Here is a 144,179-nt window from a genome sequence, read left to right as displayed (position 1 = left end):
TTTGTGACAATATGCGTATCCACGGGCAAAAACTACAGAACTTGTCTTCAGCTTGGTTAGACGTTCCAGCAGGACAGTAGAATAACGTGTTATTCCAAACGGCGTGCAACTGTCAATCACTTTTGTGTCTAAAACAGCTTGGGTGGGAGTGGAATGCAAGCAAAGGACATGAGAGTATTGTTAAACAGAAACTCTTCGTCTGGATTGTTGAGTAGACAGTTGAGGAGACAAAATGTCACAATGCTTTCTTGGTGACACATGTATGAATTACTAAAAATGTATTTTTACAATACTTTTCAACTTATTTATAGAGAAAATGTCCGTAATACGGAGGTGAATAATACCTATAAAGGACAGAAAAGACTGTCCGTGTCCGTACTAGAGAGTGTCCGCTTTAGAGAGGTTTGCCAATATGTTTTATCCTATTACAGTGTTTGGGGATTACAAAATATGTCCGTTATGGGAGGTGTCCGCTTTATAGAGGATTCCGTTAGTAGAGGTTTCACTGTATAAACCTATTGCGTCTATGCGACCAAAAGGACTGTAACTATGTATAATTATATTAAATTACTATAGACTGCTAATTGCTCACTTAGACAATTTATGATGTTCACTTTGAAGCAACAGTTTTATACAAATTAGACATCTGGATAGATACTTAAGAATTGTTAGTATATTTAAAATACTATCAAATATCATAGTATTAGTTTTATTAGTTTTAATAATATATAATATTATAATTATTAGTTTTATTTAACTGAAATGAGAGGAAAATTAAAGCTCGCTGACGAAAGGTTAACTATTGAGTTGAATTAATTTTGAGTTTAATACTTCAATAACAGGGCCGGCGCTAGCAGTTTTGCCGCCCTGGGCGGTACTTTCAAATGCCGCCCCTTTAATCCGCAAACCTTATTTTGACAGAAGACGTTCAGCTATTAAGAAAAAATAAGATACCATATTTAAAAACATATGAAAAGGAAAATTAAACAAAAAATTAAACTACCTCTCTCCAATGCTTTAATATTTAAACGACTCCATACATGACACAATATTCAGTATGATCGATTTCGCTGTACGTGATATACAGCAGGGCATACAGGATTTTTTAATATACTTTAGTCCGACTAAGAATTTTAATTTTTAAGTTTATTTTATATCAAAAGGTGTTTCCAAGAGTATGGAGCAAAAAGATAACATAGTGAATCAAATATTACGGCAAAAGTAAGTAATTAGCTTAAGACTTATAATGTACTAAAACACAATAGAAATACACAAATTTAACATACTTTAGCTGAAAAAAAAACTTTTCTTGCTTTGATATGAGCAAATTCCTTTATCACATTCGCGTAGTCCAATGTTTCAGCCAATTAATGTTTCATTGATATCATCACTAGACCACTTAAACGTGTTTGAGATATGGAAGAACGTAGATAGTTTTTAATAAGCTTAAAGTAAGTTTCGAAAAAATTCTCTACTTGCCACGGTTACTGGTAAGGTAAACAAAATCATAACTGCAACACTGACATAGGGACCAAAGTCACATTCCTTAATTTTAGTCTCTTTTTTGAACTTTTAGGCTTAATTATAGCGGTTAATAGTTTCAGTTCCTCTTTCAAATCACCGGGGTCAGTATCTTTTGATTCTTTGCATATTAAAATGCAGGAACTTTTCAGACAAAAGTTCAGGTGGCATATCGTTCAGATTACTTACATCGTAAAGAAAATCGAAATACTCGCTGTGATGTTTAAGTTGCTCGAGCCATTTTCTTATAGCTAACACAATCACGTCTAGAAGTAGTAATAAAAATCGTTCTTGTATTTTGTTATGTGGATCTTCAATAGCTTCATCCTCTGCCTCGTACTGAATCTCTCTTTTTCTTTCGACTACGAGCTTGCACTGGATTACCTATCAGTGGGTCATCCATATCTAATGCTGATGCCAAATCATATCAACTAAGATAGATTGAAATTTTGCATCATTTCAGCTCCTCTCAAAGTACTCAGATATATTTTCAAGAAACCCCGACTGCATTCAACAAACGAGAATCAATGTTTTGTAGATTTTTGCTTACTATGTTTAGGTGGAGCAAAAAGTCATACCAGATAACGAAAGAGCAAAGGAAAGTAACGTCACGCAGCTGGTTTGCTATACACAGAGCATCGTAGGCGACCATTCTATGTATTCTATTATCGTTATTTATTTGAAGTAAGGTATCATAAACCTCTATTTGATATCTAAGTGGAGTCAGAGCATCAACCCGGCTCTCCCATCTTGTGGTGCTGAATGGTTTTAAAGTGAGACTGCTTATATGTTCCTTTAGTATGACCCAACGTTGGACTCACGCAGAAAAGAAGTCATAAACATTTTTTGTTTAACTATACAAAAAAAAAAAAAAAAAAAAAATGAAACGGTGGACTGAGATGTTTTGGCTGCATCGTTAACGACAAAGTATAGTAAAGGAACATAGAAGGCTTGGGAATTTGGTTTTTCTTTTCATATTGGAACTATTGTCATATCTTTGGCCCTTCATGTCTTCGATAGAAGTTCATTTCTTTTAGCTGTTTAATTATTACTTCTGTCAGTTCTAGGCCAGTGATGCCTTTTACTGGTACGAAACCAAGAAAGTGTTCGCAAATTTTTACAAGCCATTCTCCATTACTGTATGTAATTTGTACAAAACGAACGATCCTTGCTCTGTACCAGAAATATCTGGTGTACAGTCTAGCATTATAGTATAATATGTTGCAGCTCTCAACAAAAACAGTATTTTACTTTCAATTTACTCACTAAGAGTTGGAATATATATATATATAATTTTAATGAACGTCTTTTCCTTAGTAATGGTATTTATTTTGTCCTCCCATAGTTCTTTTAATGTGTTCGGCCATGACGCAGTCAAACTTGTATTGTTTAAATATAAAAATAATTATATATATTGTTGATAAGATATGATAATGAATAATTTGTAAATTGGTTAAAAACTCGCTGCTAGAACCTAAAAGTCTCTAGGTGCTGTAGGCTAGAACGGCTTGTCTCAAGCGGGAGTGTACCTTTTGCGTACTTGGAGTGTAGCATTAGAATATTGCTGAATAGAAAAATATAAAAGACACTTGACAATCTTATCCGCACTAGCTGAAAATCTTATCTACGCCGCTGCAAGGAAATCTTGAAGAGATACCTGTGGCTAGTAGTTTGATAATTGGAAATGAAGGGGAATGCTCTGAATTTTCTGAGTGAGTATTTTCCTGAATGTGAGTGAAGTAAGTTTAATTACATTCTCAGGGAACACAATTTTATTTTTCCATGTGGGCCTATTACGAAGCATTATATTTTAATAGTATTCTTTTCTTTTTCAAATTTTGCCGCCCACTAGACGTGCCGCCCTGGGCGGTGGCATGGCTCGACCCCCCCTCGCGCCGGGCCTGTTCAATAATAATAATACATTTATTATTTGAAAATACTTGAAATTACACACAGGATTTGGCTTGACTCGACTCGAAACTTGACCAGATTTAGAGTCGAGTTGGAGGAAATTTTTTGAGACGAGTTCTCGAGTCGAACTAAAAAATGTCTTTCGAGTCTAGTCGAGTTTCAAAGAAAACTCGCTCGAACTTACCCGTGCCCATCCCTACTAACCATTTGACCTCCTATTAAAATGCCGTTTTTTACTACGTAGACTCTTATTCACTATCTTTTCTAGACAGATATTAAATAATGTTGGTGAGATACAGCATCCGTATCAAACTCAGCTTGCAATTGCACTCTCCTCTGTCATTTCTTCCCCTATACTATTACTCGTTGGTTTATATATAAGTTTCTTGTAAGTCTTCGATCTTTCCATTCCAACCCAATCTTCTTTAGAACTCCCTACAACAATTCCCAATTTACGCTTTTGAAAGCATTTTCTGTTTCAATAAATACAACTAACATTTTTTTCTCTTTTCTTATAAACCTTTCACCGATTTCTCTTAATAATCCAATTGTACCTCTTGTACCCTTACCTTTCTTGAACCCAAGCTGTTCCTCCTCAACTCTTTCATTTATTTTTCCATACAACCTTCTGTCCAATATTTAAAGCAAAGGTTTCGCTGCAGGCATGACACTAATAATTCTATACTCATCACATACCTCTGAGTTCGATTTCTTAGCAATCGGTATCACGATCGTCCTCAGCATCAGTTGACCACTTTTATGCTTCGTATATTTCATTGGAGAATCCAACAGTTCCTTTTGCCTTTGTCTCCCATATTTTTAATGAATTTGGTTAGTATATTATCAATCCCAGTTGTCTTTCCATTCCTAATCTCAGATCTTTTCAAAGAATACTAAAACCTTTATTATCCTCATGCACTTTATTTTCAACTTACATCTAAGAAACACGGTCAATCCCTACTCTTATATAAGTCCTCAATATATTCTTTCCGCTTTCCTAAGACTTCATTTCTCATAACTGACTACCTTCTCATTCTATTTTCTAATTACACCGTAATATCCCTTTGTTTCCTTAAAAGTTCCATCGATTTCATCTCCTTGTATACACGACTCCAAAAGTGCATTACAGTACCACCTGCAATTCTTCTTTTTCTGCAATACCAGGCAACAGAAAAAGCTCTGACGTTGGGTTGGTTGAGAATACGAAAGGCGTTGGATTAAACCGCATTTTTGTTACAAATATATCAGTGTGGCAAACTGCAAATAACATAATAAAATAAATTGTTAGGAATGAAGGATTTATTATTGTGAGGGAAATGGATGAAATAAAAAGTTACAAAATTATTTTACTTAAGCAGTTGAAACAAGATGAATGGTAAGAAATAGATATCAGAGGAAAGCAGTTTCATTCCTTTAAAAAAAAACTCATAAAAAAATAGGCTAAAAATAGGTTTAAAATAACCGCCTAACAGCATAACAAAAAAACATCCACAGGAAACGGAAAGAGAGAAAAGCACAGACTAAGGGACACCATTAGCCTAGTAGACTTGCAGGCCTCCCATGCAAGATAAAAAGACGGGACCCTACTTGTAAATCCAATTATTATTATTATTATTATTATTATTATTATTATTATTATTATTATTATTATTATTATTATTATTATTATTATTATCATTGAAAACTCGTTTCCTTTCCAAATATCTGATTCTGCCTAAGAGCGTGTCCGCATATAGCGGTTATGTGTGCAGTTTTTGTTAATGAGCCGTCTCAAAGGCCAAATGGGATGGAAATCTTTGAAAGAGGGACAACAACAACAAAAAACTTTCTTATGATAAATTCTCGGTCAAAGTTCGAAGCACTTGTTTTTCCCAGATGCTTTTTTCTTCCTTTTTTTACGGAAAAGTTTTGGCGTCTAAGAAATGACAGTATATAATACAAATTTTCAAGTGGATTTATTTACATCGTTATTTGTGGTAATAAAGAAATTGTCATTGGAAGACATTATTGTAAAAATTAAGTTTTGTTTCGTCAAACATGGCAAGTCTTAGGGGCTCCAGACGCAGAACCACAAGATTAATAGAACTAGAAATGAGAAATTTAATTCATTCTTTTTCTCTCACACTTAAACACGTCTGCATTTTGCTGAGATTGTCATTTTTTAAATATATAAGTCACCCATCCCGGACTAATTATGGCTACTGGGGTTTCGAGCTGGCCGGTACCGGAAAGTGTAAAGTTTGTCGACTCTCAGATCTCGAAAGTTTGTTAAAAGAGATTTCACAATTCATGTTGTTATTTCTTCGTTACAAAAACACTTCTGATTTACTATATTCTTGGTAAATTACTGAACTTAAACATTCCGCATTAAAAAAACGACTGCTAACACCTTCCAGCTAGGCCATCCAATATATACTTCCTATCATACAATCGTAACCTGTAGAGACTCACCTCTCTCTCCACCTTTACTCTCCCCCATATTAAAATCAGCAACAACATGAGCACAATTCTAATTTCAAAATATACATGTATTAGTGTCAATAAAGTGAAAGAATAAAAATAAGACGAAACGAGATTCATAAGTTGATGTAGGGAGGACCTTGAACATATCTCAATTAAAATTTGAAACCAATAGATATATGTTAGTGCTACGGAAGTAAGACAGAGGGAGAAAGGCAATTAGAAAAAGGAAAAGGAACAAAGATAAAAATATTGGAATTTAACGTAGTAAGAGAAGAACCTAACATTATAATGTTCCGTTTCCAGAAATCCAATAGTAATATAGAAATAACGTTTTTTTTTTTAAAAAAAAAAAAATCAGAACTATTCGAATAAATACGTAGAGAATGTTTGAAAAATTCATTAAATCACTTTCAAAATGAATAACAAACTTGGTGATCAAATTAAGTACTCAATTTCCAGTAAAAGTGAAAAGTTCTCAGGCACATCTAGGATCATACCAAAACTTTAACACACATCCTGCCTTTCCGCGGGGTGCGGTTGCAATTTCGGTAGCGTTCATTAAACTTATTGATCTGAAATACATTATAATAAACCTAGTAGGTAGCGTTGGTCATACCTTCCATTCCAGACTACTAATGCAAACTGAACAAAGAAAAGAAAAAGAAAAAAGAAAGAAAACCAAAATATAGAAAAATGGACAGAAAGAAAAAATGAATGAGTCCTATTTTACTGCTAAATTTCTATCAGAAAGATCCTACATTAAAAGTGCGAATAGCATCATAATAAAAAGTTACAAATGTTTAAAAGGAAAATTGGATGTTGACTCCTTATAGACGTAGCAAATCTAGCATATTTCGCATTTCATACGTGGACAAAACAAATTCAAGAATTGTAGGATGGAAACGAATTTTGCGTGAAATTAATATAAATAAAATCTCTCTTGAAATAATCCGAAAGTGGGCCATTTTCTAGTCATTTCTGAACATTTGTCTGTTCCAAACATCCACTCTCGATTCCACCTATTTCGGATATAAGTTGTGATTCGCAATGATAGAATGAACATGCTAGAGCTGAAACGGGTCATCACAGTGACACGGTGATTCGATTGAGACTCTGTAACCCACAGGAAAGAAAAGATACTTTACTTATTACCTTGACATAGAGTGCGTATTTGTGTGTGTGTGTGAGAGAGAGAGAGAGAAGAGAAAGATGCAAGACATGATAAGGAAACGTCAAGAAAAATGGATAGAGAGAGAGAGAAAGAGAGACGGATATAGCCTAAATATAAAACTAGTTATCATTACTGTGTATGATGAAGACTGCACACACTGTTTATCCGGATTCTCGTTTTGTAACTTCTCAAACCAACGTTGGTAGCGAATATTTTATGAAAAAATTACCTGGTGGGGATTCGAACCCAGATTTTTGGTTTGCAAGTCTAGGACGGTACCAATATACCGACTGTTATTCTACCCGAAGAATGTTTAATAAAACGTATAGTGTTCCTTTCTAAGAATAATAACATGAAAAGTGGATACTACAGACCAATTAAGTGTTACGAATGGTTCTAGTAGGCCCCATAGTTATTATTTGCCCTTTCCCATCGAACATTTGTAAATCGTGTCTATCATGATACAGGTGCTTGCTTCCACATTCTTACGGATTGCTCGTTTAGTTTCAGAAGTCACTCTTCGATTCTTCACGATCAAATTCTGAAAAAATACATTGTCTTGACCAGGATTCGAACCCACGTTGTTTTAAACCAATACCACTCATGAGGCCAGGTCGTTACCGTTACCCTACCCTGCCAGCTGAAGCTATAACTCAAATCTTACTAACTTCAATTGATGTCTTGGAACGAACAGGCTTCTTTCTGTAAGGTTCTTTACACCAAAGTGCACGTCGAAATTAATTTATTCGATGATTTGGAGACAAATTAGTGGCCACTAGTAAACAAAATAACATACAATCCAGGAAAAATTACAGAAATAATAAATACTTTGCATCAATTACGGCGTGCAAGTTAAAAAGTACGCTTATAATAATAATAATAATAATAATAATAATAATAATAATAATAATAATAATAATAATAATAATAATAATAATAATAATAATAATTATTATTATTATTATTATTATTATTATTATTATTATTATTATTATTATTATTATTATTATTATTATTATTATTATTATTATTATAAATATTCAGCTTAACTGTATAATTGTCATTCCAATGAATAATAATATCAATATCCGTAGTTACTCTTTGTTTGATAGGCAGTTGTTCATTTACTTTTTCTTTTTTTAGAAAATCCACGCACGTGATGTTTATTCACCATAAAGTCCGAATAACATTAGATGAGATCGATCTTAAGTATACATAAAAGTTGGGACCAGTACTGCACATGCTATTGTCAAATAACTCAAGCTTCTGTGCAGCGTTACAAAAGTATTTACTTACGTTTTGTGCGTGTGGACATAGGTTCAAGTCCGTTGGGGATAGTGTTCTCAAATGGGTGGGGTCGGCTCAGTCGGGTCAGCTCGGGTCGGGTTATACGGTCGGGTTATCGGGTCGGGTCAGTCGGATCAGCTCGGGTCGGGTTGTCGGATCGGGTCAGTCGGGTCAGTTCACTTTGCTCAACTGAGTTTAGGTTGAGCTTAAACTCGGCGGAGTCGAAAGCTGCTGTTTTTCACTAGCTGCCTAATTAAAAAATAGCAATTTTCAATTGATTTTATAAAAACCATAAATCTATTTTGAACACTTGCAGCTAGTGTTTTTATGATAAATGCTTATTTTTGTACTTGTGTGTACTTTAATTTTTAAATGTGGAAGATTGATTTTACCAATCGACTGTAATATTAATATCTACGCCAATATGGAGTCTGGATTTAGAACAAAACTAGAAGTTGTTTAAGCAAGGCCAAAAGAAAGATTGGATGTGGACGACCAAGCCCAAGCGGGGCCGCGGTGGCTCAGTGGTAGAGAATTCATGTCTGGTGCATGGTGTCCATGGTTCGATCCCAGCTTGTACTAAGTGGTCTTTGTGGTGGAGAAACGCCGTGTAGTGGGTTTTCTCGGGGTTCTCTTGTTTCCTCCCATTTTCTTTATTCCACCGTTTCATTCATTTCTCATGGTCACCATCTCCCTTAGCCTCGGTGCAGAATCGAGGAACCTTAAACTGAATATTTCATTTCATTTCACCAACCCCAAGAACATCGATACAAGAACAAGATAAATATTGGATATGCAAGACGAAGTGCATAGTAATCTTGCTCTTGGCCTTGTTTTGGTGATCACCAAGTAGCGATGAGCATATTTTCTTGCTTTCCGTATAGTATGTAAGACCATAATCAAAATCACTTGGTCTTCATTTGTACCGATGAGGCGAGCATTCTTGGCTCTTGTATAGCATGAAAGACCACCAAGACTACGAAATGCAGGACCAAGACTTGACTGTGCAAGACAAAGAATAAGACGCAGTATTGATGACCAAGACCCAGGGAGCAAATTGTTTGAATTTCATTTGTTGGGCTGAAAGTGATGAAATAAAATTAGTACTTTATAATTAATTATCATACTGTATTTTTAAATTTTAAATTACAAAATTCATATTATATATCTTTTTACTTGCAACTATATATACTGTAAAATACGTTTTAATTACCGAGAAAGAAAAATCAGTGGCGCGGGTCCCGGAATCATAAGAACTTATTTTGGAATAAAAGTTGAAGGGTTGGAAAAAAATCACAGGTGTTCTCCCGTTTCCTCAACCATTATCATTGTAGTTAAACGATTTCCTTCTGTCTCCGCCAAGAGACTCTTGCTACTGCCTTCCGAGAAGACCCCTGCCTTCCGAGCAGGTGATAACACTGACCTTGAAGAAAAATTTCGTCACATAGAATTAAAGAAAAAAAATTCTCCCACGTCAGACATTGGTATCAGTTATAGAAAGAAATAACCAAACCTCAAAAGTGCCAAATATTCCCTAAGATGCATATACAAATCCCCCGCTTGATGTAGCTAGTGATTAACATGTAAGACTTGTTAGTCTTAGCGTTCCCATTTTAGCGTTCACCCAGTGTCGTGACCATAGTGCTCTCAAACGGGTCGGGTCGGGTCGGGACAACTCGGGACGGGTTGTCGGGTCAGGTTGTCGGGTCAGGCTACTCGGGTCGGGTTGTCGGGTCAGCTCGAGTCGGGTTATCGGGTCGGGTCAATCGGGTCGGATCAAGGGTCGGGTCACGGGTCGGGTCGGTTCGGTCTTCAACCCGACCCGTTGAGAGCACTAGTTGGGACTATGGAACACAGTGGTTCTTAACATAATTTAGCCAGAGTTGAATTCCCGTCCTTAGGAGCTCAGCTATTCGTTTTAGTCTTTCGTATTAATTGTTATTGATAATGTTTAGTATAGGTAATTGCTTTTGTTTTTACATATTGAAATTCTTTTCTTTATTTTAAAAATATATTCAAATAAATTCTACCATAATTACTGTTATTTTGAATAAACGCATTTTATAATTGATAAAGAACAAAAATTTAACGTTCCGACGTAGCTGCAAAAAAGTAAAAAAAAAAAAAAGTTGGAAGTATTGGGGTTCGAACCCATACTCATGGACATCAAAAGTGTTACAAACTGTTGCCGGAAACCGCTTGGCCATAATGATTACTTTTAGTAACATACACTGTATTGAAGTTCTGTAGTGTCCCTATTGTGAACATGCGTTCGAACCCTAAAACTTCCAAATTTTTCTTTTTTAATTTTTACAGCTACTTCGGAACGTTAAATGTTTGTTCTTTATCAATTGTATATGGCGTTTATATTCAAAATAACGGTAATTATGGTTCCATTTTTTGATATAATTTTAAAATAAAAGAAAATAAAAACAATATGTAAGGACAAAAATTACCGGTATTAGACATTATCAATTATAATTACTACGAAAGACTAAAACGAATAGCTGAGATTCTAAAGATGAAACTTACAATTTTAGTTAAAGTGTGTTAAGGTCCACTGTGTTCTATAGTTCCTAATGGACTTGAACCCATGTCCAAGTGCAGGGGCGTCGGAACCGGGGGTAAGGGGGCAGCTGCCCTCCTGAAATTAATATGAAGGACAAGATTATCGTTTTACCCCTTCACTTTCAGGCTGTAAACACATCATATAAAAGTGATTATATGAACTAAATTTTGTTTCTTTATGGTAATGTGAAAAAATTCTCTATTCCAGATTCATCTTTCTCTTTGAGACATGAGAACGGGCGCTTTTTCTCACCCCATATTAGACAGAAAGATTTAGGAAAAAGAATTGTAAATTATGTTTCTTTCCATTGGTGTACATTCTCAAAACACTAGATTCTTTAAGAATTGTTGTTTAAGTGATCGTAAGTCTGCAACATGCAACGAGTCGTTGAGCGAGATTTCAAAGTTGAAAAAAAGGCAATACTTTAAATGTGTAACAGAACATATTTTTTCTATGAATTTAAATTATTCTTACAAACAATATGCAGAGTGCAGTAAGTAGGGAGGAAAAATATATCTCTTGTGAGCACAAACGAATGACAGTATTTAGGACGTTCTTGCTTGAAGAGGGGACAGTGTGGGGACACGTTCACAAACGTCAGCAAAGACACTTCCGACAGGGATGTATGCGGGGGTGGGTCCTGAGGGTCCGGACCTCCCCGAAATCCCGACTATTCTGTATATTGATCTAATAGAAACAAGAGGGTGGGAATCAGAAATTGCCATTGTATATGTATTTACAGTACAGATGGTTTTCAAAGAATATCGTAACATTTAGGAATTATTCAGTATAATATACTTGTTAGTAGATGAGTTAGTGTACCAACCGCGTTGGTGTAATAATACTGTTTGTTTTGGTGTTCCTCTTTCATGAATTTTGCTTTTTCCATGTTTGTGTGCCTTTTTATGCAAATACGGTATAATGTTTTGAACGGCATGACGTCACGACGTCCTCTACCTATCTTTGGCCATTGTAATTTTTTAGGAACTAAGGGGATGCCGTACATATCTTTTGGAGGTGAGGAGACTGCCTCCCCTTGCGTTCCCCCTCAATTTTAAAGCTTAGGTCACGAATCTCTGCCGCGATTCTAATTCTTCGTTGCCGTGAATCGCGGCAGAAATTCGTGAGCTAAGATTCGTGACCCCTGAAAAGATATACAAATCAACAATATTTATTTTTTAAAACAAATGCGACACCTCTTCTAAATTTTAAAACAGGGTAGAAACATTTTCTTCATGTTTAATTTCTTGGATTTAAAATCAAAATATAGGTATTTTTTAAAAATAGTTTTCTGTTTGCTGTGATCCCAATGATTTGTGATTATAGAATATTGCAAGCATTATTATTATTAGTTTATCAACCACATAAAGTCAATAATGACTAGCCGTGCCGCAGTGGTAGCTTTACGACTCCACATTCGGGATTTCCGGGGTTCGATCCCCGAGGCCAAATCGTGACAGGTTATTTCACGGTTTCCATGAGGCAAATGCTGGGATTATACGCTCTTTAGGGGCCGTGCCTTCCTCTTCTAATTAATTCTTCCTTTCCTTCCTCTGTTCCTTTTCCCGAGTTGTATTCTCTACCGAGCGACGTCATCCCTTAGACACGGCAAGGGATGTTACAGCCAAACTTGCTGAAGGGCCCATAAAAATTCAAATCCTATCCCATCCACAAAGTCAATGGTCTAATTACTAGTTGGTGAACCTTTGCAACAATTTTTCAGCGCACAATTATTATTTACAGGGTTGAAATTTTGGCTCAGGTGATATTTGTGTTTGGATTCTTTTATCATTGCTTTACCAGCAAAACAGAAAACAAAATGAATACTGCTTAAGTTCTCGGAAGGAGCACTCAGTTTACACATTAACGATCGCTTGAATCCCCTAACTACCCTAATCACCTAACGTTTACTTAGGCCATGTAGAAGAGAGTGCTAAAACCTGTAAATCATTCTGACATTGAAATAAAAAAGTTAACTTTGCAATCAAAAAATGAAATCTTTGAGTTTTACGTCCCACGGTTATGCCGGTTAGGCTAAAGGAGACGGCGATGATGAGAGATGAGTGAAATGGTGGAATGAAGAAAGTGGGAGAACCCCGAGAAAACCCACGAGCACGGTGTTTGCCCACCACAAAGTTCACTTGGCGGGGGCTGGGATCGAACCCGGGACCCCAAGCACCAGAGGTGAACGCTCTACCACTGAGCCACCGCGCCCCCCAACTTTGCAATCAAGAAAGAAAGTATCGAAAAATATAAGTCTTCCTGGTGTTTATGAAAAAAAACTTCACCAACAACAGCATTGGTACAGAAAGTTCACCACAAAATACATCTCATAATTCTCTGCAATGTGCCTGATTTGAAGTACCGGATTCCACGAGCATCTCCAACCAGCAAATTGAGCAAAGCGTCAGCAAATTGCGACAAATATACCCGAACACTCACACACAGGACTTGCTTAAAAAGCTTGATGAAAGATCTTGTGTAATCGATCAAGGGGAAAGGTTTGAAATTCCTGTTTTAGAAAATAAAACTCAGCCGACTAAGGATTTCAATTTTTCACGAACTGCATGCAAATCTTGTCGCGAGGAATGGTTTCATACATTCCCTGGTTACATTATGATACAGTCAGAAATTATGTTTTGTGTTTTGATTGTGTAAGACATATCATTTGACAGGCAAAATGCTGATACAAGGAGCTGAATTGTTTTTTTCTCGCCATAGGGTTAAAGAACTGGAAAAAGGCCACAGACAAATTCAGAGCACATTAGAAAAGCGGACTCCATTGCCCGAATAATGCCCGTGTGGGTATTTCGAACACAGTTAAAAATTTGTATATAAAATTGTAACCAGTTGGGAATGCTCCAAGAGCATTGCCAGAACGAACTTAAAAAGAATGGAGAGATGGAGCGGGAAGGATAACTGGCATTGTTCCTAGATGTAAAAGTAAATCTTTTTATCCGCATCTTCTTCTCTTTCTCGTAAAAATTAGCAAAATATCTCTCTATGACTTACAGTTCTCGAGATACGGCTGCTTAAATATCTAGAAATTCGAACTTTTTTGGCCAATATCTGGGGAACGGTGGCCAGTTGCCCAGTAGACAGTTAATCAGCCGCCACCATTTATTATTTGGTACCAAAATGTTCACCATCCTCTTAGGTATTGATCAACACCAATATGATCGATGTATAACTTATGATTCCCGAGATTTGGTTCCTTAAATCTCTCGAAATCGGAACTATCTTTTGGCCAATATCACAGAAACGGTAAATCATAGAGAGATGATATTAGTGTTAATCAATCCCTAATAGAATGCTAAACATTTTCCTACAGATATTAATTGATGGCCACTATTCAACTGGCCACTGACAAAACCAGAGGTCAGTTGGTCAGTGGCCACCAGTTCCTATTTGGTACTAAAATATTTACCATCCTCTTAGGTATTGATCAACATCAATATCATCTCTTTACAACCTATGGTTCTCGAGCTATGGCTCCTTAAATATCTAAGAATTGGCCATTTTTGACCAATATCGCGGGAACAGTAAGTCATAGAGAGATTATATTGGTGTTAATCAATACCTAAGAGTATAGTAAATATTTTCGTGCTGACAATAATTGGTGGTCATTTCTCTACAACTTATGGTTTCCGAGCTATGGATCCTTAAACATCCTACAAATTGGCCATTTTTGGTCAATATTACGGGAGCAGTAAGTCATAGAGAGATTATATTGGTGTTAATCAATTCCTAAGAGGATGGTAAACATTTTGGCACCGATATTAACTGTGGCCACTGGCCAAACCAGTGGCCAGTTGGACAGTGGCCACCAGTTACTATTTCGTACCAAAATTCTCACCTTCCTCTTAGATATTGATTACCAATATCATCTCTCTATGACTTACGGTTTCCGAGATAAGCCTCCTTAAATCTCTGGAAGTCCGCCATTTTTTGGCCAGTATTTCGGGAACGGTAAGAGTGACGCGAAAAATTTATTCACTTTCTTTGATAGTTTTTGATGCTCTATCGAATGCAGGGTTCAAAATTGAAAAAAATCACAAATAACAGACAGACAGACACACAGATATAGAGAATTCAGTAAGGACCTTTTTAAGTTCGGTGAAAATTGTAGTTACAAACAGGCATCTTTTGTAAGTGGTACAATTTTTACTATTTTATATGCTTTTATGGTTGAAAATGTTTGCATCATACTAGAGTCCAGCACAAACCTGGCACTTGATTTATCAATCTTAAAGATGTAAACCAAGGTGATTCTCGTAGATGGAAATTTTACCCTCAGGAAACTGTTTATCCCAGGGAACTTTACCCTCAGCTGCATTATATTATTATTATTATTATTATTATTATTATTATTATTATTATTATTATTATTATTATTATTATTATTATTATTATTATTATTAATATTAATAATAATAATAATAATAATAATAATAATAATAATAATAATAATAATAATATTGTCCAACCATGTTACATTAGAATGTATATTCGTATTATCTTACTAGTGTCACATTCGCGCGTCTATTTTCAAGACAGCAGTTCAAAATTAGTTTGCCCCCCAGCTGAAAAATACTTCCGACGCCTCTGTCTACGCTCACAAGACGTAAGTAAATATTTTTGTAACGCTGCACACAAGCTTGAGTTATTCGACAATAACATGTGTAATACTGGTCCTGACTTTTATGTATACTTGAGATCGATCCCATCCAGTGACGATGCCAGCTTTAAGTTCTTAGAGGGGCAAAGGGGGGGCAGATATATTTTCGGGGAGCGGCTATTTGTCATACCAGAAATGACATATTTATTACGCTTGACTTATTTTACATTACATTGTGTATTTCGTTGCTGTTTTCATATTAGACCTATATGATTATAAATTAAAGTTATTTCAAGTAAAATTTGTAACTAACAAATAAGTAACGTCTGCACATGAAATATTTTTCAATGAAACTCTTGAAGCTTATACATAAATTGAATTACTTTCGCGTATGCTATAAGTAACACATTCGTCTAGTACTATATGCTACGTATCTCTCTCTCTGTCTCTCTCCCTCTCTCTCTCTCTCTCTCTCTCTCTCTCTATATATATATATATATATATATATATATATATATATATATATATATATATATATATATAGAGAGAGAGAGAGAGAGAGAGAGAGAGAGAGAGTGAGTGAGAGAGAGAGAGATAATTTACGAGGACCTGTTGAAAATGTAGTCCAATTCAGAAGGAGTGTAGGTACTAGGTAGAAAAATGAAACCGTAGTTTAGAAAAACATATCTCTGTATGTACAAATACAAATTTCCACATTAATAATGAAATTCTTATTGTTTCTCAGGCTCCGTTATATACAGTGGTGAAGAAGTAAGTGGCTTAGTATAAACGTGGTGATTTCTCAACAAATTATGCTTTACATCCAGGATGATTAAAAGAAATGACTCTTCCCGAAATCATGGATGCAATTTGTGACATTATTCTTGAAAATTGCAGCATTTCAGCCAGTGGTGGATATAGCCCGGGGCCGGAGGTTTTTGAGTGACAAAAATAATTTAAGCTATTATTTATATAGTTTTTAAAGTGTATAATAAACTCACGATATACTTATTATAGTCTGAGGTCTGGCTGCACCCCGCTTTCTCAGTTTTTACCTTCTCAGCAAAACTTGTGTCAGAGATTCTGGGCATTTCTTTGGAACTCGTCGGTAGCATAATTCAGAATGGATTCTGTAGACGTCACGTCAGTAGTTTGAAAAAAAAAAAAATAAGTAAGCAAGCACTAGTATAAACCAACAACTAACTAAAGATAAGCACTCTGACAATACGTTTTATTGGGAATCAATTTAATTCCAAAATATGAAACTGAAAACTTCAAACCTGGATAAATACAAACAAGTTACGTAACTGGTTTTACCTTTCTTTTGTTTCCAATCGAAGTTGATCCAATGAGAAGAAAACAAGTCGATCAAATCTACTATTGTTCGCTAGGCACAATAATTAAAAATCGTAAGAAAGAAGTATAACTAAAATTTACCTCAAAAGGCGCTAAATTAGAAAAGAGAAATATGCGTGCATACCCAGACGCTCAAAGAAGAAAGCTTTAAGACTAATCTGCGACATAGTAAATGCATGGAAAGTAGACTATAATTGGCAACGAGATTGGTTATGATACTGATATAAAATACTACATGTAGAATGTTTAAAGATTGTAGGAGTCTGGGGAGCAGTCTAGGTGGCAATCAGGAGGGCAGAAGTAGCTTCTAGGGGGGAAGCTCGCCCCCTTGCTCCCCCTCTAGCGTCGTCACTGATCCCATCTAATGTCGTACGGATTTCATGGTGGATAAATACAACGTGCGTAGATTTTCTGCGAACGAACAACTGCCTAATCTTCAAAGAATGTTTGTGAGACTGACTCCGCATACTGATATTATTATCCTTTGAAGTGATAACTAAACAGTGAAGCTCAACATTAATAATAATAATAATAATAATAATAATAATAATAATAATAATAATAATTATTATTATTATTATTATTATTATTATTATTATTATTATTATTATTATTATTATTAACTTGTAAGGTGCCATTTGATTTTTTTTTAATTTGAAAATTTAATTTTTTTTAGGTTGTTTTCTTGTTCTCTCTCTTAACTTTCTTTCTCTTTTCCTATCATCTTTTTTCTTTTATCTTTGCTTTTTTTTGGATACTACACTTCTTTTTATCATTATTATTATCTCGGTTATAAGTTTCACATGCCATATGCCTATTTTGTATTCTTTGGTAAATTTATCTTATTTTTATTTCTGTCTTTGTATGAGTGTCCTTTAATTAAGGTGTCAATTGATTTGAAAATCATGCTTATATTATTTTATGTTTTTCATGTTCATTTGTAACTTTGACTATATGTATGTTCCTTTTAATTAGGGATGCACGCGAGACGCGAGAAGTCTCGTCTCGTCTCGCGTCTCGTCTCGCATTTGCGAGACGAGACACGAGACGAGACTGAAAATTTTATGCGAGACGCGAGACGAGACTAAACCATGCGAGACGAGACACGAGACGAGACTCAGTTAAGTCTCGCACGAGAAGTCTCGCGAGACTTCTCGCAGTCTCGCAACATTTATGAATTACATGTAATTATATATTTAGTGATTTTATATTTATTGAATTTTCTAAGTTGAGCGTTAATGCCTCCAGGAACAAAAAAGTGATTGGGGCAATAGACATTTTATGAGATTTATTATTATTCAAGGTTGATTTTCAGAATTAAAGCCTTGTTTAGTTTCTAAAAATCATTTAAAAAGAAAAGCTTTGTAAATTGGAAATTTATTACAACATCGATTTAGGACACAAACATATACACGCGGGCGCGCACGAATACATGAACTTCTGTTTTTTGGTCTGAAAAGCGAATAAGACTCCCTATTGCTGCAAAATGTGATATTTCTGTTGTTTCTGTCTTTTTCACATTACTACTAGCGATTTATGTTGGGGGATGGCGGGGAAATCCCCTCTCGTCAAAGTTTATCCCGGGTCAGGCTCGCAGAAATAACATGATATTTTTACATGGAATAAGTATTTTCTTTCTATATATTTATGAAAAACATCCCCCTCTAGTTCGGAAGTTTAATTCAAACACTGGTCTGGTAGGATGGCCCTATAGGTTTGATGCGAGATGGTAGGAATGGCCCTATATCTGTCAGTAATTTTATTTTCTAGATCTGGCAACACTATATAAGTTGAAAGCGAAAGTTGATAAAATGCGATAATGCAACATTGCTACAAGCGCGAACGAACCAAAAGAATTGGGTCGTATTGTGTTGTGAGGAGTTCTTTTGTTGTCTACAAGCGCTTTTGGTGGTATAAAAACATTTTTATAATGGAAAATCACCCTTCAAGGAAACGACCAAAACGTGTAAATGTTGATAGTGGCGACGATATTTTAGAAGAGCCAAATATTGCTGGAGACCTCTAAGCTGGAAAACAATGTTGGATCCAGCAACAATTTATGCTGGTTTTGCTGTAAATTATGCTATTAACCCTTTGGGAATCCCATACGGGATGTTTCATGGTACATTGCGTTATAACTCTCCTTTTTGAGCTTTTTCGTCCGTTTTTTTTTCAAGTCCAGAGGCATTGTAGAAGACCTTACGTATGGTTTCACACCTTCCTGCGTCGAGACATATTAGGTGATGACGTCATAATTCTAAAATATATATTTTCTTTTAATATTGCGGGGCCGGTCTATGTTCATTATTTTTTGGCGGGCTTATTTTTACACGAAGAAGATTGAAATTTTGCACAAACATCCAGTCCACCGAGTAGTATTTACCAGATTTTTTCAGATTTCTGCGTTAAAACAGGGGGGATCCAGTGGGGCAAAAAGTTGAAAAAAGGGATATTTTACCAAAAAATCCATTTCTTCGCGATTTTCCCGCCTTAGATACATGATGGAGACAAGTGAATGGTACCGCCGGAAAGCCAGTTCTATTCTGAAGAGAATGATGTGCGACACATCACCCTAGGGTACCGGTAATTAGGGAAGTGTAAGGGAATTTTTATGAAAATATACTTCTGTATAGGGGAATTTTGGACATTTTCGGTATTATTTTCTGCGGGCTTATTTTTGCACCTAGAAGATTGAAAATGTGCACAAACATTCAGTACACCGAGGAGTATTTACGAGATTTCTTTTCGTACTTCTGTGATAAAACATGGGGGTACAAAGGGGCTAAACGTTGAAAAAGGGAAATTTTTACCAAAAAATCCCTTTCACGGGATTTTCTCGCCTTAGATACATGATGGAGACACGTGAATGGTACCGCCTGAAAGGCAGTTCTATTCTGAAGAGAATGATGTGCAAACCATGATCCTAGGGTAATTATGGATGTCTTAGGGAATGTTTACAATTTTCCCTCTGTATACGGGAATATGGGACATTGTCGGTATATATATATATATATATATATATATATATATTTGGCGGTACCGAAAAGACACGTGAATGGTACCGCCTGAAAGCCAGTTTTAAGCTTAAGAGAATGATGGGCGAAACATGACCCTAGGGTAATTAGGGATGTCTCAGGAATTTTTTTACCTCAGATCATGGTCTTTTACGATAATTTGGGGCATGCTGGGAATTCCTGATAAAATTTCTTCCGCCCTTACTATTCAAGATAGAAACTTGAAATTTGGCACACACATTTAGTATACCAAGTACTATTTATCAGATTTTTTAGATGGGTACGTTCACACAGGGCCGCTCCAGAGGGGCCCAAAGTGCGAGAAAAAATTCCCTCCGTAATTTTCCCTTTGACATCATTTTTCCCGCTCCTGGTATATGGAATGAGCATGCAAGTGGTACCATTTGAAAGCCAGCTTCATTCTGAAGAGAATGAGGTATGAACCATGATCCTAGGATAAATAGTGACGATGACTGAAAGTCTAATAAATAGCCCAAAAACCGGGTACCGGAAAGGGTTAATTTGACGAAAATTAATGGTCCAGGAATCAAATTCCAGCACAACTTTTCTTTTAATTTGGAGCGGAGGGGACACAAGTTCGGATACCATGTTGAACTTTAGGTTCCGTCTCCTTAGGATGTTATGAACATTCATCCCATGGAAAGCAATGGCAAACCACCAAGGATTCAGCTTGCCAAGGGACTTTTAGGTCAAATACCTGCCTTCGGACAGAATATCACATCATCATTCATTAACAGCCATAGAATAACACATTGCAAAATTTTGATCAGAATATATGCGAGACTGCGAGACCATGCGAGAAAGTCTCGCGCGAGACGCGAGACGAGACTTAAAATTTTATGCGAGACGCGAGACGAGACTTCACATTTGCGAGACGAGACGATACGCGAGACGAGACCAACATTTGAGGCTGCGAGACGAGACGAGACTTTTCCATTTCTCGTCTCGTCTCGTCTCGCGTGCATCCCTACTTTTAATATGTTATATACTTTTTTCCCTACTGTATACTCATATCAATATGTTATTTTAGTCTCATGACAGGGTGTACTTGTTTGAGATGTACTTAAGATGATATTTCTGCTTATTTGTTTTCTCATTATGCTTTTCATTGTATTTCTATCTGTAATACCCATTGCATTTTTTTTTTTTTTTGCATGTTTCATTTTTATGTTATTTAAATGTAAGCGCCCTATATTTGTATAATCCTTCTTGGGGGCACTTTGTGGCTGTAGCTGTTTGTCCCTAATAAACATTTAAACATTAAACATTATTATTATTATTATTATTATTATTATTATTATTATTATTATTATTATTATTATTATTATTATTTTATTATTATAGGCGTACTTTTGAACTTGCACGCCGTAATTACTCCACAGTATTTATTATTTCTGTTATTTTTCCTGGATTGTATATTTTTTGTTTACTAGTGGCCACTAATTTGTCTCCAGGTCATCGAATAAATTAATTTCGACGTGCACTTTGGTGTAAAGAACCTTACAGAAAGAAGCCTGTTCGTTCCAAGACATCAATTGAAGTTAGTAAGATTTGAGTTATAGCTTCAGCTGGCAGGGTAGGATAACGGCAACGTCCTGGCCTCACTAGTGGTATTGGTTTAAAATACATGGGTTCAAATCCTGGTCAAGACAATGTATTTTTTTCAGAATGTGATCGTGAAGAATCGAAGAGTGACTTCTGAAACTAAACGAGCAATCCGTAAGAATGTGGAAGCAAGCACCTGTATCATGATAGACACGATTTACAAATATTCGATGGGAAAGGGCAAATAATAACTATGGGGGCTACTAGAACCATTCGTAACACTTAATTGGTCTGTAGTATCCACTTTTCATGTTATTATTCTTAGAAAGGAACACTATACGTTTTATTAAACATTCTTCGGGTAGAATAACAGTCGGTGTATTGGTACCGTCCTAGACTTGCAAACCAAAAATCTGGGTTCGAATCCTCACCAGGTAATTTTTTCATAAAATATTCGCTACCAACGTTGGTTTGAGAAGTTACAAAACGAGAATCCGGATAAACAGTGTGTGCAGTCTTCATCATACACAGTAATGATAACTAGTTTTATATTTAGGCTATATCCGTCTCTCTTTCTCTCTCTCTCTATCCATTTTTCTTGACGTTTCCTTATCATGTCTTGCATCTTTCTCTTCTCTCTCTCTCACACACACACACACACAAATACGCACTCTATGTCAAGGTAATAAGTAAAGTATCTTTTCTTTCCTGTGGGTTACAGAGTCTCAATCGAATCACCGTGTCCCTGTGATGACCCGTTTCAGCTCTAGCGTGTTCATTCTATCATTGCGAATCACAACGTTATATCCGAAATAGGTGGAATCGAGAGTGGATGTTCGGAACAGACAAATGTTCAGAAATGACTAGAAAATGGCCCACTTTCGGGTTATTTCAAGAGAGATTTTATTTATATTAATTTCACGGAAAATTCGTTTCCATCCTACAATTCTTGAATTTGTTTTGTCCACGTATGAAATGCGAAATATGCTAGATTTGCTACGTCTATAAGGAGTCAACATCCAATTTTCCTTTTAAACATTTGTAACTTTTTATTATGATGCTATTCGCACTTTTAATGTAGGGTCTTTCTGATAGAAATTTAGCAGTAAAATAGGACTCATTCATTTTTTCTTTCTGTCCATTTTTCTATATTTTGGTTTTCTTTCTTTTTTCTTTTTCTTTTCTTTGTTCAGTTTGCATTAGTAGTCTGGAATGGAAGGTATGACCAACGCTACCTACTAGGTTTATTATAATGTATTTCAGATCAATAAGTTTAATGAACGCTACCGAAATTGCAACCGCACCCCGCGGAAAGGCAGGATGTGTGTTAAAGTTTTGGTATGATCCTAGATGTGCCTGAGAACTTTTCACTTTTACTGGAAATTGAGTACTTAATTTGATCACCAAGTTTGTTATTCATTTTGAAAGTGATTTAATGAATTTTTCAAACATTCTCTACGTATTTATTCGAATAGTTCTGATTTTTTTTTTAAAAAAAACGTTATTTCTATATTACTATTGGATTTCTGGAAACGGAACATTATAATGTTAGGTTCTTCTCTTACTACGTTAAATTCCAATATTTTTATCTTTGTTCCTTTTCCTTTTTCTAATTGCCTTTCTCCCTCTGTCTTACTTCCGTAGCACTAACATATATCTATTGGTTTCAAATTTTCATTGAGATATGTTCAAGGTCCTCCCTACATCAACTTATGAATCTCGTTTCGTCTTATTTTTATTCTTTCACTTTATTGCCACTAATACATGTATATTTTGAAATTAGAATTGTGCTCATGTTGTTGCTGATTTTAATATGGGGGAGAGTAAAGGTGGAGAGAGAGGTGAGTCTCTACAGGTTACGATTGTATGATAGGAAGTATATATTGGATGGCCTAGCTGGAAGGTGTTAGCAGTCGTTTTTTTAATGCGGAATGTTTAAGTTCAGTAATTTACCAAGAATATAGTAAATCAGAAGTGTTTTTGTAACGAAGAAATAACAACATGAATTGTGAAATCTCTTTTAACAAACTATCGAGATCTGAGGGTCGACAAACTTTACACTTTCCGCTAACGACTACCTCGAAACCCCGGTAGCCAAAATTAGTCCGGGAGAGGTGACATATATTTAAAAAAATGACAATCTCAGCAATATGCGGACGTGTTTTAGGGTGAAAGAACAAAAGGAATTAAATCTCTCATTTCTAGTTCTATTAATCTTGTAGTTCTGAGTCTGTGTCAAAATTACTGACAGAAATACTGAATGAAGTATGATTGTTTTGTAGAACATTCCACTTTATTATCACAGGAATTTCATCTTCCGACTTGCTTAGTTGTGAAAAAAATAAAATATATTGCTTGTACTATGTAAAGTATGTGTGCTGTCGCTGATTTCTGATGACAATCAAAAACAGAGGTAAAAGATAAATTACAGTAATAGTTTTCTATTAAGGGGGAAGTATTACTATTTTTATTTTTGCAAATTTTTTGGCTTAAAATGTTGGTTTGGGTTCATTCCCATCTTTCTCAACTTTGGATACGGAACGCAAGAACGTATTTAGATGTTGATTATTGATCTCAGTATATTTGAAGCATCATTTCTCGGATCCAGGCTTGTGCGATATGTCGATATATCGATATCGTCGATATCGATATTGACACATATAAGCATTCGATATCGCAAATATATGAACATCGATATATCCATATCCTAAATTTTCGATATCGATCTTGGGGTAGAGGCGAGGCATAGGGGGCCCCTAAGACTTGCGATGGGTGACGAAACAAAACTTAATTTTTACAATGTCTTCCAATGACGATTTCTTTATTACCACAAATAGCAATGTAAATAAATCCGCTTAGAAATTTATATTATATACTGTAATTTCTTAGACGCCAAAACTTTGCTCCTCCCGAAAAAAAGAAAGAAAAAAGCACTTGTCCAAAACAAGTACTTCGAACTTATTTGAACTAGAATTTATCATAAGAAAGTTTTTTTTTTTTTTTTTTTTTTTTTGTTCTCTCTCGGAGATTTCCATCCCATTTGGCCTTTGAGACGGCTCATTAACAAAAACTGCACATATAACCGCTATATGCAGACATGCTCTTAGGTAGAATCAGGGATTTGGAAAGGAAAGGAATTTTCAATAGTCATAATAATAATAATAATAATAATAATAATAATAATAATAATAATAATAATAATAATAATAATAATAATAATAATAATGACAATAATAATAATTGGATTTACAAGTAGGGTCCCGTCCTTTTATCTTGCATGGGAGGCCTGCAAGTCTACTAGGCTAATGGTGTCCCTTAGTCTGTGCTTTTCTCTCTTTCCGTTTCCTGTGGATGTTTGTTGTTGTGCTGTTAGGCGATTATATTAAACCTTTACATTATGTAACCTATTTTCTGTTTTACGATTTTTTTTTTTTTTTTTTTTTTTTTTTTTAAGGAATGGAACTGCTTACCTCTGATACATATTTCTTACCATTCATCTTGTTTCAACTGCTTAAGTAAGATAATTTTGTAACTTTTTGTTTCATACATTTCCCTCACAATAATAAATCCGTCATTCTTAACAATTTATTTTATTATGTTATTTGCAGTTTGCCACACTGATATAATTGTTACAAAATTGAGGTTTGGTCCAACGCCTTTCGTATTCTCAACCAACCCAACATCCGAGATTTTTGGTTTGTCTACTATTACAGGAAAAGAAGAATTGCAGGTGGTACTGCACTTTTGGAGTTACATTTCCTCATATATTCCAACTCTTTCTAATTCTTCTATGTCCCCGTATTGTCTTTTGTAAACTCTTTCCTTGATATGTCTGTTTCCCTTCATAACTCGTTGCTTAACTTCTTCTACATCTTTCTGCTCTGTTCTGTATCAACCTGTTTCCACGTCTTCCTTTCCCTCATCTTTTACAACATGTGGTTTCTTAGATGTTTCTTGTTCGCAGTAAACTAGTTCTTCTTCTGCTGCATGCAAAGTTTAATACACTCTGTAAAGAAAAAATAGCGACACTCGCTCGGATATAGTTTTCACAACATACATTAACCAATATGAGTTTTTACATGAATTACTAATAATATTGCAATGCATATTCTTAATGAGTAGTTCATTCTTAATACTTATGCCGCATTTTTCAGGTTTTTTATATGCATATAATGAATTTATATGCATATATTAGTAACTATGTGTGTTTTCAGCAAAAACGGCTGTGGGAAGAATTATACATAAAAGTATGAAAAATCAACAATAATAGCACAAAACAAAAAAAGTAATTTCTTAAGAGTAAGACATATTGTATACGAACATTGAGAGGTACAATACATCAAACTAGATTTCGTATGTGGACCATGGGCTTTAGGACTTGCAGGGGAATCGTCGAGGCCTTTTGGTGACAAGGCTATTGCAAAATGCAACCTTGATTTTATGGAATCATTCCCGGATTATCTGTTCCGTGAGTTCATTCTATCCGAGATAGTTGTCTATTGAGTCTTCTGCTCATATCAACCCAAACTTTACAATTGGATTCATGTCAGGTGAGTTTGGAGGCCACGTGAGTCTTTGAATAGTCATATTCTTGCACCACGTATTAACTATTTTCGTTCATTGACATGAAGCATTTACGTCCTGGAAAATGAAGTAGTCCATATCTTCTTTAGGAAAGTTATCTTTAGCTGTTTGAAGAATTTTACGTACCAGAATTTGAAGACATTTTTGTACATCAAATGACTCTTCACATATATACATTGCTCTGACGTCTTTGACAGTGAAGCAAGCCCATACCATCACTCAGTAACTGAATATTTGCATCTCTTAAACAAAATCCGTATCAAGTTTCTCGCTCATTCGTATCCACAACTTCACACCACTATCGTTTCCAACTAGACTATTCTAAACCATTTTCAACAAAGAAAACAACATGCTTCCAGTTGTCATAAGTCCAAATAACATATCGCCTCTCAAACGTACGTGTTGAAGTCTTCAGTGTTTTTGTTAGTTTTGACTTTCCAGGCGGTTTTTTTTCTTCGTAATATACTCCTCATACAGTTAAGACAATACAGTCGTTCGACGGTTCGACTGACTGCAGTTTCAAGATCAAAACGATTTTTGGGGAAGTCATTCCTTAATTCTGCAGTGCCATTGAATTTATTTGGCGATCAGCTCTGGGTGATGCTTTCTTTTTTCTATTACACTGTTGACGAAGGGATGATTTCTTATACTATTTTTGCTTGTGAATTACTCTTTCTGCCGTCGAATGGTAAATTCTGAGTATTCCAGCCATCTCCCTTAGAGATGTAACTTAGCTGTGCACAGCAAGAAGTATATCTTGTTCACGTGACGACAAGTCACATTTCTTACCAATCATACTAGTTTACAGTTCACATGTAGCAGCAATTTCATACAAAAACAACACTGCACAACAACAATATTGCCACCTGACACTGTTTAAACAATTACAAAGCATAGAACAATCACAAAATGCTAATTACCTGGGCTTACACATCACAAAAGCAATGCAGAATTCTCACCCCAATAATTTACGAGACGCTCTCAGGTGCCATTTGGAGAGAATATTACTGATACATAAATAATTAGTAAGCGCCATTGTACACCATAGGTGTCACAGATAATGGAAATGAATTATCACACTCATAATTTCCTTCCATTCCTCTTCTAGCCTGCTGCAACTATGGTTTTCTGTGTAAGTTACCTTGAGAATTGAGGTGTCGCTATTTTTTCTTTACAGAGTGTATGAACTCACCGTGTGTTGCTACTTGTATCTATGCTTTCTTTGAGTATTTTTCTTCAAATCTTTTCAAAAGATTTGTTACTTCCTCGTTTTTCAGCTTTTCAATATCCAAAGTCTTGTTGTCTGCTTACTAATTATATACAATAATAATTAATAGAAAGCTTTTTTTCTAAAGATAGCACTTGTTAAGATAGAGAATGGCTGAACATTTAATTTGCGTCAATTTTCTGTGACCATGATAGGCAGCCAAGAGTTCTATATAAACACGAACAATGAATTGACGCGAAATAAAATACAATAACCTACTATAATGAAATGAAAAGTGCCACAAAATAAGTTAAGATTGAAGGAGTTAAAAGGAAAGGTTAACTCGAATATAAAAAATATATACAGTCAAATTTTCTTCTAAAAATATCAGTAGAGCTTATTCTGCAATTTTGCAAAGTTCTGAGCCCTGCGAATAAGAAGCCATTTAAAATTCTTCGTTGATACCACTAGACTAAACTCAGGATGGTACTTTAAAGATAGGTTCTGATTACTACTTTCTCTAATCCTTAACCCTCATTCGTCCTGAACTGGTATACATGTAAATTTGGTCATAAATAAGTGTACAGGAATTATCTAAGCGCCAAGGAGCACTACATCTTTGGGAGTTAATAGGCTTCTTCTTCTTCTTCTTCTTCTTCTTTTTTTTTTTTTTTTTTTGGTTGTTCTATAAAGGGCGTCCAAATGGAACTTATTTGGTGAGCAGAGATCACTACCTGTAAATGCCTTGATGTTAGTTTTTAGTACAATGTACTAGCAAGCGTACAAGTTAACGTACAGTATTAATTATTTTATTTATGTTTAATATCCTTTGATAAATAGAGTAAAAGATGGCTTTCACTACCTGAAATACATGCAAACAGGACTAGCGTGTAGATATATAATTTCTTAGTACGGAAAGTTGCCAGCCTGCCGAGAAATTTAGACGAATAAAGACTGGATATGGTAACGCATGAGCCTTCAAGACACTTTCGTGGGTTGGGTCTGAATGTTTCGTGATGAACGTGAGGAGGCAACAGATAAGTCTTATTCACGCCAAACTCATAAGGCTGCAACAAAGAGAAGTTGTGTCTGTTGTTTCTTCATGTCCTTCACGGAACATTACGTGCAGAAATCTGTTCAAACGATGCACTGAGGATTAAGCACATTTTGGTTCCAATTTGTTTGAGGGTATTAATCCCAAAATAGATACGCCAAAATCTCACATTTCGTTTCGAGCACAAACGAAAATTTTGCGAGTACAAACATGCTCAAACTATGTACTATACCCGTTTGATACTGTATTGGTGGAATTAAGCAAAAGTGTAAGGGAGAGGGAGTGATGTTTAAACAGACGTTGATTAACAATGTTTCAAAGGTTGTACAGCCTAGTTCTGAAATTGTAATTATATATTATGTTCACGAAGTTCTTATACTCCTATACCATACTAGTTTCTTATTAGACTATTATATTACATTTATTATTAATATTAGTAACAATTAATGATATTAGTAGTAATAATTAATGATATTATTTATTATTAATGTTTGTTGATATTGATGTCGTGTAGCTGATACTTTGTTATTAATTTCCATTGTTGGTTGTCTGAGTTCGCCTCACTCAATTAATCTGTGACTTGAAATGGCAGAGAGGTTATTCATGAATGTCCAGGTTCATCAACAACCTCACAGACGAGAGAGATAATTAACAAGGATAATGATTTTCTGCCTACGGTACGATTACATCTGCAATCTTGGAAAAAAATGTCACAAGGAACCTGAAAGCGCATTCAGTTATGTAATCAACATGCACTGAGAAAGATCCGTTATTCGGAAAGCTGTTTATTGTACAAATATAAGGTATCCGTATGTTTACTACGGAAATCTGTATGGAGCACACATCATCCATATGCTATATACGTAGGCCTTTCAATGGGACAAATTCGATATATAGTACGAATTGTTCGTACTATATATCGTTCGAATATAGTAATATATAGTTCGATATATAGTATTCTGAAGTGTATACTCGAGGTGCGATTTTATCATAATCTTACGAAGTATATAAATATTCAATATATATTTGGAATCAGGGATTGTAACGGAAGAAATAACGTTACAACTTCCGATCAATTTCGTTTCTGTTCAGGATATAGGAGATAAATAGGCGAGCCATAGAAAAATATATGTATAACGTAGGGTGACCAAATCGTCAACTAGAAAAAACGGGACAACTTTTTGCTTTTGGATAGGTTACTCCCCTAAATACCTAGGCATAAATTTCTGCCTCTCCGTTCTCTCTCTCTCTCTCTCTCCATATATATATATATATATATATATATATATATATATATATATATATATATATATATATATATATATATATATATATATATATATATATTACAAAAAAGGTGGCCACGGTGGCTCAGTGGTAGAGCGTTCACCCCTGGTGCTTGGGGTCCCGGGTTCGATCTCAGCCCTCGCCAAGTGAACTTTGTGGTGGACAAACACCTTGTGCAAGGGTTTCTCGGGGTTCTCCCGTTTCCTCACACTTTCTTCATTCCACCATTTCACTCATTACTCATCATCACCGTCTCCTTTAGCCTAACCGGCATAACCGTGGGACGTAAAACTCAAAGATTTCATTTCATTTATTCTTACAAAAAGGGGCAAATTTACACTTTTTCGTTTTAAAACCTATTGAAAAGGTTGTGGAATTAATTAAATAACAAGTAACTATCAGCAACTAACAAAAAATGAAATTTTGAAAACATTACTAAAAATATATGAAACATTTATCAATATCTATCAATTAACAAAATCTGTCACCGGCAGAATTTATAACGAACTACTCTCAGCTTCGGACTCTAACTCCCTTTATTTGCTTTTTCTTACTTTTAAACATTATTTCACTTACAGCTAGTTTTCTTTCTACTTCACTTTTATAGTTCTATACTTTTGTTCCCCTTTCGTAAACGAAAGTACGTTACATCTTAGTCAAATCACGGAAACACTGTACTGTACTCATGACAGCGCCTCAGTCTTCCATCGCCCGAAACAGAGTGTAAAAACAGCTTGTTTTTCATAAATAAGACTTTCGGCCCCTTGCACTGTCATCTGCGGAGTGAGGAGGCCTAGGAGGGAAAACAGTACAGCCGCCGTCATTATCGCAAACGTCGTAATGATGTTGCTCATAATTAGACATTCCAATGTAATCACGTAGCTTAGAAAATAATAATATTATAAGTTAGGAAACTTTAGATTGGAAAGTGTTTAAGTGTTTTTGTACCCAATGTACGTAAATACGGGACATTTTGGAGTCCCGGGAAAATTTTTCAGGACACCGGGAAAGGTAGTGAAAAAAGGGACAATCCCGTTTTTACGGGACAGTTGGTCACCCTAGTATAACGTCACTACGATGGGGAATGCTCATACAGGTGAACAGATAATAATCAAACATCTAGCCCAATTACGATCAATATTACTTCCATGGCAGTTTGATTTGTTAGCTCCCCTACAACATTATGTATAGAAAGTCAGTACGTGTAGCTACCAAACGACAATTAATAGCGAATAAACTACCTTTTCCAATTTCGATCAATATTGTTTCAATGATGGGGTCACATTCTAAATCTTTAGCCGCCTACAACTTTATGTGTATACGCCAGTACGCATGGCAATCAAACGATGCTTCTTCGCGATTCAACACGATCAAACGACAATGAAACGATTTGAAACAATTCCGATCAAACTTGATCTCATGACAGACTAACAGGTTAACTTGTCGCCTCACTACAAAATTACATGTAAAACGTCAATATGTGGGGCGATCAAGTGATAATCGTTGGGGATCAAACGACGATGAAACGATCTGTAACCATTCCGATCAATTTTGCTTAAATTGGGGGGTAAGATATTTTACTTGTTAGCTCCCACATTTTAAAGTTGTAGTACGTCAATACATGTGGCGATCAAATGATAATTCTTGGCGATCAAACGCCCAAAAGACAATGAATCGATCTGACCCAATTCCGATCAAGTTCGCTTCCGGGAGGGTAACAGGTTAACTGTTGGCCCCCCTACAAAGTTATTTGTAGTTTGTCAATATGTATGGTGATCAACCAATAATTCTTGGCGATCAAACGACGATAAATCGATCTGACCCAATTCATATCAAATTTCCTTACCCGTACATGGGGTACTAACAGGTTAACCAAACGGCCCTCTTAGAAAATTGTGCTGTACGTCAATAAGTGTGGCTAGGGGCCGCGGTGGCTCAGTGGTAGAGCGTTCATCTCTGGTGCTTGGGGGTCCTTAGTTCGATTTCAGTTCACGCCAAGTGAGTTGTGTGGTGGACAAACATCGTGTGCGTGGTTTTCTTGGATTTCTCCTGTTTCCTCCCACTTTGTTTAATCCACCATTTCATTCATTTCTCATCCTCACCATCTCCTTTAGCCTAGCGAGCATAACCATGGAACGTAAAACTTTTTTAAAAAAATAGCGTGGCCCTGAATCAGCGATTCTTAGCAATCAAACGACGATGAATCGATCTGACCTAATTTGGATCAACTTTAGTTTCATGGAGGAGCTAACAGGTTAACCTGTTGGCAACCTTTCATTACGCGTGGCGATCAAACACGATCAAACGACGAGGAAATGATCTGACCCAATTCCGATCAAATTTCGTTCGAAGGGGGGACTAACAGATTAACTTGTTGCTCCCTCTACATAATTTTGTAATGCATCAATATTCGTGGCAATCAAGCGATAATTGTTGGTGATCAAACACGATCAAACGATCTGACACAATTCCAATCAAATTTAGTTACATGGGGAGCTGACAGGTCACCGGTCAAAACAGTATAACCGAAACATAGTTTATTTGCAAGGAAAGCTAATTTGGGCAATTAAATAAGGAAGTAAGGTGAAGTAACTAAAAATTCATAGATCTAATCGTTAATTTTTTTAATCGTTATGTTCAATATTATATTTTAATTTTAAAAGACGTCTCGTGTTAAGAAGGAGTGTAAATCAGCAATTATTTTATGACTACTCAGTAAATCACTGTGTATGATACAAACAATTCATTATACAGTAAGACTTTGCACCAATGGTTCATATAGGGAAAATGAAATGGAAAAGTCTGTCTATAGCAGTAGTTCCTAACGGAGGGAGTGTGTCTTCCTTGGGAGTAAAGAGCGGGCAAGTGGTGGGTGGTAGGGTACTGAAAAAAATAAACTGAAATTCATAATTACAACAAAGACGAGTTAAAGTAAATACTCTCCAATTACAAAATACATATTGAGTAAAAATTATGGTTTCATTAAGAATAAAGCTAGTAAACCATAAAACTGCACTGCAATTGTATGCAGAAATCTTGATAGAAATAAATATAAATTGAAGAGATTATTATTATTATTATTATTATTATTATTATTATTATTATTATTATTATTATTATTATTATTATTATTATCAAAATTTGATAATTTAATGCTGCATCTGAAATAGTAATACTGCACGTATGACCAACGAATGGGAAAGTGTAGGGGCGTGAAGTATGCAGGGTTTGCAAAGATAGGCGCGAAGTATGCAGAACTTAAAGAAGGAGGGCGCCAGGTAAGCAAGACTAACTTGGGAATCACTACTCTATAGATTAGAGAAAACTATTGTTAGGAGGCATATCTGCTATGATCTCTTATTAATTGAGTGATAATCGTACAATGAAGATTGTAAATTATAATGTTTCGTTCAGAGAGTAAGCATCTGCTGTGAAATTTGACGGCTACATGCAAAAGAGAATCCCTGGAATGTGACCAGCAAGTGGTGGGGAAAAACTGAGGTTATTGTACTGCTGGCCTTGTCTCAATAGTAATGAACGGCAGTATTAGTTTTCACATGCAACTTCTGTTAATCATTGAAGATTTTTTTTCTTTTATAAAATGGAAAATATTGAAGAAAATAAAGACCTACATAGGATGTTGTAAGCCTAAATCATTATTATGTCAATCTTCTCTAAAATTATTGTTGTCAATGCCAAAGTCGTTTTATTTTCACTTGTCTGTCACATAGATTCTGAAGAAAGAGAGAACTTTTGTGACAATCACGCATGTGCAAATAAGAAACGAAGAAGTGTGAGGAGGTAAAAATGGACTTGGGAAGTCGCAGATAAGCCGAGCGTGAAACGATGGAAAGCGAAGTCAAGAATTGGGTTACTTGGTCATCAGAGGTTTCTGGTTAACATCGTGATTTTTCTTCAATGGAACTTTTTTTCTTTATTTTTTGACATTGGAAAACATCCAGTTCTCCATTGCTTCTTCCACAATAATTTTATTGTTTTAAGTTCAAAAGAATAAATAAAAAATCTGGCTTCTCTCCTATTCATTTAGTGGAAAGAAGTACTGCTCTGGTAACATCTTCGCGAAGTTCTCATCATTTGTGATAAATATCTTTCACACAAGACATTTTACTTACTCTACCCCTTAGGCGTCCCAGTTTCCTATACATCATCAGCATACACGTCACATTTCCAACAACCAATAAGAAACCACAATCCGTGCACTGGAGAGATTCTCCAAAGCAAGACATTATACAAAACCTGTTGGAAAGGGGAGCTGGGTTTAGTTCTCGATCTGGTCACAGTGTGGCGTGGTAACAATCAGGAAAAGAAAGGAAGGTAAAGTTTACCTCGAAAGACCAGTGGTACATTTTCCTGCAAGAGAGGTGATACAGAAGTTGAATTTACCCAACATGCATCTAAAAGTTTTTTCTATTACTTTAGTTGTCCTCATAGTTACAGGTAAGTCTGATCTTTTCTTTCCTATTAACCAAAAAACCGAAATTATTACATTAATGAATAAATCAGAGTTCATACATATGCTTAAATTTTTAATTAATATACTATTACATATACTATAGAGTGTAAAGGAGCTACCGAATGATTATCATATTTGATCTACTATTAATTAAAGATATTAGTTATTATTTTTTTAAAAAAAGTTAATGTATAAAAAGTGATGAGCTGTATTTGCGCTGTGTATGCTGAAGGAAATAGAAGATAAATGTAAGTGAATGATTGTAAAAGAAAGAAAATGTGAGAACGAAAGACGTTTAGAAGCAAGGTGAGAACAATCTCCGCTACAAATCACTTGTGCATGAGTTCGAATTACAGACCCTTGACTAGAGATAAGCACTGCTGTTGATCGATGTTTTACTCACGTAAAGTACTAAGAATTAAATTGAAGTAGTTGCCTCTTTTTTATACAATAATTATGTCAACTTATAATTTAAAGAAAGAAAATATCAATTTCAATATATTAATTTATATATTTTCAAATTAAGTTCCTTGATTGAAACTGAACTCCTGAAAGAAGTCTTACTGTTCAGTAATACTAAAATCGTTTACGTACTTTTGTCTTAACAAAATTTGAGAGTTCATATATTAGTTGTCAGTGTGTCCGATTGGTGCTACGAAAAAGTTGGTGCTATACGAAAAAGAAGAACGTATAGTTCCATCTCATGAAAATGTAAAAATGAAACAAGAATTTCTTAGGGAATTAATATAATAAAACTATAACTTTTTCAACTTTTGTTATTAATATTCATTGACCCAGTTTTACAACTTCTTACATAATCAAACTTAGTTATTAATTGGAGATGTGGAAGAAGTTATGAATACCTGTTGTAGAATTGTTACCTAATACCTTCTCAAGAAGAATAACGGAGCTTGCCTTTTTGTGCCAACTTTATTCTGACACGCCAATAATAACGGCGACATATTTATAAATTTCTTGAATGACAACTATCTTAATATCACAGTTTAAAAAGTTTTTAGTTCCCAACTTACTTACTTATACTTATTACTGTTAAGCGCTAACGCAGACCTCTTTTCACTGAAAATCAATCCGTCAATCGTACCAATTATGACAGTCATTTATATAGTCAAGAGTCCATTAAGGTATCTAACTACATCAGATACCAAAACATGAATTTACGATTTGGGTTTGTGCATTTTGGATAGTAAGAGAAATATGTTATCGTTTTGTGAAATTAGTAATCGAATTTAGAATATAAACTTACTTATTTCTCTGCAGATATATGAATACTTGTGATTTTTTGGTTTTATGATATTTATTTACACCATATCAATACATCAATCATCACTTTCATATACAAGTGGGTATTAAAAATTTAAACAAAACTGAAATATAATCTTTCAGTTTTACGTAGCACTGGTATGTTGTGTAGGTGATTATGAAAAGGATGATGATTATGAGCATTAATGAAATGGTGAAATAAAAAAAAATGGGAATAAGCGGGAGAATCTCGATAAAATCCATGCACACAGTAATAATAGAAAAAGCTGGTGTTTACAACACGTAAAGTTCTGAAGTGATAACACTGAGAATGTGTGTGCAGCATCAAGCTGCTGTGAGTTCTGCAATGTATGTTGGAGGGTAGGACGGAGTTGCGTGTTACACCTGAAGACTGAGGTAATGTAAAACGGGAAACCTGTCTGAATTTTAAGATCAAATGGTGGAAGCGTGGTTAGTTATCTTAGTTACATTTAAGATGGCCAATATGTTAAGCGTGTCGTGAGGAACGGTGTCCAAGGTAATAACGATCTGAATAACTCATGGAAAAGCAATATCCGCTAACAATAATTTTAGAGGGAAGAGACGGGATCACTGAGCATTGAAGAGAATTGTCATTGTGGACTGTAGAGTGAATAAGGCAATAGTGACTGCGAAACTCAATTTACACCTGAACAATAAGACAAAAAAAAAAAAAAAAAAAACGCCGGGCAGGCTCAGTGTAGAGGGAACGCGAATCGAGATAAAAGTTATTTAAATTTTCTGATCCCAATAAAAGTCAAAAGATAAGAATAATTCTGAATACATTGTTATTGTTTCATGATTCCCTCTACAGTGTTAGTGAACAGATAGCCAGATCGTCAGTGATCTCTGAAATAGCAAACAGCTCTCAACCCAAGAAAGGTTGGCCCAGGGGCGGACCAAGGGCCAGTCAACCCGGGGAATTGCCTGGGGCGCGCCAGAACGAGCCTCAAAAAGTAAATTTTATAACGTGTTTTCTACTGACTTTTTGGTTTATATTGTTGTAAAGTAGCGTCAATTACATTATCTTTTTCCATTCTACCAAGGACAAATAGAGTTTCGTAGTACTAGGGAGCTGTATCGACAAATGGAGACATGACATGTAGAAGCAAGAGTGAAAGGGGAGTTGGTATTAAACTTATAGCGGGCCATGTCCTTTGTGAACTTCTTCCGGGCAATGAACATTACTGGATTTTATATATGTTACTTTTTTAAAGTGGTAGTAGATGAGGAACAGTATATACAGCACTTACTTTTGATTTCTTAGAAACGACACCGCCGCGCCAAACTGTTGAAAGTAGTCTCTAGGAGATGTTATTGTTTCGCTATGTACAGTTCTTGCCAAATCATTCATTTCTACAGTGTTTGTAAAATCGAATATACCACTCTGCAAAAACATAGAAGGGGGTTGGAAAAGGCAATACGAAAAAATAAATAAATAAGCGACTACCTTTGAATCCTTCCTTCCGCCGCGTAAAACACGTTCAACATATGTGAAATGTATTTATTGGTATTGCACATTATTAGAATAGATTGTTACATAGTCGGATATATGGTAGAATGACTCCTGATGTTATTGATGTAACAAAACATTTACAATATAGCAGGTAATCATGTCACCACTAGTAGTATTCAGTAAATGCTGTTCGACATTGTTTTCGTTTACATATCGGTACATAAATAATAATAACACAATGTATTTGATACCATATGTATATTTTTAACTAATAAATATACCTATAGCATCTATTTGAGCATTAATTTTTCTTTTTGAAAAATTGGTTTAAAATATTAAAATCAATGTAACGAAATGTAGAATATAGGCTAGTACTACGGGGCGCCGAAATGTCATTTTGCCCGGGTGAAAATGTTGCCTTGGTCCGCCCCTGAGTTGGCCATTCCTGTCATAAACGGTAACACTATTTATTGTAGCTAATTTTGATTAAAATTAACTTAATTATTCTATAAATAGCAAAGTACATTTAATATTTCAATTTAAAACTTAATATTTATTTAAATCGATAGCCTATCAACATTTTCTACAGATGAGTATTATTTTATATGTAAATCACTACGTATTTCTGCATACCTTGAGCCAATTTAATTTGTCGTTAAATAAAGATTACTTTCCATTCTATTTTTCGTCTCATAAAAATCATTAACCATGGGGGAGTAATTTTATTCGAATAACTGATAAATACTGTATAATAGTTTACCTATTTAATGCTATGTAAGGCATTCTGAATGAAGCTTTCGCCAAATAAGTCTGAAATTTACGATTGTTTCCTCAAATAATCCTCATGGAGGTTACATGAGACTTATACCTGAATATGTGTTCGATCTTAACGTAAAATTGGGAGCATATATACTTTCCGGAGTATGGTAATTTGGTGGTGCAGGCTTTACTTATCGCTCGAGGAATACCTGTTATCCTGTTCACTTTTTCTAATTTTATCCCTCTTTCTTCATTCTACCAATTCATCTGTTATTCACTTGACTTTATCAACCTCCTCTAGCCTACAGGATATACACGTGGTACGTAAGTAAGGCTTTGTTTAATCACATTTATGTATACTCTCATCTTGCTTGAAAACAATCAACAGTACAGGTAACATATATACTAGCTTTACTCAGCAATCAGAAACGCTTTCCAGCATCAGAATTATTGTCTTAACAATCAAACTTCTATTTAATTAATATGTGCTCTATATGTATACTTAGTAGTTCCACGTTTTATTGTTTTAAATTAACGTGATAATCTGTAAATTCCGTTCAAATGAAGACAATTATGCAGAGAAAACATTTATTGAATGCCATAAATTAGTGCTAAAGGTAATAAACTCTCAACATTCATTCTTTACGTACTAACTTTGCTAACGTACACGTATTATGCCCATTAGTATTAGATATTTAAATAACAAAATACGATATAGCCCAGCAAGAAGTCCTCATTTACCTTCGACATTTGTGAAGGAATGTTTTACTTAAGTTGCTTTATGTGACATGAATATGGAATAAGGCATTCACTTGAGTGAAGTTGTTCTTTTGGAGAAAGTCTGTTAGTGATATGATCACTTTCTACGAGACAGAAGAAAAAAATAAAGGAAAGTGTCCGCTCATATATCCTGGTATAGACCTGATGGAGATATTATGAAATGATACCTGTAAATTTACTATATTAACAGATCCAAAAAAATATCTAAACACAAGGTATCTTTCACTTTCAACTAGGTGAATACCATGTTCATTGATGTAGCACAGTTTCACTAGACTAAACTGAAGTTCACTATTGATCCTGGAATGCAATTGATCTTCGTGCGTAAATCCGTATTGTGACAACATTGTAATAATTGTAATAATTGTAATAATAATAATAATAATAATAATAATAATAATAATAATAATAATAATAATAATAATAATATAATTATAACAATAATAATAATATCTGGGGAAATCCATATATGCAGAGTACAAATATTTTTCTACTATATGATATATTACATATTAATACATGTACTTTTTGTTCATTAGTCTTCAGCTTACTTTATTTCTGTACTTAGATTCAAATGAATTTTTAACTGTTCATTGGAGGGCATATTTATTTTACTCCCTTTGGAATATTTCATTTCTTGAATTATCATTACATAATAATTTGATAGTCCTATCTTGATATTATTTTCTTTGTTCCCATAAGACTCAGATGACCACAGATGGTAGCATACTTTCTATTTTGCCTAATTTCTTGCAAAGCAGTTTTCTTTTATTGTAGTAATCGAAAGCTTACACTTTAGTTGCGTATCGCCATAATATCATAGTATCTAAATTGAAATGTTGACAATCGATTTTTCATTAAAATGCTACTTTCTTCTTATATAATAATTGACTCGTGAGTTAACCCAAGGCACGTGGGCTATCCAGAAAGTAACTCGCGTTTTAGAATAAGTACAAGATAGGTGAAAGTAGACATATATTATCCTATACATTCTGAAGCTTAATCCAAGTCTCGCTCCTAGTAACCATACGATCAATAAACAAATTGCTGTCTTCGTTATAGGTCCCAACGAATTTCAAGGCGGCTGCCATCCAATCAGTTTTGTGTCCGTCTGTCAAATTTTTCGGAACCTATCTTTTACAAAACTTACTGGAGCCTTTCATGCAATGAGCTAGATAAAATTTGTGGACACTCAAGCGAGAGCTCTGTTATCGTGATACGGCGATTTTCACGAATCTTGTCATTTACTTTTGCAACCAATTCACCTGCCACAATGCTCGGTCCTACTTGGATCTTCCTTGTCAACATTCATGCGGTCATCTTTAAAAATAAAGCATCAACGCTTCATTCCACTTTCAGTCAATCGGTTTAGTGTTTATCGCCAATAAAAATGCTATGAACCTCACTTTACAACTGACAGGATTTCCAACAGGACCATTCATGTTAACTATGTATTATGAATAGAACAGAAGCACCTAGAACTTAATACGTTCAAAATTGGATGCACATTAAACTAGCGGAAGTTCCTGCACAAAATGGCGGCGCTCGCTCTGCCCCTAACGGCACCCCTTCGGAACGCGAGAGACTTTGTGGATAGTCCTCGTATAAGAACATTACTAGATTTTAAACTCAGTAGGCATCATAGCAATCATCTACAGGAAATTGCATACTGGAAAATATATTATCAACATTTTCTACAGATATATTAGTTCTGAAATAATATTATTTTATATGTAAATCACTACGTATTTCTACATACCTTGAGCCAATTTAATTCATCATTAAATAAAGATTACTTTCCATTCTAATTTTAGTCTCATAAAAATCATTAACCATTGTGAAGTAATTTTGTTCGAATAACTGATAAATGCCATATAGTAATTTACACTATGTAATGTTATGTAAGGCATTCCGAGTGAAGCTTTCATCAAATAAGTCTAAAATTTACGTTTGTTACAGTAATTTACAGTAATTTCGTGATGAAGGTTTCACTTATGACGTGAAGAATTACTAATACAAGCAAAGCCGTAGGAAGGAGCTTCCCTAAGGATTTGTTGCTGTATAATATACGAACTTCATAGGTCACTGAGAAAACATGTGAAATTTTCAAATTATTTCTTTTTAATTATAGAGGGTGGTAAGAAACTATTTGAACAAGCTTCGGGAACTGATTGCTAACAACAAAACCAGCAAGAAAGTCCTGTGGAACTTTGGTCAGTGAGGGATAGTTGCGGCGATATAAGATGCCGAAAGCGTGGGAAAAAATGAACTTCAGAGCTGAAATTCAAAAACAATGCAACGTAGAGAGTGTAGTTTAGAATATGACACTCTAAGTATACCTGCTCGATTGAAAAATGTATGTTTCAAACCACCGCAAGATGTGTGTGAGGGATTCTCCAAAGGTATGTAAAGATTACTTGCCAGATTATAGGGGATCCCTACTTTCCTTTGGGAAATCCCTCACACACATCTTGCCGAGGTTTGAACATACATTTTTCAATCGAGAAGGTATGACTTAGAGTGTCATGTTCTAAACCGCACTCTCTACGTATCGTTCTTTTAGAATTACAGCCCTCCGAAGTTCATTTTCCCACCCTTTCGGCACCTTATATCGCCGAAACTATTCCTCATCGGCCAAAGTTCCACAGGACTTTTTGCTTGTTTCGGTGTCAGCAATCAGCTCCCGAAGTTTGTTCAAATAGTTTCTTACCACTCTGTCGTGGAAGACCCGGGTTCCATTCCCGGCGGGAGCTCATGTGGTTCGGATTCCACGTTAATCAGTAGGTCCACGTCTTATATAGCCTCGCTGCTGAACGGGACGTTAAACTTAAAATCTACTCAACTCTTACCACCCTGTATACTCATGATTGGAGTCAAGAAAGTAGCCTTATGTGCTATTGTAAATTATTGTGCTAGCACAGTATTTGCCTTCTGAATCATTTCTGATCATATTTTGTACAGTAATAGTGAACACCGATGAAAAAGACATTGGATGTACGTGACAACATGGAGCTAGCGGAATAGTGCTGGGTACAGTCAGTAGCCTATGGGGTCACCATGGGCGGTCAGAACGGCTACAACACTGTGAGGCATTGAAAGGATGAACCCTTGGATACCCTCCTGGGAAACGGTAAGACGTACATTTTCGACATGATGGCACAATAGCTTCCAGAATTCGCAGATATAAAAAATATTCTGCAGCCATCGACCAGGTCTATTCAATCGGTGAGAGATCGGGGAAACGTGTCGGCCAAAAATGCTGATAATGTAGTCTCTGGCGAGATCTGAACTAAAGAGATCGAAGTCGAGTCTAACATATTGTCAATGTAGCTTTGGCTCGTCAAATGACCGTTAATGCGTAGGAGGCAGGAACGGGGACGGAATCCAATAGCATCCCACGTCATAACTACTAGAATCCGACCAATGTGGGAATGCAATATGCATGCGTCGTCCAGCCTACTGCCACAATAGCGTCACATACAAACATCATGATGCTGCAGACGATCATGATGTCAGATTCGATAGGAAAAAGGATAGCGTCCCTTTCGTCTCTTCATACGCTACTTTCGCGACACTATTGTACACAAAATTGTAAAAAATAAAGTGTTAGAGCTGATGTTTGAACAATTCCTGAGACTATCACTAGACTATGCTATTTAACTTTATTTTTTCCTGTCATCCTGTTGAAAGGGTTCAGCCCCCTTTTTTTGGGGGGGGGTAAGTGCTGCATTATTAAAAGTTAGATTGCACATAAATGTGGATAGTTTAAGAGATATACATTTATATAATATTTATCTATCGATTAAATAATGAGATATACAGTGAAAAGACTGAGGAAAGAAGAACAACATATAATCGGGAAAAAGCATAATATGATTTTATTTGCCTTTGGTTTTCCCACATCTCTGGTTTTCAGATTTTCTTGCATCTCTAGTTTCTATTTGTACTAGGAGCATATTGCACATAAAATGGTAGTACTGCTACTCGTGCAAAGCCGACAGAAAATTAATAGAACTACTCTCACTACACATTTTCGTGAAATGTTACTGGAAATATAATGCATTCTGCGATACTTAATATAAATGTCAAACATATCTCGAAAAACTTTGCTCGTAGCAAGAAATAAAACTAACACAAATTCTTAGTGTTCCTTACTAAATATCTCTGATATGGGTACAAGAGTATTAAAATAATGCAGTCAAATGGTAACCTCAGGAAATTGTCTTAATACTCCAAGGAAGTTTCTGTCAATTTGTAGTCTCCCATACCTATGCGGTGCAGAGGAAAGTGCAGCAATAAGCGCCATGTAATCGTATCCCACTATGCCATACGACACAGAACTGTTCACGTGGACACTGGGCGCTCTGCAATAACCTCTAGTGGCTGCACCAGTATGGGGAATGTGGTTGTTCAATCCGCCAGAGCCATACGCGCAAAACGACTGTCCTCGATGGCCATGGTACGGCGCGGTCATTTTACCCGGTAGTGCCTTCGTGGAGTTAACAAGCCTAAATGTGGTGCCATTTCAAGATGAATATCTGTCTAGGGAAGAGTAAATATTCATATGGAGCTAGATCCAGTCAGTTATGATGTTGTTCTTGACCAAGAAATCGAACGCTATTCCTCAAGTCTGACACGAGGCATTATGATCCATATTATTTGTTTGATCGGTGTAGTACAACTGTGTAGATTTCCTTGTTGAAAGTTCGGCTACCCGAAGCAAATCCGTGATGTACGATCCCGACATAAAAAAATCACTGGCATTTTCCCCTAGGATCGGATTGTCTGTCCTTCTTGGATCAAGGAAATCCAGGTCAGTTCCATTAGGATCACATTATTTTGGTATCGGAGTCGTACCAGTAAACCCAGGATTCGTACTCTGTAACAATACTGGCAAGGAATGTCGAATCTTTGGCAACTGTACTTTCCAGTTTCCTTGATAACGATGGCAAGAATGTCTTTCTAGTTCTATGTAAGAATTATTTGCAGGAATTTAACCGATACAAATTTTTAGAGACATGAGCCAATGGATTTTTTCTTTTATTTCCCGGATAGTCACTCGACGATCGGATCTGACTAGTACAGAAAAATTTATACTAGTAACACTGCAAAGATAGGAAGAAGCTCCACAGATCAAAAGATGACAGAATTGAGAATGAAAAATGAAATGAAATATTTTAGTCTAAGTCCCACTATCAGGCCTTTAGGTTAGAGTGACGGATGATTTAGGTAAGTGAATAATAATGAAAGAATTGCTGAAATGAGATTGTGGGGGGAAACGGAAGTACCCCGAGAAAACCCACGAACACAATGTTGTCCACTACAAGGTCATTTGGCCGGGAATCGAGCCCGGTGCACCAGAGGTAAGCACTCTACCACGGAACCACCGTCCACTACATTACTCAACATACACTATGCCTAACTTCGATAAATTTATATAACAAGTGAATAAATAATGTGTTCCATGTAAACTATGCATGTTTTAAAATATGCGTAATTATGTTTTCACAAATTCTTAATAATGGACGATTGAAACGACATACAAACCCACAAATATATGAAGACATGGTGAGAGTTCCATAGGTATGTTACATATTCATCCATTGAAGTATGCTAACTCAATAATTACATTGATTTCGCCGGAGAGATACATAAATTAACTGAAAACAGTATTACATCACATCAAAATTCTCTTGCAGTGTTCTAATGACCTAACAAAATATGTAGTACAGATTATTCCCATGAACACCAAACCAGTACATTTGAATTTTTTTTTTCACTTTAAGTTATATTGTCTAAGTGAATAAATCTTCGTTACTTATCATAACACCTGAAATACATCTAGAAGCACATATATAATTTTTAGTGTCATGAGAAATGAACTTTTATGCTTAGTGAAAAATCTGTGAATCTTCGTAACGGTTTTATTTAGATATAATAGCATTACTCAACACACTTTTAGTGACATGTTTCGGAATTTATTAAAAAGCTTAACAGAGCCAACAAATCTTACATTCAGATTTCAGTGCATTACTTATCTCAAGTGTACAAGGAATTATAATTTACATTTTATGACGCCCTCCTTCTTAATTGAATGTCTTTCGTAGGGAATAATATTCTTACATGCATACTCACGTGAAAAAGACAACCTCATCCTGTTTCTCACTTGTGTTTTTCCTCAGTGTGAATTGAGGTTCTTTTATGATATGCCTTATGTGACTCCTTTCTTATTGAAAGATTTTTAATTAGAAGTTACTAGCTCCATGTGTTGAGAATAAGGTCATCTGTATGTCACTAGAATCTTTCTGTGCTACTGCCAAGTTTTAATTAGTTTTATTTTTTCTACAAAATTCCAGAAAATGAGGTAGAGCCTTAGAATAAATTTCAAGTTTATATAATTATATATAACTAGTAGTTATATAAATAAAGGGAAGTTTATCTTGTTTCGAATAATACTGTATGGAAACCAAAACAGAAACTAAACAAACAGTACTATTTTCTCACAATAAATTAATTGACTATTTCTATATTCCTATTTATCAAATACAACATTCCTTTCGAAAGGTTATATTAAAAGTAATAATATTGACTTTAATCATAAGTATTCTGTCATTACTAGTCATATACTCCATAAGTTGCAATTCTCTGGACTAGTGTTGTAAAATTCCCGGAAATTTTGAACCCATTGGTAAAAACAGTTTTTTTTATTTTCTTTCCGGAAAAATTGAAAAAATGGGAAAAATATAAAAATCTTTGTATTAGGTTAATTTTCCCAGTAATGGAATTGTTTTTTTCGAGCGCGTGAAAAATGCAAGTTCAGAAATTTCAATATTGCAAATATTTTTGTAAAAAAAATAAAAAAAAGCACTCGAAAATAAAACTGTTGCAATTATTCTTGAAAATTAATAGTCTACACTCATTTCCGGTATGTGCTTTTTAGTCGTTAATTTGTGGATGTGCATTAATTACAGAACTTTGACAATTACATACAAGCCTACCATCATGAAGCGTTTCTGTTACAACAAATTGGGCTTCTGGTAAAGTTTTGTTAATTTACAAATTAGTTTTTAAAAGAAAGAGCAGTAGACAAATTTCACTAATACTCATGCACTAAAACAGTGAACTCAAGCACTAGTATTATTTAATATTCTAATGGCCTAGACTTTTATATAAACTTTATATGCAAAATCCTGTACAAAACCTGTATGTAAACAAGAAACCTGTTTTCTAGTGCGACAAATTATCTATATGTATCAAAATGAAAATGACTATGTAACTTAATAACTCTTGAACCACCCGACCGTTCTCAATAAAATTTTCAACATGGATGAGGTTGTTTTTATCATTTCGCTTTGAAGGTGCAACTTGAGGGAAGGGAAGATATATAAAAAATGACCGATATTACTGTCGAATCCATAATTTTCGGAGTCGCTGAGATGAACAGAGAAACTTTCGATGTCGTTTAAACAAAAATTCAGTCATGCAACTTGGGGTAGGGGAATATATCTATCTATCTATCTATCTATCTATCTATCTATCTATCTATCTATCTATCTATATATATATATATATATATATATATATATATATATATATATATATATATATATATTGTTAATAGTGTCGATTTCATAGTTTTGAGGGCCCATAAGTTGATTGACGATAGTTTTGATGCCCTTTATGTCCAAAGTGAAACTTATTCTCCCCGTGCGAAGAATGAGTATTCTGCTAGTCTGTAATAATAACGAATGGAAGTTTCACATATTCAATCCTTTAATATATTTATACCCCCTTGTGCGTGTATGTGTAAATATGATCATATTTCTTTTTGAGTTTTCCGAAAAATACACAAATAATAAAGAGGAGTTTTACCAGAAAACAGATAACTAAACAGTAAAATTAAAACTTGTTGATTTATATTTTTCCTGTTAGCGATATACATTGTATATATGCTGCAGACATGTTACAGCAAGTAAGATTAGAGATACGATAATTTAAAATAAAACTTGTAGGAAATAAGATAAGTAGACAGAGAAAGTATAAATAGGCTGATCGACAAAAAAGTGTATGACTTCAATATCATAAGCATAGATTCATTTCATTTCATTAGGGCCATTCCATATGAAATCAACAAATCAATGTGTGTTTTAGATTTTCATCAAATTTTGTACAAATGTGGTGTCCAAACATAGCACTCCTGTCAAATTTTACAGCTCTACCTCAAAGGAGACAGCTGTAGGAGCCATTCGAAGTTTAAGGATTTTCTGCAAAAAGCATCTAAGTCCGTCTTCGACTTAAAGTACTGAAACCCCTAGATCTCTGGAGATATTCAAGCTATTTGAAAATTTTTTTTTACTAAAACAGTCTTAGAATTTGTAGCAATTAAAACATTGTAGTAATGAACTGCCCAAGTGGGGTAAAGCACATCAAATTCACCATCAAAGAGAAAAAAGAAGAAAAAATAATGTCAAAATTTGGCAACTATTTCTGAAAAAGACCCACCTAACACCAACCTCAAATTATCGAAATAAATAGCTCTGGTGTTCTTCTTTAACATATAAAAAATTAGGAATGTGTTTATTGGTATGTTCAAGAAAAACAAACGAAGACAATGTAAGTTGAGGACGGTTTTAGGCACTTTTTGCACAAAACCCCCCAAATTTCCAATGACTATTTCGAATTTTTCGTGTTGAAAATGTTTATAATTGTCAAGACTGAGGTGATTGAATAATTGAATTGTGCCAGAAATTTGAACTTCAAGTACCATTGCTGAAGGGACTCACGTTCTTCCATTAGTTCCAAAATCATGGACAACTATGAAAACTATTGAAGAATTTCAAACAACCGAATATCTCGTGCGTGTATTAAAAGAACTGGCTCACTTATAAGATATAAGTACAAACAATGAATTCAAACTGACAGAACCCAAATGGAGACAATGATAAAGATACAGAGGACTTCATTGAGATTTTGGTAGAAATAAAATTACAAATTAGCGCAGCATCACTTCATAGTCAAATCCCAGATCAACAACTTCAAATACACACAGTAGAGACTTTGGATGACAAATCATTCTTAATTAAGTTGATTATGCTGAAAACTACTCCTGTATCATTTAAGACGAAGCTTAAGAGTAGCACTAGACCGACATTCTACTCAACTGTGCAACATTCTAATCTTTTTAAATGCAACATCCTAAGGGATCCTGTAACTTCTGTTATCAAATGTTTCATTATGTTGTGTCAGTGATATATTAAAGCACGATACAGTTATATTTTATGTTTTCCAAGTTATTCTTTTGAAGTATGTTAATGATGTTTTTCCTCAAATTAAACATGTTGTCTACTTTCAAGATGGGTCACCAACCGGATATAAAGACTATTTTTTAAAAAAACTGTGTCAACTTATGCCTGCATGAGTAATTTTGAACTCACTTGTGAGTGGAACTATTCTGCCACAACTCACGGCAAAAATCTTTGCGATGAGAAAGTTGAGACGCTGAAATGTCTAGCGAGACATGCTAATTTACAGAGGCCACTGGATGACCGGATTGTTACTGTTGCCGGTTTCTTCGACGAATTTTCTCAAACTATAACCAACTATAACCAAACGCATTTTTGTGCTGGAATATGTTGGAAACCTTTGTCCAATGCTTCAAAAAAAAAAAAAAAAAAAAAAAAAAAAAAACTGGAAAAGCCATAACGTTGCAAGGGACGCGCGAAATTCATTGTTATGAACACATCAGCCTGATGAAACTTGATCGTGTATCTCCTTCAAAGACAAAATTCACTCTAAATACTTGAGCAGCATCGAAAGACATTAATCTTTCATGTGAGCAATTATTGCGTGCATTTCTGAAGAGAAATGGTGGATTGGAAAAATAGTTAAGAATTCACAGGAACATCGTGTCTAATGTGAATTTCCTTCATCCCAATAGACCCACGAAACTGTCTTTCTGACCAAAAACACCTGACACCAGGTCCGTAGCCAGCCCAAAAATGTAGGAAGGCCCTGCTGAAGTTAGGAAGGGGGGGGGGCGACCCAACCATATGATAGTTCATCACCATATTATAGTTAATTTGCAAGCCTACCATGAAAATTTTAGGGGGGCTAGCAAAAATTTAGGGGGGCGGCTCATCCTAGACCCCCTCTGGATACGGGCCTACCTGACACATGCTGGATTCCATACGAAAACTGCATCATTAATATTGGAGTACCTAGTATTTCAACTGGTACTGACAGAAATTACAGCATTTTTGAAGAAGAAACTCAAGCCACTGAAACCTTCTCTAAAATTGGTGATAAAAAAATCTTAGGCCCAATATTTCAAATAGCCTAAATCAACCAAACATGTAAATGTTATTTGTGTATTATATAACGATAGTTCACTATTGTACAGCGTCTCCTTTATTAAATCAAACAGCATTATATTGGCTGCGTAATAGGCACATATTGTTTTAAAATAACTTTATAAATTATATTTAAGGAAGAGTTTTTCTACTTGTATTTTATTATTATTATTATTTCATAAAAATCATCAACCATTGTAGAGGAACATCCTTAGCCATGCAAGTCGTATTACTAGAAAATTAAGTAATATAAGACTTGAATTATTTTTTATCCTTCAACATATCAAAAAACACCCTTCTATTTTTTTGTTATATGATAAACAGAAATACCAGAGCTACTTATTTTGAAAATTTGAGGTTGACGTTAGGAGGGTCTTTTTAAGAAATAATTGAAAAATTTTAACTATTTTTTCGTTTTTCTCTTTGATGGTGAAATTCATATGCTTACTGACACTGACACTCAATCCAGCATTTCAAGGCACTTTATCACTGTTGTGAAATTCTGTGACTAAATTAAAGGTGTTTGCAGGAATACCATATCCTTTTTCAGAACCAGGCTTGGCTAAAATACAATGCTCCTTTCTGATCTTCTGGGCTTTACGAACGAGATACTCGGTTGTTTGAAATGTTTCAACAGTTTGCATAGTCGTCCATGATTTTGGAACTAATGACAGAATCTGAGTCCTTTCAGCAGTGGTACTTGAAGTTTCAGATATCTAATAAAATTAATTTATTCAGTCGCCTCAGTCTTGACAATTGTAAACATTTTCAACACGGAATATTGGAAACAGTCATTGGAAATTTGGGGATTTTGTGCAAAAAGTGCCTAAATTCGCCCTCAACTTACATTGTCTTCATTTGTTTTTCTTGAACATACCAAAAAACACCCTACTAATTTTTTATATATTAAAGAGGAATACCAGAGCTATTTATTTTGATGATTTGAGGTTGGTGTTAGGTGGGCCTTTCTCAAAAATAGTTGTCAAAGTTTGACATTTTTTCTTCTTTTTTCTCTTTGCTGGTGAAATTCATATGCGTAACCCCACTTGGGCACTTCATTACTACAATGTTTTAATTGCTACAAATTCTAAGATTGTTTTAGTTAAAACCATTCTCAAATAGCTTGAATATCTCCAGAGATCTAGCGGTTTCAGTACTTTAAGTCGAAAGCGGACTTAGGTGTTATTTGCACAAAACCCCCAGATTTCGAATGGTTCCTACATCAGTTCCCTTTGAGGTAGAGTTGTAACATTTTACAGGTGTGTTATGTTTGAGTACCACAATACATTAAGGGTTCTACGCAAAATCGTTTCTAGAATTATACTTGGATCTTTTGACTAACGTGTAAAGCCAACTTTCGTATTTAGAAACACGTTACTGAAGTTAAAATGATATGTATTGAAAAAGGCCAGCTACGGCTTTTCCGCAGGGTTGTCCAGAAAAAATTGTAGAAGAAACCTAGCTAACGGAGACCTTCTCTCTACATTGATTTCTCCTATTGTGTTTGGACAACCCTGTGGAAAAGTCGTGGATGACCTTTTCCAATATAAATCGTTTTTCACGTCACTAACCTGTTTCTAAATACGGAAGTTAACATCACGAGTTAGTCAAAGTTTTAATACGGCGCTTAGAACATAGTACATTAACATTCATTATGTTAAACTATGCTGACATATTGTTGTTTCCTTTTTCCTTACTTCCTTATTTTTCTCTGAAAGATTTGCGTGACGAGAAAGAGGAAAGCAGAAAAAGACATAAACTAATCAGAACAGCGTGTAAAGCGTTAAATCCAAGCTTCATTTAATCATTTTCTATTCACTGTTAGAAGATTGCAGAATTTTATTTTATTTTTTTGTCCTTAAATTATTATTGCATATCCTATCATTAACTTTGCTCTTATTATGTTATTAACACTTTAACATCTATTTCCCTATATTAAGGTCCATATTTGATTTATTATTCAATGTAAATTGAATTATTAATGAAATGGTTATTCACCAGAATTTTGAATCATTCCTGTATCTCACTCTCTAGTTCCCCACCCATAACATACAAGTTTCTCTTTCATGAGATTAAAACCCAACTAGATACTACGGAAGGGGAAGCGGTGGCTCAGTTTCCAGAGCGTTCACTTCTGGTGCATGAGGTCCTTAGTTCGATCCCAGCTCGCGCCAAGTAAACTTTGTGGTGGACAAACACCATGTATTTGTGTTTTCTCGAGATTCTCTCGTTCCCTCCCAGTTTCTTCGTTCCAACATTTCCTTTATTTCTCATCATCACCGTCCCCTTTAGCCTAATCGTGGAAATTAAAACTCAAACATTTCATTCATTTAGATAATACGGACAAACTAGGAATTTCATCATCATCATCATTATTATTATTATTATTATTATTATTATTATTATTATTATTATTATTATTACTATCGACTGTATAATGTAGTTTCTACTGAAACTTAAGCCGAAAACAAGGAATGTTTGGTGAACCCGCTTAAGTGTATCCGTTTAGAACCCGCTAGCAGAAAATACTCCTTTATGGCCAAGTAGTTACCGTGATTGTTTTCTGCTCCTGTGGTTTTATTCTCGGTGGTTGTACTTGCACAAGTAAAATCCAAGTAAAGTTTCAGTTCACTCTTTATGCACTGAGTCCCGTCTTATGTAGAATCGAAACGGAAAAGGACGACATTAATCAATTCTGGTCAATCAATCCGCTGTCAGCTAAAAGGCTCTGTTCCGGTGACATTCAATTAAAACGTTGGACTTAAATGGAAAGAAGTTATTTTATCCAGATTTATTTATCCTACAGTTACCTGTAGTAGAATTAGAAGCCCCCTAAGTGCGTGGCTTTTCACTGACAGAGGTCGTGTATTGAAAAAGATCGGATGACTCCAGAATGTTGATTCTGTATTTGGAAAAGACTGTGATCGATAGTTTTCTCCGTTGTTGAGACATAGGGCGTTATAGACATAGATGCCATGAAAAAAAGAACAGTACCTTCATCCCGAAATCACTAGCTAATTCTTTTCGTAATAAGGATATTCTGAGTTTATATTCTTTGGCTGGCACTCCTGAGTGGCGTTTTCTCAATGTTTATCGTTGGTCCCAATAAGCAAATATCAAAATGGAACCTTTAAATGTAGGCTGTGGCCAGCTTTTTCTCATTTTCTTTCCCAATATTGTTTTATAAATTGATCTGGCAGTGTCTGAAAGCAATTGTGAAATTAGATTTCCCTCGCAATTGTGAAATCAGATTTGAATAAATAAGGAGCGAATTAATACTGCGAAAATGCTGGTAATCCAAATTGAAGATGATCGAAGAAATGAACTGGAGGGGATATTCGTAACTCAGGAGAAGAGATTGTTCCGATCCACTCCCTGAAGTTATTCGTCTGGAAGTTTCTAAATCTATAGATAAAAATTATAATATTTTATTAGCACATAATCGATACGGAAATAATTTGCATTTTATCACTGTTATTTTCTAAATGTTATTTGGGACTAGTATGAATGTCCTGTTTATTAGAAGTTAATTTTTTATGTTTGTTTATGTATTTTCTACTGAAAAATCTCCATACTGTTTTCCTTGTATTAGGATTATAACATTACTTAATAACCCTAAGTTATATTTTTACCCAAGAAACGAAAGAGTAATCTTCTGGCCGAATCTAAACGTGGTGATTGGCTGATAATGTACCGCATTACATTGTACGGAAGTATGTTTTCGGCGTCGTTAATCCCATGTTCGTTACTCGAGTTGTCTGACTGTCACTAAGGCAGGAAGTGAAAGGTGCCATGAGAATATACCCCAACCTTCTGTTGAAGATGATGGTGATCATAAGGTTTCCATTTTTGCAGTCTTCCTCGTGTGTTTTGCGTCTGCTTGTATTTCCCAATTGTTTTCTCTCAAGTGAGAAGTAGTTGTAAATTGAAATAATGTCTGAATGCTCTCATCCAGACAAACACATTCATCGAAGCAAGAGAAGGAAAAAGGGGGCGGGGCAACACTTCCGAGTCTTCGTCACGTCTCTCTTTCCGTGTGTAACTTATACTTTCGCTCTTTTACCGTCGTCCTTCCCTGTGTATGCATGTATGATTGCCAGTAATCCTATAAGTAGGTCAAATCTTTTGAAGCGAGTGTAAATTATGAATGTCTTATGTTCGTCTTTTTCAGGAAGAAAAACTACATGACAAGAGTGCACAAACTTTCCACATTAAACAATATACGTACATCCCAACATTCTGATTAAGTACTTGTATTTGTATCTTTTAATCAGTAGTTAGAAAATATTTGTGAATATTAATACTAAAAAATTATAGAAGATGAACACTATTATGAGAAGAAAAAATAAAGAAAAAATAACGTTCTGAGTGTGGTAAGATGATAATGTATATAGCACAATTAAAGTAGCAGCATTATTCAAACTAATTTTCACAACAGACAGTGATTGAGACTGATCGCATTTTATTATTATATAGGTGCTCGAAATTTTAATGTTTCTTTAACCCCTAACTTCTTGCGTAAACTTGGTAACATGAAAGGGTATAGCTAGAAAGACAGTAATTCCGGAAGAAGTATATTATTGCTTCTTATAAGTCAAACTACTTTACTACTGAATAATTTAAAATTATCATTTCCAAAATGGAACATGCTATATTTCAAATATTGATTCTCATTTACGCCCTTTGTCAGCAATAAAAGTATATAGGAGAATCCCACAATTTAAAGTGAAATCTGAACCACAGTATCTGCTTTCGATACTCTCTTACAATGAATCGAATCCGGGATTTCGTACTCTAACGCTACGCACGATAACCACTACACTAATTAGGAGAGCTTATTTTTAATAACTCATAGCTGTATGTAGGAAATATTAATGATTATAACATCTTCTACAGTTGCGTTCTCATTACAATCGTACATGCAGACAATTTAAAAATGTTCAATTGTAAACATATGGGCTTATGCCTATAGTAAATTGTAATACTTTGAAACTTAATCAAAGAAAAAATGTTTGATAATATTATAATAATTAACAGTATCTCTGTTGGGATATGTAACGGCAATGTTATATTGATACGACCAGGAACAGACTTACGTTAATATTTCAAGAAATTTTGCTGGTTTGTAAGGAAACGTACGATGTAGTTTCAATTCTGTTATGGAATCACTGCAAAGAAGAATATCAATTGGAATCTGACATTCAGAGTACGGTTTGATAAAAAGTGGCAAAGTTTTGGGGTTGAACAGCAATTATAGAAGCACTGAAGGAGAAAGTCAATTCCTCGATGAAGAGAAATAGGTATCACATTTTGGTGCAAATTTAGAAGATATTAAGAATTTAGAGGAACTGTAGGGTGTTGAATGGAATGAATAAAAACAATGAGATATCTTTATGCAGTTAATGACGATGTTTCGGGAAGTGTTAAATTTCATAGTGAATCTATTCTACGATGTTGAGTATAATGAATCTTCGAGGGAGTTTGCAATGTCATATGGTAGTTGTCTTGCTATTTGTAATAGATCAGTGAAAGATTTGTAATGTGAGATAATTTATGGACTTTTAGATAATAAAATCATTGCAATTATCTCAGTAGAATTTAGGGAATTGATTTGATCGTTTTGTTATAAAGCATAGTGAACTATTTTTATTTAGTAGACCTAGATGAGCTGTGAAATCTATTATTAATTACGTGCAAATAAAGAATTCTGCCTTTGAACTAATTCTTAATACTCCAGCAATGTTAGAAAGCGGTCTTGGTTATTTTAACTTAAATGACTGAACGTTTTAGAATATAATTGTTGGTTTAGTCCAGTGGCGGAGGTTGGAGGTTAAAAGTGGGGGGTCAAGACATGATCTGAATATTTGCATATAAATGTTAGTTTTCCAGCTTGTTTCTAATATTTTGTTTGACAAAAGGTTGCATAGCTAATAGGATACTATATTTTTTAGTTAAAATACCGTATATAGTATTTCATATTTTATTAAGTAAATTGACAAGAGCAACGCCAGTAGATGGTAGCCCTTTGTACTCTTAAAAACAAAAGTGTAAGAGGAGATTTGATTCCTTGCTCATGAACATCTTAAAATTCTGTCTGGAAAACTGTGATATCAGATTATTGAATAACAAATTTGCAAAACAAATAAATAGAATGGATAATATTAATCATAGTAATAAATAATGATGCTTGTTTTGCAAAAGTCATATTCAAACAGGGATTAATGAACAACTTAATTTTTAATTCCTCACATGCTATTAAATGTATGTTATTACTCTTAGAAAATGAAAGACAATAAATACTACAAGCATATGTTACGACATTTAAAGAAATATTTCCTTTGCAACTTCCCGAAACATGTTTGTTTCAATTAGATGCAGTTTTCACTTTCAGGGAGCACATCAAAACACAACAATACTTAGAATCACTCCATACTCCAGTTATACAAAATAACACTAAAACCTAGAATCATGTTGAATTCACTAAATTTAATTGCACATACACTCGTACACCCCTAACACACAACTTCACTCATATATTGCACTACAAAACAATGGAAAAGATAGAAGTTGTTTCTTATTACGTTTTTCCCCTTACTTTAGAAAGAAGAAAAGACATTTTAGGACCTGTCAATTTTTGTGCAATTAAAAAATAACCTGTGAAAGACTTTTTTTTCTTTCGCAAAATGCTCTCTGGTTAGTTTCAAAGCGGCTGAGTAATATATCAAGCCCTTGTAAGAAGTGAAAGTATGCTGAAATTGTTGTGCTCCAAGAGGTTAATTTTTGAGTTATAATCTGTGGCAATTAAAATGCAATTCCTGTAGTTTTCTTTACTCCACGGGAAGACAACCAACACATACTCACGGAACGGCAAATATATGGTACTATTTCTTTCTATGAACCAGTAAATACATACAAAAATTTTACTTGGATTACTTCAAAAAAGTGCGGGGGCAACTGCCCCCCTTTGCCCCTCCCTAATCGCCGCCTATGGTTTAGTCCTAATTGTGTAGTTACTTAACGAAGTGAGATTGGTTGTTGTAACTTTAACATGCGGAAATGTATTTGAAAATTCAAGAAAAAACTACACAGACAAAAATTTGGAAAATATTTTGTATTATTTGCTTAGTAGTTAGAAAATATTGAGGTCCAATATGATACTATTCTCGTTTCTCTCAGCCTATCAGTTAGCAAAAAGGGATATTTCGAAAGTGAAAAATGAAACGGACGAAGATTCGTCATAAGTGCTAGAAAACCAACCAATGCAATTGAATTTGATAACGAAAATGTCAGCTATATTTAACTGTCTCGAAGTTATCACTAAGTAATAAGAAAGCACCTGAGCATGAAAATTCCATGTTTGTGCTGGAAACTGGCGTTACAAGTTTTTGCTTACATAACTTTTAACGGTAATGACAAACAGCTTTTGGGCATTAACCAGAAGGCAAACGAGTTCTGAGTTTAGATTTCATTACCCTTTTACCCAGTTTTACACTGCATACGTCTCTTTCTTTCTTTTTCACCTCAACGTGGTTTCGTGTGAGACTTGACACGTTACTTCCAAGAAATGTTTAGATTTAGAGTGGTGCCACTTGAATTACGAAATAATAATAATAAAGAAAAGATAGTGATGGGTTCAAGGTATAACATCACAAGAAACAAATTCTGGCGAAATGAAAGCTTCCATTTCTTTCTACAAAATCAAAAGTAATCACATTGGAATCCGATGCCCTTGCCACAAATTTACACAGTTGTAATTTTAAAGTGGACAGACGATAGTCTTTTGTGGACCATCATCAGTTACCATTGTCCACAATGACATACATATTACGACTTTAATATTGAATCGGCCTTGGAATTACACTCTGATAAAAATGCTTTTTTAAGTGACGTTTAGTCTATGAAGTGCCTATTTTCTAAGCAATGAAACGTTTTTCTGTTAGGTGAAAATGTGTATTTTCATTTGAAATTAATTGAAGACTTTCTTTGCACGAATTTTCTCAAAACCTTTGCTAGCTCCTATTTTAAACAAAGAGATATTGTAGTTGAAGTAACAAAGCCTATACTCACAGCAGGAGTGAAATATATAAATGATTGAAAATCCTCAGAATTCCTATGTCAACTCTGGAAGGAAATTATACAGTTTCTGAAAACTATCCATTAGGGAAAAAAACATGGAGCTGAAAAAAGGGTACGATTTTTTTCTGCGCAATCAGCCATATTGAAAGAGCATGCTTTCAAACGTAATGCATTAGTATTCAAATACATAAAGCTGAGTGGTTAACAGGCCAGTTACTAAACTATTCTCTCAATAGCTCAGGTTGCCAACAGCTGAAATAATTCTTATACAGTCAAACATACTGCAACCATTCCCCAGAATGTAAGAGAAAAAAAGATCGGAAAGAATACGAAACACGGACTGAAGTAACCTTTCTTGTACTCTCATAAGGAGAAAACTTGTTAGTTAGTAAGACCAAATACACTACTGATTGGTAAAATTACAGTATTAAGAAATACACATGAAAATGGAATTAGCAGCACACAGGGCCGGGTGTGCACCTTTGCACGTGCACCCTCCTTTGTTGTAATTATACACTATCTAAAATGAGAAGCTAGAGCCTTTCTATTTCAACTGTGCCCCTGTCGATATGTGATTTCCTGTACCTCCCTCGAAACAGGAGGGACAAGTTGCTGCGGCCGACATCTTTCAATTATTGAATGCGGAAGCGTTGCCACAATGAATTATTTCACGGACTTCAGTGTGGTCTGTCTTCTTAGCCACTCTAAGTAGCTCCAAGTAGATCTTCACTCATTAAGACTAAGCGACTGAATGACAAATTGGCAACACAGCTGAGGTCACTTCTTTTCCCTAAGCAAGAGGATGGCGGGCCTGAGGCTGAAGTATAGTTCGCATAGTTTCCGAGAGCACAAGTGGAAGAGACCGGCTCTAGCAGAGAAAATAGCAACACTTTCCAAAACTTCCTGCCATTATTTTTCCGTCTGGGGCTTAAAAGAAACCACAGCTTTGGAAAAGCAATAGTTTAAGTCGATTTTCTAAAGGTTGAAGGAAAAAGATTCACCAAGCCAGATAATATAACATTTGTGAAGTAGGGAAGAAAACAGAAGCCAGGAGAAGAAAAAAAAAACATTTCTTCCTGCAATCTCTATGCATCAGCGTTGTCAGGAGTAAAGAATATTGTCACATGTCACTTAGAAGAGTTTCAGTGTGATTGACTATTTTAGGAATTATTGGTGTACCCCCTCAGACAATCCTGGATCCGGGCATGGCAACACATATCCGTTACATGATTGCACATAAATTACATTTCAAAACTGGTCAGCTCCTATAATCTTCATAGACCAGCATGGTTTGAGACCTCCGATTAGAGCCTGTATAACCTCTATATATGATGTCATAGCATCAAATCAGTCACACGCTGGATGTGTTTCTAAGGACGGTGACCATGCAGGTCAAGGAAGCAGTGTACCATTTCTCTTCAAGACAGACTGCACCTTTGTGCGATAAATTTGACCGGACTTGTTCTGCTGAAATATTTTGTCCAGAATTGTCCGAAGGAAGGGCATGATCTCTAATATAGCTGTCGCTGGTGACACTGCACTAATGTCGAACGTCAATGCGGGCATCATTATAGGACAGATTGAATTGGGAATTTCCAAAAGTAGGACCGCTCAGCACTCCAGAGACATTCATGTGTCCATTGTAGTCTGAGAAGTTTGTGGTTCTGGGTAAATCGAAACTGACGCCATGAGAGCCACCAGTTTAGCGTTTAATACTTACTGTCGAAACGTCAACACAAAGAATTCCGTACTCGTTCCCGTGCTTCAGCATGGTGAATGACGCCTGACCGTCACAGCCATACGGATCAGATATCTATCAACTCCTTGTGTTTTACATTATACAGTCTATTGCCTGATCTTTGCTGCATAATCTTCTCTCGTACAGCTGCTTTCATAAACGCATTAGTGTTGTTATTGCTTCTAATTAAACGTCTAAGTTTGTAGTAAAGAAGCTACTATCTAGAATGACAATACATCATGTTTAAATATGTTCTCCTGTTTATATTGTGCTCTATGACGTTCATGAGCCACAATGATGTTTATATTCACGTTTCTTGTTCGCTTGCGCACGCTATAATAGCCAAGTGCTGCTTAAATAGTCTTCTTATGGTACTACCATGTAAAGCGAATCGTGACCGTTGTTGCGCCCACGTATACTCCAATGCCTTTCAAATTGTAATGTAGAAGAAAAATAATGTACGTCATATTCTGCACTATAAATTGCATGAGTTTGTAGGTAATGTCACAATATTAAATGTAGTAAAACAGAGGAAAGAACTTAGATCGGGCCATTACCACAGAAGAAATTGTATCGCGAGTAATACGGAGAAAGTACAGAGGAAGAATAAAGCGGATGAGGCGATAGAAGCTTCAGTGGATGGACGATATTAAAACGGATAATTGCTACATCAAGTCGAAGAGATTAGCTGAGAACTGTCTATAGTGCATGGGAGTTTCTCAATTTGTGAGAAGTAACGTGCCTGTAATGACAGAATATCTACTTATAATAATGGGAAGAAAATGTTTTCTCTGTTTCCGAAACTATATACTCTACTAGCACAAACACAGCTCACACTGAATTTCTCAGTGTCAATCACACCACCTTGGTTCACTGTGTTCTATTTCCCGTAATTTGAAACGAAGGTAAATTGAGGGGGTCAGCGCAACAGTGGTCTAACCCACATTTTTTTTAAAAATGGAGAAAAATCAAGTTAAAGTTAAACACATGTGGTTTCTTATATAATATACCAAAAGCAAGCACAAGTGCTTGAATGTGTCATGTTACATATGGGGAAACTTGACAGCAAAATGAGATTTGAGAAGATGCAGATATGAGAGGGATATTTTAATGGGAATGAGAGGGGAAAAAACACACTAATATTGGATAGACCACTGTTGCACTGGCATGTAGAGTATGAAAAAGGATAGGAAAAAATATTGCAGCTGGATAGACCACTGTTGTACCCTAAATATGGAACATATACCAAAAGGTTGCTCTCAAAGCATTATTTTACTTTTGTACTTTTTTTAAAAACTTTTTGTTGTTTTTATGTTGTTTTTTTACTTTTTTTATTATCTTTTTATTTTGCACGTTTCTTTTTTTATTCAGCCTACAAGTACTGGTACACAACCCTTATACATCCTCTACAAAATCAAGAAGCTCATCATTTACATCGTGTTCTCCCCCCTTCCAGTAGCATAAATCAAATTAATCATTTCGTAAATAATGATGTACAGGAGGTACATATTTCAGTAACGTTACTCTAATACATCCTTAACTTAACCTTTCTTCGAATTTTGTATTATTTTTCTTCTACATTATTCACTTCGAACCTTTTTCTATTCAGTCTACAAGTACCGGTACACAGCTATTAGACATAATCTACAATATCAAGAAGTTCGTCATTTACATCCTGTTCTCTCTCACTCTCCTCGGTTATGGCAACTAAATCATTATAAAAGAAATGGTGTCAGGAGGAACATATTTCAGTAACTCTAATAAATTCTTAATTTTCTTTGGATTTAAAGGTCTTTGTTTGTTATATTTGGGCTTAAGAATAATGTTTTTCAGCTCAAATATATGTATGTTTTGGTTTTGTATTCTTCCCTTTAGACAGATATACGAAATGGGGTTGTTCTATCTCGGAGTAGCTATATTTGATGGCATATCCTACGGTTGTTCGCATGAAACCTGTAAAACTGAAATGCGACTTAAAGCAACAGGTTGGTTGTCTGTGGTGACTTTGCGATTAGTTATTTTTTGCGTTAAAGGCTGAGTATTGACAAAATCAGCTTGTTGCGTTTCAGTTACAATGAACTTTCTTGTACCTGTCTTTGTATCTCTTATCAGTGTTACCCAATCAGCAGGCGTATACACACATTTTTGCAAGCGTTTTCTTTTTCCTGAGTCCAAAGTCCCTATCACATGGTAAATAACCGTGTCCAGGCACAAGGTACTTGTGTTCCATAGGTTTAACCAACTTTTTGTGGATTGTTTGCAACCAAAAACACACTAGTGACATATTCTTATTTTGAGCATAGCAATTATCAGAGTGTACAATTAATTTATCAATATTTTTAACATTATTAGCACAATATTTCAACAAACATGAAATAATTTCATCAGTACCACGACCAGCAATATTTTCTGATCATACATACATGTGCACATCACCTGAAGTGCAGTCATGAACAGAGAAATTATAGGTCCACAGCTGTCTCCTATAAAACACTTCACCAGTTTGTAAATGGGGTGTAGGCAATGCCTACTGCAAATCGAAAGCTATTACTTTGTCATTTTCTTTAGAGTAAGCTACATCCTTCTTCATGGTATCATATGCCTTCTATGCCTTTAACTGATGTAGATCTAACTCTTTATGTAATTTTGCAACTTCTGATTTACCATTAGCAGCTGCAATTTTTATTTGCAGTGCGTCACATACCTTGCATGTGTCACTAGATGGTACGTGAAAGGGAAGATTGAATTTTGTTCTGAATGTTTGTCGGTAAATGTGCTCACTAACTACATCACCTGCCTCATGATTTTGTTTCATCCACATTACATAAAGTTCATAGGCTACATCTTTCTGATGTTTAAATCTTCTGGTAAATATTTTTTGTGTACGGCAGACGCTCGACAATAGTGAGATTCACGTATAGGAAAAGTATTTATGTGTTCGATTACTAGATTTGCTTGATGTTCATTTGTTTTATTAGGTCTATTTGCATGCTTCCCACGACCATCTGCTTGTGGTGTTCCTTCATTTTTTTTTTTTTTTTTTTTTTTTGTACTGCCCTCGATAATTTACCATTGCTAATCCCCAGTTAGTTAATGAATGCTTCTTTACATACTTACTTATCACAACCATCTAGAGGAATGAACTATTGTCGAGTGTGTTGTCTCCTACTTTCTTCTCCCTTGGCACCATATCTTCTCTTCACATGGGACACTTTAACACAGACACTAATAAATGCATTTTGCAATGAAAAATCACCGAGCTTCCAAAACTTTTTAAACACTACTTCACATTGTTCTCCAGCAAATGAGTCATAACACTTCCCTTCGCAAGTACCTGGTGGACCTTGCTTACGTTCTTCCACTTTCTTCCCCGTCCTGCCTATGTATTCTTTTCCTGTATTTCTGTCATTTTCCTAATATTTCTCGTCCACATATCAACACTCCTAGTTGGTTTTCCTCACCGATTTACCAACGTGTTCAACTTATTTTTGATTGCTTCGCTACACACAGGAGTATTTGCATTGCTTTCTTGTTGTTACTTGTGACGCTAAAGCTAGGTCGTGATTGACTGACTGGGGTTGGACTAGTTTTGCACTCAAACGAGACGGGCTGTCGTTTTAGGGAAGAAGTTTCTGCTTTATCAAACGTTACGAGGCGAAATTGGTCTAAAATTCCTGATGGACTGATAGTTCACCTCAAATAACAACAGATGGAATCATAATCTCATTTTCGTATTTTTTGGGGTTAGACCACTGTTGCACTAACCCCCTCAATTACACTTTATCTTTTATTATTGTGTGGAGCTGTGACTACCAAGACTAATTTTATTTCATAAACGGGAAGTTAGGAGAGTTCAATTCTCAGGTTGTTCTTTGGAACTAAGAGTAATACGAATCAGGCAAAAAAAAAAAAAAAATCATTTCTATTAATTAAGGATTATGGAGAGAGTCAGTATATTTGAAACTTTGCAGGCAGAAATCAAATGCAACGTACATACCTATATGAATGTAGCTCATGTTCTCTAACGTTCCACAACATGTAACTCAATTGATTGTTTACTATTAGTATTTTGCATGTTTAGATTGCTATTGAAACCAATTATACAGGGAGTTACAAAAATGTGTCACAATATTTTGGGAACAGATTCCTCACATCAAAATAAGAAGAAAGTTCCTGTGGACCTTTGCTCGAAAGTGAATAGTTTCGGAGTTATAGAGTGCCGAAAACGTGAAACAAGTGAACTTTAGAAGTTCGTAGCTCCACTACTATGGGACCTACCGTAGTCGGACAAAAACATTACTGAAAACTATCCAAATATCCTTGTTTAAGAATGTTCCAGTACTTGCACATCAATTTTTAGAGAGGTGAGGTGAAGAGTAATTAAATGCTCCCAAACAGCCTCTCTAAAAATGATTATGCAAGTACCGGAGGTTCTGACAGATGGATATTTGGATAGTTCACATATTAGTTCCTCAGTGATGTCTTGACACTACTACGATCGGTCCTATAGTAGTGGAACTATGGACCTTTAAAGTTCATATTTTCACGTTTTCGGCACAGGTCCATAAGAACTTTTTTTCTTATTTTAATGTGAGTAATCTATTCCCAAAATATTATGACAAATTTTTTAACACCCTGTATAGCTTTCTAATTTAATTTTTGGGTAGTAAGTTTTAAAATATATATTATTATCCCCTTGCATTTCTCAAATGGAACGAGAGCGAATACTGATTTTAGAAATGACGCCTTTCACTTTGGTTCGTTAAAAAATGTACTAAACTGAAGTTAAGATGTCTGAAATATCTTGTAATTATCTATGGAAAAGCAACCACACGACCAATATACATTATTCGTGTGAGCGACCGACTCAATGACAAGTTAGTGATGTGGAGTTGTGAACAAGGCTATTGTCCTCCATACACTACAACGCTAAGCTCAAGAACGGAAACACTGTACGTCCTTTTCTATCCATGGGAAATTACAATCTAGGTTAGTGTCACAAACCAGATTGAAAATTGCCTGAAGAGTTTATTTTTTCTTTATCTGTTTTTTATAGTTACCGGAATTTTACCCAGATAAAATCAGTTATTTTCCATAAATAAGATCAATATATACTACATAATATTAGAATCTGTTATCACACTAAAGCATAAAAACTAATAAAATTTCCTTTCGTAAACTATACTGTAGACTTGTCTTAGACAAATCATGTAAAGAATAACTGAAAAATCACTTTAAGATTCTTCACTGTATTTTGTGTAATATCATTGAAAACACATTATATCAATTTCCATAACAAATAAAAATAGAATGTTTACGTTCATTTGTACGACCTCCTCATACAGAGTAAAATTAGGCAATTGAATATTTACTGTTAAGCATGACGGCTACTTTCGTACTCGTCAGTAGTGGATGTTTTTATGATACCCGATCTCTTTTTGCAGAGTTTCCGTATTATTACTATCATTTCATATTTTCTCCACTCCTCATCTGAGGATGTGATATAGTAATATACGGGCCATCAAAGTACAGTTTTCTCTGTGTGTATTCTTTTTTACCTTCATTTTGGGGTTTGCAGGAAATTTCTTACAATTCTACACGTATTCAATATTATGCTACCTTCTATCTGCTTTATCAGTTTTTCTTCAATTTCCATTGATTCAAGTGCTTTTTCTCAGCTCCTTGAGGGCTTATTCGGTATCCGGTATTACTATTAGTATTATTTTCACATTTGTGGTCTTCTATTATTATTTTTGTTTTGGGTTAATGTTTGTATTTTTTCTATTTTTTCTTTATGCGCTTTCTGCAGGTTGTTGTTATTGTGATGTTTGGTAGGTTTTATTTCTCCTTTTTATTTGTTGATATTTGATTTCTTATGTTTGTTGATGTTTGTCAACAGCAAACAGGAAATAAATCGACACGTGTTTTTGTTTATGCGGAAAAACATTGTAAGGGTTAAAGGCGCCTCCTGAAATACTATAAAGTACGCTATACTGTTTGTGTTTACTGTTGATCTGCCAAATTTGAAGAAATCAGATGGGGACATTTGTGAAACACAGAAGACCTTATTTTACATATACAATATCTACACACAATTTCGTTCGCTTCGGTCCACTCCTTCCGCCACCCAACGCCTCGGTCCACCGAACAGCTTTTTCTTCTTTTCAGGAAAATACGAAACACGTATTCCATCATCTTACCTCTACAATATCTGTGCACAATTTCATTCACTTCGGTCCACTTCTTCTTGTCCAATTTCAATATTTTGGGTGTTTTTTTTTGCCCCTAAAACCGTTTTTCCGCAGAAAATAAAAGAAAGTATTCGTTTATTTTTTGCGTATTGTCACTACACAAAATTTTGTTCTAATTCTTCATGTCCTTTAGGCACTTCCAACATACTGTTATTAAAACTTTTGATATTTCGTGATCAAACGTTTGGAGGGGTCCGTGAACCACTTAACCGTTTTTTTTTTTTTTCAGGAAAATACGAAATACGTATTCCCTCATTTTACGTCTACAATGTCTGTGCACAATTTCATTCACTTTGGTCTACTTGTTTTGGCTTTCGGACGTCAGCTTTCAAAATTTTGGATTTGTTCTATTGTCCCCTATAACCGTTTTTCCGCAGAAAAAAAACACCTATTCGTTTATTTCATGTGTAGTATCTACCTGCCAAATTTTTATCAAAATCGGAGTGTTACACTTGGGAAGCGTTACTTGTTAGAGAAGCGGTGTTTGTGCCCGCTGTATTATTGCTCTTTGTATTTTGAATTTTCTTGTTTCCCGAAGGAATAAGTCTTAATATTTCGATTTGCCTTTAATATAAATGTCGGATATTGGTTAACCCTCGTCGTCCTTTGTTTCTTGGTAATAAGACTCTTTCGGCCAGGGGCAAGCTTGTATATGCTATTTTATTTGGAGTTTTTAAGTGAATAAATGTTTAGAAGGTATAAGGGGAAAGAGAAGGGCTATAAGGGGATTAGTGTTTCGGATTTCCAAATCAATGAATGCAATTTTGCCAATCAAAGGTTCGATACTTTTTGAATATGCCTCGTATACACAATCTGTTACTTAAAAGTTCACATTTTTCTTATGCAGTTAAGAAGCTAAACCAACAACTTTTTCCACGAGAGTGAACACTATCAACTCCATCAAATTGACTAGGAACGACATCATTTTATCGACTTAGAAATCGTTTCGCACGATTTTTTCCAAATCTAAGCATGATATTTTACTTTAAGTATGTCATTTGGTTCATACCAATATGATCTATGGATTGATATATGCCTTATCTTGGTCTATATCATAGTAAAACAAAAATTAAATAAAGAGTAGATAACAATTTTGGGCTACATCTCATTAACCATGTACTATCTAATCAATGTCATAATGAAAAACTATATACTTCAGGATTAGTTTCAGCTTAGCGTACGGCATACATTCTTATGTTTACAGAAATCATACTTTTATTGATTTTCTCGAAAACTGCGCATTGGGATTTATACTCAACCACATACTTTTTCAGTTCAATGAAATCTAACGGTTGTTATGTGTCATCTCTGGACAGTATTTTCGTTAAAGGCTGGCAACGTTGCATTTTCATTTAACATTGGGTACATAAAGAGTATGCAGCCAAACGGCTCATCCGATTTAAAAATGTTCTTTCACTTTAGATTGAAAACATCATATTTGGAGACAGTTTCCCTCTTGCATTTTGTTGTAAATCTGATAATAACAGAATTACTCTATGTCAGGGGATTTTTTAGACAACCTGTGTATATATAATGTGTTCCGGTAAACACTGGCTTTGCTAATCTTAATCCTAATAATAAAAGGCAAACATCTTAGTCTATGCGTTTCTAATTATAATAACAAGCAATCTCTACTTGCATTAGCTTATGTGTTTGTCGCTAATAGATATCACCAGAGATGGAGTGGGTCAGTAAGTCGTGGATCAATATTTGTGAGTGAGTCAGTGGGCCGCTGGGTAAGATTTGTAATTTGGTCGTGGGTCGACAAGTTATCACGCACTGCGACCCACCATCCATCAATTCACTCTGCTCAGTGCATTGTGGACAGCATCTTCTGACCACTGGTAAATTCAATGCCTTCGTTTCTTTTCCCTTTTTCCTTCACCTGAGTGAATATATCTAAGTGAAAAAAGAACTTCAGGCACTTTTGGATATTGATATTTACAATTATAATAATAACAATAGAACTTACAACTTGGTTTTCCAAACACAGTCGAGTTTTGCACACGCGGTGGCTCAGTGGTAGAGCGTTCGCCTCTGGTGCTAGGGGTTCCGGGTTCGATCCCAGCCCCCGCCAAGTGAACTTTGTGGTGCACAAACAAAATGTGCGTGGGTTTTCTCGGAATTCTCCCGTTTCCTCCCACTTTCTTCATTCCACCATTTCATTCATTACTCATCATCACCGTCTCCTTTAGCCTAACCGGCATAACCGTGGGACGTAAAACTCAAAGATTTCATTTCATTTCATTTCAAGAAAATATCTATTCCTCCCGACCCTCTTCAAATGACTTCCCTGCTTCTTTATTTGCAGCTATTTTCTTTACTCTTCGAATGGCAATTTTCGTATATTGTTTTTTGAACATATCAAGATTTTTACAACGAATGTATTTCATAGCTGCCAAAAGGCACTCTTAACCAAGCCTCCTCTGAAAATGATTTCGATTTCTTCGTATTTCTGAAGGCAATTACAATAATAACTTTTACTGCAGTATGAGCATCATCACACACTTGTCAGAAAATAGAGTGCTAAAAATTCAATTATCTTGCCTTATCTAACTGCTTTTGACGGGATGAGAATTTTTGGCATCTTTCAATTCTTAATGTCTCGTTGTTATGCTCCCTAACAACCGAAACATATCTTGATATATTAAACAAAGGGGATTTTAAGAAAATTTTCATCACTGAAGTATATATCCGTTCACTTCTCATTTACATTTTAACATGTGTTACTGGTATCTCGCATCTCGTTTTCTTGACACGCTTAACATCATGGGTAGGTGCCTGTACTCTGAGGAATTAAATCCCCTCTCAATATTGTACATAAATACATGGAAAAGTTTCGAAAAGTTTATAAAACAAAGAGTTGAACCACGATACAGGCCATGAGGAACAATAAGGGATGTAAAAACAAAAGAAAGAAAGAAAAAACACTCGAAGAATAATGCGGTTGGCAACAAACATTATGAGTAGGGCCCGCAAGTTGACGAAAAATCCTCTTTTCTACAACTGCCCGAAGATGAGGCGTAACACAATATATGTTCATTTTGTTTTATTGTAGGCCAGAAAATAGCGGGTTTTAGTATTATTATTATTTTTTTTTGGCTTTTTCGACTTTTTTATTTATTGGTCTTCATTTTTAAACTTTCCATAGATCTTAACGTCTTTCTTTCTTTTTTTCCTTTTTTTCACTTTATCTTTTGACAATAAATTTACTGGCCATTAACTCGAATCACCACTACCTATTAATCATCTTTTCTCTAGTAAAGAAAATTCCAATGATAAGACATTCTTCAACTACTGGACTGATAAAATCAGATCTGCAACAATTACAAGTCAGATAAGGAGGCGCAACAATGTTCTTCAGCAAGGGAAGGGGTGAGGGTGGGGAAGTTTTTTTTAGCTTGTACTTCAGTTTGTAAAAGGACAGACCGTTAACCTACCAGAAGCTTGTATTTCTTGAGTATTATATTCATTAAATATGTTATTCTAATTAAATTGGGTCTTACTTTTACGTCCTTTTTCCAATTTTTAGGTTCTTTTTTTAAAGATATTTTTAGGCCTTTTTATAGGTCCTTTTTAGGCAATTAGGTATTTAACTTTCGAGCCCTAATTATGAGCGATAATACAGGAATCAGAGAAACCGCGCACACGGAATAGGATCATGTTGAATAATGTTACGATAGTATATAAATAAGTGAATCAATCATTTTTTTAAGAATGCAGTTTTCTTTTCACTAACATAATGTTTGACAAACATGTTATAATGGGAAAATAAATCACAATCTTACTATGAAATAATACATTTTTTAAAAACATTTAATATATTTTACTTCCATTTTTAAAAATAGTTAAAACTCTTACTCTTAACATCAATGAAAAATTAAACCTTTTAGCAATATTAGCGCATTCTGAGTAAGCAACACTTGGACTAAATTCATAAAGTTATAAGATCTTACATAAGTATTTTAAGTATGTTCATTTTAAATGAAAATACATACACCAATTGTTATGCTTCTACTGCATATACTGTTAGGGATATGGAATTTTTAAAATTAAATAATTAATGACCCAAAATTAAGGGAGTTTTGAGGTTTTAAAATTTTCAAACGACCTCCAGTTTAAAACAGTATGAGGGATCGCATTTGATATTTGTAATATGAATGAACTGACCAAATTTGGTTTTAATCCATTTGCTTTTAGGGAAGTTATTGTATCCAATATATAGATATAAGAAATGGATTCTACTATTACAGAAATAGATTGATGTCGTAAGATATCCGCAATAGCTATATTAAAAATCCCACAGATGCTTATTACAAACTAAAAATTATAAGGGGGTCGCTGACATAAGGATATGATAAATTGGGGCTCGTGATAGGAATTAGGTTGAGAACACTGTCTTAAATGTAAAGGAAGCGTAATTTTCTTCGTTGCTACCAAGTTATTGAGAAAACAAATTATATTCCTGATAACTGCGGAAATTCGGCAGCTATATCGCTTACTAAGAAAATATGTACTTTGTAAGGCAGTGTCAGCTTACCCAACATCACGCCTATATATTTTTGTCATTAAAATATGACAATTATCATTTGTCACGTAATAAAATAAAAATGTAAAATAATCAACAAATAAAGAACTAATTAAAAAAATTAATTCCCTTATGATTTCCTGAAGGATAAATTTTCGGAAAATCCTATCTTAGAAGGTACCTATGTTATACACATAACGTGCCCCCCAAATTATACGTCTCTAACTTTAGAGGTTTAGGATTCGGAGATTAATCTGTTTGACATGTTTTTGAGTTTTATATATAAAGATTTGAATTTTCTAATCACGACGGTTCATTTTATGGTATTTCAAATAATTTATAACAATTTGATAATATAATATAAATATTAAAGTTAAGAGAATATCTAAGAGATTGCGGGTCACCATGGTTTAACTGGTCAATGAGGTTCGAGAATCAAACTCTTCCAGGTTTGCGTATAATGGTTCTAAATTAACTGTTTTTTTTTTTTTTAATTACGATTTCTTTGCTTCAGCTTGTCTAAATTGTTAGTTGATACTAGAAAATAGTATAAAAAGACTGCAAATAAAAGAAATTTCTAAAACGAACGGCATTAGTACACAAAAGTGTCAGCAAATATTTTGTTTTCGCCGAGAAAGTTTACAAGGTAACTTTCAAGATACATACATATGTAGTGATTCAGGAAGCAGGAAGCATGAAGTGTTACCATAGTGTGTAGCCTTGCTTGTGCTCGCAGTACGCATGGTTCTATTAAACGAATTCATTTAATTTTGAATATGTACAATGTTTCATACAAACAAGAACCGAGCGCTTACGAAGTTTTTTTCTTTCAAAGCTTCAGTAGTGTGCAGTTCACATTTACAGTCAAAAACGCACCCATCCGGCTTCAGGAGTACTTTCTCTTGTCTCGCAAGTGAAAATGCTAATCTTTTTTGCTTCACAAACACAAATTCATAAATAAACACATTTACTAACACATTTCTTCTCCGCTTTGCAAAATCGTGATACTTTCAAGGTATACGAATTAAAAATCAGGCCATCATATCTAGCCCCAGGACAGGCGAACTGTTTTCCTCAAGATACACCATGCATGCATGCATCTGCATTCATTTCTTAATAACTTCCTTCACACTCAACCTTCAAATGAAACATCATTGTTTACAGGATGTCCTTCACTAAACCGTTACACGACAGCCTTGACTACAGAGAGAAATGTTGTATCAACGGAAAGATGCTTTTCATTTTCCATATTCAAACCATTATCTAGTAATATTGTGCGATGTAATGATTTTGGATTTTTTTAAACTACGTGGAATTAAGAGCATAGATAAAAGAACACACATACTAGGTAGAAAGTTATCATTTTAAGGAAAATGAAATATTAAAGACATTAATGAAACTTCTATTTATTTATAGATGTTGGCTTTCAACTTCACGGTTGAACAATAGGGTGCATCGAATTTCCACTTTTTTTGAAATCAGCTTACCCTTAGTGATATTTTTTTGCGAAATGGCCTCCATATAACGTGTAAAAAATTGCAAGTCAATTGGTCAATATCTTTAGGTGCCACCAACGGCCAAAAGTTTTAAAAGTTTGTTAAAAAATAAATGTTATTTTAAAAATGTAAAATATCTAGTTTTATGAAATATGGTTATCCTATGTGGTTTTGTTTCTGTAAAAGGACAATATTTTACGTGAAAAAAATTTCAGCTTGATGAGTCAAGTCATTCAGGTGCCACCTTTGGCTTAAAATATGGACAAATGTGTCCCTACTTTTTCATTTTTTAAAATTAAGTTGTATTGTTTGTGATTTATCTGGATTGTTAATTAGATAAGAAAGATTTTGTTTTACATCTGCAGCTATTTGCTTATTTCCAAACGTTAATGATGGAAATAACCCAGAACTCACCATGAGGAGGTGGCTGTAGTTCGAGTTCCGCCCACCCGTATATACTAATGTTGCATATGGTAGTGCAAGTCATATTGTTACTCTTTTACCTCAAACTGTTTTTCTTTTCTTTTTTGTATTACCTTCTGGTATGTTTTTTTCTTGATTGTAGTGTTGATAGGACAAATCTATGTCGTGCTTCATGCCCACATACCGTTGATGCCGCTTCTGTCCCCAACTTCACCATTCTTTCTACCGCGCGAGTGTGACAAGGTAAGGATGTAATATATTCATTAGCCATTGGAGCCGTCTTTACATTTTCTCTTAGCTTCTGCACGCTCAAGTGTTTTGTCAGTGGTGGCTCCGCCAGCGTCATGTTGACCAATTAATCATATCACCAATTAATCATCATACACACGAATGAGCTCCCATTTCGACATTTGATTGAATTTATAGACGGCAAGTCTACTGGACCAAATACATTTAAAGGACCAATAGGATCGGCACTTCCAATCTGCGAAGAGTTGTCACTCCAGATTTTTCAGCCCGTTACAGTAGACTGGGATCTCAACTTCACTGAGGATTCATTAAACACGGATCAAAAGTATGTGCTGAATATCTGCCAAGCGGTTTCTTCAGAAGAATGGCCCATTGAGTTAGCTCACATGAAGCCTGGTAAAATTCATCAAGCCAGATGGGTAATTACAGCAAATAGAGTCTTAAGTTTGTGTGTAGGAACAAAAGAACCCACGAATGAACTTAAAACCATCGTCCAGTACATCATGATGGTCTACGCGCCACTCTGGTTTGCTGTGATCCGTAATACATCGTGTGCAGAAGAAGCTCGTCATTTGTGGCAACTCATCACGACTTCTCGCCACATGGAAGCGAAATACAGAAAAATAATTGATCCAGTGTCCGTATAAATGCGTGGTACGGTCATCCTGAGAACCTACTTCTATCAATGTTGACTGACCAAGATGCTAACGTACGAGAGCTCAGCTGGAGGCGAGTTCTAAAAGCAAGACAAATGACCCAATCTGGTGATCGCGTACCGGTACGAGAATTCGTTATCCCTGAAATCAACTTAGAAGCGACAAACTATGTTGATATGATTAATTGGTCAACATGACGCTGACGGAGCCACCACTGACAAAACACTTGAGCGTGCAGAAGCTAAGAGAAAATGTAAAGACGGCTCCAATGGCTAATGAATATATTACATCCTTACCTTGTCACACTCGCGCGGTAGAAAGAATGGTGAAGTTGGGGACAGAAGCGGCATCAACGGTATGTGGGCAAGAAGCACGACATAGATTTGTCCTATCAACACCACAATCAAGAAAAAACCTACCAGAATGTAATACAAAACAGAAAAGAAAAACAGTTTGAGGTAAAAGAGTAACAATATGACTTGCACTACCATATGCAACATTAGTATATACGGGTGGGCGGAACTCGAACTACAGCCACCTCCTCATGGTGAGTTCTGGGTTATTTCCATCATTAACGTTTGGAAATAAGCAAATAGCTGCAGATGTAAAACAAAATCTTTCTTATCTAATTAACAATCCAGATGAATCACAAACAATGCAACTTAATTTTAAAAAATGAAAAAGTAGGGACACATTTGTCCATATTTTAAGCCAAAGGTGGCACCTGAATGACTTGACTCATCAAGCTGAAATTTTTTTCACGTAAAATATTGTCCTTTTACAGAAACAAAACCACATAGGATAACCATATTTCATAAAACTAGATATTTTACATTTTTAAAATAACATTTATTTTTTAACAAACTTTTAAAACTTTTGGCCGTTGGTGGCACCTAAAGATATTGACCAATTGACTTGCTATTTTTTACACGTTATATGGAGGCCATTTCGCAAAAAAATATCACTAAGGGTAAGCTGATTTAAAAAAAAGTGGAAATTCGATGCACCCTATTGAACAAGATTCAAATCTTTTGCATGTTATAATCACATTCTGGAATAGGCAAGAGCAAGAGACTGAAGAAAACTAAAACGTAATCCCAATTTCTGTTAATACGAAGAAAAGATTAAGGCAGCTTCAATAAGCGAACAGTATCAAAGAATTAATGGTGCTCTTTCTCATTAAGAGACAGTAACGAAACTAAGTTGTGAAAAAGAAGGCTGGGTATGTTTTTTTTTTCAGGTATAAAAACCATGAATAAAAATATTTTGGCTATTGAATTGCACTATGGAACCACGACTAAATGTTTCGTCCTTCTGGTAACTAATTCGACCAAGCTCACACAAATATATATATATATATATATATATATATATATATATATATATATATATATATATATATAGAGAGAGAGAGAGAGAGAGAGGGGGGTCAAAAAGTGTGGAATAACCCTAATATAATTTAAACGCCGCTACAATAACGTCCACCATTTTGAATTTTACGCAATTGTCTTAAATAGAAAGAATAGGATATATATCATTTTATTACCAAATTTTCGTAGAAATCCGATGGCACTATTACGCTACGTAACTGCGCTTATGAAGTTGAGACTGTTTCTTTGCTTGTGTTGTTGTAGGTATTTTTATCAGCAGAATGTGGTCTTGACGTACGCAGAGCAGATTGAGATCATGCTATCTGGACAACGAAGCATCAAAATGACAGCAGATGATTTTAATCACCTTCATCCGGGCAAAGCCCCATCAGCAATGTGTTCAAAGTAAAGAAGAAATTCCAAGAAACCGGATCTGTTGCAAAACGACCCAAGACTGGTAGACCAGGCATGGTAACAGACGAGACTGTGTCGGCATCGTTCAGTAAAAGCCCCAAGAAAAGTACGTATAGTATAGACTGTTCAAGTGGTGTTAGTCACGCTTCAGTCATGCGCATTATGTCAGTGAATAAGTGAAACTTTACCAACACTTTATAGAAGGTAATCTAGATCGAAGTCTAGAATTTCTGAATGGGCTACAGAACAGCTACGACAAAAACCCACATTCACCTCTGTAGTATTCTTTATTGATGAGGAACTTTTTTACATGGCGAGGTTAACACATCAGAAGTGCGATATTGCTGGGATAGCAATCCGCATTGGTTTGACGCATCCTCAGCTGTTCCCGGCAAGATGATGGTGTGATGTGGCGTGTGGAGGGACTCGCGTTGTGGGTCTGTTCTTCATTGACAGGACATTAGCGCCGGCGAGTTATCGGCGCATGTTAGAAGACGATATCTTGCCATCACTGTTGTCGGAAGATGGATCATTCTTCTATTTTTTCAGGACGATCACGCCTCATTCCATTACGGTACCTGTGCCCCTGAGAACCTCGATCAGAAGTTTCAAAATGTCTGCGAGGTGCTGTGGAATGCCACCTCGTTCCTCTGACCAGACGCTATTGGACTACTATTTAAATACTTGTGAGGGCACGTGAAGTCTGTTGTGCATGCTGTGAAAATTAGGGTTATTCAGCATATCAATGAACGAATTGTGATAACTTTGTACACTTCTTCTAACAATACGTAATCCTTTCAGTATGAATAACCTCTTTTGTTGAAAACACAACAAAGAAATATTCATAACTTCATAATGACTACAGCTAAAGCAACAGTATCATTTAATTTTTATGATAATTTGCTACTAAAATGATGTAACACATGCTATGGTTTCTAGTGCATAAAATTCAAGAGGACGGACTTAAAGGTGGCAGACGTCATTGTGATGTGTCCTCAAACATTTCCACACGTTTCTGAACCACTTTTACTAATATATTTTTGGTCACTGCAAATAGGGTACTGATGATCTCACTTACAATTTTACAATATTTTGAGTTCTTAATAGGATTCATTTTATGGATATCTTGTGTGAAAAGTCGATTTGCTTAAGCATCGAAACTGGTGAAAGCACATTAAAAGAAAAGTTGTTTAGATGTGATTGTACAGGGTGAACCAAGATTAACTGAACCCTAAACGAGCGATAAACATATCAACTGCAATAACGATGTTGTGCGAGTGAATCAAAAATAAAAGGCATTTCTTGTTTCTACAGCTACTGCTGAAAATATTGACCGTGCCATGTTGCAAGCGCAGGTTAGGACGATGTATCACGTTCAAATCAACTTGTTCTAACTTGTCCCGTTGGATGCTGGCGATAACGTTGCGTATATTCTGTTATAGTTAGTCAATAGTTCGTGGATAGTTGTGGTATACTTTGCCCCATAAATAAAAAGCGCTACCGATTATATTAGAGTACCTAGGATGATATTAACTCTTCTGGATAGTTCTTTCACGTGTGAAACAGAAAGCAGAACTTCCAAAGAGACATATTTTGTATGTGCTGTTGCGATGTCTTGCCAGAATTATGAGAAACATCTTTCGTCTGGTAGTTCATTCACGAAGAACTTGAAGATGTCGGCAATATAACATGATGGAATGATCCTATTTCCGAAGAAAATGGGACAATTATTGTCCTACCCAACCCAGAGCAAAGCACTCCAATCTTTATAACATGAAGCGGTAACTCGAATATTTGACGTGGGTTTTCGACAAAACAAATACTTCGTCTTTTGCAAATTGATGTGCTCACTGAGACAGAACCACGCCTTGTCTGTCATGAAGTGGAGATTAGGAAAGAGAAAACCACTTTCGATTTCCTGCAATACTTGTTCTTTACGGTAAACGTCTACAATGGTTTGGGACTTCAATTCTTGTAAAGCCATAAGTTTGTATGACTTGACGTTAAGGTAATTCAGGATACGTTGGCATGTCATAATGTCGGAACACTTATGATTATGAGACCTTCTTCACTACTATTGTTTCACATTTACTTTATATCTACTTATGTTTCTGACAATCTCTTGAAAACTTGATTCTTGTTCAAAATGTATTTGTAAAATGAGTAGCAGAAGAGAAATCAAATGCTTCTCTTTAGTTATGGGGAACATTGAATCATAAGAATTTCTAGGAAGAATTATTGTGTTCCTATACCGTCTCTTTTCCATGCATAACATTCTTAAAAAAAAAAAAAAAAAAAAAAAAAAAGGTTGATTGTTGTTTAGGTATTTGTTAAGAGACTTTGATCAGATTCTTTCCTCGTGTGTACGAACACGTTACAAGCAGTATTTCCGTCATTATGAGATGTATATTGTTAGAAGTATGAGTGTCACGGTTAGAAGGTGACAAACAACAATATAGCTAATCTGCTACATCAGAAAACACTTTCTGCTTACATATGCAGCCCATAAAATGAAATGAAATGAAATCTTTCAGGTTTACGTCCAACGGTTATGCCGGTTAGGCTAAAGGAGACGGTACGCAGCCCATAAATAAATTCTGTTTTAGCAGAATAAAAATAATCAGTTACTATTTTGGCAACAAACGATACATTTTCGACAGTTTTCTTGAAAACTACGAATGAGAATTTTACTCTCAAGCATCTCTTCTGTTTAATTCGTTATGACCTATAGATTGATATAATCTTTGGATATATAAGCTCTACGTCTCAGCTTAAATATCTGTCAAAGTTTCAAATGTACATGTCGAGAACAGGTTGATGAAAAAGGCTTACATGCACTAAGATGTTCTAGGAGTGGAGGTCGAATTTCTCGTCATGGAGAGCTGAATAATATAATAAGACGAGCCCTTGCCAGCATTGATGTCGCAAATATTTTAGAACCATCTGGAATGTCCAGAGATGATGGGAAACGACCAGATGGAGTGACAATCCCTCGGAAAATGGGGCAACGACTGGTATGGGACGTCACCTGTGTAGACACATTTACACCTTCCCATTTAGCTTCATCATGTAAAGAGGCCGGAAATGCTGCTGAGACTGCCTGTAAGCGGAAACACACGAAATATTCCAAATTAAAAGAAGATCATATGTTTATTGCCTTTGCTACGGAAATCATGGGAACTTTTAGCCAGGAAGCTAGGGAATTCCTAAAGGAAATCGGATTGAAATTAAATCTAGAGACAGGAGATCCAAGAAGTGCACAATTTTTATTTCAACGCATTAGTCTAGCAATTCAGCAAGGTAATGCAGTTAGCATTTTAAGTTCCTTCCCTTCTAAAATGGAAGAAATATTTTATTTGAAATGAACCAGAAATTATGAACATTTTGGACTGAAAATTTTGTAGACTATTTAAGTTTTGTTAGCTCCATGATATTTGTCATGCTACTTCCAAATATGAGGAAGATGTACTTATTCGCTCTTCTCAATTACGAATAGCCTAGTTTCTAGATTTTACATTTCAAACAAAAGAATTAGTGTAATGTATCTTTTGTCCATAATTATGTATATGACAACCATTTGTTTCTGTGGCAATGAATTTTCAATATTCTTTAAAAAATCTTTGGACATTATTATAACTAAAGAAAATTACAGTTTAAGAGTCAATAGTAATTTTGGATTATATCTCATCAAGCATGCTATTTACTATTACCTTGCTGGTTGCAGAATGAACAGCTTAATGAAGATTTACTTCAGTATCAATTTCATCTTGATCGTACATTATCAATTCCTAACTCTAAAAAAATTTGGTTTTTAACCTTTCCGATTCTTTAAGAATTTACACAACTTTGTGTGTAGGAAGAACGGATGGTAAAGGTGTTTACAACGGTGTAAACAGAACATTATAGTATAAGTTGAGGGGGGGACCAATATGATGGCTTCCCTCTCTCAGTGATAGATCGTTCATCTCTGGTGCTGATGGGTTCAGTCTTCTACGACGCTATTGCAGTTGAGTCACACGAACTGATGTTTAGTGGAATTGAATAGCACAGAATCTTCTTTTATTGTGGTGTTCTGACAGTTACGAGCACAGTAGTGAGTTGGTGGTTAATGTATTTTTTTAAAAGTGTTTTCTCCATGTTATGACCAATTATAGCTAAAACACAATGAAATTTTAATTTGATAAGAAATTTAGATTCGTACGACCAGCTGACTTACATTCTTGTCTCAAAGCTCATTTTCAGGATTATTTAATGATTATTCGTGTCCTTCAATTACAAAATTAGGATTACTCCCTCTACATTCAGTTTTCTTCAACAGAAGACTACGAAACTTTTCTTCATGTAGCACCGGCTAAGGTACCGTATTTGCATTCTGATAATTCGACCAGCAGTGTCGGTATTTCTAGCGCTGTGTCAATATAATTAAAGTGAGAGCAATCGATTTACCTTTTGTTTTACCTTCGGATACACTAACACAGACTTTAAGTGTCTATGGTACAGTATATTCTTTTCGTCAGGAGATGTTGGGCCCGCAGTCCCTTTTTGGTGTTGTTTACAATGGAATATATGTAGTCTATATGAAAATAGATTTACATTTCTTCACGTATTATTGTGACTGGACATCGAGCTACTATTCAATATCCAGGAGGGTTATCTACTGCTGGAAATATCGATCCTTCTCTCAGCTTATCTTCCAATTCATCTTCGCACCAGCGGTAGACAATCGCATCTTTTTCTATCCCAAATGATGGAACTAAGTAAAGTTTCTGCTTTATTCCGCTTCTGTGTCATCTGTGACAGCTTCCAAAAATATTCCTACCGCCAGTGGTGTGCGAACTACAGCACTATTATTCAACCTAATGAATTTCCTTCATTATCATCTACGACGATTTCATCTGAATCTGCTCAAGACAAGATCTCCATAAGGTGTTACCTCTCCCCCGTTCGATACAGAACCCGGCACCTAGTGCCGATTCTTTAGAGCAGATCTCCAAGGACTCATTCTGTCAAACTCAGGACATGTCTTTCACATAACAACAGGGTCTGCATCGAAGCTTCTCTTACGCAGGGAGAGACCAATCAATCGACCTTGAATACCAAAGAACCTTCCACGGATGTATCAAGTGCTACCATTTCTGTTGTTTCACCACACTCAAGAAACAGAAAACGAAAGGTACAATTCGTGACTTCAACTTCAAGGTCACAAAACGGATCTATCCACTAGTATACAGCTAACAGAAAAATAAGTGTGACTCCCACGTTAATGGGCTTGCGTTTTATTTTATTTTATTTTTGCCCTATCGTGTTCATGCTTTTACCTTTATCTTGAGTATATGTTACAGTATATTCTACAGGTATTTTTCACTCTCAAAATATGCAGAAAAGCATGTTGCTGTTGTTCTGATGATACGTGTTTTATTCTTTCAAGTATGAATCTCTTATTTCTTTGGCTAGGAATATTTAATGTGTGTTCAATACCCAAAAGTTTTGATTCAGTCTTGAGACTTACTACATGGTTCTCTCTTCCACAGTTGGACGATTTATGACATTAAGCATAAATCGTATACATAGTGTACAGAATCGATATCTCTTTGCGCAATTTGTTTATTTTCATAATTGCGACTTGTGTTTGTTCTAAGAAATTATGATGGATGATTTTTCATTTTTTCTACATTATCAGATTATAGTCATCCTTCGTTATAACGATTGAAGAACAGTTGTTCTTTATCAACAAAGTATTTCTGATCGTGGTATTTATTTACTGCAACATGGTTGCGGTATCCGTTGCATTAGAACAGTTACTGTCTCATAAATTAGATGGTCATTCAGGGACAAATCAGTTCACTTTACTACCTGTTAAAGTGTGTCCTTTTATAATTTGGGCCGACTTCAATAGTGTGACTGATCGTTTAGATACGACTGATGAATATCATCCTTGTCACTCTTTTCAGCAATTAGTGACACAGTTACACTTTGTCGATATTTGGTATCTTCTACCTCAACAGTCTCTGGTTAGTTCTGAAATGATCGATGATACATATCCGCTCCGCATCGTGGGAAGATTCTTGAAACTTATATTTAATATACTATATTCACAGATCTTGTTTCCGTATTTTTTTACATTAAAATACTCATATTGTGTTTCTCATTTGTATGGTCCTACTTATTGGAAATTGGATACTACACTATTACATCAACCTGACATTAAAAACTTTTTTCATGAAAATTGGCAGTTTTGGTTACGTCAATGTAATTGTTCTCTTGATGTCAATCACTGGTGGGTTCGATATGCGAAACCTAAAATCAGATCCTTTGTTCAGTGGTGAGGCAAGTAACGGAAACAATTATTTACTTCTACTTGGAAATTTTACTATGCCATCTTATGTCACCTATTGCCTCGCCAGCCGAGCTTGGACACTACCCAACGTGTCACTGAAATTAAACAAAACTAAAAGTTTTCCGATCGCAATCCCATCTAAGTAATATTATATTCTAAGGCAGCGTTTCCCAACTTTTTTGAACTTGCGGCACACTACGGGTGTAACTTGAATTCTCGCGGCACACTCATATTATTATTATTATTATTATTATTATTATTATTATTATTATTATTATTATTATTATTATTATTATTATTATTATTATTATTATTATTATTATTATTACCATGGTATTTTTTTTCTGTGATTACTGATCTCCTTCTCACAGAGATGAAAGCTTGATCACTGGTTTTCCCCTATGCTAATTCATTATGCTTATTTTTTATTCTAATTTTAAAATAGAAAACAATTGCAATGAAATGTAAGACTCAGATTGTTAAAAATACGCTTTCTTTTTCGAAAACTGTATCCAACATTTCACTAAGAACGAAGATCACTAAATAACGAACGAACAAACAAATGTCTTGTACTTTTAACTCTGCTGTATTAATCCAAACTGGTGCATATTTATTGCAATCACACGGCTTGCGATGCGTCGAAGTCGAAACACAGCTGTTGAACAAAGTGTGCGAATGAGTGTTTTATTCACGTGCGAATGAGTGTTTTACGAACTTTCACTTGACGGGTACCGTACAAGTGCTTCCATTTCTCGGTATTAGTACGACTCTCAATTGAAACGTAACATAGCAGCTAACCGTGGAAATGTATACGAGCCGAAATACTGTCTGCTACACAGTAATAGATGTAGAATAATATATTACAATTACGGTAATTTTTTCCATGGTAGAAATTCATAGTAATGTGAAATACAAAAATATACATTTTTCCCTATGTCTTACAATTTGGTTGCTATGGAATTAATAATTTTGTTTCGATTTCCTCGCGGCACACCAGTGTGCCGCGGCACACCGGTTGGGAAACGCCGCTCTAAGGGATTACTGAACGCCTCTCAGACGAACCGCTCTCATTATAGCACTATATTTGCAAACTTCAACATCACCGAAACATATATATACATATATATTTCAATAATTTTATTTTCATATGCAAAGAACGGGCACTTCTGCTGCTAAGTTTATGAAAATAAGATTAAATGAAGAAACCGTCGGTTTCATACAGTGATACTAGTTTAATTATTTAATATTATGACCTAACACAACTGACATTTAGAGGTATAGTAATGAGAGTTTTTCAATATATATCTCAACCTGTAATATAGCTTATACATTATAGCAAACTGTCAGTGTGGACTTTTGCCACACACAAAAGAAAGACTATTTAATTGACAGCTAATAAATCGCTTAAAACACACATCCAATGGAATCAGCTATGCTTGTAAGAAAGAGGTCAGTAACTCTATGCGATGTTATCCGCCAGAAACGTCATGGCCTGGAATCAACCCAAGGATCATTTTCACAAAATTTCAGCACTGAGTCACCGAGCGTGTTAGAAAATATATAAGGGTGATCACAGGTGAAAAATGCTTACTATTTCATTTGAAGAAAGATTTAAGTAAGATGCCAATATTCAGTACATTTAGATAACCTTCAAAGGTTATTCTCCCGTGAATAAAAGAAAAACAGAAAGGAAAAAAAGAAAATAACAAGAGAAAGGAAATAGATTGAAAATGTACCTTCACTTCTGCTTTCCAATAGCTTCTAGAAGTTTAAGTTCACGATGTGCAAACCTCTTTAGTAATGCACTCAAGTCCTCTCTTGTGAGACGTGTTTTGATTACCAAGAAAAATATTCTTGTAGAATACCACAAAGGTTGGAATTCCCTGTGTATGCCTAGCGTAAATTTTCTTTTCACTCTCTTGTTTTGGAGTAACGCTCTATAAGAATACTTAACAAAATTTTCCTTATCACTGTCTTGCAATTATAATTAGTTAAAATACTGTATTCCAGAACTTTAAGCTCACGTTTCAGTTCAAGTTCAAGAACAAACGTTTCAGTTCAATATTGCTTGATTTCCACATCACAGACTTTTTATCCACCAACTTGCTGCTAAGGAAATTACACTAGCTCAATACAATATTTATTGGAGCTTAATTTTTTGCAATTTATTTCAGTAAAGACTGGATGCTCGCAATTATAGTTAGTAAATTTTGCTTTTTAACTTAAATTGATTGGAGGTTCTGGTAAATGAATGACATTTTTCGATAATATTTGGCAAAAGTTGCAAAACTTTTAGTCAATTTCCATTACCCCAACACTTTTCTTTCTTTTTTAAAGACACTCATAATAATGAGACAAATTAAATTGCTTTCTTCCATCTGAAATCGGTGCAAAATTCTTATCCAAAATTCTTGCCTCTTAAAATGAATTTTCCGAAGTCCTCACTAATTGTCTTTACATAGCTTGGAAAATTAGCCAAATTAACTTGCATGAAATGTAGTAGACAGACTTCCTGGCTGTATTCATAGAGTTTCAAAATACATTTTTAAAACTATAATAGAAAACACAAACTCTTTGATCCAAGTTCATGCCTTTTGGAGTGTTCTTTACAATACTCGGCCTTACCTATATACCTCCTTCGTTTAAGATACATAGAAGATAACAATTATACAAATTGTTAACTGCCTACACCAAACAACGTTCTACACTTCTATAGAACTTGAGTTTTAGAAAATCCTGTCTAGGACTCAAGGAAAAAATGTACAAAATTACGGTTTCGGAGATCTAGTAAACAGTGAGAAACCTTTCAAGTTCCGTTGCCTTCTTGGAGGTTGAATTTCATAAAACTCTTATTTATTAACTACGGTAATGAGACCATTGACAGAAAGGATTTTTATAGGATGTTGACAGAAGAGAAATGTCTCGATAATTATTAGTCAGTTTTGTCGCCTTTCTTGTGAATTGGAATAATGATTGATTCTTTCCACGCTTGTAGCAATTTTTCCTTGTTCCAGATGAGGAGAATGAGTTTGTGTATCTTGTTCCACAATTTTTCGCCTCCAGCTAAAATTAACTCAGCCGGAATTTCGTCTACACCCGGAGATTTGTGTTCCTTTAATTTCTTTATAGCGGTTTCTATTTATATTCGGTTGGGTTCTGGAATATACTGTTTTGCGGTGTGTATCTCCCTTTCTACACGCACATTAGTTTTTTTTTTTTTTTTTTTTTTTTTTTGCTGCGTGTTCAGCAAATCGTCAAATAAATCTTTCCATCTATTTAAGATGCTATCCGTATCAGTGAGAACTATACCGTCAGATTTCTTTAATATAAGCACGGGGTTGGTAGCCTTTCTTAAATTCGTTGATCCCCTTATACATGTCCCGAGTGTTTTTATTTTTACTATTATCTTCAAGTTCCTTAATTTTAGCTTTCAAAAAATCGCGTTTCTTTGTTCTAAAAGTTATGGAAGTTTCCCGCCTGATGTCTGCGAAATTTTGTGTAGTTATTTTATTCGGATTTTGTAGGCAATGCTGTTTTGCCTGTTTTCTCTTCTCTGCTAGTTTAATGCATTCCTGGTCAAACCATGGTTTGTTCCTACGTATTTTCGGGTGTCCCAATCTTTCTTTTGCTGAAATTTTAATCCTATATCTAATTTCAATCCAGGTATCCTCAACACTAGTGCATTCAGAATTTTCTAAAACCGAGAATCTATTCGAAACTTCAATCTGGTATTCCTCTCTTACCTGGCTCTCTTCTAATTTCTTTAAATTAAATCTCTCCGTTTTCGGACATTGAATATTTCCTTTATTCAACGATAATCTCTCTCTTATTATTGCTGCTACCAGGCAGTGATCAGTGTCACAATCAGCCCCTCTAAACGACCGGACATCAATTATGCTAGATTGTCTTCTTCAATCTACTAAAACGTGATCAATTTGATTATATGTTTTTCCGTGCTGTGAGGTAAAAGTGTATTTATGAACGTCGCGATGTGGGAATTTTGTACTCTTTACAATTAGGTCTTTGGATGTTGCAAAGTTCACGAGTCTAACACCTTTGTCATTACTTTCCTCATGCAGACTTTCGTTCCCTATAATGGCTTTCGTTCCCTAAAATATCTTCTCGTCCTACCTTCGCATTGAAATCCCCTAATAGAATTTCCATATGATATCGCGGGAGTTTGTCAAATATCCGTTCCACTTCTTCGTAAAAACTGTCTTTTATATCGTCATCCTTATCTTCTGTTGGGACATGTACATTTAAAACAATAATATCACACCACCGACCCTTAAAAATAATAAAATAAAGTCTGTCAGTAACAAATTCCACCCGCTTAATTGCTGGTTATATTCGTTTGTGAACGAAAAACCCTGTTCCTAATTGGTGATTCTTATTTCCTTCCCCGTAGAAGAACGTAGAATTTCCGAAATTCACAGATCCATTTCCTTCCCACCTAACTTCCTGAACTCCTACTAGGTCCATCCTGTATTTCTCTAACTCATTCGTTACGGATTTTAATGCCCCTGTCCTATAAAGAATTCTAATATTCCATGTTCCAAATTTCATGTCCATTTTCTTTTGCTGAGGTCGTGTCAAGTTATCAGTCCTTATCCGAGGCCTTTGTGAATGTTTCTGAACAAGTGACTATTTTTTCCAGGATGAGGTTGTTAGCCTTACCCAAACCCCCAAGCTGGAAGACCACTCCTAGTCGGCTGTCCGCGACTGCTTATTCAGTATATTCGCAGCTAACCTCTATATCTAGAGGCCTTCTCCTCGGTCCGCAACCTGAGGACGCACCATGCTGTGACCCTGTACGTAGATGAAATTATTGGAGATTATCAGTGCGGATTTAGACGAAATCGATCAACTATCGATCAAATATTTACCATTCGACAAATACTCCAAAAGAAGTGGGGATACAATACCCCGGTACATCAACTATTTATTGATTTTAGAAAGGGCTAGGACTCGGTTAGAAGAGAAACATACAACGATCTTACAGAACTTGGAATACCGAGAAAGCTAATTCGATTAATTAAGATATGTTTAAGTGAATCCCAAAGTAAAGTCCGGGTAGGAAAATTTTTGACCACAAGCTTTCACGTCGAAAATGGCTTGAACAAGGAGATGCGTTGTCGCCATTATTATTCAACTTTGTTCTGGGATATGCTATAGGGAAAATCAAAGATAGCAACCAGGGCCTAGAGTTTAACGGTATTCACCAGGTTATGGTATATGCTGATGATGTAAATTTAATAGGGGGTGATAGGAGAACAATAAAAAGAAATGCAGACATCTTATTAAACGCTTGCAGGGATGGGTTTAGAAGTAAATGCAGAGAAAAATAAATACATGGAAGTGCATCGGGACCGTAATACGGCAAATTATGGAGGCGTTAAAATATTAAATAATATTTTTGATAAAGTGGATACTTTCAAATATTAACAGACGAAAATCATATTCACGAAGAAATTAAATGTTGACTAAAACCAGGGAATTCGTGTTACTATTCGGTTCAAAATCTCTTGTCATCGCGAATTCTGCAAGGAATTTGAAGCTTAAAATATATAAAACGATAATTATGCCTGTTGTTCGGTATGGTTGCGAAACATGGTCGCTTACTCTGAGGGAAGAACATAGACTGAAAGTATTTGAGAACAAGATCCTAAGACGAATATCCGGACCCAAGAGGAACGGGAATGGGGAATGGCGGAAACTTTACAACGAGGAACTACATAATTTATACGGTTTACCCAAAATTGTTAGGTTCATCAAGTCTAGGAGGTTAGTTGGGCAGGTCATGTAGCTAGAATGGAAAAAAGTAGAAACGCTTTCAAAGTCTTAACTGGAAGACCAATCGGAAAACGACCATTAGGAAGACCTAGGCGCAGATGGGAGAACAATATTAAGATTTATCTCGCATAGATAGGAATACAAAGTAGAAACTGGATCCAATTGGCTAAGGATCGAAGTGAGTGGACAGCTTTTGTGAACGCGGCATTAAACTTCAGGGTTCCATAGGCCATAGAGTTAGTTAGATAGATAATGAAACCATTTACACAAACAAACTTTCAACTATATATATTGACACATTTAGGCAATCTGGAGAATGTCAAAATTCACATTCCCATTGTTATGGTCTGGTAAACGTTTCAATAAAGATTTAAGATCTCCGTATTAGTGGCATTTCGTAAAGCTCCGTCTTACCATTTTCCTAACATTAAATGAGATTAATTTTGCAAAATTGTAAATCACTAGGATCAACATATTCAGAGGTTTGGTGAACATCAAGAAAGTGTTCAGGACTCTTTCTCACACCGTAGTGGTCAATTTCTTAAACTGTCTTATCCTCGGCCTAGATTGAAAGATAAAATTTATGGACCTACATTTCAAATTCTTAACAGTTTCAGGGAATTGGTGAGAGGCGAAAGAGCTCCAATGCTCTCTTTTTCCTCTAGGTTTCGCGTTTTGGAAAACTCCATCTTATTCACAACCTGCGGTCCAAAGAGAACATTTGTACAATACTTGAAGTCCTTAGATGAAACTCTAATTTAGAGATTTGATAATGAGTGAATCAGTGAGTGAGTTAGTTTATTTACGCTTTGTATATGCGTAGTTAAATATGTGGAGCAATAATTTAAGAACAACGGTTTTCTGCATCTACATGCGTCCTACGATACACTTTACTGCGTAAAATATACACTTTGACTTCAGTTTTACTGTTGATCTTGATAAAACCAATACATAACACAGAAGAATAGCCGTCCTTCGCGCGGGGAGAATACGTTTCACTTTGTAAATAAAGGGCTGAATTTTGATTTAAACGGGATGGTAAGTGTCAGTGTTCGTCTCACCGACCCGACACTAATACTGATAATTTGGTCATTTTCGATCATTTTTAAATATCTCCCCCTCCTAAGTTGCACCGTCAAAATTAAATGATAAAAAACATTCCAGGGCTGAATCTCATCTATGTTGAAAATTTTATCTAGATCGGTCGCATGGTTCAGGAGTTATGAAGTTGCAAACATAGTCACTTTCATTCTTTCACATGTACTGTATGTATCTGAAATGTGTCAATGAAGAATATCAAATAAACCGCTAATGCGTGATACAATAGTATGGGCGAAAATAAACACAATAACAAAGTTATCTGCCAAATTTATAGGTATCGTGGATATTTTAATGCTTATTGTCTGCCTTGTGGAGTAATTTTAGGGGAAATTTCATCATTTTGGCCTGTCACTAAAGAGGTTTGTCGCTAGAATCAATATTCTATTTGGATGATAGTGCCTAATATTTGTTTCATTTTCATTCGTTTCGAATAAACTAATTTATGTTTTCTTTAACACTTGCATATTATTTACTAACTTTATTATAGCTATCAATTTCGACTTTTGTAATATACCTATATATATATACAGGGTTATTATAAATGATGGACCCATTTTTAAAATGCGTATTTATTAAAGTACAAATCCAAAATGAACAATTTTTATGCCAATGGAAAGTGGAAGTTTCAGTTTTTTTTTCAATACATTATAAATGTTTAATGTGTCCACCGTCTGCTGCAAGGCAAACATCTATGCGGTAGCTGAGCTCGTCCCACACACGAACAAGTGTATCTACTGTTACTGAGTGCACGGCAGCTGTGATACGGTTCGTCCAGAGTTATTGGTAGAGGTGGGACGTAAACAGCTTCCTTAACATAACGGAATTTTGTACGAAATGCCCACTGCACTACAATTTGTGAGTCGCTTCTTGCCAACTCAACAACGCAGAAAACCTTGTGCTCCACGGTAGCCATCTCACTCACAACTGAGAGGGAAACGAGTGGCGGCCTATTGCCACGCGAACTTTACCGGCCGCTTCGGGAACCATCATTGCCCACCGAAACTTTCAATCTTCCTCTTTCTATTGGTATAAAGATTGTTCATTTTGGATTTGTACTTTAATTACTACGAATTTTTAAAAATTGGTCCATCATTTATAATAACCCTGTATATACAGGGTGGTCCATTTTAATCTTTCCACGGAAATATCTCGAAAACATTTTAACATAAATGAACTGAACAAAAACTCAAATAGGAAATACCATAAGGCAAAGCGAATGGTGATGTCGTGGTGACTCCCAGGGCCGCTCTTCAGGGGGCCCTGGGACCCAACTTTAAGATTTTAAATGGAAACATGGGGCGAGTGACACCTCGTTCAATAGATCTTTAACAACTAAAAAGCGATGTGGCAAAATATTTTTCATATGGGTCACCGTATTCAAAATGGCCGCCAAGATGTCACCTGTATCAGATAAACGTCCAGTACCAATAATATGAAAACGGTTGAACATAAATGAACCAAACAAAATCTCAAATAGGAAAGTCATGAGGTAAATCAAATGATGTTCTCACGGTGCCCCCCAGGGCCGCCTTTCATGGGGGCCCAGGTAAAACGTAGAAATTTTAAACGAAAATATGGGTCAACTGATGCCTCGTTCGATAGATCTTCATATACTAAACAGCGTTGTGGCAAAAGGTTATTCATATTGGTCACCGTTTTTAAAATGGCCGCCAAGATATGTGCCTGTATCAGATAAAACGTCCAGTGCCACTAATATGAAAACGGTTGGAGATAAATTAACAGAATAAAACTCGTATAGGAAATCACAGAGGGTATTTATCATTCCACGCATCGAGATTAATCCAACGGAGAAAAATATTATTAAAGTATAAGTGGCATAATGCTAAAGAGGAAATCAAATTCTTAGAAAATTATCTTTCCGATCTTCCTCCGTGACTGGGTGAAGCGGGAATAAATGGTAAAATCTCAAATGAGAACCCCACTTTTACTTGCAATAGGTATGGTTTGTCTGAAACACTTGGGTGTACAAGAGACTGGTACGGTAATGAAACAATATTGAGCAGACAACTTTTGAGCGAAAAAAAAAAAACGTTTGTACACATTGTTCTAAAATTGCATTGTTCGACAAATTGGTTTCGCATTTCAGTTGATTCGTTTTTGCACAAATCATTGCCTGCAATCAAAATCGAATTTTACCTTACTAAGAATTTTACCTACTTTTTCCATTACAGACATCTTTCTCGTATAAAAACACATTTCAGATAATTTTGTTGTGTAAATACAATTTGCAAAAACTAAGGTTCTCATTTGCAATTTCACCGTTCCTTCCCGTCCCGCTTCACCCACTTACGGAGGGCGTTGGAACTATGATTTTCTAGGAATCAGATTTCCTCCTTTGCATTATGGCACTTTTACTCTAATCATCTTCTCCTCTCTTGCAACATTTTCGAGCCGTGGAATGATAAATAACCTCTGTGATTTCCTACATTTGTTTTATTCTGTTCATCCGTTATTATCTTAAACCGTTTTCACATTAGTGGTACTGGACGTTTTATTTTAGACAGACTCCATGACTTGGCGGCAATTTTGAAAACGGTGACCCATATGAACAATCTCTTGCCACAACACTGTTTAGTGTATGAAGACCTACCGAACGAAGTATCACTTGACCCATATTTTCGTTTAATATTTCTAAGTTGGGCCTTGGCCCTCATGAAAGGCGGCCCTGGGGGACACCGCGACAACATCATTTGATTTGTCCCATGACTTTCCTATTTGAGTTCTTGTTTGGTTCATTTATGTTCAACCGTTTTCATATTATTGGTACTGGACGTTTATCTGATACAGGTAACATATCTTGGCGGCCATTTTAAATACGGTGACCGATATGAAAAATCTTTTGCCACATCATGTTTTAGTTTTCAAAGATATATCGAACAAGGTATCACTTGCACCATGTTTCTATTTAAAATTTTAAAGTTGGGGCCAGGACCCTTTGAAGAGCGGCTCTGGGAGGCGCCGCGACCTTACCATTCGCTTTTTCCCATGGTATTTCCTATTTGAGTTTTTGTTCAGTTCATTTATGTTCAACCGCTTTCGAAATATTTCTGTGGAAAGATTAAAATGGGCCACCCTATACAGGGCCGGATTTAGGGGTGCAAAGGTCCATGTGCATCCCCTTCGTTGTAGATCACACTATCCAAAATCAGAAGCTAGCAGTGAAAATACCAACACTTTCCGAAACTTTCTGCCGTCTTGTTTCCGTTTTAGGCTAAAAGAAAACAGAGCTTTGTAAAAGGAAAAGGGTTTCCAAAAGGTTGAAGGAGTTGAGTTGAGTTGATTTTAGTTTAGCGTCCCTTTCAGCAGCGAGGCTATATGAGACGTGGACCTACTGATTAACGTGGAATCCGAACCACATGAGCTCCCGCCGGGAATCGAACCCGGGTCTCCCACGCCAAAGGCGCGTACAAAAGGTTGAAGGAAAAGAATTCGCCAAGCAAAACAATATAGCATTAGGGAGGAAAACAGAAGTCAGGAGGAGAGAACATTTTTTTCTGCATATCACTTAAAACTCTCTTTAAAATACTTTTCTCCGTTCTACGCATCAGTGTTGTCAGGAGTATAGAATATTGTCACATGTCACTTTGAAGAGTTTCAGTGTGATTGGTTATTTTGGTAGTTATTGGTGTACCCACTCTCAGACAATTCCGAATCCGGCCCTGTATATATATAGTGTGTCTCACCTAACTTTACGACCTGAAATCTTTACGAAATGACAAAAAATGTGGGAAACCCGTATTTTTGTTGCAGATTCTGATCCTGCGATCGAAAATACGCAACTTTTACTTAAAGTGTTTTTCGCTATCCACCTAGCTGCGCTGTAATCACAAAAAAGAGGATATATCAAATACAATATCATATTAAATATCTTATGAATCTTCAATCTTTCTATTCAAATCAAACTTCTTCAGAAATCGTATCAACCAATTCCAATTCAATAGACCAAAGTCTTTTCAAGATCAATATACACAACTCGTATCTCCTTCTCTATTCTATATACCTCGCCAAATACTCTTAATAAACTGGGAATCTTTTGTGCTCTTACCAATCCTATGCCTAAGCATTTTATCCTCAATTTCCTCAAGTCATTGTTCTGTTCAGTATTCAAAAATTAATTTTTGCTGTATGCGATATTGTTATGAATTAATTGAGTTGGTATATTATATATATATATATCTCGGTTGCCTTTCTATTTCTCATCTCGGACGTACCTCTTTAAAAGTCTAACCTACCTATTCTCATACAAATCCTTGGTATGTTCTTCCCATCTTCTCATCTCGCTGACCTTCTCATTCTTATTTTCTACTGCCAGCGTAGTGCCCGCTGTGTCCTCCGAATTTCCAGAGATATCATTTTCTTGTACAGTTATCATATTTCACAACTCATTATAATTCTTCTGTGTCTTCACATTTTCTTTTATTAAATAGCTCGATTTTCTTTCATAATTCGTTTTTAACATCCTGTATATCTTTTACCGTCTTTTCTACTAACTTATGCCCTGGGGAAGAAAATTAATTTTTTTAGAAAGAAGTTAAAATTCTATATATTTATTTTATTTTCCTTTAAAGTATTAGATATTTATAAAAAATAATATTTTATTTCTGTCTGTTCTTGTATCATTTTAAACATTTAACGTACTATAATCAGTTCAAATTCCCTCTAACTTAATGAATTATACAGTTTTTAAGAAGTGGGAGTATCATCTCCAAGAAATAAATGTTACTAAACATTTAAAAGTTTTGTTAAAGAATAACAAGTTACATTGTAAAATTGATGGGAATATAATTTGGTTTTATATACATATATTAATTTTGTAACACTGAATAATAAATATGGTATAGGAAGTTTTTGTGTAACATGTAGATTTGAAATGTGCAATAAGTTGATGCAGAGCCATTATATATATATATTCAAGGATCATCTTGCTTCAGTGGAGATTATGCTTCTATGCAGTAGTGTAGACAGCAGGTTGTTTTAGCTACTCCATAGCTGGCTTTTTACATACAAAAAATAAACCAAAAATCTTCTATCAAAATATGAAAGCATTAAAACTTGCTATATATACCTACATGGATATGTACTTACACATCACAAGGGAATCAGGTCCAATTACCAAAATTGAGAATCAGACGTAAAGTTTGTATGGTACGCTTAAGTACATGGAAAAGTTGTTAACACTGGTTTCTACATTGTAATACTTTGTTTACAATGTATACGAATCTTTTAAACAGAGAAAACCTCGAGATAGAAATCCTAAAGATTAAATAGTCCTAAATAACTACAAGTGAACTTGATTCCCTTGTGTCCCATATTACACATATACATTATTATTATTATTATTATTATTATTATTATTATTATTATTATTATTATTATTATTATTATTATTATTATTATTATTATTATTATTATTATTATTAAACTCTCAATATGCCACATTATTGATGTGTCCTCACAGTGCATGAAGTAAAAACGGAAGGTTGTAGAAATTGTACAAACAAACTATCCTTAAGGGTAAAAAATGTTAATGGTTTAAAGGTCCATTTATTTGATCTTGCATTTGTATGCGGATTAATGGTTTAAAGAATAATCCTTCGAGGAAAAGCAGAGGAAGGCGTTGTACCTGTGAACATTTTTAGAGTCTTCGAAATTTTGGTGCTAAAGCACTTTTCCCCCAATTTTTGTTGTATATTTGAAGTACCATCTCTTTGCTATCAGATAGGATGATTTTTAAACGTGTTACATAATTGCAGTATCTTATATAGGATATAATAAGAAAACATCTCTTTTGTTCACAGGTACATTATGGTCAGGTACCATTGAACAGACCCTCTTGTACCTTTGAACAAATTGATAATTACAATGTTTCTGAGGCAATAATATAAAAAGAATCCACAAATATTAATAGTTATAAATTGTAATAAAAGGTTTAGCTATACACAATTCCCCAGAATTGAAATTTTATTAATTAAATTAAAAATTGAAGAGAAGTTCTAACAAAAACTTTGAACAATAAAATTGAGCATATATAGATCCTTTAACATAACCTTATATGTTATACAATAAGCGAATATTTAAAAACTACTTAAAATTATAATTAATAACTTTATATCCTAACCTAACCTATATAAAATATATCAATTGTTTTAACTACTTACATTGTGTAGCTTTAAACAGTATTATTTGTCGTTCAAAGGTACACGGTGCATTAATGTTCATAGGTACAAGAGGGCCACCATTACGAAAAAAAAAAGTTCTTCACTAGCTTAAATATTGAACAGAAGTTAAAACTAAAAATATTACTGTATTCACCAATGATTCTACCCCAAGTTTGGACAAATAAATATCACAAGTTGCGAAAACCGAAGAGAACAAAACTCAAAAGGTAACTACAAAAAATCTTCGTTTTGGGGGTGAAAAAATTAAAAGGAACATTACTCGGCACAACACTTAGTAAACAACAGCCAAACGCATTTGTAGTGCTTTTTTTCATTTACTCTTTTAAACGAATTTTAATCACTGTACCTAGATAGCTCTGAATTCGACAAAAGCACAGGTGTTCAAAGGTACATTGTTTCAAAGGTACAACACCTTCCCCTAAGATGAAACTCAAAGATTATTATGGATTAGTGTAATAATAAATGCACAACTATGTACATACATCCAGTTAGTCAAATGAAAGTAAGAACGTGAATGATTAAGTTCAGTTTTTTAAAGTAATATTTAAAAGTGTTATTGGTATGTTTTTTAAAAAAAATTAAAGGGTATAATTTCTTTTATAATCATTCACTACTTTATGTAAATACTAAACAAGTTTAATCTACACATTAATTTACCCATGTTGAGACCAGGATATCGTTTGGGGATCAGGCCTTTATCCCCTCACCATGGCTACACTCCAGTTTCTATTTTAAGGTACAGATATACATGGGTGAAAATTTTTGAAGCAAAATACTCGTAGAAATAGTACTCGCGTAGTGGTGACAGATAGGAAGATACAAATATTACGTTTTGGCTGATGTAATTCATTGTATTCATTGTATTCAGTGGTTCCCAACCTTGTTTATCTGGCTCTACGTGAACCCTGCATACCAACGTACTTCACTTCTCTCCTTACTGCTCTTTCACCTGGGTTTTTGTGTTTTCGTATCCTACATTGAATTCTCAAATCTTTATTAGTCGCTATTATTATTATTATTATTATTATTATTATTATTATTATTATTATTATTATTATTATTATTATTATTATTATTATTACCAATTCATGTTTACTTCCACTAGAACTCCTGCGTACAATTGTAGAACAGCGTTATTTTCTACCGGCTTTGTATTGAATGGATCCACAGTTTTTACTCAATAAATATTTTGTTGTATTTTATATAATTTAACGCTCCTTTGTTACAATATTCGTAATATATGAAGTAAAAATACATATTACATATACATATTGTTAGCATCTTGCGACCCCAGATTGGGAACCACTGCCTTAGAATGTGCTATAGTTACTAAAGCCTGTGACAAACATCTTGACATTTCAGCTAAACGAATAAAATGCAAGCTCTGGCGCGACATTGCCAAGTGGTAAAGGGTCGTAGCTATGGCTAAGCAGACAAACTACGGCGCGATCAGGTGACAGGGGATAGACGTGGATGTGTACAAAATAAACGTGGCAATACCGCTGACCTCTCATTTGCTAGCAGCATTTAAAAGAAACTTGGAGCGCCGCCTTCAAATGCCAAGATGTTTGTCACGCCGTTTAATATTATTTACTAGCATAATTATAATAATATTTGCTTGAATTCTTTTTTATTTTGAACAACTAGCCAGTGGACAAAGTTTCGATGATCCATGCAAAAGCAAGTATAAAACGTCTCCTCATGAGACACATTGTGACAAGTATTATGACTGTTACGATGGACGACCTGTTCTCTTCGACTGTCCTAATGGACTAGTGTACATTGGAAAAGGAGGAAGAAGCGGACTATTTGGTGTCTGTGACTATGAATTCAATGTGGACTGTTCTGACAGACCAAAGAGAAGTAAGTGTTTAGATGTTATTTTCAAAGTTCCACTTTGTTTCATATTTATTAATATTTTGTTCTCTTCTTTTCTTCCCTTTCTCTGTCCTTTGTTATCTTCTGTGTGATCATCATTGTTATCATCATCGACGGAATCAATAGCATCAGCGCAGAAGAACAGGGAACAAGAAGATCCATGTAAAACAAAATATAGACTTGTTCCTGATGCCACTTACTGTGATCGATATTGGGAATGTATAGGAGGCCAGCCGGAACTCTTTGATTGTCCCAATGGATTGGTGTATGCGGGAAAGAACCGAGGGGTCACTGAGGGTTGTGACTATCCTTGGAGAGGAAATTATTGCGAGGGAAAGCAACTAGCTAGTAAGTGGAAATATTTCCTTTCCAAATCTCGCTTATTGCGGTAAAACTGCTTAATAAAAAATTTTATTATTCTTTCTGTACTTTAATGTACTTCCTTGCATTTTCATTTTACTGCTGCTATGCATGTCTTTCAATAATAGCTTTTTTTTTTATTAATTTCTAGTAAATATCTACTTCATTAGTAACTAAAATCTTTTATAATTGGCAAGAAATACTATTGTGTATTGCTTCAATTAATATTGTTTATGTCAGTTAATAAAGAGTTATTGAGAAAGCGCGCCGGTTTTGGATCGATTGGCAAATTTTTCTTTCTCGGTTGCCGACATTGTTTTGTGCTGTTGCTTTACCCACAAATATTCCGATTGTCGCCTTAGTCTGAATTTCTCCCATTTCTACCCATGGAACAGATTAATGTAGCGCAACGTGTGCTAATTGTGAAAACTCTTTATCAGAGTGGAGAATGTTATGCAGCATCTGTTAGACGACTTCGCGCGGTTCTAGGGCGAAATGAGGCACCGAATGAATCAACAGTTCACAGACTTATGAAAAAGTTCATTGAAACGAATTCAACAGTGAACATTAAGAAGTCCTGGGGCGTTGTCGTAGTGGTCGTTCTGAGCAAACATTGCGGTGTCAGACAGTCATAGCGAATTTGACGAACAGAGTTATTCCATGCCAGCGCAGGAGAGGATTTCATATGCCTGACGTCATTCACCATACCTGAAATCGTAATGTGTGTGAACATATTTATGAATTTTGTTAGTAAAGTTCATAATTGATGTAATAAAACAGGCTCGCTTTTTGAATAACCCTATAGTTGCATCATTTGAAGTATTAAAAACTTATCTTAAACATGCACAATCTAATATACTAATATAATGATAAGTTAAATATGTTGAAGTGTTAAATAAATGCCGTCTTAAAAACTAACATTGAACAGGCATTTCTTTTTAACCCTTTGACATTCCTTAACCCGAATAACCAGGTCTCTCAGTATCAAGTAGAAATTTCAAACATGTAGAAAACACTTACTCTTATATGATCAAAGTAACATATTACTTAAAAAGGGATGTTCATGCATGTATCAAATAATTGAGGCATTCTCATAATAAAGGACACGCCAGCTTTATTATTCCGAATACCATATATAATTTGTTGCTATAATCGAAACTATAAACCCTGTAATTTCGATTTTGAAACAGAAAGACTATGAGAGACTATCGCTTTTGTGTGATAGCATATCCAATAGTGTTTGTATGTTTGCAAACTGAGAATTGAGCTTAAATTTTGTCAATGTCTCTTGTTCTTTCAAGTATTAGTTTTGCAGCTTGACTGTTTCTAATGGTAGATTCAAATAAAGAGCTATAAACATATTAAAAGTTTAAAGTATTAAAAGCCATTCTATTTTGATTTGTGTTATCCCAAAACTATCTCCTTGCAACGGGAATCTTAGTTCGGAGACGGCTTCAATTACCAGGAACATTCTCTTCTAGCTTTGTGGTATATAACCAATATCTATTTTGTTGTATTAGATCCGTATTTATTATCACGACATTACCGTTGACTATGATCAAGCAATTGAGGAAAGAACAATTGCAACTTTACCCTATATTTTACGATAAGTGTATTCAAATCAGTGTACAAATGTTTCATTGAAATTAAAATATTCTGTCACTTGGTTAATTTGAACCATTTCCGGATTCAATAGAGAGTTAAGGGAGGAGATTGAACTTACGGATTGAATGGATTGGAAGGTTGAATGGATTGAAAAAAAAATTGCATCTCGATATCTTTTCATTTTTCCTCTACTGAAATCAGTATTGAAACCGAAAGTAGAAGTAAATTTCAACCACTTCCGGCTTCGTAGAATGTTGCGAGCTGTGATGATATGTTCTCTTGACAGCTTGAATCGTTTACTGAGAACTGCTTATCGCTATCTAATACCATTCTGTTCTATGGAAATAAATGTTGAAATCGTGAACTTTTAATTTTATTCACTTCTGGTTTGAATAGAGGATTAATAGCGGAGATGGAACTTATTCTCGGGACCTTGAATCAATTGCAAAAAACCGCATCTCGATATCTCTTACCGTTTTTGTCCTATGAAAATCAGTACTAAACCGGAAGAAGTAGCAAAGTTCAACTACTTCCAGTTTTGGTACAATATTCGGGATTGTCATGGTACGTTTCCTTGAGACGCTGGATCATTTGGAGAAAACTGCTTCTCATTATCTGTTTTCTTTTTGTTCTTTGGTGATAATCGTTGAAACCGGAAATGAATAATTGGAACCACTTCCGGTTTGAATAGAGAGTTAACGAAGATTTACCTACGTCTTCTTGGGACGCTAAATCGACTGCAAAAAAAAAAGTATCTTCATGTCTCTTACCGTTTTTGCTCTGATACTTCTCGACAGACGGACGGACTGACAAAGCCATTCTATAATTTTTCGACACTAATGTATAGCATAGTTTGGAATCTAAAAACTGCTTTAACTATGCGCGCACGATATTGTTTTGTACTCGCTCATAGGAAACATAATTCTGTGGTCATTCAAAATCAGGTTACAAATTTTATTGACATTTTCTGTAATGGTCGACGTTAAATTTCTTCTACTGCGGTGATCATCTTCAATGCTGTTTCTGCTACGCTTAAATTTAGCTACTCACTTTTTCACTATGGAATACGAGGGGACGGAGTCTCCTAGTGTCTCTACCGTGTCCATATGAATTTCCTGTGTTGTTAAGCCCTCTTTATGTAGCTATTTAATGACAGCTCGATGCTCGATTTTCTCCATGTCACAAATTTTAGTTACTTCCACTGACATATCGCCTTATAAACTCCTCACTTGAAACAATAGGAAAATGTTTACACAGTGACTACTAACGAATATAGGTAAGCAGCTAATATATACAAACTTAAAATAAATACTTCCTTCCTAGTCAGGCCACGAACTTTCCAATCCCCTCGTAGATACAGACTATGAATATGGAGTCTCCTACTTGGAGAATTTACAGCCAAAATATATCGATTCACAAATGAAGAGTAATGTTTAATCAACAATATGTAAGTGCCAAAAATTCAACAGTTCTGTAAACACAGAAACCTGGCCATAAAATCGTGGTTTACTGCTATGCAATTGCAATGCAACAAGCTAGTTCTTAGGAAGTACTTTCCAGATGTTGATGCGTTATTTTCGCATTTACATTGCTCTATGTCCACCTTTACAAGCTCGTTTCTTCTCTGAACGAACCTCCAAATAGGTTCTTCAGATTTGTCCTGTCCAGAACCGAAATATTAAAAGCTAGCTTAAGTAACCACAGGGTGATGTATTTTTCGCATTTGTTCTCCTTTCAGTCCATCCTACTGCCGCTAACGTTGGGAAGTGTTCGTTCTTCCCACGGGAAGAGTAAGTTTAATTTAAAACATTTCAAAGCTATATTTGAACCCCTTTATTTCTTTGGGATACCTATTCCCCCTTCTTAATTTCTTATTTTAATCAAAGTAAAATTACAAAATATCTGTACAAGTCAAGTACTAAGTGTGTTCAAAGAGTCTTTTCAGATGGTTCAGCCGTTATCTCCTTAAGAGGCGACACAAGAAGTCGAAAATATTATTGAAAATGGCCCCTTTACCCCGTTAGAAGTGGAATTTTTAAAAACTTCGGGATAAATGCCCACTTAGTTTTAATGAGGAGTTTAAATATCGAGTGTCACCTCCCTAAATTAAAAGACACTTGAGAACAGTGGCGACTCTAGAATTCCAAAGAGAGAAGTCACATCGATAATAGCGGTGAAACCAGTTTTGTACCCCTCCTATTCAAATTAATCCCTTCCTTCGAGTTTTCTACTGATTCTTTACTCTGAAGGCATTCTTTAAATTCTGATGTGTGTTACAAATTTACAGAAAAAATCCAGCAAATTTGACATTTCATAATCTAGTCCAGTATGTACGCTATAGAATTATTTAACTTAATTTTAAATACTTTTTCAAAGCAAAGAATTCAAATTATTTAAGAAGTGAAAAATAACTGATATTCCTCAATTGCTCAAACTGTTTCTTCAAAATAAATTTTTCAATCAATTCTAAAAAAAAAAAAAAAAAAAAAAAAAAAAAAAAAAAAAAAAATTGGTTACATGCTCAGTAACATGCATAATTATTAACAATGCAATTTGAAATAGATACAACAAACTAACTAGGGAAGTACTAGAAGTGATACGCAGGGATCTGCATGTGTTGTATATCTTTAAAAAGGACACACCGAGTACACTTCACATGTGAAATATCTCGCTTGAATGGAGCATATAGGGGACGTGGCGATCAGAACAAGACACGCTCCGAAATACCAGAAAACGTGAACAAAATAGGAAGCTATGATGTAATTGTTTTCAGACATTTTGTATATATAGGTTTAAAAGGTAGCTGAATACGAATCTGACATCAAATGTTTACAAATCAAAATGGTGGATCCAATATGGTGGACATAAATTATAAAAAGAACAAGATATGGGTCTGAAATTGAGTATATAGAGATATTCGACGTCGCTATGTATGAATTGGATACCAAAAGTGTAAAATTCAACATAATGGATCCAATATGGCGGATGAAAAGCATAACACCGCTACGAAAATGAAAGCCGGTAGGTAGAGGTGTTCATGGTCGCAGAATACGAATTCAGTGTTAAAAGTGTAAAATCCAATATGGTGGATCTAATGTGGCGGACGAAAAGTGCAAATATATATATATATATATACAGAACGAAAATATGATATTCTTACATATGTAGTAGAAAAATACCTATAGTGCATAATGGGGCAAGTAGGGACAGGTGATGTTTTACAATAAACAGTGAGCATGTTTTGCTATACAATTATGCCAAAATGAGTCACGGAGGACAGGTTTTGTAGCACACATGAAAGTTTTATGATACAATCAAATTGCAATCACAGACAATAATTTTTCCACTACCAACTCCCTCCCCTGCTTCCGAAGAGATACGTGGAGATCGGCATGTGCTATATATCGTTGAAAAGCTAGTACTGAGTACACTCTGTAACATCCAATATCATCTCGCTTGAATGGCGCCTGGAGGGTACGTTGCGATTATTTGCAGATATCATCTGAAGATCCGAACAATCACAGTGAAAAGTGTTGGAGTTTGAAACATCGTTAAGCTTCCATAACTGTTTTTCCGGTTTCACATTGTGCCATGTACACTTGTAAGCTATATGTATAACAAATATCCACTCTCTTGAGTAGCGATGGTGCCGACATCGAGACTAGTCTCGATCTCATCTCAGTCTCGTCTCTAATTCGAGACCGAGATGTGCTTTTCCAAATCGAGACGAGATCAAGACGGAGTCCAGGCTCGTCTCGATACACATACGTCCATTCTGTACTGTTGCACTTTTTGTCGTCATATTGGATTCGCCATGTTTGCACTTTTAACATTGGATTCGTACTCTGCGACCATGGAAACCTCTACCTACCTACTTTCAGTGCCATAGCAGTGTTTTGTGTATTGTCCGTCATACTGGATCTGCCAATTGGAATTTTACACTTTAGGTATCCGATTCATACATAGCGACGTCGAATATCTCCATATACTCAATTTCAGATCCATAACTTGTTTTTTTGTAAGTTGTGTCCGCCATGTTGGATCGGCCATTTTGATTTGTAAATATTTGATGTAAGATTCGTATTCAGCTACCTTTTAAACCTATGTATACAACGTCTCAAAACAATTACATCATAACTTCCTATTTTGTCCACGTTTTCTGGTATTTTGGAGCGTGCCGTGTTCTGATATTTAAATGTTCGCCACTCCCCCTACAGGCCCCATTCAAGCGAGATATTAGACATGTGAAGTGTACTCGATGTGACCTTTCCAACGATATATAACATATGCAGATCCCCGCGTACCACTTCTAGTACTTCCCTAATAAGTAATGATAAAAGTTAACTAGCCTTATTTCAAGTATATACATAATATTTATTAACTTGTAAAATAAGAACACAATAATATTTTCATGGTGCATTGAAATTCAAGTATTCGATTTCGGTCGTTTGTAAAGCAAATGAGAATTCGGTCGATCATTCATTTTCAGCATCAAGATGTAGACACAGTGTTTAATGTTGAATTTGAATCAGACGGGCTCCTACGAGGAATCGAACCCTATCCTATGCGGAAAACGGTTGCTAACAATGTATTCACTGGAAAAGCTCCAGAATATGAGTGAAATTCTTCAAGTGCAGTGGGGACGGAATTTACTCAAACTCTGTGAGTGTTCTCCGCCTTAAAATCTACTGTACATGATTTGACAATGACTTCGCATGGTTGATTTTAGAAAATTGCAGAAGTAAATCAATTTAAAATGTATTAAGAATTATTCATTCATTATCGAACTGCTTGCAAAAAACTAAAAAAGAAAAATGTTAACATACATCACAAGTGTTGTTAAATTCTGAAGTCCTGAAGTGCATTAAGAAAGCATTTTACTTTTCTTTATAATAATCTATATATGAGGTTTGTAAATAAAATACAATCCTTCGTTGAAAATACACGAGGGAGCTATGTCTCCCTTGGAACGATATGAGTCATTCTTTCTCCCGCGACTAGGAAATCTTTCTTTTCAGTTACATCCAGCTACAGTGTTCAGACTGTAGAACGCGCATAATTAGCACAGAACTGAAGTGCAAAACCCTCCCGCCCATCCCTTCTCAACTACTCACCTCTCTCCCGCTGGCCTCAAGAAGGTAGGTAGAAATTATGGACGTTGCCCTCTGCTGACGGGTTGCCAAATATTTCAGTGACATCAATCAGAGTTGCAAACTTCATACTAAAGTAGCTTAATTTTTTTCGCTCCTTTTTGTTATGCAGAAATAGTTATAGTTTATTAATTATTATTTTTTGTATAATTGGGAAGCACATGAATTTGTGACTACATTACAAATCTACTTCCACCTCAGAAACTGTTTTTGTCATACAATTTTTTCCCCTTACGACTGATTATAATTATCTCGGTGACTTATAATGTGTTAACAACATTATGAACCTTGGGCAAAACAATGAACTGGAGCCCCTACGACTAAAGTTTACACGTATCTATTATTGAGGTCCCGGGCAAGTGACTATCGGGGCCCATGCTTTCGCCTCGCCCTTTATGATATATATTTTAATCAAAATATATGACAAAAGAACCAGCTCGAACCAAGTACTACTTGAGCTCAAAGTTTTATTTTAAGCCATTCAGTCGTTGTTTACATTGATGATAGAACAGACAGCGTCAATTTCACTTTTATTTACATAAATAAGCTAACTGGAATATACATCTAGATATAGTTGGTGGAAAGGTGCCAAGAAAATAAGATTGTAGAGGATATTAGGATACTATTTCGACGAAGAGACGTTATCCTTCGGTCTATCAATGCGATACCGTTATCTTAAGCTGCATGAATTAGTATAGAGAATACTTTATTTCGTATTATTGTAAATATTCACTACTAACGATATTAAACCATTATACACACGTATGTTCACGAATTAGCTAATGAACTTTATGAATCTGCAATTTATATTTATAGTGCGACGTAAATAAGAAGCACTGTAGCTTTTAGCAACTGCTCTGGCAACAGTTTGTTTGAAACCAATATAGTTAAGCCCAGTCACATTTACAGCAGGCGATTTTATCAGCGTATACAAAATTAATAAAATCAATGGAATACTCCATGTGACTGCAATCAATCATGCACGTTTATTACAAATGTGTTTTCTTGTCAGTATTTAGTACGACTGAACAATTACTACTCATTTGAACGCTTCCCTTGCTAGACGTTAAATAAAGAAATAATAGTACCATAATTCATTCGACAGAGCTACCAGTTGCTCGAAAATAATGTACCGATAATTATTCTTCAATTAGCATTACCTCTACCTTATATTTTTAGGTTTCCAGAATATAGCAGATGCTAGTCCAGATAATTTCCTTGGACGAAATGAGACCTAATTCCTTTTCTGTTTTATTTTAGCCTGAAAGTGACTACTTTAAACTAATATCCTGTTTTTGTCACTAACGTTAGAGAAAGAAATCGTTTTGTGAGTTAATTCTATACTACTTATATATCTTTGATCACTATAATCTTATATTCAAATAGTGTCTCGTATAGAACAGTGACAGCTTATGTTATTAGTGTTTTCAAATTATTAACAAATGATAATCAGTTATTATAATATCAGTAAAATATTCATGTTAAAAAGTATGAATATTTATCAGAGCAGAGTACATTTCACTATTTCTTCTGCTCTCCTAGTTAGTAATATCATTGTTACAAGCTTGAGTCATTTCAAGTTACTCATTGCATCGACGTTCGAAAATATGGATGTTAATAGCAAAAGTAACTATAAATAATAGTAGCAAATAGTTGGTATCACATTTCTAGGTCGGTTCGATCGCACTGTTACACTGTGAATGTTAAGAATAGATTACTCGAACTAAAAACCTCGAATCATAGATCTTATTTTATTATAACTGTAAAATTGCATGTAATTATTTATGTTCTGGTAATATTTCTCTCTCTTATACAGTTCATTTTCCAAATTATCGTGAATACAGACTTGGTTTCATAAAGGATGATCTATTCCATTACAATGTACATTTGGACATTTTCCAATAATATTTTATAATACTAATAGCTGTTATTTAAATTGACATGAAATTCTCGAATCAAAATTTTTCTTTAATTTAATCTTATCTATTTATTATATGAACAAAGAATTTTAAGTACATTAATAAAAGCATTTTGTTGAATGTACAGTAATTAACATCTTTATATTAGGTACCATTTGACATTTGTATTGCGTAGATTTACACAACGTTCCTTACAAAATCATATTTAGGTCTAGGGAATAAGTTGTATTTCAAATGCAAAACACAAATTATCTATCACATGTAAATATAATTAAAGCAAGGATTTATTTTGAGTGAGAAACATAAATCTTCCTTTCCTTTCATATCATTGCCTACTCGTACTATTCTGAAAACTCTTTTATTGCACTTATCCATTTATTCTGAAGATACTCTAAAAAATGTATGTAACTTAGCTTGTAATTGTACAGTAAAAATATAAAAATTTACTCATACATTTTGTTGAGGTTGTTGTAGGTTGTTCAGAGAGAACTAACGGTGATGGGTTAGCTTTAGACTGTAAATTGATATTTTTTATCTGTAAATACAGTTTACCCAATTCATTATTTATTTATTTTATTTATTTACGAACATAATTCCAGATACAGCTGAACGCCAGTTTACACTGGAATATCTAACAAATCTATATTCTACCTTTACATCACCAACATTAATTGAACATGTGATAAAAGGAATACATAAACCTGGTTTACATGTTCACCATTCGCCTTTATTAGATGATTTATCAATATTAACTAACGATTCTGCAATAGTACTAATTGATTATACTACGAATTCTTTTACAAAGACAACTGTTCCACTTATACGGAATTTTATCTTTCTAAATAGACCCACCAATTTCCACGGATCATTGTGATTGGCTTTATGGAATATTTGGTCATGAAACTTCGTGCACACGTTACTGGACTTGTTGGAATGGAACAGCCACTGAACAATTGTGCATTGGTGGACTTCTCTACAACGAGAATACACACTCTTGTGATTGGCCAGAAAATGTTGAAGGATGCCAAAAGCACCGTAAGTATTTAGTTATTTGTTTTGGTGAAAAAGAAATTATGTGTATGAATTACTTAGAAATTATTTAATAGTATATGTCTGTTAATACTATTTATGAAAATACATCAGAGTTTTAAACAACTATTCGTTTCTGACTACGCATATTTTTGGATAGCGGATTTTGTGCTTTTTCGTATTCATAGAAGCGAGATCAAATTAATACTTAGTCAAACTGTAAGTGTAATAATTAATACTTATATAAGTTATACTTACATAAATATTAATTAATATTTACTATGCTTATTTAAACGTGTACAAATAGTGTGTAATTGTATAGTAGGTAAGGTGCGTGATGCAATATACAGAATGTTTCTAAATAAACATCGATCAAATTAAATGCATTTTCCATTGCATATAAAATACAGAAATGAAAGGTACTTTAAAAGGAACAGTAACTTAAATAGTTTTTTTTCGCAAGTTACGAGATTTTTTTTTTTCAATGTAGGACACCCTAGTTACAGCACACTCTAATCTGTAGTCCGTTTCATCAAATACTGAAGCTACCATGTCTAGTGTGACATGATTCACTGCTGTAACACTCCTACGTCATAATTCCAGGAGGTTGGCAGGTTGCGGTGGCACGTAAACACCATCTTTTACATACCGCAGGGAATGAGGAAATTTCAGGGAGATTTTAGGAACCACTACTGAAAAGCCACTTCATTCTCACAATTCTGACCGATCCATCGTTGGGGAGGAAACAACATTCAACCAATTCCGCGCTTCAGGATGAAAACGAAGGAGCACGTCATCTTGTTGTCAAACGATGTTCGTTTTTTTTTCTCACGATCCACTTAAGGGTATGCTGGAACATTTTCAAATATGCTATACTAGTAATAGTGTTTTCCAAGAAAAGAAAGATCCACATAATTGTCATTTAAATATCCCCCTCCCCCGAAAAAAAAGAAGCACTCACTTTAGGTGAATCACTCACTTTTTGCACTATTTTATGTGGATTTTCGGACCCCCAAAATACATTATGCGTTTTCACTACACTACTAAGATCAAATGAGTCCTCATTATTAAAAATCACATGACTTAAGAAAATGATCATCTTTCATGTCAAGCATTTTTAGCGGAATTTGGAACGGGTTACTTTTTTTTCAGACTATAGGACCTGAAACAGTTGAGGACGGAACGGCCTTAATTGCAGTCTCTTTCGTAACAAGTTTTAAGCAGTTCTGATCGGCATTGCTAGTTCTTGACTCGTCACCTTACATATTTTTTGGGGCTCCGAACGAAAATTTCTCTGACTATATACCCACCGAAAACCACCTTACACTCCAATTGCTGAGTTACATCTCGCGAATTTGAAGAGACAGAAGACTTTACGCTCAAAAAGCATTTTTACAAATTGAGCCATGCTATGGTGGTGTTACAAAACACTACTTGCAAATTAAAAAAAAAAATGTTTAAATTACCCTTCCTTTTAAAGTATATTTAATTTCTTCATTGTAAATGAAGGAGAAGATTCACTTAATTAAAGCCCCAAAAATAATTTGTAATCACCCTCTATGTAAGGGATGCTAGTGTGTACGGTTTTGAAAAGAACATATTAATTTTGATCTAGTATGTGGTAATGTACAAAGCTTACCTTAAAAGGAGAAATTAAAATAGGTGAGTTTGGTTTCACTTCCTGAATCTACGATAGACTTCGGAACTTTGATAACTCAATACTGAAACTGATCGATCTATTAGGAGTAGATATACAGGAATAAGGTAAGAGGTGAAACGTATCCTTGGGATAATGAAGAAATATCAAAGTACATCTCCTACTATTAATTACTTACTTTTTTTTTTTTTTTTTTTTTTTTTTGTTAAATGAAGGATCATATTCAAACTGGATATGGTACCGGATTTCTACAACTTTCGGTTGCATTAAAGGAATGAAGTCGGGGATGAAACATGTTTTTGGACGCTTAACTCGTTGCGGAAATCTCATTCTTTCTTATTCATTTTTTATCTAAGGAAATCCATAGTGAAACAAGAAGTAAATACATTTCTACCACTTACTGTTTTCGTAGAAAGATGATGGTAAAGGTGGTATCTTTCCCTGAAACACTGAGTCGATTAAAAAAATGTTTTCCGCTATCTGTTGTAAGTTTTCTATTGTGGTTATCAACGTTCAAACCTGAAAAGCAATCCAGCTTTTTACAAATTCCAATTTGAATAGAGAATTACGGATGACATAGAACTATTCTTGGTATGCTGAATTGATTTTAAAAAATCGTTATCTCTTACCATTTTTGCATTATGGAGATCAATATTGAAACCGGAAGTAATAAATTTCTTCCACTTCCGATTTGAGTAGAGAAATGCAGATGAATATATCGATATTATGTTTTCTTCACATGTTGAATCGATTCCAAAAGTCAGAATATCACTATATTTATCGTATTTGCTCTATGGTGATCAACGTTAAAACTGGAAATTGTTAAATTCTATCACTTCCGGGTTGCATAGAGAATTCTTGAGCTTCGTAACTTGTCTCGTAGTACTATTACCATTGTTAGGGCAATAACAGTTTAAATGTATTCTACTAGTATCACACAAGAGTTCAAAGTGATAATAATAGTTATGTACTCCTATTAAAGTTTGTTAAATGTTAGTCAGCGTATAGTGAAAAATTAGGACTGTTCCTTTCCTTGTGACACTGTATTACTCATCAATGTAAGGGAATCATTTGTAAACTAGAAGTTTTAAAGTATTGTTTATTTATTATCTGCATATCTTATATTTAATGAACAGGTTTAACGCTATCTGTAAGAAATGCATTTTAAAACATTATAACATTTAGGTAAGGATATGTAAATCAAATTACAAACAATATCATACTTCTACTTTCCACATACAAATGTTTATAATAAAGTATCTAGTCATAGTAGCTATCATAAACACGTGATTTATTTAATGATGGGAAAATGGAACCGACATAAACCAGTAAAATAGCTGCCACGTAGTGCCATGCAAGGGCTCCATAACAAAAGTTTTTTGAAAGATGAAGAAGGCAAAATTTTCCCCACGACTTTTTGCATAGAAAATTTTGGACTTTTTTGAACAGTCCAACGTTAATGAAATGAAAAATTACCAGGACGTTCCATCATTCTCTTCTTACTATAAACCGGAAAAAGTATTTAACTATTACATTCTGAATATATATATATATATATATATATATATATATATATATATATATATATACAGGAGCGGATCCAGAATATGATCAAGGGAGGGGCTAAACCATATTTTGCCGTTTTATCCAGTGTAAAGCAGGATTGAAGCCCATTTTATCCAGTGTATATCTGAGTGTCAAGGCGGGGGGCTATAGCCCCTATAGCCCCTCTTGGATCCGCCACTGTATATATATATATATATATATATATATATATATATATATATATATATACGAAAAGTTCCATAATCAAAGGTAATCGATCCCTTGATAGGAAAGAAAACGAGAAAATCGATAGACAGAGTGGGTTTTCTAGTTCAAACAAGTCGTTTGTATAACTACTATAGTAGTATCCTACTACGAAAATGTTTTAATGGTAATTTGGTTTTAATAGTGTTAGCAACGATTGCTCTCAAAATGTAAGTATTTATATTTAGTGGAACAAAATTATCTTTTATGATTTATACATAAACTAAAACTTCAGGTTTTCTAAAACTAAAGACACATCTACATAACTGGTTACGCGAAACATGTGTAATTATCTATATAGGGAAAAGTGGAGTATAACCGGATAGTTAAGGTTTGATGGCTTCTGGAAGGTAAATCTGTGCTATTGTAGTTTTGTAAGATTATATATCGAACAAGTAGTATATAGATTGATGTTTATTATTATGACCTTACCAATTGCAGAGCTCTATAACTTATTTCTTAATGCTTTTATAAAAGAAAAAAGTCAAATTACCCAGTTTTACTCAATCGGTTGAGTAAAACCATTGGCTAGCTTCATACTCTATCGACTCCATGATTGTCGGTCCGACTTCCGTTTGTAACTTCTAGGCATCTTCAAATTTGGAAAGAAAGAAGACATAGACCGAACATTTGTAAAACAGCATCACGATAAATACACAGTACGTCTAAACTCTACAGCTTACCGTTGGGCTAGCTGAGTGTATTTCCTATCTAAATTTCAGTTTTTTTTTTTTTTTTTTTGTATTTTCATTCAAAACAAACATAGTCACTTTGTTACTGGTATTGTATTAATTATTTAAAGAAAATTGTACAATGAATGCAATGTCAAAACATAATAAGTGTTTTATAGATTTTATGCTTACAAATCGTCTAGTCTTCGACATTTTCAGACCTATAAACACAACACAAATAATAATGTGTAGTGTTATGCTAATTATTAAAATATTTCAATATGTTAACTTTTATTTTTAGATTGAATAGTTAGATCTACTAAAAACATAAAACAATTAAGCTATTCTCATTTCCAGAAAGTAATTGAGTACAAACCGGTACTAATGGGTCGTACCCCACCGTAGGTAACCAGTTTCAGCCCATTTCTACTTGTTAGACAAAACATGGTGTCACCACACCTAGCAGAGGGATAAATGCGATTAGTTAGTGTCAAAACAATCCTTTATAAATGTTACATGAGTAATGCTATTTACCTGTGTATTCACTGCAGCGGAATGCTAAGTTGGAAACCAATAAAGATACCCAGCCCAGAACCGAACATGGATCTCGTTAGTTTTGAATGTTGTAAAGACATTTTTGATTGGAGAATTCACTATAGTAAAACAAAGGTGATACCTGCACTAAAAATAATAAAAAGTAACTAAATAAATATATTTAAATAAGTAGGAAAGGTCGGCTCTTTTGCATTTCTAGCCTTAATAAATCTCTTTGGGGACACGTTGATAGTTGTATTTGGTGGGAATATTTGTGGTTTCTTCAAATTAGTGACTTATTTTGAAGGTGTAAAATGTGTAAGAAACCATAATAACAAATCCCCTTGATTTCATCTATATGTACCCCGGTTGTTTCTACGGAGCTTCTTTCCTCGGAGTCCAGTTGCTATCTCTCTTCTGGAGGTCATGAACGAGTAACATCATTAAAGTTAATCAAGCCACCTTACTAGATTTTAAATTCCAACAAAGATATTTTGCACGTACACTTTTGATAATTATCATAATGAATATTGATGATTGGTTACACCATGGTTTCAGTGACTTTTTTGCTATTCTGCATCGAAGGGCCCAGTTTCGACTGCCTATCTGTAAGATAAGTAATAGTTTTTGGTAGTTGTAATTACAAGTTCTTGAAATTCTGTAATTTTAAACAGTGTTGCAAACTTTACCAATGTTTATTATATTTCTGAAAAAGGTGAGATGTCAGATTGGTGTAACCGACATTTATTGAAAATGGCCTATCAGTTGGACGTGATACTATCTAAGCACTTCTAAGATTTTGTAGAAAGGAAAATTTCCATTCCTTTGTGGCTTCTTTCCTACTTGCTAGAAATACGTCATAACATGATCATACTATTTGACACTTCCTATCTGCAGTGACATGTCTGTCTCAATTGCAATATTACTGTTGTAGAGGTCTCAAAATTTGGATGTTTGTAATACTGCAACGACCTTGGTTTGTAACTGAATAATAAACATGGTGTAGCATAGTAAGTTTTGGTTTAACATAGACATTTGAAACATGTAATTACCTAACATAATGTCATTTAAAAGTGTATATAACTTTATGCTTAAAAGATATAACACTGTTAATTAGGTGGCACTGCAGAGTGTACCAAACAATATCTCCCTGTCGATAATTGCAATACAAAATTTCATCGAATTTTGTCAATTAATTTAAAAGTTACAAGTTCATTTCAAGATAAATGATCCACTCCGTATATAAAGATATCTATCTCTCACTCTTGGAATTCATTACAGCTCCATTAGCATTTAGAGAAAACAAAATGAAAAGCTTAGTTTCACCACATTTTGTTCTTCCCTCCTTTCAGCTCTCTGCAACGATGATCCAAATGGCAACGTTCCTCTTGGAAAGTCTTGCAACCGATACTGGCAATGTCAAGGAGGTTATCCCCGCCTTCAGCGCTGCCCAGCTATGCTAGTGTTTGACAGAAAATCTTTGCGATGTGTTGTACCACCCACAGAAGAATGTGATGTACCTACAACTCCTCCTCCACCTCCAGAAGAGGAAGACGAAAACGTTCCCCAGATACTGAGGCCGAGACCCGGACAAGGTGAGGGAAGACCAAGACCATTCCCAGGTAACGACAATAGACAACAGCAAGCCAGCGGAGATCTGAACATTCCACCTGGAGCTTTGCCAATTCCTCTGAGAAACAGGCCTCGAAATTGAGACTTGTTCAGTCCAAGTTTGGTTTTTACGTGCGTTTCAAAGACTTCTTTTTATATATAAAAATAACGATATACTTAATATGTCGAAATCGCAAGAAACAATTCAATGTTTTCCAAGAGCTGTGCGTTAAGGGTCAGTTACTTAAAACGCCTCATAAAGAAAACTTCAACGAACTTTCCTACTATAACTTCATTCCTAATTTTTGTTAAAATGTGTAGTCTGAAAGAACGTACTTCATAAGGGTCATGTTATACCCAGCTATGTCTATTTACTTCAGAAGTCCTGCAAGTACATGAACTACGTTCTAATAGCTTATAATCTTTGCCATAAGATACTATATTCAGCATTATTTTTTTTTTAAATATTATTTTCCAAAATACACTTCAATATTTAAATCTACATTTATTTGAACAAAAAGTTTACAGTGTTTTGTTTTTAATAGAAAGTTTGCAAGCTCTTCTATATACATTGAGGTATATTGAACTACATATAATAAAACATCTACATAACAGTTCCAATTTATAATTTAATCGCAGTAGATTTTTAAGTCTTGTATGGACAGCTTTAGGATAAGAATATCAGGGAATAGGTTATTCATATTTTCCTCCAAGTGATTTATATAATATTATTCGAAATAAGAAAGAAGTATTAACGAAATACAGCATGTACATAAGAAGACTGTGTTCTGACTCGTTTATATATATTATGATTACAAATCTATAGATTTGGACAAACAAACCTTCCAAAAAATACGGAAGACAAACTTTTTTACCTCCTAACTAATAATTCTACTGTAATTTTAGTAAATTAATAAACCTAAGAATAGCATAACGTTTATATTTTCTTATCTATATACATTTATAACTCGTTCTTAGCTTCGAATCCAAACAAATATATTTTTAAGGACGCTATAAAATTGATGATCTTAATATTAAATATGTCATGTGTTTTGTATTGTGATTGAGTGTAATCGTTCATATTGAGTAAATAAAACACAAATGTTTTTTCCCTTTTTTGTATTCTTTATAAATCTTTTTTAAGATATTTTCCTTCTCCTTTACCATAGGATAAGCTAGTACTAGATAGTTTAAATTGCACCAAAATATCTTTTAAAATAATTCTAAATGAAAAAGTAAGAGATACATGTCAATTTGAAAAGATGTAGAAATATGTGAAAAAAGAGGAATAAAATTTTTATATATACACAATGTAAACAGACATTAAAAGTAATACTTAGAATTATTGAGTAAATTTTTGATACACGAAGGAACATGCTCAAAATTTGCTAAGAGTGTATCGTCCTGGATATAATCTGAGTAGCGATTTGGATCCCTCTTTAACAGTAGGTTCCTTTTTTATGAGCTAGCTTTACATCGAACGTAAAACGCAACCTATTAAGAAAACAGAATGGAATAATACGAAACACTGTGCTACTATCCCTTGAGCAGACTGCATGTAAACTCAAGAGGTGGTTTCCATAGCAGTTAGATTTCAGCTTTTATGCAGTTTACCTTTATTGTGTATGTATATTTCACTAGACTCATATTTTGTAACTATAACATATTCAGTGAATATTTTAATTTGTTTATTCGACATGATCTGCAAAATTCGATGTAAGGATCTTTTAACGTATGGTGAAAAAAAAAATGCACAAAATTGTAATTCGTTTGCCACACTGAACATCCGCAATTTTATTGTGTTCTCTGATTGTTAAACAAGAATGACATCTGAACTTTAATATACAAACATATTTACGCCATATCTGCTGGCCTTCCAACAATTGCAAGGAACTTCTTGCGTGGATGACGCGAAACACGATGTATAAATTTCATTCAAGCATCTACGGATCCGTCGGATAAGACCTGCAACGGATGTTGGCTGATAATTATTGGTATACACTTGTCTCTTTAAATTTGCCCAAAAGTCCTCAGTAGGCCGAAGTTGAGGAACATTAGGACGATTTTGATTTTTGGGTATGTATCGTATACCATAGTGAGCCAGGCTGCAAGACTTTCTGTAGCGTAGTGGCAGCTGCCTAAATCTGGCCAAAACACCACATTGTCTCCACGATGATACGTTCAGATGAACTGTTTAACTTTCGGCAGACAGAACTCCACATACCGTTCAGTGTTCAGCGCAAGACCCGTTCTGAAAAATTGCGGTTTAGAGAGTCTCTTTTCACTCATCGCAAGCCATAGGAACACCTTTTGTGGATATTTTGATTTCGGAGAAAAACGCATTGAATCAGCACATCATCAGTTCCTAGATCGTAGTACGATTTAGGCTGCCACTCGTGATCATCTAATGTAAAATAGGTCTCATCGTCCATGATGCAGAGTACATCATTTGTAACAGTGAGCATTTTGGTGACCACAGTTCTTAAACGTTGTTTCTGAATCACAATGTGTTGTTCCGCACCTTTCGGCATAGTTTTCCGTTTACGTCTGGTAATTTCCATTTTCTGTAAAGCATCCTTCACTGTATTTTTATCACAGTGAAATTTCCTACCAAGTTCTCGGTACGATTTTGCCACCTTACCTGCAGTAGCTCGTCAAAGTTGTCTCAACAACTTGGGATCACTTAATGTCGATTTCCGTACACTGCCGACCTTCCTTTCCACGTTCATACGACACAATATTATACACCGTTCGTCTGGAATATCTCACACTCTGGAAGTGTTTCACAAGGTCTGACTTTAACATTCGGAATGTCTTTCCAATATTGCACGATTACTTTACGATGCTGTTCCTCATTTAACGCCAAACTCATTTCATTGTGCGTCATTCTTCTCCTGCACTTGCTAATGCACGACAGATACACTAACCTTCCTGTATAACTCATATCGTGTGCCACGGTTCATTGTTGCCAGGGTTTGCAGTGTTGCAAATTTTGTGCAAATTTTTTTCACCATACGTTATTTGCTTATCATTCTCTCCTAGATTACTTTCCACTCTTTTAGTCACTCATTTTCGTGTTAGCTACATCTCCTTCTTTTCTTTGTTTCTCTTTCACCAAATCTTCTTGGTCCCCTAAACGAGTTTCTTTGCTCAATGTCCAGTTCTGTACGTTTCGCAATGACAATTGCAAATGTGTGCTAAATTAAATTCAAATCCTTACAGTTCAAATTGCATTACACTGTTTAAAGGCGAAATGTTTTATACAGCTTCTCCTAATAAGTCAAATTTTAGTTCTTCTTCATATACATTTGGTCGGTGAACCCAAAAATCATGTTGAAAAATGTCTCCCAGCTAGATATCGGAGCAAATAGAGTAAATAGTTCCCGGATGTATTTTTCGCATACATAGCAACATTCGACTTTCCCTCATATCACTGTTCAGTTACCGAAAGTATCATGGTGAAATCGCTCGCAGTGTTCGTGACTAAACGTTCTTTTCTATAAAGTTTTACACTTTATAATTATATAGTCCTTCTAATGTTGAAATGCATTACTTTTGTGGTGTTTTCGTTGTTGTTATTGTTTCCACTTTCTATTTCAAATCACAACAACAACTTTAACGACAAACCAAGAAATGGACTGTCTATTACATTTAGTGTTTTTATAATCTGGCCACCCTGCAAAGTAATACATAAAACCATTTGTATCTCCTCTCCTGACAACTTCTTTAACCAATAACAATATGTAAATGCAACAACAGCGAATCCTCAACACTGACGCAGGAACTCGTCAGATACGTAATACATGTCTTGCCCAAGTGTTCCATTCACAGATATAGCAAGAATACTTTGTGTTCCCTTGAAAACCAAGCAAAATCGCAATAACCTTGATATCTCGATGCACTAAACCATTCATGTTTATTGTAGCTTATGGAACTTAGGACACGTTTTAACATGGAATAAATTTCTATATCTAGAACTTCATCTCCAACGTATGCATATGTAACGTATACATATTTAACGTATATATGGCTGGTCATATGTTAATATTGTATAATAGGACAGGTTCAAGACTTGGGTGCGTTAATAAAGAACCTCCATGTGTCTGATTACTAACTGATGTTCTATTTCTGAAATACATCTTCAGCATTTATTCAGAACGATATATCGTCTTCACTATAGATATACCCTTCGTGTTTATGTGAGTCCTGAAAACCTGAGGCTCGTTTGTATCGGTTAAAAGATTCCGTTGTTGCAAACGTAATGGTAGCAATTCTTCTTTACACTTGAGAGTTCCAAACTCCTAACCAGATCACTCAGTTCTCATTGCGAATATGTGTGTCTCATTTAAGGAAGATATTGGCATATATGTACACCCTTAAAAATTTCCTTGCTCAGAAATGTGAAAAATACACGTTCAAAACAAAATAAATAATTTTTACTCACATTTGAGGAAAAATGTCTCATTATTTTCAAACATGTTTTCATATGTGAGCTCAAGGCAAATTCTCAGGTTCCCATTTATGAGATTTCCTCATTTCTTAAAAACGAGACTGGAATAGTGCATGATTTGCAATATCATAGAAGATTAAAAAGTAAAGGTAACAATCTTACCGAAATAATATTACACTGTACTATGTTTTATAATGAAGTAATAGTGCAAGGGGATTTCAGTTGTAGCAGAATGCGAATGAACATGAGCACGCAGTACGGTGATGCAGCTGAGGCAGGGGCGGATCCAGAACGGACTTCTATGGGGCGGTGGGTTGTAATACTGCTACTTACTGTTAGAGCTACTTTTAAGAACTCCGAACTCTGGTATGGGTTTTATTTATAGCTATATAAAATAAGAAAGTTTCCTCTTCTGGAGGGCTATCACCCCGATCGCCCCCTGGATCTGCCCCTGAGCTGAGGTGACATATGGTTACACATCACATGACAGCGGCGAAGAGACAAGCATATCAGCTTTCGAACGTAAGTAAAATTATGCTAAGAAACTGTAAGAGGCACAGTTCGTTAGTTTACTTGCCTAATTATGGTATGAATATAACTGGTAAATTGTAAACCTACTTCCATAGATTAAATTACACTGTAATACATTCGTTAGAGTGTAGAACGTTGACCTTTCTCATATAGGTTAGCAGTCAGGTTGGCTCCTCTATGTACTTTGAAAAGTTATCCCTGCAAGGAATGAAACCTTTCTTCTCCAGGGGGGTAACTTTTTCTCAGAGGGGTAAATCCCTGGAATTCCCCCCGTCAATTCGCACACTGCATATAGTACTGCACGCATTTGTTCTTAATTCAACGTAGGGGCCGCAGTAGCTCAGTGGTATAGCGTTCACCTCTGACGCGTGAGGCCTTTGGTTTGATCCCAGCTCGCGGCAAGTGGGATTTGTGGTGAACAAACGCAGTGTTTGCGTGGGTTTTCTCGGGATTCTCCTGTTTCTTCCTATTGTCTCATTCATTCTCATCATCATAGTTTCCTTTAGCCTGACCGACAAACTGTGGGACGTAAAACTCAAAGATCTCCTTTTTAAAAAAATTAATGTCTCAAGATTGTGCTCCAAGGCTAAGGAAGACAGTGATAGAGGTGGATAATAATGATGTAATAAAAATGTGGACGTACGTTTCTTGGCAGTTTTTGCATGAATACGGGTTTGTACCCTTGTTTTTTATCTGAATTGTGTCCTTAGTAGTGGAGTTTCCAGCATATTTCTGACGGGCAGAAATTGTCGCATGCTACTATCGTAATGAAAAAAAGGTGGAAGGTAGAGGGTGAGACCTGGGTCTTCGGACTCTCCCCGAAATCGCTACTTTTATGTAAATTTTATCCAATTTTAGGAGCAATTTTATAAATTTTAATACAATTTGTCCTCGTATTGAACTTGGGCTCCTCCGAAATAAATTCCTGTGTATGTTTCGTGTGGGAGGAAGCTGGATAATCATGGAAAGGCCCACGCACACGGTGATTCCTCATGTAGGCAACCTGTTTATGGCAGATAAGTAGACATATTGGGCCGCGATGACTAAGTGGTAGAACTCGTCAACGATGCAGGCACGGACTTGCCCAAGTGGCTAGGCGGCAATCGCTGCACAGACAAGGGCCAAACCAAAAGGGGGCCAAATGAAAATTTTAAAAAGAGGTAAAGTCAGAAGGAAAAGAAAAAAATGTGGAAAACGTGTGCGACAACACATTCTTGTAAACAGTCATAGCGGCAATTTGCATACATCAAGCTCTTCGAGCGTTTCATTAAAATTTTGATGCGACTGACGTCTCCTTAAAGCAGTAGCGTAACTGAGGGGCCCGCACGGCCTGCAGTGCTGGGGGGCAGCAGAGTTTGGGGGCCCACCACGAAGAAAATGTCAAAAATTAAAAGCAACAAAAAAGTGAGCTGAATACGGAATATCAATTTCCCTGAATAATATTATTTACTTTAGAAAAGGAAAAATATGCTCTGGATGAAAAATTTATCCATTCTAGTAATATCAGTTTAAAAAATCATCTTAGCACTCGAGGATTAAGGAAAAATAATTTTGCTGCCGTCTGTACATTGTGCTGAACATGGCTCTTTTTGGCGCAAAAATTTAAGCAAAAGGAATATGTATCCCTATTACTACATTCAGTTCAAAACCTTTATAACTTAAATTGTTGAGTTTTCAAATTGGTATTACACAATGAAATAAAGTTGCAAACAACGATTCAGGAACCAGCATATCTCCTATTAATAGATAACTATACTTTGGCTTCTAGCATTCCCGGTGTATGCACACTTTTTTTATATATATTATTTTAATTTATAACCTAACCTATGAGTGTTTCTGCAGCAGAGAGATCTTTTTCAAAATTAAACTGATAAAGAATTATTTACGCAGTTCAATGTCTCAAGAACGGTTGACCAGTCTCAGTATTTCAAGTGTTGAATGTGAGAGAACAAGAGCAATAGATGTAAGTAATATGGCGAGGTACGAGCTATACGAATTCGCAAATGGGGTGAAATACGTTTCTCTGTAAACAAGATAACTTTTTACCTATAACAGCTAGGGGGCTCAAATTTGGTATATAGATAATTAGGTCAATACCAAGATCCAATAACCGAACTAGCCATCTAGGTCCACTCTCAAGGTAAAAGGTCAAATTGAAGACTTTGGGGCAAATCCCGTCAAGTCCAGACAGTGAAAGTGTAAAGGAGATAGCTTCACAAGGGTTTCTCTTTCTCGTCATTCGATTTTCTTCAAACTTGGCACATATATACTAGACCGAAAATAAATCGACATGTTTTTTTTTGTTTGTTTGTTTCTTTCGGAAAATAGGTTAAGGGGGAAAAGGGCCCCTTTTCAAAAAAGAGCTCTCTTGATTAAAAGGGCCACTTTAAAGAAAAAAACCCTGCCGATGCAAAAATGACTTCAAAATAGGAAATACGGGTTATGTCGCTTTTGCGAGAAAAAGGTTGCAGGGGGCAATGGTCCCCTTCGAAATGACAAAGAACCCCGCACAATCCTTACGGAAATTGGATTTAAATGGATTTGCTTCAAAACGTGATATGTTGTAGATATGATGTTCCAAAGAAAAAGTCTCAACGAGCACAACCACAAATCACTAACGTTTGGCCACTACGAAGCCAGTTTTTTGAGGGCAACCGAAGATAGTGATGTTCTGTATTTCGGTGAAAATGACTGAAACTGTGGTATGTTGTAAATGTGATCCTGAGAAAAAGTGTTAATGGGCATAACCACCAATCAGTGCTCATTTGGCCTTTACGAGACTACTTTTCTGAAACCAGCCGAAGATAGCGATATTCTGGATTTCGATTAAAATGACTGAAACTGTGATAAGTTGTGATTCTGAGAAAAAGTCTCAATAGGCACAACCACCAATCACTAACCGTTTGGCCACTACAGTGTCGCTTTTTTGGAAACAGTAGCTAACGATATTCTGGATTTCGGTGAAATTGCTTGAAACCGTGATATGTTGTAATTATTGTGACCTTGAGAAAAAGTCTTAATGGACACAACTACCACTCACTGACCGTTTGGCCAATACGAGGCCATTTTTTGAAAGCAACCGAAGATAGTGATGTTTTGTATTTCGGTGAAAATGATTGAAACTGTGATATTTTAGATATTGTTACCCTGAGAAAAAGCCTCCATGGACACAACCACAAATCACTAATCCTTTGGTCACTACAGGGCTACTTTCTTGAAAACAGCCGAATATAACAATGTTCTTTATTTCTGTAAGATTGAGTAAAACTGAGATATGTTGAAGATCTTATCATGAGAAAAAGTCTTAATGGACACAACCATCGTATTATGATAGTTTACCATCGTATTAGGATAGGACTGCCAACCCAGGAAAATAATAATAATAATAATATTAATATTAATAATAATAATAATAATAAAAACAGCTCCCCCTCAAAATTCCCTATAGTATAGATCTGAGTGTGAAATATCTCTGTTCGGACCCATTCATGGAAGGAAATGTACTATCGTGAACAAAAGTGCACTAACACCTGTATTCTACATATCCTTAGTACAATCACTAATAAGCTTAATAGATATATTATGCTATAAATGAGAAACTGAAATTGCATTAATCATTTTATTGTATTTAACAGCAACTACCACTTCTTTAAAGTCATTGAAACAGATGAACAAAAGTATATTAATTTTTACGTGACAATTTTGCATTTGGAAAATGAAATTTATTCTTTAAACTTATACTTCAACTACAGGAAATTGCTTTAAGGAATCATTTTTCACTCTCAATAAATATATAAAATTCAAATTCAAGCAAAGTTCACAATTTCCCTGATACAGTCCTTGTCTTCTTTAAAATTATCTAAACACATGAACAAAATACAGTATATTATTTATAGATGGGGAAAGGTGACAGTTTTGAATTTATAGAATGAAAGTTACTTTTTAAATCTATACTTCGCACTAGGTACAAATTTGAGGAAAAAAAAAACAATCATAAAGGGGTTGGTAAGAAGTTTGTACCAATCATCGACTTTAATCAAAATAACAGCAATATTTCCGGTCATGCCGGTAAAAACCGGCCAGTTGGCAACCCTATTTGGCCACTACAGGTTCATTAAAAAAAACAGCCGGTTATAACGATTTTTTGATCTCGGTGTAAATGAATGAAAGTGTGATATGTTGTAGATGTCGTGATCCTGAGAAAAATTGTCTAGGGATTTCCAGGGCTTTGCTTTTTCCCGTGAGATGAGCATGTGAATATGGGCTATGCTTAAATACGTTCGCCGTTACTCTTCCCATCCCTTTCCGGGTTGTAGGATATGAATTTTCAGGGTTTCATACAATTCTACCAAAATACCAGAGTACGCTTACCTTCTGCTGTTTAAAAAAACTGTGGCTCCGTAGTTGCCAAATGGTCACTCATTGGTGGTTGTGACCATGAGACTTTTTCTCAGGATCACAACATCTACAACATATCACGGTTTCAAGCAATTCCACCATAATAAAGAATACCGTTACCTTCTATTCCTTTTTTTAAAGTGTCCCTGTAGTGGCCAAACGGTCGTTGATTGGTGGCTGCGCCTGTTAAGATTTTTTCCAGGATTACAATATCTACAACAAGCAATTCCACCGAAATCCAGAATACCATTACCTTTAGCACTTAAAAAAAAAAAAAAAAAAAAAAAAAAAAGTGGTACAGTAGTGGCCAAACGGTCAATGATGCGTGGTTTTACAAATTGAGACTTTTTCTCAGGATCACAATTTCTACAACATATCATAGTTTCAAGGAATTCTACCGAAATCCAGAACAACGTTACCTTCTGCTGTTCTCAAAAATGTGGCCCTGTAGTGGCCAAACGGCCACATTGGTGGTTGTGCTTTTTGAAACTCTTTTTCAGGATCAAAACATCTACAACATATCACGGTTTCAGTCATTTTGATCGAAATCCAAAATATCACTATTTTCTGCTGCTTTAAAAAAAGTGGTCTCGTTGTGGCCAAACAATCAGTGATTGATGGTTACGCCCAACGTTCAGTCATTTTTACCGAAATCCAGAGTGTCATTACCTTCGCCTGTTTTCAAAAATGTGCCACTGAAGTGGCCAAATGATCAGTGATTTGTGGTTGTGCCCGTTGAGACTTTTTCTTAGGAACACCATATCTACAACATATCAGGGTTTGAAGCAATACCATTGAAATCCAATTTCCGTAAGGATTGTGCGGGGTTCTGGGGCATTGCCCCTGCAACCTTTTCTCGCAAAAGCGACAAAACCCGTATTTAATATTTTGAAGTCATCTTTGCATTGTCAGAGTTTCGTTTCTTAAAGTGACCCTTTTAAACACGAGAGCCTATTTTTGAAAAGGGGTTCTTTACCCCCTTAACCTATTTTCCGACAGAAACAAAAAAATACGTGTCGACTTGTTTTCGGTCTAGTATATATGTGCTAAGTTTGAAGAAAATCGGATGACGAGAAACCATTGTGAAGCTATCTCATTTACACTTTCTCTTTTTGAACTTGACGGGTTTTTGCCCCAAAGTCTTCAATCATTGAAAAATTTTCTGAAATCTATATAAAGAGACCTATACGTTACAGTGACCTTAAAAAGGATGTGTGTAAGCAGATAACACACACTTACCTGTACAAAATACAAACACACTACAGTCACATTGAAGGGTAGGAAAATTATTTTTTCTAGGAGATCAGTATTTTTTTTTTTTTTTTTTTTTTTTTTTTTTTTTTTTTTACTTAGTGCCAAATATTTGTGTGTAAACCAAACAATGGTTTACAATAACATAAAGGCAACGGATGATTTTCAAGTTAACAAATATTAATATATACATTCACTAAGGAATATAAAAGCATCAGGCTAACGGCTAACAGTTGTATTGTACTATAACAAATTTGTGTCATTTGGAAACGATACTGATACATCTGGTAATCATTTAGTGAGAAAGATATTTCGCGACCAGTAGCTAAATAGTTGCGAAAAGGATACAACTATATCCCATAATCTGTTGCGTTATATTGCCATCTATGTTTGTATAAGAGCTCACTTATTTGAGGGACAGGCACTCCAGGTCTTGCTCTGTAATACAACTTGTGAATTAGTTGCTTGACTATCTATACTTTTTACGTGTTTCATTTTGAAAATGTGACTTTTTAAAACTACATTCATACCTGCTGCTATGATTTTAATGGGGTTTGAATCTATCATAGTGACCTCGCCATCCTCATTCCACGAGCGCCTACTATAATGAAATATTTGCAGAAAAAATGATAGAAGAATATACCGCTTCAAATGAACTTCGACATTCAGCATGATTAATTTTAATTGTCATGGGAAGGGGGGCTAAAAATAATCCTGCGGGGGGCGACATTTTTGCGTTACGCTACTGCCTACGTAAGACAGATTCAAAATCATGTCAGTGGAAGCAAAAACGATAGTGAAATCCAACACGCTTCCTATCGCTGAATATAAAAGGGAGCTGAAAGTGTAATGCCAGACAATACAATTCTTGAAAGTTTAGTTTCTTGGCATAGGAAAAATAACAACTTGAAACCAAACAGAAAGAGATCTGACATCACTTACATGATTTTATCAGCCTAGAAGCAGGGGCGTCATCTAGGGGGGGCAAGGAGGGGCAATTCCCCCCCTGAGTTTGAGTTTTATATACATTTCATCAATAGAATAGTATTAAATCAATGAAAGGCGCGAAAGTTTACTTATATCAAGGGATCTTGACCCCCGAAGCAAAATCTGAAATGACGCTTGTGCAGAAGTCGAGCAGCGGTCAGTTATTCAAAGTCACACTGTGAGTTAGTGTATGTTCTTATCGTGTCGCTTCGAAAATTACCGTGAGAACTGTAAATGGTAATAGAATGGTGGGGAGAATATGTGTGAATAAATGAGATGCAAAAATGAAAATGAGTTGAATATTAATAAGCTAATTTAAATATTATGCCAAATATTTAGCAAAGTCGGTAGAGCAAAATTTTAGTTTCGGTAGAGCAAATGTTAACAAAATAGATAAATACATTAAGTGAATAAAATGAATTACTATGAATTTAACTTTTGAGAAGAGATTCTAACTTACAGCCCAGACAGCATGTTTGCTTACCGCAAGCTTGCCTGTCGCTTTTATTTGATTTTATTTCGCTTTGGCTTATAAACAAAAGCTTATTTCTGCTTAGCGCAAGCTGTGGTGCGGGCAACCCACGCTTCACTTGCGAGACGCTTTTCTTTAGATTGAAGTAAAAAGCCAGCGCGCGTTCGATTTTCAGTTGTTCTCAAAAACCACGTGACGCTGACCTCTTAACTTTCGGCGACAAGGTAGTGTTCGCGTTGTTAGCGTCTTGTTAGCATTCAGCTTGAATAAAGGACAAACTTAATTATTTTTTTAAATTGTGCCGTCTAGTACTCTAGTACTCTAGTCCCACGTACCTATAATGTCGCTCTTTATTTCCTCATATTTCGGTAACCATGAGGCATAACGAATTATAGTATTTATGTATAAAGCATAAATGTGAACATAGATGGCAGCAGATTTGAGCGTACTTATTTCGCGAAAGAGTACAGAACTGTTGCAGATATTTTAATATAAACTTCAAGTTTAACTTACAGTATAAACTTTATCCGAACGCTGTGTTTAAAGTACAAACATTTTTCTGCGTTTTTATATAAAAAGGTAGAAATTTCAAGTACTCGCGGCTAATATAACAACGTATTAGATGTTTGTAAGAAGCAACGGCGCGTTGCTTGTCATCACTATCGTTCTTCAAAATTTCTTTCCCTTTCAGCGTGAGGCTATACTAAATCATGCAACCAAAGCCGCCTTCGATATATTCCAGCTCCACATGGCAGCTACATATTCCGGACTCTCAACCTACTTCCATTTTCATACAGACACCCATCATGAATAGTACAGGTCAGAGAAGGACGACTATTACATTGTTATTCTGCAATATTCGTTCGCTACCTACCAACCGAGTTCTCCTAGAAACTTTAGCAACTCAGCACAATGCAGATAGTATCCTTCTTAATGAAACCTTTCTAAAACGATCTGACCGCTTCTATCTTCCACGTTATCATCTCATACGCTCTGATCTGCCACAAAACATCGCACGTGGTGGTGCAGCAATAGCCGTTAAGCATTCTATTCCACGGCGCCATATCATACCACCTTCTCCCGGGCAATATCCCGAACACGTCATACAGACGCTCTATTTATCAGCTACTACTATTACCATCGCCACCACCTATGTTCGATCTACACAGCCACTTCCGTATCGTTTTCTGACATACTTAGATCTCAACTTTAAAACATACATCTTCTTAGCAGATATCAACTACCATTCTCGTACAGCAGCTCAGAAACAACGCTTTCATGATTTCCTCCAAACTACTCATAGTTCTTTATTGCAGCTGCCGCATCCTACTCGTCCGGAAAGCGACACTAGTCCCGACGTGGCAATCATTTCCAATAATCTGTTACCACTTACTACTATAGATGTCCTTGGTTCCATAGGTAGTGATCATCTCCCAATACTTCTCTCTATAACTCCACGTCTGACATCCACTGCAACTGCATCACCACGCACACCCAGATATAACTTTAGCAAAGCTCGGTGGGATCAGTACAGCACCTATATTACCGAAAATCTGCCGGCTACTGCACCTACTCTCACAACAGTTGCATCTATTGAAACACTCACACATACTCTGACTGACATAGTCTCTCACGCTACGGATTACGCAGTTCCTAAATGTACCACCACATCATCTAGACCTCGTTTACCAGCACGCGCCCTCGATCTTCTCCGGCGCTCACACGAGTATTTAACAGAGTTTCGTCGCACACATGACCGCCGATTTCTTCTTCTCCATCGTCAATTCCAACGAACGATACAGAGCTACATAGTAGCCCGCAAACGACTAGACTGGCGTGCCTCCTGTAATGCTTTGCGCCAACAAACAAATCCTACTAAATTCTGGAATAACTTTAAACGTCTAACATTTCAGAAACAGGGCCCACAATACCCCATCATCTGTGCTGACCAAGTACCAACGACGGATGAAGAAAAGGCAACTGCTTTCGCTACATATCTTGAGGAAGTCTTCACTCCACACACTACACCTTTGTTCACTTGTCCTACAGATACCCATATCTCACACGCTGGTTCTCTAGTGCAGCCATCATTTCAATCTGATTTCAACTACCACCTTGATCCCACAAATCAGCTCACTGCTCCAATAACATCAGATGATATTACAGCTGTTCTTAAATGCCGTCGCAACACAGCTCCGGGGGCAGACTCAATTACGTATCGTCAACTGCTTAAGGCACCTGTGGCATTTCTAGTCTTACTTGCTTCTTTGTATACAACTATTTTATCTACAGGCTATTTTCCAACTACATGGAAACTTGCTAAAATTGTGGTCTTTCTAAAACCTCGCAAAGATCCAACTGCTGTGTCATCTTACAGACCCATTAGCCTTACTAACGTGTTTAGCAAGACACTAGAACGCCTTCTGGTAAAACGGCTACATCACTATCTACAAATCACGAACAAACTACCAACTATTCAAGCTGGATTCCGTCCACTCTATAGCACTGCTGATCAATTACTCAAACTTTCTACACTACGTGTCAATCATTTTAATAAGCGTTTACCATCTGTTTTGATCTCATTTGATATTGAAAGAGCGTTTGATACTGTTTGGCATGAGGGGTTAATTTACAAACTCAAACGTCTGCTTCCTCACAGCTATGTCCGATTAATAGCCAATTTTCTACATCAGCGCCAGGCTTTCGTTCAGATCAACAGGGCAAAGTCACGCATCTTTCAACTCCGCGCCGGTGTGCCCCAAGGATCTGTTTTATCTCCTCTATTATATATTCTTTATGTAGCCGACATGCCTCAACCTCAGCCCCCACTATATGCCTTACAATTTGCTGATGATACCGCTTATGTCGCATTGGGATCTTCTGTGGATCGCATTAATCAACTCCTACAACCAGCTTTGGACAAACTAGTTACATGGTGCCTGAAATGGAAGCTCAAGCTGAATTCAACTAAGACTCAAATGACTCTCTTTGGGCTCAAACGCAATAAATACTGTAACAGTCGCAATCCGGAACGTCTACACTTAACCCTTTTTGACTCTCCAATCCCAATTCAAAACAGTCTCAAATATCTGGGAGTAATATTCGACAAACATCTTACTTGGAAACCTCATCTAAAACAATTGGAAGCTAATATCCGGCGCCGTTTGAACCTTTTACGAAACCTTAAAGGCACCACGTGGGGTCTTAATACAAAACTTCTACTGCTAACATATAAAGTCTTCGTACGCCCAGCACTCACGTATGGACATCTAGCCTGGTTATCAGCAGCACCAACTTACTATGAACGTCTGAAAGTTCTCGAAAGACATGCCTTACGTCTGGCCTACTCTCTCGCTTTCGATACTCCCACTGCTGAAATATATCGTCGTGCGCAATTTCCAACTATTTTGCCACACCTCTACCATCTACGCCAACGCTACATAGCGACACGAATCCAATTGGCACATCCCATTGTCTATGAGCTGTTAGACCAATATCCTGCTGTACCACGCTATGCCTACCCGCCACTGGATCATCTGTTAGCAATATACGAATGCACCGAAGCCCTAGATCAGTATAATCCTGACCGCAGTATCTACCACCGAAATCCACATATATATTGCTCATAACCTCCGCACATGTACCCAAGAAACATTTTAACACAATAGCCACCTCTTACACATCCTCGTCAACTTGATTTGCTATTAGTTCCTTACTTCAATCCACATTATTCTATAGCCTGAAATCCTTCTCCATGTCATCTAATTCAAAAAAGTTGAAAATATCTCTGGCCACAGAGAAGGTGTTGCCTTCTACGGCCCGCCCATCCATTGGATGGGAATGAAACTCTTGTTTAAAAAAAAGCGTTGCTTGTCATATCTCATGGGCAGAAAATTTCATGTGTCTGTTGACGGTGTCAAATCTACGTCTAGATCTATCAAAGCAGGTGTTTCACAGGGTGCTGTACTTTCACCGCTCTTATATAATCTATGCACGGCAGATCTCCCGACGTTACCGCATTGCGTTTTCGCAACATATGCTGATGATACTGCCTTTTTCACGACCAGTAGCTCACTTACGCAGTGTTACATCTACATGCAACGACAACTAAACGGTTTTCAGGAATGGGCAAGACGTTGGAGGATTAAAATCAATGCAGACAAAAGCTGTGCTGTCATTCACAGTAAGAGACGCATCCGTGTTCCACGAAATTTAACCTATGAGAATGCTCGTATTCCTCACGCTCTGCACGCCAAATATTTGGGTGTAACCTTAGACCGTGGTTTAACGTTCGCCGCTCACATCAGGGACATCAAACAAAGGGCCTTACGAAAAATTTCAGCGTTATACCCCATCTTTCGCTGCAGTTCACTTTCCCATGAGGTTCGAGTTCACATCTTCAAGATGATAGTCCTATCTACAATCTCTTATGCATGCCCTGCCTGGCAACATGCTTCACCAAGTCATATACAAACACTCGAAAGTGTACAAACTCGGGCTGGTCGTATAATCACTGGTCACGACAGATACACACGAAACAGTCAGATTCTGGAAGATTTAGAGCTACCCACTGTTAGAGAAGTTCTACGGCATTTGCACAGTAACTTCTGGCGTACTTTACCCAGACATATTAATCCTGCCATAGCTAACATCGGCACTGAATGCACTCTCCGGAACGTCATTCGTACGCCACGTCTTTAATATCTTTCCAGAACTCGTAATGCACTCATAATCAGCTACTAAACAATAGTAATTTCCAACTAACTACCAACATATCTTTATATATTTTTATACAGTCCTACTCATGGAGTCAGGGGCTTCGGCCCGATACTCTATACAAAACTACAACATTACCGTGACCGTGACCGTTGCTTGTCACAACTAAACCGTAACAATTATGCTTATTTTGATGTTTTGCAGAAGCGGATCGGAGACTTGGGTGGTTTCACGGTTGTGCATTTGCTTCAATAATTGGGAAGGAGAGGGGAAATATATTGTAGCATAGGTTTAGTCAGATGGTTAAATTATACTGATTTCATACTGTTTTATCTAAATTCGCTTACTGCAAGCTTCCATATAACTTGTTTGGCGTGTTTTCGCTTACAATAGGCTTAATAAAACTTGCCATTGATGAGAATACGCTTATACTTGGCTTGCGTTTGAGATAATTTGACTTGTGTTTAACTTGTGAATACAAGCTTGCCGCAAGCCTTGCCCAGATGTAACTAACTAGCTTGCAGCAAGCTAATTGGCTTGCATAGTAAGCTTGCGGCAAGCAAATTGACCTTGCAACTGCAAGTTTGTGGCAACTTGCAGCAAGCTTAAATTGCTGTCTGGGAGGGTTCTCCTGTGGTTTTAACTTCAGGTTGATGGAGACAATACTATCGCTCACACCCATACAACAACATGAGTGTTATGGTTAACCATGTCTTGCTGGTTTGAGACAACTCCAAGACAGCTGAAAGAGATACATGTTACTAAAATTTCTCACATACCTGGTAAGACTTTCTGGTGTAGAAATGATGCGCTCAAAATTTATTTGGGATCAACAGAATTAATTGGTCGCTAGCACACGTTAAGAAATAATTTACACTTCGTTACAGAAAAAAGATATTTTCATTATCAATTTAGACTGCAATCTGATTGTGCTGCTGGTTCCTTGTTGCTCCTGGGTGGACTCCATTTCCTTGGTTCCCGCATTGGTCCCGTTATCTTCCAACTAACGAGACATACGTCCCACGTAGGCGTCGTTTTCTTCCCATAAAACGAGACTTTCTGCAACTTGGAGATTTACCACAACGACCTTCTTGAATGGAGTACCGCTTTCTTACTGCTATGACTAGTCCTCTTGCAGTAAGAAGCTAGTTTTTAGGGAACAATTCTACTTTTCCCATTATCACGGTGCACATATTCCTGTTAATTGCGTAGTCAAAATGCTTGTTTCGCCTAACTATCACGATCCAGTCTGTTAAGTGTCTCAAAAGCGTCTAACTAGTTTCGTCACCCTAATAACAAAGGGAAGAAGACACTGACTCTACTGTTAGTCCGCATAACTTGTGTAACTTTTGATCGCAGTTTCTTAATGAGCGTTTTAGTTTCTAGCACCCGTGAGAAAACACATAACACATTGAAAAACGTTTCTAAAATGTCTTGATCTAATGCAAGATTAAACGACAAACTATTAAAGTTCTGTACCACAGTACATGGTGATTATAGTTTATCACGAATCTCTCAGCTTATAACGTTAAGTAAGTTCAAGAACAGAGCACGAAGAGCACTACCTTGCTTCTCGAAGTACGAACCGTGAATCTCCCGCTTATAATTTCAGAGCACGAAGAATGTACTTTTGTCTTAACCGTGAATCTTCCACTTTCCTCTCATCATTGTCTTTTTAACGGGTTACATGCACAGGACCGACACGGCGTAGGATCGACACGGCATAGGATCGACACGGCGTAGGATCGACACGGCATAGGATCGACACGGCGTAGGATCGACACGGCATAGGATCGACACGGCACAGAACCGAAACGGCACAGGATCGACACGGCATAGGATCGACAGCAGAACTTTCATACGATCGAAATAATAAAAAATACATTATTTTATAATTACGCAATATTAAGTAACAATTATTTTCTCAAGGATATATAGGAGAGAACCGTCATACGATCGAAACGGCATAGGAACGAAACGGCGTAGGATCGACACGGCATAGGACCGAAACGGCACAGGGCCGACACGGCACAGGATCGACACGGCACAGGATCGACACGGCACAGGATCGACACGGCACAGGACCGAAACGGCATAGGATCGACATGGCACAGGATCGACACGGCACAGGATCGACATTCTGTAGGGTGGTCAACACTTTCTGAAAATATCAATATCGCATATCCCTCACCTTGAATTTGTGGATATAAAAAATTGTAAGAATAAATAATTCTAAATGGTCTATTTTTAATATATATATATATATATATATATATATATATATATATATATATACAAATTGTATAAAAATATTGTGCGTAATATATCCATGCCGTAATAAATACACCTTTAATTTTGTGATATTAAAAAAAAAACGTTAAATAACTCCAATAGTTGATTCGAGGTTTTCAATACCGAATAAATAATATTATTTGTCTGATATTTTTATAATGCTGTAATTTTTTATGTATACTAAGTTGAAGTATGTACATGTAACTGCAATTTTAAAACTGTAGGCTTAGAATTTGCGTTTGGATTTTTTTTTAAGCGAAGCAATGCACCTATGTTAAGTTGCCTCCTTTCAAATTTCGAATTGAAATCGGAAGCCAATCGTTTGTTTTTCGTTTGTTATTGACTTTTTTGAAGAAAAATAGTAAAAATCGTATCTTTCTTAAAACATAAAGAGATGTTTACAAAATAAAGTTGGTATATGGCCAAATTTACCCTTGTTCCTCCACTTAAAATTTTGATTGAAAATCAAAATCAATTGTTTGATATGCGTATGCTACTAATTATTTTGAAAAAGAATAGTCTGTTTCGAAAAACATAAAGAGTCTTTTCAAGAGAAATGGGTGATGGAATTTCATATTGGCTCCACTTTAAAGTCTCGAATCAAAACCGAAGCCAAGTGTTTCTTATTGGTTGTTTTTAAGAGCAAATCGCTTGTTTCGAAAAAATAGAGAAAGAGATTTATAAAATAAATTTAGAATGTGATCAAATTCAATCTGATTCCTTTACTTACAAATTTCGATTCAAGACCAAAATCAATCGTTTGATATGGATTTGTTGTTGCTTGTTTGGAAGAAAAGTAATTTGATTCGAAAAACATAAGAATATAATTAAGAAATAATGTTGATGAAGGTGATTTGTTTCGGGGCGGTTTGCTTATTTTGAAGAAAAAATCACTTGTTTCAAAACAACCAGTAAAATATATCTATTTCCAGGATACATTTGGTGGTCAACTTCATACTGTTTTTTCTGCTTTTAAATATCGATTCAATACTCAAGCTAATAACATGTTTTCCTTTCTTATTGATTGGTTTGAAGAGGAAATAGTTTGTTTTGAAAATTATTAAGAGTCATTTACAAAATAAGGTTGGGTGGGCCAACTTTTTGGTGGTATTTCAAATTTCGATTTAAAATCAAACTCAATCATTTATTTTTCGTTCGTTATTGATTGTTTTGAAGAAAAACTAAGAACCATTAAAGAAATTTTTATAGTAAAGGTGGTCACCTTCACAGGGTTCCTGCACTTCAAATTTCGTTCAAAGCATAAAACGATTCAAATAATAAGAGAAACACAATCAGTACTCTACGCCAATGTTTAGGGGGTTCAGGGGCTTTAGGAACACAAGTTTATATAATATCAAGTGTTTATATATATAAACGTGCTAATATGATAAACGTGCTTAATTTTGCATAATACCTTGCTCAAGGGGGGTTTCAAAGTCCTTAATCCCTTTACTTCAGTACGCCACTAAACATCAATTATAAGTCATTCGTTATCCAAATTGTACTTCTTGTACTGATTCAATCCTTAATTTTAAAGTTCAAAATTATATGAGCACTTATTATGCTATTGGAAAAGAGCACATATTTTATGACAGTGCAAGGTAGTTTCTTGTTTCAACAATTGAAAGAAAGGAAAACACCAATAAAAGTAATAATAATACCTGACACGAATTCCGATAGTAAATCATATTTTATTATCTTATTTGAAACTTTGAGAAAATTAAAGCTCTACACCGAATACAAATTGGATAATAAGCAATGCTGTATAATTGCTTGATAAATTTCAAATTGAGAACAAAGAGAGTGATACTGTTTAAAAGAAAGATTGGATAAAAACAAGAATTTTAGGAATGATCTAAAAAATGGATCAAAGTATTATGATCTTGGCTAATATTAATTTTTGGATCAGTTACCATAAAATATTCGAACGGTCTCTAAATCGAGTTTTCTCCAGATATGTAGTTCTCCAGGTATAAGGAGTAAAAGAAAAATTTCGATTAATTAAATATTTTGGATTTTTTTATAACGGGCCACAAAATTTTTGGACGGTCCCTAAATCGACTTTTCATATTTTTTACGCAATAAGCATATCACACTGAGTTAAGTGATATCTTGGGTTGGGTTACACTATATGTAGTTCTCCATATATAAGACATACAATAAAATTATTGATTGAATGAAATATATTGGACTTTTTGGATCAGGGGCTACAAACGTTTGGACGGTCCCTAAATCAAGGTTTCGTATTACTTTCGGAATAAGCACATCATGCTGAGTTAAGTGATAGTTTTGGTTTGGCTGCACTATATGTAGTTCTTCAGATATAAGACGTACAAGATTTTTTTTTTTATTGAATGAAATATATTAGATTTTTTGGATCAAGGGCAACAGAATTTTTGAATGGCCCCTAAATCGAGCTTTCGTTTTATTCAGGCACTAAGCACATCATACTGAGTTCAGTCATAGTTTAGGTTTGGGTACACTATATGTTGTTCTCCAGATATAAAGCCTACAAGAAATTTATTGTCTGAAATATATTGGATCTTTTGATCCAATAATAGTCCTTCATCCTCCATTTATACATTAAGCAAGTAACAGTATAACGTGTACATTACGTGATACACTTTGTATTTTATGGTGTGATGTTTAATAATAAATTATTAACAGAATACCCGTTCTTCGCACGGGGAGAATAGTTTCATTTTGAACATAAAGGGCAATGGAATCTGAGTATGGATTTAAACTGCATCGGGAGTGTTACTGTTCGTCTGAGTGACTCCAAATACTATTTCATCGACACTAATATCGGTATTATTTTTTATCATTATATATATAGTGTGTAACTTCATTAATGTAATGAACGTCTGGAGGTGATTCCTGGACTCGGAAGAAGAATTTAAATGAAACGAAATCTTTAGCTTATCATAATTATAACTTCTATGCCAATGGTAACGGATGATCAATCAACGGCTTCCTGTTCAACTTAAGAGTCTGTAAAAATGAGAAAAAAATAACTTTGATCCAGAGTAGGTTTATAACGACTGTGCATAAGACAGTCAGGGGCAAAAGATCATGTACGATGAACTAGAGTATAAGGGATTCTTCACATAACAACAGTGATTCCCACAAATTATGTGAATATAATTTGAGCCAAAGTAAGCTAGATTAAAAGATTTCCTCCCCGTAATGCGTAAATCCGTGGAAGATAATAACTACGAGTACAGAAGGAATGAAATTCGACGATACTCAAGGTGTTGCGCGTGTTGCACAAGGAAAGAAAGAAATACAATTTCAAATTATCGATTTTTTCTGTTTCGTACAAGGTAGGATAACTGTGAAATACTCAGAGGTACCTTGTACAGTATTTGCGCAATGCAGTATGTGTACACGAGACAGCTATGAAGAATAACAGTTCACAGTCTGATATTGTCGACCGTTGACCGCATTGCAAAGATGACATCGGCGAAGCAAATTTTTCCGCCTGTGATCAAGCACATCTGAAATTTCGTAGATGATTGCCGCAGCTATATTACATCGAGCTACAAGTTCTTCGACTGTCGTGGCCGGAGTTTCATACGTATCCCCGAAATAAAAAATCAAGCAGCGTGAGGTAGAATGAACGAGGTTGTCATAACACAGGTTTTTCTCTCCCAATCTGGGAATGTTTCATTTAGGTAAGTCTGCATATTCCTGTCAAAATGTGCAGGTGTACTATCATACTGAAATCACATCTGCTGTCTTATGTTCAAGGGCACATGTTCTATCAATTTTGGGAGACAATTACGTAAAAATAAAAGATACGTACTCCCACACAGGCAGACCGATAATAAATAAGATCCTACCACAAAATTATCCACCACACCACACCAAATTTCTGCTGCTGATCGTTTACTAGAGTTGCATGTGGGTTTTTACGCCATACACATGATAGTTTCAAGACGGTTTTGATCATTCGACGTACGCTGTCTTCAAGTTCAGCTGTCCATATGGGGCTATTTCCTCCGATTTCACGTACGAGAAACCGAAGGGACCGCTCTCTCGAAGTCGAATATGGAGGCGTGGAAAAATACAAGGAAAGTTACTCTCTTTTGAGGGCGACGGTCACGATGTAAACGCCTCACTTCTGGGCTATTGCCCTTTGCTACTCCATAAATGAGTTGCATATCTGCCAGCTCGTGGACAGGGTTATCTTCCATCGCGCAGGCGTGTACAGGTTAACACAATCAATTTTACTTAAACACCAACGTCTACACTTTTACACGACCTTAAATACCTGGACACAACCCTCTACCGTTGAACACAACATTTCCCATCCTGTTATACAGCAATTACACGTGTAACAGTAGAGCATCTGACTATGTATATCACTCACAAGTTGCGTAGATGCTTATTACAACTCAGCTATGCTAACTGAAGCCATTCCACAATAAAACTTCAAGACAGCCTTCTGTAAGCCACTCGCAATTGGCACACAAGGGACGATAGTTCCGTAGGTATTCCTCCGTGTAGGTATTCCATACAGCTCTAAGGTATGTACATTAGAATGTCGAAAAAAGACTATCCTTTTTTTAAAATGTACTTTCAACGAGCTTCCTTTGAGAAAATTTCTCCGGCAATGATAAAATCAAAATGTAAGTGGTCTACACTAGGATAGTATTTTGGTATATTCACAATAGCAATGAAGTTTTTCATAGCTCAGGGAAAAGTTGAGGTTTGCCAACTCGAAGGAAGGGGAAAACGCCATCAAAAGTATTCCTGGGAGAAGATTCATCTAACGGATAAATCAAGTATACTATTCCAGCGCACTTCTTGGTATCGTTATGCAACGTGTACAACATCCCTTGTTTCCCCACTTTTGTTGCTTCTGTGCACAGAAGTACCATATTCCACGGAATTACATATTACGAGGAAGAAACCGTTTAATGCAGCTTACTTTTGCCCCATATCTATTCACAGAATATTTGGAATCCCTGGGTCATGTGGAGAATTCCTTGTACACTCGTTCATCACATATGATCTTTGCATTTTTCGATGTTATATTTATTTACATGCCGCCTGACTGTCCTATGCACAGTCGTTTTAAACCTAATCTGGATCAAAGTTATTTTTCCTTTTTCACACACTCTTGGACAGGAAACCGTTCATTTATCATCCGTTACCATTAGCCTAGAAGATATAAGTGTGATACGTTAAAGACTTCGTTCCATTTAAAATCTTCTTCCGAGACGTCATTATGTACTGAGACAAAATAGATGAATCACACATGTGTATCTCTCTTTCTTTCGAATTCTGAGTGTTCTTCTAACTTGAACGATGCACTATTATTTTTTAATGTTAAATCTTGTACTTGATTGATCATTTCTTCATTCAACGTTTGATAAAATACTCAAAGGAATACTCCAGTTTCTTTGGAAGTCATCCTTGCATCGTCACTGTACACTAATCGAATCTACGACTAAAAACAATGGACATTCTTCTGCCCGACTTCAATCCGACGTTTTGTTCATGAGTTATGGCGGTTTATACATTTTTCCGACAAATTTTCGGGTGTTACACCCAGGTTGTTGTATAGTTTTTGTTTTATTTCGGTGTCAGGAATCACCTAACGACGTTTGTTATATTAATTAAGTTACACCCTATATATATACGGGCGCCATTTTATGTATTAAAAAAACCAAATTTGTTTAGTAACGTAAATAGCTAAACTATGAAAACGTATTTACTAGAGAAACACTTTTTAGTTCTTGTAATAATTTTCTCTCAAACAAACTGAAGGTAAATATATACCAATAAATCAATACAGCTATATTTTAGAAAATGAAATGAAATCTTTGAGTTTTACGTAACACGCTTATGCCGGTTAGGCTGAAGGAGACGGTGATTATGAGAAATGAATGAAATAGTGGAATGAAGAAAGTGGGAGGAAACGGGAGAACCCCGAGAATATCCACGCACACGGCGTTTATCGACCACAAAGTTCACTTGGCGGGAGCAGGGTTTGAACCCGAGACCCCATGCACCAGGGGTGAACGCTCTACCACTGACCCACCGCGGCTCCAGCTATATTTTAGAAATACAATAGGCACTGATTTTTCGAAGACTGCTCTAATACATAGGAACAATCAAATTTGTAAATAGAGAGTTTTCTTTTTAAATAAAACAAACTGAATTGCTTAAACTGCGCTATATCGATTGGTTTCAGCATCTGATTTTTTAAAAATAAATAATTAGCAGCACGAAAAATTCCTATATTATCTTCGAAAATAGACCTACATGTTAATTGCTTTACTGGCTTTATACATTTTTTTTTTGAAAAAGTGATTGTAGGGGAAGATGGGGCTAGTTGCAACAATTTTCAGGTCTGTTTTTTTACTCGAAAATTATTATAGATATAAAAACTATATTGAGTGTACTAAAAGGTACATGCCTTAACTACATACCAAAAAAAGAGAAGTGCAAAACATCGAACGGCAGTTTTGATAGCATCCACTTTTTGAACTAACAAGGAACCCTAGGTATCTATCAGAGCCCGATTTTTATGAAACTTTGTATATAGATAGAGTACCTCGGGAAACACGCACAGTCAAAATTGTAGCTGCAGAGTCCAAGACGTTGGGACACTAGGGCTCGAGAAAGATGAAATGCGGTACGTCAGTACAATAAGGACATGGTGAGAAAATGCAAGTTTTTCTTTAAAACTGGTTATTGTAACGACACGAAATGAGCATACATGGATACGAGGTGATATATATGATCTGTTAAAAGTGATAAAAGGAGTATCCACCATCTTGGAAGATTCCATGTTGAAACTGGTATGATTGGTGTAAATGAGAAGAGGGTCATGTGATGCATCAATTTGAACGTAAATTGACGCAGAAACCTGTTGGCGAAGTCTGTTGTGGGATTACACTATTCCTATGCTTCTGGTAGAGTGGTTTAGATACAAAATGAGAAAAGGTATCTCATGACACTCGAGCAGATGGAGGGTATGGAGCGCTATGAGTGAACTGATAGGCGTTCTGATTTCTTTTCTAATTAATGGAAATATAATAAATAGTTACAGCTTAATGCTAACCATGGCATTATTGTGAAGAACCCGTCGTATCAGCACATCCACACCAATTATATGTTGACTCTGACACAAATCATGTAGTGCTAAAATTATATTTCGCTCTGTTTTTCTAGTTGCACTGATCCCACTCATAGCGCACCATAACCTGCATCTGTTCGAGTGTCATGAGATACACTTTGCTCATCTTGTACCTAAACCACTCTGGCAGAAGCTCAGAAATAATGTAATCCCACAACAGACTTCACCAACTGGTTTTTGTGTCTATTTATCTTCAAATTGATGCATCGCATGACCCTCTTCTCATTTACACCAATCGCACCAGTTCCAACATGGCCTCTTTCAAGATGGCGGATATACTTTTCATAACTTTTAACAAATCATATCTATTATTTCGTATCCATGTATGCTCATTTCGTGTCGTTACAATAACCAGTTTTAAAGAAAAACGTGCATTTTCTCACCATGTCCTTATTGTACTGACGTTCCACATTTGATCTTCCTCGAGCCCTAGTGTCCCAACCTCTTGGACTCTGCAGCTACAATTTTGGCTGTGCGTGTTTCCCGAGGTACTCTATCTATATACAAAGTTTCATAAAAATCGGGCTCTGATAGATACCTAGGGTTCCTTGTAAGTCCGACTGTTGACACTTGCCCCACCCATGGGGTAAATTGCAACATCATCTGGGGTAAGTTGCAACAATCGGACTTGATTCAGAAATTTAATGCTATCAAATCTACAGCTTGAACATCGCTTCACTCATTTTCACTGTGGCAGTCAATGTCTATAATCTATACAGATGCAGTACGGATTTCTCTCGGAACACGACCAATGAGACCACTTCTCACAACATAAACACTGTACCCAGTCTTCTTCTGTATCCTGTTCTTCGTACGGTTCTTCAGAAACCAAACAGACGACTTGAGAATAAATTCTTCTCAGCTGATGATTTTACGTTTTCGGTTGCTTTTAGATGCTTCTTTTTCATTTCGAAAGTACTTTTTTCTAGAGTGTTTGTAAGAATAGCACATCTCTTCCTTTTCCGAGCTGTCAGTTTTCTAGTTCCAGATTTTGGATAGAACCATACATGTTCAGGAGATCATCTGAAGGATTCTACACTATCTTCTTAGATGCATTTGCAGGTGATCCATGAAGCTCACTTTGACCTGCAGTCTGAAGTTCTAACTGAGAAGATGAAAGGAAACAACTACTACTAGGCACTGCAAGCAATAAGCCATCACTGTTGTCCTATAATAATAATAATAATAATAATAATAATAATAATAATAATAATAATAATAATAATAATAATAATAATAATAATAATAATAATGGAATAATAAGAATACTCTTAGTTTTATTACCAACAACAATTGTTCATATAACAATGCTTAACCGCAAAAATTTCTATTTCAATGGCATGCGGCATGTTGCAACAGATGTTGCAAGTTACCCCATCGAAATATTTATATATAAAAGCTTTCCTCCCCACTAAATAGCAGGTAACATGGGAACAGAAATATAATGTCATTGTACTTCAACTGTTATACTATTTGGGTACTACATCTTACTTATTGTTATTACATATATGTAAGGAGTAGTTAGTGCTCTCAAATGGGTCAGGTCGGGTCGGGTCAACTCGCGTCGGGTTGTCGTGTCGGGTCAGTCGGGTCAGCTCAAGTCGGGTTGTCGTGTCGGGTCAGCTCGGGTCGGGTTGTCGGATCGGGGTCAATCGGGTCAGCTCGGGTCGGTTTGTCGGGTCGGGTCAATCGTGTCAGCTCGGGTCGGGTTGTCGGGTCAGGCCAATCGGGTCGGGTTATCGGGTCTGGTCAATAGGGTCAGCTCGGGTCGGGTTGTCGGGTCGGGTTAGTCGGGTCGAGTTGTAGAGTCGGGTCAATCGGGTCAGCTCGGGTCGGGTTGTCGGGTCAGGTCAATCGGATCGGATCACTGGTCGGGTCACTCGGGTCGGGTCGGGTCAGTCAATTCTAGTCACGGGTCGGGTCGGGTCGGTCTTGAACCCGACCCGACCCGTTGAGAGCACTAGGTATAGTAAAGAAAGAAATGGTACCAGGTTATGCGTACGCTGATGATGTAAATTTAATAGGGGATGATAGGAGAACAATAGAAAGAAATGCAAAGGTCTTATTAAACGCTTGCAGGACAAGGGTTTAGAAGTAAATGCAGAGAAAACTAAATACATGGAAGTGAGTTGGGAACGTAATACGGCCAATTATGAATGCGTTAAAATATTAAATAATACTTCTGATAAAGTGGATAGGATAACGAAAATCATTTTCACGAAGAAATTAAATGTCAACTAAAACAGGGAATTAGTGTTATTATTCAGTTCAAAATCTCTTGTCGTCACGAATTCAGTCGAGGAGTTTGAGGCATAAAATATATAAAACAGTAATCATACCTGTTGTTCTGTATGGTTTCGAAACATGGTCGCTTACTCTGAGGGAAGAACATAGACTGAAAGTATTTGAGAACAAGATGCTCAGACGAATATTCGGACCCAAGAGGAATGGCGGAAACTTCATAACGAGGAACTACATAAATTATACGGCTTACCAAACATTGTTAGGATCATTAACTCTAGGAGGCTTAGGTGGGCAGGACATATAGCCAGGCAGGGGTGAATTCAGGGGGTGGCCCGGGGGAATCTCCCCCCGAAGAAAATTCATCCCCCCCCCCGGAGAAATTTTAAAAAAAATTCAGTCACAAAATGTAGAAATTTGCTTTTCTTTTCGTGCACGTGCAGACAAAATCCGATCTCTCAATATACATATAAATGACGCAGACCCATTCTATATAAGTATTAAGCATATAACATGTAAGATAGAATACCAAATAGCAGCGGCGGCTGGTACTAATGTTGCATGGTTGTGCAACCGGACATTTTTTTAATACTTAAAATATTTTTAAGTATTAAAGTAGTGTATCAGTGAAAAATAAACCTTTGATCTTGAGCGCAAAACAGTATTGATGCATTTCTGAAAAAAGTCAATTAAAAAACGGAAAGAAAGAGATGATTTACATTTCCAGTGGCAGCCAACGTTGTCACTGGAAGCAGTAACATTGAGCATATGGCAGCGAGCTCCTATTTCTTAACATGGAGAAGTGGATTTATTCTTGCATCGCTCCTATCTTCCCGTATTACTCTCTTGCGATTGCATTTTCTCCCGCAACTGGTCAGCTTCTGTAATAGTTACGAATTCCTCCGCTTAGCAGCGCTTGACTCAATTGATAGGGTGAGAGAGATACAGAGAATCTTTATTAAGCCTACTACTAATATTACATATTAATATTAGCAATAATAATAATGATAACTAAATTCATGGCGCAACAGCCTTTAGAAGGCATGGACTTATGGCACTCATTTCTGTGGGGTAATGTGTTTATAGGTCTGCACGGGCTCGGGCTACTATGATAACCGTAATGGGTCTAGCCATACTGAGAGCTTTATACAGTTCTACCTGAGTTAGAGCGGCAACGCCGGAATCTGGTTACAATGAAGGATTTATGGTAGGGACAAGTAAACCCTTAGATCTTTACTTACTATTTATATATATATATATATATATATATATATATATATATATATATATATATATATATATAGATAGATAGATAGATAGATAGATAGATAGATATAGATATAGATAGATAGATAGATAGATAGATAGATATCGAGTGTTGCAAAATAAGTGTTACAACTCTTGAGAGGTGACTCCTGCCACTGAGACAAGAAAAAAAGTTCCCTTGAACTTTCGGCTATCGGACATAGTTTCGGATCTACAAAGCGTGGAAAAATGAGTTTCGGACGCCAATAGTTCGGAAACTAACCAACATAAAGAGGGCGGGTAAAAAATTCACTGAAGAAGTCATACCTGCTCCATTGAATTTTGCATGTTTCACAATCCTACCATGCACGCGCAAGGGTTCCCCAAAGGAACGTAGGGAGTCCCGGATAATCTTCCAAGTGAAACTTGGTCTAAATGGATATGAATTGATAAGCTTGTACCAGGTAACAATAATTCGTTTGTATTAAGTCGATATCTGGAACAAATATAAAATGGCGGACACCATGCCCGTTGTGTGTGGTTGCATAATCGCCAGGTATGGATGCCGAACAACAGTGATGTTCTGAGTATTAAGTATAGCGAATTTGTACTCAAATGCTCTAGAAAGACATCTGCAATGTCGGTAGAGCATAACAGTGAAACAGGGTGATTCAAATGTGTGGAAACACTTTACGAAAAATCCCCAGAATGCACTCATACTCAGTAAACGTGAGTTCAAATCGTCGGAAATGTAAGGATTAGCGTCAAGAACATGAAAGCCATTGCCAATTCATCAATAATATTCCTTCAAACTGATGCCATGTGATGTGCACGGTTGCATATCAATAAGGATGCGATAACTGAAGCCAAGTTACTTTACATATATATGATTGTTATTAGTAAGAAGATAAATAAGAAAATAATCAGGCAGTATATTATAAGGAAAGAACATTAATGATCATAACGAAGGATTAGGTATAGAATGCACGATACGTATGATATAGTAATGGGCGTGAATGATGTGGCGAGATGCATACACAGGACAACACGTGGGTGATATTAGTTAGACAAATGAGCTTATCTTTAGCCTAGAGGCTGCTCTATTCAATGATGAAAATGAATGAGTCCCATGTTAGTAAATAATGGTAATCACTGTGCTGGAAATGATGGGTGAATGAGAGGAAGATGTTCATGAATGACGTAATCGGCGATGATAAGTAAAGAGGGATCTAACGGTGGTAGATTATAGGAGCGAAAGTGGAGAATGATAGTAACGGTGAGGTGTTGGGTGAAATGCTAAATAACGCATTGTATCCTGAAGTAAAGGATGTCGGTTTTCCAAACGTCTGGTGATATATGTTAGCCGAAGTTTTCCAAGAAAGTATTGTAAGGTCGGAAAGGTAATTTGGCGGAGTGTGCAATTAAAACAGTTATCGTGGAATATGAAAAGAACACGAGAAGCTGACTTCCAACACGAGGCCGAAACGTGTAAGTAGCCAGTAATGAAATTTAATGCATAAATGATATATTTACTCTTAAAACAATTCTAAGCGATATAGCCCAAGACTTATCCTATGTCTGGCGTGTTATTCCAAATCATTTTGCTAATATGATAATCTTTGTAAGTCAAACAAAATATCTATTATTATTTTAAACTCTGTTAAACTAACCTTTGTGACACACAGAGTTTGACCCTGGTTTAGCAGATACACAGTAGTGACCAACAGATTCCCTTTTGTTGTATGTATACCTTATGTAAATAAACTATCATCATCATTATATATTTTCTCAATTATTCCATTTTGCAATTGTTAAATAAGATTAACAAAAGGTTGTAAGAACTAATAGCGTTATATTAACAAAGGTTCACCAAGTAGTTTATAAAATAATATCGTCCTTATTTGTAATGGAATTGCAGGGGCTTATCGCCCAGCCTTGTTAGGAAGAAGAAGCATATACAGTTTATTGCATTGCAGATAGCATACCCTACAGGGAAATAAAATCATAGGTCACACTCTATCACTGTACTACCAAACCAAACTAGTAATATTCCAAGACAAGAACCATTGTCTTGTTCTAAAAATAACACTAGACTAGTAAGTGATAACACAATACGTGTACAGAAACCAATACATAGTCATTCAGGGTATAGCCAGCAAGTTTTTCTAGAGGGCCTTCATTTTTACAAACTAAAAACAAATCAAAAGTTTCTTTCAAGATTATGAAAGAATTAATAACACATAGATACATATGTATTTCAGAAGTACATATTATTATTATTATTATTATTATTATTATTATTATTATTATTATTATTATTATTATATTATTATTATTATTATTATTATTATTATATTATTATTATTATTATTATTATTATTATTATTATTATTATTATTATTATTATTATTATTATTATTATTATTATTATTATTGTTATTAATATTTAGTAGTAGTAGTAGTATAGTAGTAGTAGTAGAAGTAGTATATTTCATATATGCTACATTTCTGAGACTTGAGTCTTGATAGTACGTGAAGTTTAAATCAAAGGTTATGTTACGGACGGCAAATGATGGCTTAACACCAAAAACATATTCTGGCCGGGACCGGAGGTTAGTCTGTTTTATGTTTATTAAACGTGTTTAATAATTACAGCAAATGAAATATGTTTATAATAGAATGTGAAAGAATACAGTTTTAAAAGAATTAAACTACGTCAACATGTTAAAATAATTAAAAGAACCTAATTCATCAGCCACTTTGTACTCTCGTTTGCTTAACTGGATGAACCGAGGCCTAAAGGAAAAAGAGTTTTCTGCCCAAATCTCATAAGCAGTGGGATATTTTAATATTATAGAAACTGACC

At 35.5% G+C, this 144,179-nt stretch overlaps 1 protein-coding gene and 1 long non-coding RNA gene across 3 annotated transcripts; both read left to right on the top strand.

Moving 5' to 3' along the window:
* Positions 1 to 33,853: 33,853 nt before the first annotated feature.
* On the top strand, positions 33,854 to 112,039 carry LOC145690591 (protein obstructor-E-like). 2 transcript variants are annotated; one of them, XM_081765631.1, is made up of 4 exons: positions 33,854 to 34,066; positions 95,005 to 95,220; positions 105,116 to 105,304; positions 111,322 to 112,039. In XM_081765631.1, exons 1-4 carry the CDS (start codon positions 34,018 to 34,020, stop codon positions 111,681 to 111,683), a joined length of 816 nt encoding a protein of 271 aa, XP_081621757.1. In that variant the 5' UTR covers positions 33,854 to 34,017; the 3' UTR covers positions 111,684 to 112,039. The 2 variants fall into 2 exon arrangements, with proteins under 2 accessions (XP_081621757.1, XP_081621756.1); XM_081765630.1 differs by lacking the exon at positions 95,005 to 95,220 and adding an exon at positions 95,362 to 95,583 and having other exon boundaries at positions 33,861 to 34,066.
* LOC145690592 (uncharacterized) lies at positions 83,532 to 93,502 on the top strand. Its single transcript, XR_014132246.1, has 2 exons — positions 83,532 to 90,434; positions 90,592 to 93,502. It is a non-coding gene; the product is annotated as an uncharacterized LOC145690592 (long non-coding RNA).
* Positions 112,040 to 144,179: the final 32,140 nt, after the last annotated feature.

Source organism: Thermobia domestica, chromosome 7 (genome assembly GCF_964235325.1).
Source record: "Thermobia domestica chromosome 7, izTheDome1.hap1.1, whole genome shotgun sequence".
NCBI lineage: Eukaryota > Metazoa > Arthropoda > Insecta > Zygentoma > Lepismatidae > Thermobia > Thermobia domestica.
Note: the sequence above shows the minus strand (reverse complement) of the source record. Positions and strands in the feature narration are given on the sequence as shown.

Bases quoted from the DNA above. Each gene is read 5' to 3' on its own strand.
- LOC145690591 (XM_081765630.1), top strand. From the start codon at position 34,018: ATGCATCTAAAAGTTTTTTCTATTACTTTAGTTGTCCTCATAGTTACA. The intron at 95,584-105,115 runs GTAAGTGGAAAT...CTTTCTAAATAG, and splicing joins CGAGGGAAAGCAACTAGCTA to ACCCACCAATTTCCACGGAT. The intron at 105,305-111,321 runs GTAAGTATTTAG...CCCTCCTTTCAG, and splicing joins TGAAGGATGCCAAAAGCACC to CTCTCTGCAACGATGATCCA.